Genomic DNA, 144,179 nt, shown 5'->3' on the forward strand with positions numbered 1-144,179 from the left:
TCTTTGTTTCCTTTCCTCACTGGGCTATTTTACCTGTTGGAGCCTATTGGGCTTATAGCATCCTGCTTTTCCAACTAGGGTTGTAGCTTATCAAGTAATAATAATAATAATAATAATAATAATAATAATAATAATATTGTATATTATAAGAACTGTAAATACATTTTTATTTATAAAAGATGATAAAGATTATTAAGCACATTTATATATGTAAACATTCCATTAAAGAGTTAAATGCAGTAAATGAGAAAATTACGCCACAAAAATATAACAATAGCTGGTTTTCTAAAAGGAATTCCATCAGAATTAGACCGAGTGTGCACTTACTCTGTAAGAATGAAATTACTTGCATAAAATCTGCACTGAAACTGTAACAAGTTCATTGGATTCGGAGTAACCTGACCTATAAACCCAAAAGTTCTCCAACTTAAGATATTTTATTTTTCCTTGTTTCCTTTCCTCACTGGGCTACTTACCCTGTTGGGGCCCCTGGGCTTATAGCATACTGCTTTTCCAACTAAGGTTGTAGCTTAGCATTTAATAATAATAATAATAATAATAATAAGTGTATTTAAGAGTAAACAGTGACGCTGTATACGTGAAATACCCCAGAGTGTGGTATACAATAAACTCATCTTGTAGATCCTGTATTATTATTATTATTATTATTATTATTATTATTACTTGCTAAGCTACAACCCTAGTTGGAAAAGCAGGATGCTATAAGCCCAGGGATCCCAACAGGGAAAATAGCCGAGTGAGGAAACAAAACAAGGAAAAAATAAATATTTTAAGAACAGTAACATTAAAATAAATATTTCCTATATAAACTATAAAAGCGTAAGGTTTCCCTGTGTGATAGGACTAGGAAAGCAGCCCTTAATAAATAGGCCTATGTATGTTGTTTAAAGGCTTAAAGACCACAAATGTATGGCTGAGGCAAGGGTCAGTGACATTGCCCTATCAAGCAGGACAATGACCTAGAGATTGACCATATATACTTATGATCAGCACCTAAGCCCCCTCTCCATCCAAGCTAGGACCAAGGAGGACCAGGCAATGACTGTTGATGACTCAGCAGATAGACCTATACGCTCTCCCAAAGCCCCCATCCTTGGTTCACAAGGATGGTGTGGTTGCAGCGGCCAAACCAACTAAAGAGTTTGAGCGGGACTCGAACCCCAGTCTGGCGTTCGCCAGTCAGGGACGTAACCACATCGCCCACCACAACCCTAAGCTGTTCTATTTAACAATAGGGGTTTCTTAAAAACGTTAATTCAATTATACTTTTGAATGTTGAATTCATGGATGAGCTTGGACTGAAAACTTCCACGACAATTGGCCGATGTGGTAACGTCCCTGACTGGTGAACGCCAGACTGGGGTTTCAAGTCCCGCTCAAACTCGTTAGTTTCTTTGATCGCTGCAACCTCACCATCCTTGTGAGCTAAGGATGGGGGGTTTGGGAAAGCCTATAGGTCTATCTGCCGAGTCATCAGCAGCCATTGCCTGGCTCTCCTTGGTCCTAGCTTGGGTGGAGAGGGGCCTTGGGCACTGATCATATGTATATATGGTCAGTCTCTAGGGCATTGTCCTACTCAATAGGGCAATGTCACTGTCCCTTGTCCCTGCCATTCATGAGCGACGGCCTTTAAACCTTCAAACACGTCGAAACTAACACACACTGCACACACACACACACACACACATATATATATATATATATATACATTTATCTATGTGTGTGTGTTTATATGAGAGAGAGAGAGAGAGAGAGGAGAGAGAGAGAGAGAGAGAGAGAGAGAGAGAGAGAGAGAGAGAGAGAGAGAGAGAGTTTATAGGCTTCAAAAATAATATAATTAACATGATTTTAAATACATTCCCCTGTCCTCTGCTGCACTTCTGTGCCAGTGAATTCCCTTTTAGAGATAAGAGGAAAAAAATCCTAATTAATTATATGTGATAAAAGAAGTCAGCACCGCCACTAATTAGAAACTGATTGATCAGCGACTATCTCCCCATGAGTCAGCCACACACCCAAGATGACAAATATCATTTTTGTTATCTTTTAAGATAATGATGCATTGTTTAAATATTACCTTAAGTTCTTGAAACACAGTCTATAGCTTATTATTATTATCATTATTATTATTATTATTATTATTACTTGCTGAGCTACAACCCTAATTGGAAAAGCAGGATGCTATAAGACCAGGGGCCCCAACAGGGAAAATATCCCAGTGAGGAAAGGAAACAAGGAAAAATAAAATATTCTAAGAACAGTACCATTAAAATATATACAAAAAGCTGATTATTTAAGTAATCTAAAAAAATTATATTTAGTTACATATGACTTATGAATAATCTAAGGTTGTGTTTCATGAATTAAAAGTTTTATATAATTCACCTTTAGTAATGTTTATTAAAAATGCGATATTACTGTATTTTTTTCTTTGTAGGAAAAGTGTAATAAAAAAGTAAATTATTTTAAATAGAAAAAAAAATTATCTTAGCTAGGCCTATATGATGTAATAATTTTCCTAAGTCATAATCCCTAATTTACCACGCAGTATTTTCCAATAAATAATAACTTTCTTCATGCTGAGAAATAACAGTAATTAATGGAAATTCTTTCGCCAATTTCTTATTAAAGAAAGGACACCTTATTAAAAATCCTCCCTGATCTCAAATTACATGGATATAAACATATGATTTTCTCCAATATCAAAACCATTGTTCTCTATTCTTGGGTAGTGCCATACCCTCTGTACCATGGTCTATAACTTCATGGGTTACAGTTCTCTTGCTTAAGGGTACACTCGGGCACACTATTCTATCTTATTTCTCTTAATTTTGTTTTAATAAAGTTTTTATAGTTTATATAGGAAATATTTATTTTAATGTTACTGTTCTTGAAATATTTTTTTTCTTTGTTTCTTTCCTCAAAGGGCTATTTTCCTGTTGGAGCCCCTGGCCTTATAGCATCCTGCTTTTCCAACTAGGGTTGTAGCTTGGCTAGTGATAATAATAATAATAATAATAATAATAATAATAATAATAATAATTATAATTACAGAAATATTTATTTTAATTTTGTTACTGTTCTTAAAATATTTCATTTTTCTTTGTTTCCATTCCTCACCTGGGCTATTTTCCCTGTGGAGCCCCCTGGCCTTATAGCATCCTGCTTTTCCAACTAGGGTTGTAACTTGGCTAGTGATGATGATTATAATAATAATAATAATAATACAGAAATATTTATTTTAATTTTGTTACTGTTCTTAAAATACTTAATTTTTCTTTGTTTCCATTCCTCACTAGGCTATTTTCCCTGTGGAGCCCTAGGTCTTATAGCATCCTGCTTTTCCAACTAGGGCTGTAGCTTTGCTAGTAATAATAATAATAATAATAATAATAATAATAATAATAATAATAATAATAAAGGAAATATTTATTTTAATGTTACTGTTCTTGAAATATTTTTTTCTTCTTTGTTTCTTTCCTCAAAGGGCTATTTTCCCTGTGGAGCCCTAGGTCTTATAGCATCCTGCTTTTCCAACTAGGGCTGTAGCTTTGCTAGTAATAATAATAATAATAATAATAATAATAATAATAATAATAATAATAATAAAGGAAATATTTATTTTAATGTTACTGTTCTTAAAATATTCCATTTGTTTTCTTTGTTTCCTTTCCTCACTGGGGCTATTTACCCTGTTGGAGCTCCTGGGCTTATAGCATCCTGCTTTTCCAATCAGGGTCGTAGCTTAGCTAGTAATAATAAAAAACATATATAATTTTCTCCACTTAATTACTCATAATAATTCCAACAGAAGCCGAGTCGGCCGAAGATAATTATTAGCTAAACTCTAGGCAAGAGATACTATATAAGATAATTCATAAAAAAAATGTATAAAATTGAATAAAGTAAATAAAATCGTCGAAAAACTTGGACACTAACTCCACCCTTATCAAATCCCCTGCCCGACACACACCCTTCACGATGACTTGCCATATATCCAGTGAGTTATGGTTCCGTGTTGGTTGTTGCAATGGTAAATAAAAACAATAAATGGAAAACAAACATGGTAGAGGGATGGGCCCAGAGAGAGAGAGAGAGAGAGAGAGAGAGAGAACATGGTTTGGTCATTCATTGTATATTGAGGGTACACTCGGGCAAATCATTTTATCTCATTTCTCTTCCTCTTGTTTGGTTAGTCTTTATAGTTTATATAGGAAATAGTTTATTTTAATGTTGTTACTCTATCCTAAGATATTTAATTTTTCCTTGTTTCCTTTCCTCACTGGGGCTATTTTCCCTGTTAGAGTCCCCAGGGTCTATAACATTCTGCTTTTCCAATTATGGTTGTAGTTTAAGCAAGTAATAATAATAATAATAATAATAATAATAATAATAATAATAATAATAATAATAAGAAGAAGAAGAAGAAGAAGAAGAAGAAAGAACGTAAAAATATGTAGTAGGGGAGTGGCAGTATTTTTGGTAATTTTGTATATTATTCCATGGTGTGACTGTATTTTTCAACATGCATTCATTCTCAGTTCCCTAAAAATGTGATTTCGAAAAGTGCCTATCATTATGTTTTGACAGCAACGACGTGTCAGCCATATAATGAAATCACTTTCGTGTGATGAAAGGTGTCTGGGAGAGAGAGAGAGAGAGAGAGAGAGAGAGAGAGAGAATGCCGGTCACACACATATCCCTGAACTCACTTATCTAGCGTCCTTTTGATGTACCGACAGAGGCCGAAAACAAATGGTTAATTAAAAGGAAATTTGACGCAGGGCAAACAAAACAACAGCATGAAAAACACTGTACCGGTTAAATTTAACTTTCTTATTGTGTCCAGCGGAATTGTCAATGACATCATCCAGGTGGAGATTTCTGGCAACAATTCAACTACCAGTATTGCCATTGGACGAGCGTCATGCACCATAATCGTTCTATTTATCTAAACTGCGCACACACACACACATATAATATATATATTATATATATATATATATCAGCCGGGAGCCTTTGTATATCAGCGGCCAGTTCCTCACGCATTCATTAAAAATGGATATCAACTAACCTAAAATTTCCCCCCCTAACCTAACCTACAAGCCGTGTCCTTACCTACTTACCTAATGTGTGTGCTAACGCCCCCCTGCGACCCCCCTTACACTGCCTTATTCTAAGTTAGATGTAATAATACATACAGGTGGCCGTTATCGTACATACACCCCATCAGCCGTAACTAGTTCACTACAGGATAAAGGCCTCAGTCGCGTCCTTCCACTCGCGTGTTTATGGACTTTTTCCGCTAGTCTATACTCATTCATTTTCTTAATTCGTCGTCCTATCGTCTTCTCGTTCTTCCCCTGCACCCTTTGCCATCTCTTAGTATCATTTTGTTAATTCCTAATGTCCATATATATATATATATGTGTGTGTGTGTGTGTCTATATATATATATATATATATAGCCTATATATATATATATATGTGTGTGTGTGTGGTGTGTGTGTGTTTGTAAGCGAATGTATGTGTGAACATAAAAGAACTCGCTATGAAAGCTAGTGCATTAAGAATTAAGCTTAAAATACTCATAAACAAAGTATATTGTACATTTACTTCACCGTTACTCAGTGAAACCTCACGAGATGTTTGCCATGCCAGAATTTTTTTCTCTTTACAATTGTCACAACTATTATCTCTTCCTTTAAACGAAAGGGCGAACTGAAATATTCAGCAGGTGCAAATGTGAATATTCCACCCTCCTGGCAGTAAAACAAAACTCTACCTTCCTGGCAGTAAAACAAAACAACTAAATATTGCGTTGGGAAAAGCGGTGTTTATAAGACATCCTTATATCTTTTACAAATCACTCATAACAACGTTGGATTTGACCTTACTGATAAATAATATATTCAATACTATTCAATTCGTGGGATATGAAAGTTCGGTTTTATTATAGTTACGGACAGGGAAAACTTTCCTGGAATAAACCAACTTAACCCTATAGAAAATACGACCATTTCCTTCGAAAATGACTTATTTTTGTCGCAAATAAATACTTAGTGTATATATATATATATATATGTATATATATATATATATATATATCGTAATGTATAGAGAAGAAAAGGTTTGTTTTACCATTATATACATTTTCGCCAGTATGTTTTCCCCACCCAAACAACCCGGGTTCCCACAGGGGTCCCCCGTTATCGGCGTTAATATATATATATATATATATATATATATATATATATATATATATATATATATATATATATATATATATATATATATATATGGGTGGAGAAAACATACTGGGGAATTTTTTCTATAAGAAAAAGTAGTTGGAATACTAGGATACATTGCCCTGTAATAATATACAATGAAACCGAATATTCTTAGTTGGGAATTTGGTAAATATAAGTTAACTTTGTTGTGGCAACAATGAGTTCCCACCTTAGCGTATCTTAAATTCACGGTTTTAAACGATTGGTAGCCTGTGTTCTAGAAATCACGTCACTGTATGAATAAGCATCGTGAATTTTACTTCGAAATCATAAATTACACAGCAATGGGGTTATATAGATTCAATTTGGATTAATTACCAGTTTTCTGTATGAAAGCGGGAAAATAAAATTAGCCATCGTCTCACGACAATGGTGTATTTATCTAAATATAAGTGATAAATAATGTATACAGTTCAAAATTAATAAATACATACCTTACACATATACCAAGGGCATCAGTTGCACTAATTATAGTCAATATCATTAAATTTGCACGTATGTAACACTAAATATATGAGAAATTTGGTCAAGAACTTGTCACGTTTGTAAAATGTAAACATTCAAGATGTACTCTTCTTCTTCCGTACATTGCCCGGAGGCTGGAGCTTACCTCTGGACGGGAGCTTTTTCTTTGATTGATTGATTAATTTAGAGTTCCATATCATTCTTACATAGAAGATTATTAATGCCATTATCATTTAATGTGGTGGTTAATGTTCAAATATTGTCGCTTCAAAATTTCACGATATAATATTCAAAATATTTTATGTGACGTATAGCCCAGGATGCCAGATAACTGATAATCAATTAATCTATGTGACGTATAACAGAACCTTCATAATTCATGTTTTATATTATGCTAGTGATTTTTCAATATCAAATCTAAATGAATTATAACTTTTGTATCAATTTTTATTTCGTTTTAATGTAATTTATTCTCTTTCTGGATACAAATTATCTGAGGCTCCTAGAATCGAAAACCCAAAGAAAATGTAAAAATAGCAACCCACCACCACCACCGCAACACAGTATTACTATCATTACTAGCCAAGCTGGGACATGGACAACGTCTGCATAAAATAGGAAGATGTTTGTTTCTACCTTTAATTAGACATATGTGGGAGTGTTTACTTGCGTGTACAGTAGGTCGACAAAGCAATGACTAACTTGAAAAACTCCCACACGATGTCTCAATTGAACAACTATGATTATTATTATTATTATTATTATTATTATTATTATTATTATTATTACAAGCAAAGTCAAAACCCTAGTTGGAAAAATATGTTGCTCTGAGCCCAAGGGCTTCAATAGAGAAAAATAGCCTAGTGAGGAAAGTAAACAAAGATATAAATGAACTACGAGAGAAGTAATGATCATGGAATGAACTTAAGCTATCTGTTAAACTGTTTTTTAATGCTTTTACTTCAAAATCAGGTTCAGAATCGAAAAAATTAGATAGTGTATTAGTCCCATGCATCGTGATATATATATATATATATATATATATATATATATATATATATATATATATATATATATATATATATATATATGTATGTATATATATATATATGTATATATATATATATGTATATATATATATATATATATATATATATATATATATATATATATACGGGTATATATATGTACATATATATACACACACACATATATATATATATATATATATATATATATATATATATATATATACATCCTTACTGAGTGGGGATACTAGGTTGGTTTGCTGTGAGCGATAAGACAGAAGTCTTTCTCATCAACAGTTGGCCAGCATGGTGATGAAAACTGGCCAAACCCCAGACATGAATAAAAAAGACATGTCTAATGCCTTTGACCTGCAGTGGGCTAGAAACGACTGCATTTATTATTGTTGTTATATTATACTAAGAATTGTCTCTTCTTACATGTATCCAATAATTGCAATGTATCTTAACTTTATGACTCTTCGCAAGCTAGAAAATCAGGTCGTACTTTAATTCATGAAAAAAGCAAGACACTTTCTAGGCCGTATACGTAAATCCCACCTTTCCGCCCAAACCGGATTTCCTCATGGAAAAACAAGCCGGTGTTGAATACTCGTAGTTCTTTTGTTTTTCTTGTGTAGATTAGCTGTTTAGAAAAGAAAATTAATGAAGAATTATATTAATTAAGAAACATCATTCAAGAAATACCAAATTCTAAGCATATATTATTATTATTATTATTATTATTATTATTATTATTATTATTATTATTATTATTATTTGCTAAGCTACAACCCTGGTTGGAAAAGCAGGATGCTATAAGCCCAAGGGCTCCAACAGAGAAAATAATCCAGTGAAAAAGGAAATAAGGAAAAACTACGAGAAGTTTAAGAACAATAACAACATTGAAATAGATATGTCATACATAAACTATAAAAAAACTTCAAAATAACAAGAGTATAGAAATTTCAATATAACAAGAGGAAGAGAAACAAAATAGAATAGCGTGTCCTAGTGTACTCTCAATTACAATTGACCTACCTATAGACCTAGGCCTATAGTCCCCCGATCAGCCAAATATATCCTTATCAATTACTGATTGGAAATTACCAATATTTTGATCAGCAGTGGCAATAGATCTATTGCATGAAATAGAGGTTAATAATGACCTATATATATTGTTTGACAGAAGTGTGGGACAGAGGTATTTGGAGAGCGCCGGGCAGAAACATCGACCCCACGTAGAAGTGGGAAAAGATGCAGACAAAGAAGAATAAGAGGAAGATATTGTTTGACAGAGACGATTTAACAGCAAATGAGCAATACGTGATATGAAATATTGAATACTGCGAACAAACAAGATAAAACGACATTTGAAGTCTTGTAGAGAGTAGGGTTCCCCTGCTGTATGGGGCCGGAAAAGCAGCCTACAAAGTAGTAAAGTATTGGTTAAGCGATGGATAGGCTACAGGTCGCAGTTTCTGGCTGCAGACCAGATGACTTAAATTTCATGATCAAAGAAAATATTGAAACGTTATTCGAGTACAATATTGTAATAAATGTGGAAAAGTCGAAACGGCGATGCATGTAATTTACTTTTGTTCATTTGTTGAAACATGGCTGACTTGTTAATTTTAATTCATTAAATTATATATGTTGAAATGTCTGAAGTTCTTGAAATGATATTTTGATTTTGAGCCTTATGCAATAAAGATAGGGCATTAACTATTGGTTAAATTTTATAGGATTTTGGATTTTGTAGTGCTATTGTAGTAGGATTATGCTAAAGGAATATTTTTCAATATTATATGAAAAAAGATGCAGAGATTAGGATATATTTTTAAACAAACTGTCAAAAATAATTTAAACCAAAACTTACATAAAAAACATTGAAATGAAGTTATTATTTTAATGAGAAATTTTCTGTTTTGTAAATATGCCCTATTGTTACTGTTTCGTTTCCGTAATGTAACTTAGGAAATTGTGAAGTATTTGGAAATAACAATATATCCAGTATATATATATATATATATATACATACATATATATATGTATGTATATATCATAAATGGATATACATTCCCAAAGGTAGAATTCGATATCACACACACACACGCATATATATATATATATATTTACATATATGCATACATTTATATTAGTATTTACACATACACACACACACACACACATATATATATATATATACATATATATATATATATATATGTATATATACATGTATATATATATATATATATATACTGTATATATATATATGTATAAATATATATAAAATATATTCATACAAATATATCAGTATATATACATATATATATACATATATATATGTATATATATACATTTATATATATATATATATATATAAATATACGTCATAAGTGAATTTCCAGTGGATATATATTTCCAAAGATAGAATTCGATATTAGATACCATTGTGGTGGTTGATATTTACACACATACACACACGCACACACACCCACACACACACACATGTATATATATATATATATATATCATAAATTAATTCCCACTGGATATACATTCCTGAGGTAGAATTCTATATTAAATGCCTTTATGGTTGATATTTACACACACACACGTGTATATATATATATATATATGTATATATACATATGTATACATATATATATATATATATATATGTGTGTGTGTATATATATATCAATCTATCTATCTATCTATCTGAATATATATATATATATATATGGTTAAATATCAACACAATATTGTGCTCAAATAGAAGTAAATTTCTACCTCATACTTAGGATCGAACCCTGGACCCATTTTCAGCCCTTTGGCTATCCATGACCTACTCTTACGATGAGCAAAAAAAAAAAAAAAAAAAAAAATCCCTGTAATATTTTTTTTTTTTTTTTTTTTTTTTGAGGAAAAATCTTACCAATTATATTACGGCCACGCACTCTGCGTATATTCCATTCGTAAGATAACCTCATTTATGACGATACACTTCATATGAAGTAGGTGATACATCAGCAAATTTTAAAGAGAAAAATGGATAAGAAAAAACCTTATGTCAGCAAAAGAATGTTTGTACTAATCTTGAACCATTATACAGCAAGATTTTTCATTTTTTTGGTCGTCTATCAACAAATTGATATGTACAGGATGTACAGCAATGATAAGGTTGTTTACATATAATTCAAAATAAGTATGTGCCCTTAATTAGGGCATATTGTTCTCTTGTCTTGGGTAGTGCCATAGCATCTGTACCATGGTCTTCCAATATATTGGATAATAGTTCTCTTGCTTGAGGGTACACTCAGGCACACTATTCTATCTTATTTCTCTTCCTCTTGTTTTGTTTAAATGTTTATAGTTTAGGAAATATTTATTTTGATGATGTTACAGTTCTTAAAATATTTTATTTTTTCTTGTTTTCTTTCCCCACTGGACTATTTTCCCTGTTGGAGCCCCTAGGCTTATAGCATCCTACTTTCCCAACTAAGGTTTTAGCTTAGCGAGTAATAATAATAATAATAATAATAATAATAAACCCCTAAATAGGTCTAATTACATGATTGCCTTATTTTTATTTTCTCTAAAAGTAAAGGTACGAATATTTTGGCTACATAAACAATCCTAGAACAGTCAAATTCTAGAAGGGATCTAAAAAAAAAAAAATCAGTTGTAGTACCATAACCTCTGTACCATGGTCTTCCACTGTCTTGGGTTAGAGTTCTCTTGCTTGAGGGTACACTCAAGCACACTATTCTATCTTATTTTTCTTCCTCTTGTTTTTAGGATAACTATTATAATTTATACAGTATAAGAAACATCTATTTCAAGGTTGTTACTGTTCTTAATATATTTTATTTTATTTGTTCATTAATTTTATGATGTTTATTTATTTCATTGTTTCGTTTCCTCACTGGGCTATTTTCCCTGTTGGAGCCCCTAGTCTTCTTGCATCCTGCTTTTCCAACTAAGATTGTAACTTAGCAAGTAATAATAATAATAATAATAATAATAATAATAATAATAATAATAATAATAATAATAATAATAATAATAATTGATAAAACCATCCAGACAAATTAACAAAAAGGGAGACAGTCGAACTAATCAACAGGTGGGGAGGAGGACAGATCAGATGGATGGATGTGGGGAGGAGAGATATGGGTGGGGTGGAACTGGGGGAAGATATGAGGAAATAAAATAGAAACAGCTGACTCGAGCGTCCGATTCTGCTTTGCAGAGGTACTAATATGGTAGGAGAGATGATAGAAAATTTTAATAGAGAAAACAGAAATGTAGGACTGAATACGAATATGAGTAAAAGTAAGATAATGGTCAATGAAAATCCGGAGACAAGAAATAAGAGTTATGGATGAACCTCTAGAGATTGTTAATGAAACTACATACTTAGGAAGAGAGTATAGAAGATTTGAATAAAAAAAACAGAAATGTAGGACTGAAAATGAATATGAGTAAAAGTAAGATAATGTTCAATGAAAATGCAGTGACAACAAATAAGAGTTATGGACAAACCTTTAGAGATTGTTAATGAAAATGCGTACTTCGGAAGAGATGATAGAAGATTTGAATGAAAAAAAAAAAAACAGAAATGTAGGCCTGAAAATGAATATGAGTAAAAGTAAGATCATGTACAAGGAAAATCCAGAGACAACAAATAAGAGTTATGAACGAACCTCTAGAGATTTTTAATGAAAATACTTACTTAGGACAGACAGTAAGTGTTTCCCAAGGACATAAGACCGAAATTAAAATAAGGACAAGAAAGGGATGGAGAGCTTTTGATAAACAGAATGAGATTATGAAAAGTAAAATGTCACTTTCTCTAATAAGAAACTTATTTAATCAGGTGGTCCTACCAGTATTAACTTATGCGACAGAAACTTGGAGCCTTGATAAAGCCTTAGAATAAAAGGTAGTTACAATTCAAAGAGTTATGGAAAGCATAATGATGGGAATAACACCAAGAGACAGAAAAGGAGCAACATGGATGCGAGGGCAAACTGAAGTAGAGGATATTCTAAGAATATGTAAGAAAAAGAAATTGACATGGCCTAAAATATAACGAGAATGACAGAAATAGATGGACATTAAGAATCACAAAATGGGTCCCTGCTGATTGCAAAAGAAGCAGGGAACGGTAGAGAAGATGATGGATTGACGAGCTAAGAAAATTTGCTAGTATGAACTGGCATAGAAAGACCATAAACGACGGGAGTGGAAGTACATGTTATGCCTGAGGCCTTTGTGCTGCAATAGAATAGTTACGGCTGATGATGGTGATATTTACACAAACTAATGCGTGTATAAAATAGTATTAAAGGTGCATTTATTGATTCAGAGAAAATATTTGGAGTTAAATGGCAGGACTGGATTAGAAATTAAACTATAAGAGAGATTACCCAAGTGCCATATGTGGATGAGATCATGATGAGGGGCAGATGGAGATGGTTTGGTCATGGTCTTTGCACTCCCTAAGAGAGAATATTGTCAATTCTTTTTAGTGAGGCAGATTTGCACCGACTCGCAGGGGTGCCCTTTTAGCTCGGAAAAGTTTCCTGATCGCTGATTGGTTGGACAAGATAATTCTAACTAATCGGATAGTGGGAAATTTTCTGAGCTAAAAGGGTACCGCTGCGAGTTAGGGCAAATACGCCTCATTAAAAAAAATTGAGTATAGTTCAAACTTTCAACTGGGATCCACGGGGCCCTAGAAGAGCTGGAAGACCCAGATCTACATGGCTTAGGACTATGAAATATAATGTACGAGAGGACGAAAGGCAAAGTATTGATTTAAAAGCTCAAGATAGAGATGACTGGCGAAATCTAACTGAGGCCCATAGCGTCAACAGGCGTAGGAATAGATGATGATGATGATGATTTATTTATTAATTACATAGAATTTGGTTCGTTGGGAGATTTTTTTTCATCTCTTTCGAAATTGATATCTAGTATAATTGTCTAACTCTAAAGGGTAAGTCCGAAGTTCAAGTAAAAAAAAGATATTCTGATAAGAGATTACTCGGCAAGAATCTACGATAACGATATGAATGACGTAATTCAATTCTGTTATCCAAGTATACCTTTCGCCACTACGTTGCTTTTTCAAAAAAAAAAAAAAAAGAAAAAGAAAAAAAATCGTAATAATCAGGCTATTATAAGAACAATAAGCTATTTTAGTTGCATATAATATTGTTTTCTTCCAATGTCTTGGGCTAGAGTTCTCTTGCTTGAGGGTACACTCGGGCACACTATTCTACCTTGTTTCTTCTTCTTCTTCTTCTTCTTCTTCTTCTTCTTCTTCTTCTTCTTCTTCTTCTTCTTCTTCTTATTATTATTATTATTATTATTATTATTATCTAAGCTACAACCCTTGTTGGAAAAGCAAGATGCTATAAGGCCAAGGGCTCCAACAGGGAAAAATAGCCCAGTGAAGAAAGGAAATAAATAAATGATATGATAAATAATTAACAATTGATAGAATATTTTAAAACCAATAACATCAAAACCTCTTGTTTTCTTGAAGTTATTATTATTATTATTATATATATATATATATATATATATATATATATATATATATATATATATATATATATATGAAAGATATAGTTTAATGTAGGTATTGTTCTTAAAATATCTTAGGGTAATTGCTCATGACTTCTCATTATAGTTTATCTATTTTCTTATTTCCTTTCCTCATTGGGCTATTTTTCCCTGTTGAAACCCTTGGGCTCACAGCATCCTGCTTTTCCAACTAGGGTTGTAGTTTATCAAATGATAATAATAATATAGTTTATTTCCTTATTTACTTTCTTCATTGGGGTATTTTCCCCTGTTGGAACCCTTGGGCTCACAGCATCCTGCTTTTCCAACTTAGGTAATAATAATAATAATAATAATAATAATAATAATAATAATAATAATAATAATAATAATAATAATAATAATAATAATAAGGTATTATTGTACTGTATTACAGGGTAATATAACCTAGGGAAAAAATTACTTTTTTCTATAGAAAAATGTCCGTCCTCTTCGAAAATGACACTCGTTCCTGTTGCAAATGAATAGTTTCAGTATATATATATATATATATATATATATATATATATATATATATATATATATATATATATATATATATATATATATATATATATATATATATATATATATATATATATATATATACAGTATATATCTATATCCGCCAATAATGGGGGAACCCCTAGTGGGAACTCTGGGGTTTTGTGTGGGAGAAAACATACTGGGGAAACGGTATATAATGGTAAAACAAACCTTTTCTTCTCTATACATTACCTTCTTGGATGTATAATAAACCGATGAAAAAAATTATCTAATTATGTATATCCTTGAAATGAAGGTCAAATTCGGTCAAATCACGTTATTTACTACAGGAAAACATATTTTCTGTCTGAAATGATAATCTGTAATAAAGTAAAACTTTACTAAAATAATAATAATCATCCATCATATAATAATAATAATAATAATAATAATAATAATAATAATAATAATAATAATATGTTAAATATTGTTAAAAAAAAGAATTGTTTTCATTCTTAAATATTAAAGCCGTATTGTAACTGATGATGATAAGCATCTCAACTACAGTAGGTGGTACTGTACGCACATTTCCCGTCAGCATCCAAGAAACCGAAGTGTAACCATGGCGGCCCAAAGTAAGAAGGATGAACTTACTTGGATGAATGTTTTGGTCCGTGTATTTCTAAATTCAGCGACTCATCCCATTGAATATGCTAAAGTGTTGATCCAGGTATGAATTGCAACCATTGTCATTTCAAGTTTTAGATCATAAAAAGGTCATTTTGAAGGTTAAAAGTGGACGTCTGACCCGGCTGTAATCGGAACATTTTGGTGACCCCACCGATTTGTGTATATTTTCGTCTGGATTCATATATAATTTATACATGACTGAATTAAATGTATGACGTCTATTGAAACTGATATGGCTTTTGATTTATATCGGCTGTAAATTTTATTAGTAATATTACTTCTATAGCATAACCGGGTCGTAAGTTGACGGAGTCTGTCATGAAAGTGTATGTTGATTTTAATCTCATTTATATGATATAATTATGCCATTCTTTATTAAACTTAATAAGCCATGAACCCTCAAATATTCGTTGAAATTAGATGATTATAGGTTTGATTAGGGCATCGGTGAAACAGTTTGTTGTGGTAGGTTAGGTTTTAAGGCTTCGTGTGCCACTGGGCAGGTGTGGGTATATATATGTATACTGTATATGTATATATTTATGACCCACACAACTCCCTTATTTTCTACCTTACGGCTAAGAATACGGCAGTCTGAGGGGAACCACAGCGACGCTACCCTCCCTCGTTAGGTAAGTAGGTAAAGACACGGCTTGCTAAGGGCATGATTGTTCGCAATCATCCCCTTGTGCCGAGTGTGGGTTGTGGCCTCCTTTGCGGTGTCACGCGTATGTTTTGCGAGGGAGGACAAGAGCTTCGCTAATTCTTTCCCCTCATTATGTGCATCTGCTATTGCTGCTCCTTCGCTTACTCCCCTGTCTCCTTTCCCAGGGAGTATGCGGCGGGAGCAAGGAGTCCTCAGACCTACATCAGCAGGCCTTTAGGGTCAGGTGGCGTGAGGGGTTCCTACTCTGTTCGCCTCATCCTATCGGAGGTTGGAAGCTACTGCTGACGAGTGTGACCTAAGGAAGGTTTATAGGATGTTGGAGGATACTGTTGACGAGTGTAACCTTAGGAAGGTTTTTGCTGCTTCTGGCCTTTTAGGTAGGCTCCTCAGTGCCAGCGTCTTCTTAGAGGTGCCAGTGGTGAAGGGCGGGGCAGTGTGTCCCCTGTGTCAGTGTTCCTGGTCCTGTCTGTGAGGGCCCTGAATCCAAAATAAAGTTTTCCCATGGTGCCAGGAAAGGTGTGGGTTTCCTTGTGCATCTCCCCTTACCTGGCCACACCTGCTCCCACTTCTGTGTGCTTCTCTCGTACCCTTTAGCCTGGGGGTGTGTAGGCCTTCCCCTGCCCTGTAAGTGACTTCCTTCCCTGTGACAGTGTTTCTATTGTGGTTTCTGTTGGAGTAACCACTTGTTTCATTGTTTGGATTTCTTGGACTTCGACTCCTGTTTACAGAGCCTGAGGGGAGGGTTGAAAAGAGGAAGAAACATGGTTATTCTTCTTTCTCATCCAACTCTTCCTCATCGTCCCATTTGGTTTCCGACTCTGTTCACTTCTGAGATGAAGTTGAAGTCTTGTCTGCCGTAGTTGTAGGAGAGGCGGCTCCTTTCGATACAGTACCACCTCTCATAGGAATGGCTCTTAACCCATGGGTAGGGAGCCGTAGCTATCCCTGCGCTGATGCACACTGTTGAGTTGTGACCCTGTTACGGTAGCTAAGCGGGACTGGCGTTATGTCTCCGCGTTTAGTCCCCAGGGGCTGATACATTGAGCTGAGGAAGCGAACCTGGGTCGCGTCTTCTAGCCTCAACCGGGTCACATTCTAGCTCGGTAGCTAAGCGGGACAAATGTTGTGGCCCTGATTTTCCACTTATTTTGGGCCGTTGTGGGATTATGGATTTGGTCCTAGACTACCCCGGTAAGCAAGTGGGATATGTGTGATGTCTCAAGTTTTGATCTCCTAGGCCAGCGTTGGTAACTGGCCTCTCGGCCACACTGATAAACATCAATGTAACTGTAGTGGCATACCAATAGGTTGAAAAAGAAGGGGGCACAATTCATATCTCGGTTTCTCTTCTAGGTAGCTGTCTTGATATACGACTGGGCAGTTTGCAGTGCGATACTTCTTTCAGCCTGGTTCATTGCTGGCAATAAGAATGTCGTAGAGGACAAGTTGACTCGTTGGGATCGGTTAGTTAGGTAAGAACTGTCTTTGCATCCCCTAGTAGTGATGAGGCTAATGACTTTGTGGGATTCCCCGACTATAGATGTGTTTGTCACAAGCTTCAATAATAAATTGCCAGTCTATTGCTCACCATAGCGAGACCCGGTAGCAGCACTTGAGGACACACGGCCTCGACGACCATGCCTTAACGCCGTTCCGGATTCTATGAAGGGTGTTAAATAAGGATCTGGCATCTCATAATCTAAAGTTGACCTTGATATCCCAGAAATGGCTGCAAGCAGGATGGTAACAATACCACCTGCTTCTACTCGTGGAAACTCCGAGCCACATTGATAGTGTCACAGACACACTGCTTGCAAAGAGTGCTAGTCGTGCAGAGCACGACATTTTCTAGCAAGGTGCAGGGTTCCTACCGGGTACAATCTATATTGTAGGGAGAGAACTGGGTCAAATGCCAAGACCTGTTTGGCATTGACTTCCTCCCTCCTAAGAGGTAAGTCATCCCCTAGAGTGACGGAACAAATGACGAATTTGAAAGTAAGTTGTATTTTTACTAATGATACATACCTTGAGCTATTTATATAGATTGGCCCACCAGCCCTATCCCCCAAGAAAGTCCTGCCTGTAAGTAAAGTGGGTGCTCATCCCAGGTGTGTGAGTGAGCTGGGTAGCCAGCTACCCTCACCCCTCCCGCTAACTAGCGGTTGGATTAGTTATCCCTCACTAAAATCTTATGGCTCGTCTTTCAGCTACACCGAAAGTAATATCCCCTACAAATAGCTCCAGTTTTGTATAGTTAGGAAAAATACAAATTATTTTTAAAGTTTGTGATATTTAGTATATGAGAAGATACAAGATGAGCTAATGGGGAAGAGGAAGGTTCAGTGGCACCTGTTGTTTTGTTACAATACATCATCAAACATTTTAAATGATTATTATTATTATTATTATTATTACTATCCAAGCTACAACCCTAATTGGAAAAGCAAGATGCTATAAGCCCAGGGGCTCCAATAGGGAAAAATAGCCCAGTGAGGAAAGGAAATAAGGAAATAAATAACTGAAGAGAACAAATTAACAATAAATCATTCTAAAAAAGGTAATGTCAAAAGAGATATATCATATATAAACTATTAACAACGTCAACAACAAATATGTCATATATAAACTATAAAAAGACTCATGTCCGCCTGGTCAACAAAAAAGCATTTGCTCCAACTTTGAACTTTTGAAGTTCTACTGATTCAACAACCCGATTAGGAAGATCATTCCACAACTTGGTAACAGCTGGAATAAAACTTCTAGAGTACTGCGTAGTATTGAGTCTTATGATGGAGAAGGCCTGGCTATTAGAATTAACTGCCTGCCTAGTATTACGAACAGGATAGAATTGTCCAGGGAGAGCTGAATGTAAAGGATGGTCAGAGTTATGAAAAATCTTATGCAACATGCATAATGAACTAATTGATCGACGGTGCCAGAGATTAATATCTAGATCAGGAATAAGAAATTTAATAGACCGTAAGTTTCTGTCCAACAAATTAAGATGAGAATCAGCAGCTGAAGACCAGACAGGAGAACAATACTCAAAACAAGGTAGGATAAAAGAATTAAAACACTTCTTCAGAATAGATTGATCACCGAATATCTTAAAAGACTTTCTCAATAAGCCAATTTTTTGTGCAATTGAAGAAGACACAGACCTTATATGTTTCTCAAAAGTAAATTTGCTGTCAAGAATCACACCTAAAATTTTGAAAGAGTCATACAAATTTAAAGAAACATTATCAATACTGAGATCCGGATGTTGAGGAGCCACCGTCCTTGACCTACTTACAATCATACTTTGAGTTTTGTTAGGATTCAACTTCATACCCCATAATTTGCACCATGCACTAATTTTAGCTAAATCTCTATTAAGGGATTCACCAACCCCAGATCTACATTCAGGGGATGGAATTGATGCAAAGAGAGTAGCATCATCTGCATAGAAGTTGTTATATTGTACACAGATTTCATGTCTTTATTTTGGTAATCTCATAGAATTTTATTTAGTGTAATAGATTTATTATATACAGTACTATACTTTGTATATATGGTAGTTTTGATATAATTTTCATCCAGAATTCTAATGTAGACACTTTTTTTTTCCAGCTTGGCCATGAGCCTATGCAACCTTACAAGTCTCGGACCATTTTTGGAAGAGAGGCGTTTTATTACCCTAGTGTCTTTGGATACAGTAAGTACTGCTGTATTGATTTTAGTTCTCTACTATACGTGAACTGTGAACATAAATTACTTTGCGTTTTTCAATATTAATCTTACCCGATGATCATGTAGCTGCAACTCTGTTGCCCGACAGAAAAAACCTAAGGTCGGGATACGCCAGCGATCGCTATACAGGTGGGGGTGTACAACAACAGCGCCATCTGTCGAGTAGGTACTCAGGTACTTCTTGTCAACAAGAACCAATTTTTCCTCTGTCGTGCCACCGGCAAGACCTACTTGATACGCTGTTGTTTCTGGAGTTGATTTCACGCTTTTTGGTGATGTATTCTCTCTAGATATTAGCTTTCGCTGTACAGGAGTTATTATCATTACCTTATCAAGCTTTTTTGATTAGTTTTGGATTAATTGTTGACGACTTTGATAGATTTTGGATTCCCCCCTTGGCTAATTCAAGATGTCTGACCATTCTCAAGTCCCTAAGTACAGGCAGTGTAGCGCTAGGGACTGTTCTAGGCGTCTTCCGAAGGCCTCTATAGATCCTCACACCGTTTGTTCCAATTGTAGGGGTAAATCCTGTCAATTGGAAGATCGATGTGAGGAATGCGCTGGGCTTTCGGAATTCTATTTTAATGAATTCCTTAAGAATGCACGTAGGCTAGAGAAGGATAGGATCAGGAGGAGTTCGTCTCGCTCTTTTGATTTTTCCTCTCCCCATGCCCCTCAACCTATTCCTTCCCCTGTAGTGGTGACTCCCGACCCTTCTACTAGTGCTCAACCCTCAATGGCGGACATGATGCGTGCCATTCAGGCTCTTGGTGACAGAGTGGAGTCATTAGCTAATGACCGCAATCAACTCTTGGCCGATGTCAAAGAGTTGAAAGAGAAAAGTGCAGTGGGAAGTGTAGTGAGTGCAAGTGCGGTGAAAAGTGTCAGTGTCAGTGTTACGCATGAGGGTGCATCTGTTCGTGCCAGTCGTCCTCCCAGTCCGGGACCTCTTGCAAGCTCCCAAGCCCAGGGGAGAAGCAATGTCGAAGGACCAAAGGGTTCGACAGGCCTTGATCAGCGTACGGATGTACCCTCAGTGGTTGCGGACGTATCTTGCAGAGATCGTCCCATCCACAAACAGACGAGTGAGCCCATTCATTCCTCGTCTGTGGAAGAAGTTTCTAGGCAGAAACGTTGGACCAAGGTCTCACGACCTCTCAAGCGCAAGGTCCCTTCCGAGCGAGTCCAACGGCCCAGGTGTAGCCACTGGGTCAGTTCGGACTCGCCGCAGTCTTCCGAAGACTGCACACCTCCCAAGAGAGGTAGAGTGGTTCCGCAGCAGGCAATCACTCCGTCTGTTGCCGCACCAACCACGGTAGACCCTAAGTGGCCTATGCTGCAGTCTATGCAGTCTCAGCTTGCTTCCTTCATGCAGGAGTATCGTGCTGAGAAGGTTGACACTGCTCCTGTTAACCTACAACCTGCCACGGTTGTGCGCTCAGCAGATACTGCGGCTGCCTGCTCCCACACTCCGCCTGTGAGAGCTCCACCACCGATGCGCAGTCGACCCTGCCAGACGCATGTTGACGTTAGCCGACGTGCGGCACCCTCCGTTGACATGCGTGAGCTACCGCATCAGCAGTGGGAAGGTGCTGTCAAGCTGCCGTGTTTTGACGCAATGCGGCAGTCTCCGCAACCCACGGCAGTCCCCACCACGCACCATCACTCCGCTTTTGTTGTTGCCAGCTCTCAGACTGACCAGCAGCGGCATGATGTTGGATCCAGTGCAGCTACGCATGCACCCGTGCTGCCGGATTCAGCCGTTCAGCTTTCTTCTCCACCTTTGCCGCTTCCTCCTCAGCATTCGGATGAAGGAGTATCTGATGACGACGAAGCTGCGCATTTGGACGATCCGCACTCCGACATAGAAGAACCCAAGACTACGCCTCCCTCCTTAGACTTTAGGAAAGTCCTTGCCCTGTTTAAGGAGTTGTATCCGGACCAGTTTGTGTCTGCAACCCCGCGCTCACCTCCCTCTGAGTTCGCTTTAGGCATGCAGTCAGCAGCTCCTGCCTTTACGAAACTCGTACTCGCGCGCTCATCCAAGAGAGCTTTAAGGGTACTGGGAGAGTGGTTGCAGTCCAAGAAGCAACTTGGGAAGACAGCATTCATCTTTCCACCGACCAAGCTTGCTTCCAAATCTAGCGTCTGGTATGCCACGGGAGAAGATCCCGGCTTGGGAGTTCCTGCCTCTGCCCAGGGCGACTTCTCAAGTCTGGTTGACTCTCCCCGCAGGCTGGCTATGAGACGCTCCAAGATTTGCTGGACCTTTTCGGACATGGACCATCTGTTGAAGGGAGTTTTTCGTGCTTTTGAGATCTTCAACTTCCTGGACTGGTGTTTGGGAGCGTTAAGCAGAAAGACCTCCCCTTCGGATAAGGACTCTGCCATGCTCATCATGTCATGCATGGATAAAGCCATTCGGGATGGGTCTGGCGAGCTTGCGGCTTCGTACGTGTCTGGAGTTCTTAAGAAGCGAGATCACCTTTGCTCCTTCTTGTCTGCGGGGATCACTCCATGTCAGAAGTCGGAGTTGATGTTTGCTCCGCTTTCCAAGTGTCTCTTTCCGGAAGAGCTGATCAAGGGGATTGCCGACTCGTTGATCCAGAAGGATACCCATGACCTGGTGGCTTCATCCGCACGTAAAGTCACAGCTTTACCTTCCGTGCCTAGACCTAGGATGGACACACCAGCGTCTAGGTTCATTCCGCCCTTTCGTGGCAGAACCTCCAGCAGAGGAGGTACCCGTGCCGACAGTCAACGTGGCAAAAAGAAGAAGGGTTCCAAGTCATCAAGAGGCAGAGTCTGACTGCCAACCTCTCCAGACAGCAGTGGGAGCCAGGCTCAAGAACTACTGGCAAGCCTGGGAGAACAGGGGTGCAGACGCACAGTCTGTGAAGTTGCTAAGAGAGGGGTACAGGATTCCATTCTTGCGCAAGCCCCCTCTAGCAACTACTCCCATCGACCTCTCTCCCAGGTACAAAGAGGAGGACAAGAGGCTAGCTTTACAGCAAGAGGTGTCTCTCTTGCTACAAAAGGGAGCGGTAGTCATAGTCCGGGACCATCAATCCCCGGGCTTCTACAACCGTCTCTTCTTAGTAGCGAAGAAGACAGGAGGGTGGAGACCGGTGCTGGACGTCAGTGCTCTCAATGCTTTTGTCACCAAGCAGACGTTCACCATGGAGACGACGAAGTCGGTGCTAGCATCGGTCAGGAAGGAAGACTGGATGGTCTCGTTGGACCTAAAGGACGCGTACTTTCACGTCCCCGTCCATCCAGACTCCCAACCTTTCCTAAGGTTCGTCTTTGGAAAGGTCGTTTACCAGTTCCAAGCCCTGTGCTTTGGCCTAAGCACGGCACCTCTAGTGTTTACCAAACTGATGAGGAAAATTGCCAAATTCCTGCATTTGGCAGACATCAGAGCCTCCCTCTATTTGGACGACTGGCTTTTAAGAGCTGCGTCAAGTCGTCGCTGTCTGGAGAATCTCAAATGGACTATGGATCTGACCAAGGAATTGGGTCTCCTGGTCAATATAGAAAAGTCCCAACTCGTCCCATCCCAAACTATAGTCTATCTAGGTATGGAGATTCAGAGTCGAGCTTTTCGGGCTTTTCCGTCGGCCCCCAGAATCAGTCAAGCCCAAGAATGCATCCAGAGCATGCTGAAAAGGTACCGATGTTCAGTCAGACAGTGGATGAGTCTAACAGGGACGCTTTCATCCCTGGCCCTGTTCATCGCGTTAGGGAGACTCCACCTCCGACCCCTTCAGTTTCATCTAGCTGCTCACTGGAGAAAGGACATGACGCTAGAAGCGGTCTCAGTTCCTATATCCGAAGAGATGAAGTCTGCACTGACTTGGTGGAAGAACAGCATTCTTCTCAAGGAAGGTCTACCACTGGCTGTTCAGACCCCCGACCACCTTCTCTTCTCGGACGCATCGGACACGGGCTGGGGTGCGACACTGGACGGACGGGAATGCTCGGGCACGTGGAATCCGGATCAAAGAGCACTTCACATCAACTGCAAGGAGCTACTGGCAGTTCATCTGGCCTTGAGAAGCTTCAAGTCCCTCCTTCTAGGCAAGGTGGTGGAGGTGAACTCCGACAACACCACAGCCTTGGCGTACATCTCCAAGCAAGGAGGGACTCATTCGAGGAAGTTGTTCGAGATCGCAAGGGACCTCCTCACCTGGTCAAGAGATCGAAAGATATCGCTTGTAACGAGGTTCATTCAAGGCGACATGAATGTCATGGAAGACCGCCTCAGCCGGAAGGGTCAGGTCATCCCCACAGAGTGGACCCTTCACAAGAATGTTTGCAGCAGACTATGGGCCCTGTGGGGTCAGCCCACCATAGATCTGTTCGCTACCTCGATGACCAAGAGGCTCCCAAATTATTGCTCACCGATTCCGGACCCAGCAGCAGTTCACGTAGATGCCTTTCTTCTGGATTGGTCCCATCTAGACCTGTATGCATTCCCCCCGTTCAAGATTGTCAACAAGGTACTGCAGAAGTTTGCCTCTCACGAAGGGACACGGTTGACGTTGGTTGCTCCCCTCTGGCCCGCGAGAGAATGGTTCACCGAGGTACTGCAATGGCTAGTAGACGTTCCCAGGACTCTTCCTCTAAGAGTGGACCTTCTGCGTCAGCCGCACGTAAAGAAGGTACACCCAAGCCTCCACGCTCTTCGTCTGACTGCCTTCAGACTATCGAAAGACTCTCAAGAGCTAGAGGCTTTTCGAAGGAGGCAGCCAGAGCGATTGCCAGAGCAAGGAGGACATCCACTCTCAAGGTCTACCAGTCAAAATGGGAAGTCTTCCGAAGCTGGTGCAAGGCGAATTCAGTTTCCTCAACCAGTACCTCTGTAACGCAGATAGCTGACTTCCTTTTACATCTAAGGAATGTAAGATCCCTATCAGCTCCTACGATCAAAGGTTACAGAAGCATGTTGGCAGCAGTCTTCCGCCACAGAGGCTTAGATCTTTCCACCAACAAAGATCTACAGGACCTCCTTAAGTCTTTTGAGACCTCAAAGGAGCGTCGGTTAGCCACACCAGGTTGGAACTTAGACGTGGTTTTAAGGTTCCTGATGTCAGCAAGGTTCGAACCGCTTCAATCAGCCTCTTTTAAAGATCTCACTTTGAAGACTCTTTTCCTCGTTTGCTTAGCAACAGCTAAAAGAGTCAGTGAGATACACGCCTTCAGCAGGAACATAGGTTTTACATCTGAAACGGCTACATGTTCCTTACAGCTTGGTTTTTTAGCTAAAAACGAGCTCCCTTCTCGTCCTTGGCCCAAATCGTTCGAGATCCCAAGCCTGTCCAATTTGGTTGGAAACGAACAAGAGAGAGTACTATGCCCAGTAAGAGCTCTTAAGTACTATTTAAGACGTACAAAGCCATTACGAGGACAATCAGAAGCTTTATGGTGTTCTATTAAGAAACCTGCTTTACCGATGTCGAAGAACGCAGTTTCTTATTACATCAGGCTTTTGATTAGAGAAGCCCATTCTCATCTGAATGAGGAAGACCATGCTTTGCTGAAGGTAAGGACACATGAAGTTAGAGCTGTCGCTACTTCAGTGGCCTTCAAACAGAACCGTTCTCTGCAGAGTGTAATGGATGCAACCTATTGGAGAAGCAAGTCAGTGTTCGCATCATTTTACCTTAAAGATGTCCAGTCTCTTTACGAGAACTGCTACACCCTGGGACCATTCGTAGCAGCGAGTGCAGTAGTAGGTGAGGGCTCAACCACTACATTCCCATAATCCCATAACCTTTTTTAATCTTTCTCTTGAAATGCTTTTTATTGTTGTTTTTGGGTTGTACGGAAGGCTAAGAAGCCTTTCGCATCCTGGTTGATTTGGCGGGTGGTCAAATTCTTTCTTGAGAAGCGCCTAGATTAGAGGTTGTGATGAGGTCCTTTAGTATGGGTTGCAGCCCTTCATACTTCAGCACCTAGGAGTCGCTCAGCATCCTAAGAGGATCGCTAGGCTCAGTAAGGAAGACGTACTTAAAAAGGCAGAGTAATGGTTCAAGTCGACTTCCTTACCAGGTACTTATTTATTTTATGTTTGTTATTTTGAATAACTGCTAAAATGAAATACGGGATACTTAGCTTCTAATGTTAACATGTATGCTGGTCTCCACCCACCCCCCTGGGTGTGAATCAGCTACATGATCATCGGGTAAGATTAATATTGAAAAATTTTATTTTCCTTAGTAAAATAAATTTTTGAATATACTTACCCGATGATCATGAATTTAAGGACCCTCCCTTCCTCCCCATAGAGACCCAGTGGACCGAGGAGAAAATTGGTTCTTGTTGACAAGAAGTACCTGAGTACCTACTCGACAGATGGCGCTGTTGTTGTACACCCCCACCTGTATAGCGATCGCTGGCGTATCCCGACCTTAGGTTTTTTCTGTCGGGCAACAGAGTTGCAGCTACATGATCATCGGGTAAGTATATTCAAAAATTTATTTTACTAAGGAAAATAACATTTTATTATATTGGTGATGTAATTGTGGTTTATGTTTGATACTTGTGATTAAGGGCTTTTCAATGGAAGTACCTTTCTGTTATAAAGGTACTATACAGTAATACTGTACCGTATTGTTTATATAGTGGTACAAGGGAGAAAAATAACTAAACCCTGGAGTAATTGAATTTACACTTTGAATAAATAGATTGATGCATCATTTTGTAAGAGGGCTGTGGTGATCTCATTTCCAGTTGCAGTAGTACTGTACGGAAAAAAATGTTTTCATTATAATAGTAGCTTTGCTGTTCAATGTACAGTACTATACGTGTAGTAATGTTGGAGTAAAGATGGATTTAAAGAAGCCAATATGTAACAAATTGACCAAAAGTATATCTACACACATTTGGATTTTTTAATAAAATATGATATATTTGAATTACAAATATATGTGCATGAAAAATAACGCCCTTTTGATGAACAGATGCTATTAGCAAGTTGACTAGCAGTGATTGAGTGTAATAATTTTGAGGGGCTAATTTAAAGGCAATCAGTAGTTGTTCCAACACGGAGTACTTACCTCGAACTACTTTCTTAGGAGTATCTGGGATCTCCTCCCAACCAACCAGAATTTTGTGTAGTTTACCCTATCTCCGTTTTCTATTCGAAGGAACCTCTGGCAGAAGGATACGCGCCATGAGGCGACCCAGGGTCAGAGAGCGTGCCCGCTAAGGTCTCAACCTTCAGTAAGTTTTCTGGTTGCGTCGTGATTACACGCCGCGCGCTCTTCACCCAGTGCGACCCTTTGTGTCTCATGCGGTACCCACGCGGTCCCCTCGTGTTCAAACCTTACCTTATCCTACCTTTCCCTCTGTGTTCCTGTGTCGATTGGTGCTTGTGTGTTGCGTTATGGAGCATCCCCGCCGTTGCCCTGGGCCTATGGCCGGTAAATCTTGTGGGGCCTTTCTTTCCAAGCCGGAAGTCGATCCCCACTCTTTGTGTTCGTCGTGTAGGGGCAGTGTGTGTTCCCCTACAGCCACGTGTCCGGAGTGCGAGTCCTGGAACGAGATTCAGTGGGTGCGCTATGGCACTAAGAAGAAGAAGGCGACCAAGAGATCGCCGAAGAAGTCCAGCTTTGCCTCGCCCTTAGCGTCGCCCGATGTCTCTTCGGAGAGGGGTTCTCTGCCGCCTTCCCCTACCCAGAGTAGGGGACGAGGTAAGTCCATTGCGGGGAAGCGGCCCATTGCTCTTCCCCAGGAGTCTGTGATGTCTGTTGATGGGGATGTTGTGTCGGTTCAGGCAAGTGGGGGGCCTGAGGGAGGGACGGAAGTGTGTTCGGGAGACGAGGTCCTGATGCCAGCAGGGCCCGTCTCTACCGACGATCCGATGTGGGGGAAGGCCGCTACAGCCTCTTCCCCTGCATCCTGGATCTGTGTTTCAGGTACGTCAGTGACCGGGGGAGACGCCGAGAAGGAAGATTCGCCAAGTTCGGACCCCCTCGCATGGGTGCCTCCTAGGATGCCCTTCAGGTCGCCCAGGAGACTGGAGGAGGAGTTCGACACCTGGATCGCCCGCAAGAAGGTGCCTCGCTCTCCCCCGGCGCCGTCGCAAACGCTCCCGCCCGTCTTTCTTCAACCTTCTTCGTCAGCAGACCGGCACGAAGCCCCACCAGCAACTCGAGACGCTTCGGACGACTCGGCGGATTCGCGCTCCTACCAGTCAACGGCCTCCTCTTTCAGGTCAGACTCCTTCTCCTCGGAGGACGAAGGACCTAGGGACTCAAGGAGGAGACGGGAGAGGTCCCGTTCCCGTTCACACTACGCCAGAAGACGTTCCAGATCACCCAGGAGGAAGCACAAGAGGAGCCGTTCGTCGAAAGGCGAGTGGGTGCGGGTCACCATCCCCCGTAGCCACCTCCTAGGAGCTTCAGCAGCCCCGAGTACCTATGGCTGGCTCCCTGGAGCTCCTTCACCGTCCTCACGACACGGCTCCTCCAGCAGACCCGATCACCGACGGAGGTCGTCGCCCCTTCTGCCTGGCAGCTTTGTCCCGGCCTCCGGCCCTTCGACGGCCCTCCCGGAACGTAAGAACCAGCCAGCTGGCACGGGGAAGCCCGCAGTTCCATGGAACCCCGCAGGAGGGAGTAGACCCATGACAGCTACTCTCGTCCCAGCGGAGCTGCCCGTGCAGCGAGTCGACTCGCCAATGGCTCGGCACGAAAGGAAGGTGCCTCCCCCTCGGCACCTCACACGGAACCCTCCGTCTTCGACGTGGAGACTCAGGCGGAGGACCAGATAGCCGAAGGCCTCGTGGAGGGAGGAGAATGCTCGATGGACGAGGTCTCCACCTATAGGAAGGTCTTAGCCCTCATCAGGCGTCATCATAGGCTAGATGAGCTGAAACCCGCGACAGAACAAGCCTGGCTCTCTGGACTTAGCAGGATGGTGGATAGTCCTGTGCAAAGAAGCCTTCGCTGGCCCTTCCCCTGGCGAAGGAGGTTAGGCTGGGTATGGACCACATAGATAGGTTCATAGCCAGCCAGACGGACGCCCCCAGGAATCAGAGCGCCTCCAAACTCCTCCAGGATCTGAAAACGCAGAAACGCTTTATCTCGCGGAGGGGCGTCGCGGAGGTCCCTGTATGGTTGAGCCAGCGATTGCTATCCGGAACCAGGGAGCGGTGGAGGATAGGGCATCCTCCGCTCCAGTGTGTTTTTCCCCGACGGAAACCTCCATGATGGAGGATATGGCCCGGGATCTTGTGTATGTCTCTTCATGGGTGGACTGGTGGGCCTGCACGTTGGTGGGCTTTCAGGCTTCTCACGACCTCTCCGTCCCCGTGAATCAGTCCTTGCTGAGGGAACTGATTAGTTTTGGCGGGAAAGCGCTCAAGTTCCTCTCATACCAGTCCCTCTCTCAGGCAGCCAACTGGGTCCTGCGGAAGAGGGACACCATCCTGAGCAAGCTAGTTAGAAGACTGCATGACCGAGAGGCGAGAGCCCTGAGGAGCTTACCTCTGTGGGGGGAGTCAGTGTTCCCCCTGAAGGAAGTAGAGGAGACTATGGAGAGGGTCAGGAAGCTCAAGAAAGCGGGAGATCCCAGACCCCCACCTGCAAGACGACCAGCCCACAGGAGATCCTCTTCAGATGTCCCTCACCCATCCCGCACTTCGCCTTTTCAGCCTAGAAGAGACTCCCCGTCGGTGTCTTGGCACCAGTCCTCGCAGCCCTTCCGTAGGGGTACCTCGGCCCCAGCGTCAAACTTCAGGTCTTCCTATTCTAACTCCAGGAGAGGGCGTTCCAGCCGCACCTCTAGAAGGAAATAGGAAGGGAGGCCCCTGCTCCTGCCGAAGCCTCAGGTAGGGGGATGCCTCAAACACTCTTGGCAAGCTTGGCGGGACCACGGGGCAGACCCGTGGACCGTAGCAGTACTGAAGGAGGGGTACAGGTTGCCCTACCCAGCGGAACCGCCCCCTCTGATCCCAGACCAACAGGCGGAGTTGTTGGCGCCCAAGGACCCCTTGAGAAGGACAGCATTGCAGGAGGAATTATCAGCCATGCTAGCCAAAGGGGCGGTAGAACCAGTCAGGAATCCAGGACTGGGGTTCTACAGCAGACTCTTCCTGGTGGAGAAAGCGACAGGGGGTTGGAGACTGGTCATAGATCTTTCGGCCCTCAACAAGTTTGTGTGCAAGACCGACTTCAAGATGGACACCCCGAAGTTGGTCTTGGCGGCCTTGAGAGAAGACGACTACATGATGTCCACAGATCTCAAGGACACCTACTTCCAAATCCCTGTCCACTCCTCCAGCAGGAAGTTCCTAAGGGTAAAGGGGGGTACCCAGACATTACAATTCAGAACCCTCTGCTTCGGACTGTCGACAGCTCCTCAGGTCTTCACGATTATCTTCGCAACAGTCTCAGCCTGGGTACACGAACAGGGCATCCTCCTGATTTGGTACCTAGACGACTGGTTGTTGCTTTCAACCTCAGAGGGAGAACTGAGGGAGCAAGGCGCGAAGCTTCTGTGGTTCTGCGGCGTCCTGGGTATCACTATCAACCTGGAGAAGTCACAGCTGATACCTTCCACCAGGATAACCTACCTAGGGATGGTTCTAGACTCCCGGTTGGCGCGAGCCTTCCCCCCCTCGGAGAGACTAAACAATCTAGATCAGATTCTTCGGCCCTTCCTAGCAGGCCAGCCCAGGAGAGCCAAGGACTGGCAAAGATTGATAGGCCACCTAGTGTCATTGGAGAAGTTGGTCCCCCAGGGGAGGCTCCAACTCAGGGGCGTTCAATGGAACCTGAAGGAGCTCTGGAACCAGGGGCACTTCTCGCACAAAATAGTCCCGGTGTCCCTGGAAACGAACGAAGTTCTGAAGTGGTGGCACGACAGGTCAAACACCCTCAAAGGAATGCTCCTCGCAGTCGACCCTCCGGAGATGCTGCTGTTCACGGACGCATCCAAGGACGGTTGGGGAGCCCATCTTCTCGACAAGTCAGCGAGAGGAAAATGGGACTTTGAGGAGAGGAGTCGTCACATAAACGTGCTAGAACTGATGGCCGTGCAAAGGGCATGCCAAGAATTTGCCCATCTACTCCGGGGAAACACAGTGGCTCTGATGTGCGGCAACGCCACAGTGGTGGCCTACGTGAAAAAGCAGGGAGGACTGAAGTCGAAGGAGCTGTGCAGTCTCACAACGGAATTCCTGGAATGGGCGGAGGAGGAACAGATCAAAATCACTTCCAAGTTCATTCCGGGAAAGAAGAACGTCTTAGCCGTCGGTCTCAGCAGGATGGGTCAAGTAGTAGGGTTGGAATGGTCCCTACACCCGGGAGTGGCCCAGACCATCATCCTGAAGTGGGGCTCTCCAGTAATAGGCCTCTTCGCCATGAGGCTAAAAGCACAGCTCCCCGTGTTTTGTTCTCCTGTGCCAGATCCGACAGCAGCGTTCGAGGACGCCTTTCAACATCCGTGGGACAATCTCGACGTATACGCCTTTCCTCTCTTCGGGATGCTCAGACAAGTTCTCAACAGAGTGAGGCGGGCGAACAACCTGTGGATGACTTTGGTAGCGCCCTGGTGGCCGGAGAGAGAATGGTTCGCGGACCTAAAGGAACTGGCGCGACTTCCACCTTGGCCCCTTCCGGACACCCCAGACCTTCTCCGGCAACCTCACTTCCAAAGGTGGCACGAAAACCCTCGGTCCCTCCGCCTTCACGCGTGGAGGTTATCGAGCGCCTCCTGAGGAGGGAAGGATATTCGTCGAAGACTGCGTCAAGGATGTCAGGTTATCTAAGACGGTCCTCGGTAGCGGTATACCAAGCAAAGTGGGCTACCTTTACGAAATGGTGCACCTTGAAGAACATCAGGCCGTTAGCGGCCTCCATTCACGAGATAGCCGACTTCCTGGTCTATCTGAGGGACGAAGTGGGCACGTCCATACCAGCCATCAAAGGAGTTCGGGCAGCGTTGAGCCAAGTCTTCCTACTGAAGGGTTTCAACCTAGGAGCCTCCAGACAGATCTCGATGCTCATCAAGAGCTTCGAGCAGTCGTGTTCCCCCCAGGCCATTAGGGTGCCCCAGTGGGATGTGGCTAGAGTGTTGAAAGTGCTTTCGGAGCCTCCCTTCGAACTCCTCAAATATATCCTAGACAAGGAGCTCACCCTCAAGATGGTCTTCCCGTTAGCCCTTGCGTTGGCGAAGAGAGTAAGTGAGATCCATGGGCTGTCATACGAGGTCTCACACTCGAAGGGGTGGCGAGAAGCAACTTTCAGGTTCTTACCTAACTTTGTAGCCAAGACCCAGAACCCAGCGGTTTGGGACCCTAGGTTTGAAGAGTTCACAGTGCCAGCGATTCCGCGTTCGGACAACCCGAGGGACTTGCTACTATGCCCGGTCGGAGGACTGCCAGACTTCGACCTGGGATCAAGAGTCTGTTGGTCTCCTCAGTAGTGAAGAAGCCGGTCTCTAAGAACACGATCTCCTTCTGTCTACGGCAGGTTATCATGAGAGCCTACGGCAGTTCGTGGGTCTCCCTTTCGGTAAAACCGAGACCCCATGACATTAGGGGCCTGAGCACCTCCTTGGCCTTCGAGAGAAACATGGCAGTGGGCCAGATCCTGAGGGCAGGCACTTGGTCAAGGCAGTCCACCTTTACAGCTCACTACCTAAAGGAATGTTCTAGGAAATCTTTGGACGGTTTCTCGATTGGTCCCGTCATCTCTGCGCTCCAGAAGATTTAAGGTGTAGCCCTGGGGAAGCCGTGGGCGGTAAGTCCAAGAAACTAGACACAGGTTCCTTCCTTACCTTTCCCCCTCTATCACCCTTCCCCTACATGGCCCTTGATTCCTTCACCTTCCATGGGATACACAGTCAATGAATGAATACGTCTCTAAGGGTTATTACAGAGGTGAGTTACTTAGACACTAAGATAGTTTTGCGAAGTTTTCCCTCATTTCCCGTTTCTATTTTTGGGTCGGCAGAACCTAGCCTCCTATCTAGGCTCGTTTTTTCCGTTCATCACGGTCTCTAGGTCCGGAAGGACACTCCCACCTCCTAAGGTATAAGTCTCCTAAGAAAGTAGTTCGAGGTAAGTACTCCGTATTGGAACAAATCACAAATTTTAAGTAATTTGTATTTTTCCTAACAGTACTTACCTCGAACTACGTTCGGGTTATGGCCCACCCATCCTGCCCCGAGTGCCTTACAGGACTATTAGAAACCTATCTATCATAAAACTTACTGAAGGTTGAGAACTGAGCGAGCACGTTCTCTGACCCTGGGTCGCCTCATGGCGCGTATCCTTCGGCCAGAGGTTCCCCCGCATAGAAAACAGAGATAGGGTAAACTACACAAAATTCTGGTCGGTTGGGAGGAGATCCCAGATACTCCTAAGAAAGTAGTTCGAGGTAAGTACTGTTAGGAAAAATACAAATTACTAAAAATTTGTGATTTTTATTTTTTATTGAAATCCCACTGATTTAAAGTTTTAAGACCGCTCATGAATGGCAAAGGCAAGGGAAAGTGACATTGCCCTATCAAGCAGGACAATGCCCTAGAGACTGACCATATATACATGTGATCAGTGCTCAAGCCCCTCTCCACCCAAACCCCTTTCCACCTAAGCTAAGACCAAGGAGGACCAGGCAATGGTTGCTGATGGCTCAGCAGATATAGTAGGCCCATAGGCTCCCCCAAACCCCCATCCCTGCTTAGCTCACAAGGATGGTGAGGTTGCATCAACCAAAGGAATTAACTAGTTTAAACGGGACCCGAGCCCCAGTCTGGCAATCACCAGTCAGGGACATTATCACATAGGCCACCACAACGTAGTTAAGCCAGGTTCATTGCTTTGCCCGAAGGCTTGCTAGCCATTTTAGATTTCAAAAACTGTAAAATCAATAAAAAGCAGAGTTACAATTTTTACTGATAGCCGTTCATGTTTTTGATAGCAGCTATGTTAGGGAGGGGGAAGTACGGGGATGTGATTACAGACGCTCCCCAACTTACGAACGAGTTACGTTCCGAACGATCGTTCGTAAGTTCAAACTGTTCGTAAGTTGCTTCAGTGCCATATTTTGTATTATAATTTATGTTTAAGGCATATACAGTACTGTATAAGTATATTGAAGGTTTATATAAGTATGTTTAAGTATGTTTAAGGCTTGTATAAGTAACCTGTATTGGTTTGTACTGAAAAAAACATTTAATAAAATGGAGAGAATACGTACAGTACTGTACTACGTATGTTAGAGAGAGAGAGAGAGAGAGAGAGAGAGAGAGAGAGAGAGAGAGAGAGAGAGAGAGAGAGAGAGAGAGGTTAGTTTACTGAATTGTTTTATTTCAATTTTGACCGACGGAATCATTCTTTGTAGAGTATACGTCACGTATATTGTGACGTCATGTATTTGGCGGAAGAGCGCTGACAAACCGAATGATTTCCTTTCATTATGTTGCCGAGTAATCTTATTACAGAATTCTCATAATCGAAACACCGAGTAACGATATCAAGTGTTTTAGTGGTCTGTATCATTAGTTATGAGATTAGTAGCCTACAACTTACCGTAAAGTTAAGAAAAAAAAAAGTCTGATGTTATATTTCTTCTGGCGGAAGGCGAGAGGCAAATCAAGTGATTTTCTTCCGATCCGTTACTATTCCCATAATCGAAACATCGAATAAGGATATAAAGAATTTTTTAATATTTTCAAAGAAATATGAAGACTTAACTGCATTAAAAATCAAAATACGGAGAGAGAGAGAGAGAGAGAGAGAGAGAGAGAGAGAGAGAGAGAGAGAGAGAGAGAGAGAGAGAGAGAGAGAGAGAGAGAGAGGGGTGGGGGGTTGCGTATTCCGTTTATAACTAATAATAAGGTCTATCAACGAACTGTATGGAAAATGTGATACCCTATAATATATTAGCGCTGTTGTAATATTCACTATGAAGAGATTTCGAATATCAAGAAAATTATATAAATCAGTGTTATTCGTACTATATGTGCGCATAATCGTAATACTGCAGCGTCACCTTGAGATCAGCTGATCTCCCAACCAAAAGTAAATCAAAAGTAATTGTTGATTATTGAAATGCTCAAGAAATTAAAAAAAAAAAATATGAACGTGCTTTAATAAACCACAATTAAACACAATAATGTCTAATGAAATATGAAGGCTTAATATTGAACGAAAAATTGAATACTGTATGAAGCTTTAGAATTAACTACCCGTATGCGATTGACAGAGCGAGCACACACACACACACAGAAAGAGCTACAATGATTTCGCATGATACCTAATAATAAGAACTGTAGGGAAACTGATTTTCTGTAACATATTGGCGCTGATGTAATATTCATCTTGAAGATATTTCTAATATGTTAAGAAATAAAAAAAAAAAATGCCAAAAGTCTGATGACGTTATATTTCTTCTGACGGAAGGCGAGAGGCAAATCAAGTGGTTTTCTTCCGATCCGTTACTATTCCCTTAATTGAAACATCGAATAAGGATATAAAATTTTTTTTAATAATTTTCAAAGAAATGTGAAGATTTAACTGCATTAAAAATCAAAATACGAGAGAGAGAGAGAGAGAGAGAGAGAGAGAGAGAGAGAGAGAGAGAGAGAGAGAGAGAGAGAGAATTTAACTTGAAATGAAATCTACGGATGTTTACGAACATGTTTGGACTTCCTTCAATTTGTGTTCGTATGTACCGTTGTTCGTAACTCGAATGTTCGTAAGTAGGGGAGCATCTGTACTATCGTTACAAGAGATATACAGTACTGTATGATGAAAGCATATAGTCTTCCTCTGTACAGAGAGACAAAATGTGATAAGATATAATAATTTAAAATTTTGTTCACTAGTACATCTCACAACACTGTATATATGAGACAAAAGCACAGGATAATTACGATGATATTTCGCGGGAACCTTGCAATAAGTTATATATTAGTCGGATCCATTCTAACTCGGATATATCTAATTTGCTGGATCTGACTTAGCAGCTACTTGAGTATATCCTTTAGTTTACTCCTGGATTCTCTTATTGATTTGAATGATGCTAGTCATCATAGAGAAAAGAAAATTGAATTCATTGCTGGAAAAAATTTTCCCTAAACTCCTGTGTGTTGAAAGTTCTTGTAGTGTATTTGGGATAGGTAATAAGAGAGACTTGAAATGATGAAGCTTTTAATGTTGAAACTTGAAAGGTGGAATAAACAAGTATTATTCATATAAGTTGTCATTTAAGCTCTCTTAAATGGTGCAAGGTTGAATGGAGAGTTACTTGAGGAGGTGGATCAGTTTAAGTACTTGGGGTCTGTTGTTGCAGCAAATGGTGGAGTGGAAGCAGATGTACGCCAGAGAGTGAATGAAGGTTGCAAAGTGTTGGGGGCAGTTAAGGGAGTAGTAAAAAATAGAGGGTTGGGCATGAATGTTAAGAGAGTTCTTTATGAGAAAGTGATTGTACCAACTGTGATGTATGGATTGGAGTTGTGGGGAATGAAAGTGATGAAGAGGCAGAAATTGAATGTTTTTGAGATGAAGTGTCTAAGGAGTATGGCTGGTGTATCTCGAGTAGATAGGGTTAGGAACGAAGTGGTGAGAGTGAGAACGGGTGTAAGAAATGAGTTAGCAGCTAGAGTGGATATGAATGTGTTGAGGTGGTTTGGCCATGTTGAGAGAATGGAAAATGGCTGTCTGCTAAAGAAGGTAATGAATGCAAGAGTTGATGGGAGAAGTACGAGAGGAAGGCCAAGGTTTGGGTGGATGGATGGATGGAGTGAAGGAAGCTCTGGGTGATAGGAGGATAGATGTGAGAGAGGCAAGAGAGCGTGCTAGAAATAGGAATGAATGGGGAGCGATTGTGACGCAGTTCCGGTAGGCCATGCTGCTTCCTCCGATGCCTTAGATGACCGCGGAGGTAGCAGCAGTAGGGGATTCAGCATTATGAAGCTTCATCTGTTGTGGATAACGGGGGAGGGTGGGCTGTGGCACCCTAGCAGTACCAGCTGAACTCAGTTGAGTCCCTTGTTAGGCTGGGAGGAACGTAGAGAGTAGAGGTCCCTCTTTTTGTTTTTGTTTCATTTGTTGATGTCGGCTACCCCCCAAAATTGGGGGAAGTGCCTTGGTATATGTATGTATGTACTACTACTACTACTACTACTACTACTACTACTACTACTACTACTACTACTACTACTACTAACTAACAAAGCCATAACCCTGGTAGGAAAAGTAAGATGCTATAAGCCCAAGGGCTTCAACAGGGAAAAACAGCCCAGTGAAGAAAGGAAACAAGGAAATAAACAAACTACAAGAGAAGTAATTAACGATCAAAATAAATATTTTAAGAACAGTCGTACCGTAACATTAAATTAGATCTTTCATTTATAAACTATAAAAACTTGAAAAAGTAAGAGGAAGAGAAATAAAATAGAAGAGTGTGCCCAAGTGTACCCTCAAACAAGAGAACTCTAATCCAAAACAGTGGAAGGCCATGGTACAGAGGCTGTGGCACACCAAGACTAGAGAACGATGGGTTGACTTTGGAGTATCCTTCTCCTGAAAGTTGCTTACCATAACTAAAGAGTCTCATTTACTCTTACCCAGAGGAAAGTAGTCACTGAACAATTACATGCAGGAGTTAACCCCTTGAGTGAAAAAGAATTGTTTGGTAATCTCAGTGTTATTAAGTGTATGAGGATAGAGGACAAAATGAGTCGTAACCAGAGAGAGGGATCCAATGTAGCACTCTCTGGTTAGTCAAAGGACGCAATAATTCTCTAGCGGTAGTATCTCAACGGGGGGCGTGCCCTGGTCAACCTATTATGTAGGAGTAGATAACTAAAAACATCCTACAATATTAAAAATAATTCTTTTCAACATAAGTAGATTCTTGCGAGTTGATATAGCATTTGTTTATGTACAGTATTGTATTTAAATCTATTGTGTTGATGTAAACTAACTGCTAGTTTTATTCCAGTCTCGTTCATCAAGAAGCGTGATGGCTTCAAGGGATGCTACAGGGGATTGACCCCCAAGTTAGCCGCCAATATCGTCAGTGGCATTGCCTTCCAGAGGGTCACTGAGAGTATCAAGTTCAAGGTCTGTGTTTATTTACTAGTCAATTTCAATGTATAGGTATTTAAATTTGTGGTAATTTTTTTTAATTATATTTGACTTTTCAAGGATGATTGTTGTGTGTACTGCATGAAACTGACTTGGTCTGATACTAGGTTTTCATTATTTACCCTTTTAGTGTACACTTGATTACTAGTTGTTTCTACATTATACAAACCCAACATTCTTTACAATAGGTGAAGAAATCAGCGCTAGCTAACATCATCATCTCCTCCTACGTCTATTGACGCAAAGAGCCTCGGTTAGATTTCGCCAGTCGTCTCGATCTTGAGCTTTTAAATCAATACTTCTTCATTCGTCATCTCCTACTTCATGCTTCATAGTCCTTAGCCATGTAGGCCTGGGTCTTCCAAATCTTTTTTTGCCTTGTGGAGCCCAGTTGAAAGTTTGACATACGGTTATAAAAACATTTTTGCTCCTACACTGTAAACAAACCTTTTGTTCTTTACCATAGGAGAAGAGATCAGTGCTAGATGACGTACAGTCATTAGAACTTTTAATGTGTCAATAACCGTCTGGCTCAAATCTAGTGATAGCAGAGGGAAGCACTAACCTCCCCCTCCTTGCTCACTCATAACTTTATTACTTTGATTTCACTTGTGGTCGAAGACAGATGTCTCCTTCAGGCTTCCACGTTGAACTGACTTGAGAGAGAGAGAGAGAGAGAGAGAGAGAGAGAGAGAGAGAGAGAGTGAGAGTGAGTGTGTGTGTGTGTCTCTCTTCCTTCCTCTTCCATGCCTTTCAAACTTTTGACAGTCTCCCTCGCAAGAGCGAGAGGTTGCCTCTGTCGGAGAGCTCTACTTCCCTGGCATGGCACAAGTGTGTAAGGCTGAGTAGGTGGTTACTGGAGGCATCCTTTCACTGTCTATTTACACAATTTTCAGGCATAGAAGAAAGTTCTTTTTGTTCAATGGATTTTATGATATCTACCATGGCACTTCTCCCAATTTTGGGAGGTAGCCGACATAAAAAAAGAACAAAAGGGGATTTTTCGTCTCATCATTTCCTGCTTGTTTGATGAGGGACCCTGCTGATTTTAGGTGGTACTGCTAGGGTGCCACAGCCCAACCTCCTCCTTTTTCACCACAAATGAAGCTACATATGCTGATTCCCCCTACTGCTGCTACCTCAATGGTGACCCAATGTAGTAACAGAACCTATGGGAACTGCGTCACAAATGCTCGCCATTCATTTCTATTTCTAGTGTGCTCTTTTGTTTTGCCTCTCTTACATCTATCCTGCTGTCACTTAGGCCTTTTTTCACTCCATCCATCCACCCAAACTTTGGCCTTCCTCCTGCACTTCTTCCAAATAAGGAATGAGTTTCCATATAGATAACGAGTGTTTGTATCTTAGTAGGAGTAAATCAGAAGTGTTTGTAAATCTGTTATTTGTGATAATGTTTCACTCGAACCAACCTTGATTATTCTTATGCCCAAATAGGAAATAATAGAGGAGAGGTTGTCCCCTTCCCCCTCAACATCTACAACTGATTTTGCATTGTGTCACAATTTCTATGGCCAAATTCCAGTCTTTGCCAAAAATATCTAACAAATAGATTGCTTGGTTTTGCATTTTAAGGAAAATGTAATCTTACTGATTTACAATTCCCCATCATTGTTCCTGCATTTATAGTGCTCCCTTTGAGGGAGGTTACCTTATTTTCCTGTGCCCCTTAGCCACTTTGGAAGCTGTTGTATACTGTCTGTTATTTCATCTTGAAACTTTTTAAATTTTATTTGGGTATTCATATCAATTTTTGTAAGGCCTTACTTGTACTCTGTACTTGGAATCAACTGCATTGTCTTAACATGTAACTTTAATTTTGTGTGACATGAGGAAAATGTTTTTCATTCAGTAGCTTGGCCGATTAGTGACAGAATTTGGAAGGGTATGTGAGAGAAGGGAATTGAGAATTAATTTGGGTAAGAGTAAGGTTATGAGATGTACAAGAAGGGAAGGTGGTGCGAGGTTGAATGTCATGTTGAATGGAGAGTTACTTGAGGAGGTGGATCAGTTTAATTACTAGGGGTCTGTTGTTGCAGCAAATGGAGGAGTGGAAGCAGATTTACGTCAGAGAGATTGAAGGATGCAAAGTGTTGGGGCCAGTGAAGGGAGTTGTAAAGAATGGAGGGTTGGGCATGAATGTAAAGAGAGTTCTGTATGAGAAAGTGATTGTACCAACTGTGATGTATGGATCGGAGTTGTGGGGAGTGAAAGTGACGGAGAGACAGAAATTGAATGTGTTTGAGATGAAGTGTCTAAGGAGTATGGCTGGTGTATCTCGAGTAGATAGGGTTAGGAATGAAGTAGTGAGGGTGAGAATAAGTGTAAGAAATAAGTTAGCAGCTAGAGTGGATATGAATGTGTTGAGGTGGTTTAGCCATGTTGAGAGAAAGGAAAATGGCTGTCTGCTAAAGAAGGTGATGAATGCAAGAGTTGATGGGAGAAGTACAAGAGGAAGGTCAAGGTTTGGGTGGATCGATGGAGTGAAGAAAGCTCTGGGTGATAGGATAGATGTGAGAGAGGCAAGAGAGAGTGCTAGAAGTAGGAATGAATGGCGTGCGATTGTGACGCAATTCCGGTAGGCCCTGCTGCTTTCTCCGGTCTCATTGAATGACCGCGGAGGTAGCAGCGGTAGGGGATTCAGCATTATGAAGCTTCATCTGTGGTGGATAACGGGGGAGGGTGGGCTGTGGCACCCTAGCAGTACCAGCCGAACTCGGTTGAGTCCCTTATCAGGCTGGGAGGAACATAGAGGAAAGGTCCCCTTTTTTCATTTGTTTGATGTCGGCGACCCCCCCAAAATTGGGGGAAGTGCGTTGGTATATGTATGTATTGTCTGGCATGTAGAGGAATAAAAGTAGAAAATATGCCAAATTTTTTTTCTGTGTTGGTAGCATGAGCTACAATTTCTTTTAATCATAGTAAGTACAAATTTGTTCAAGTTTGTAATAGCCTGTTCTTTTAAGATTTTGGAGGTACTGTACCAATATTGGAGAGTTACCCAGATTCTAAAATCCTTTTTAGCTAGTTTTTCATACAAGTATTTAAGTTGTTTTCACCAACTAGAAGTTCAATGCTTTAGAAGTAGCTAGGATGATTTCAGAATTCAGAAAATCTTTATGAATTTGTTGGTACAGTTGAAATTTTAACCAATATCTAATTGTTTTTCAAGGATCTTGATGGCGATGTCAACATTGAAGAGTTGACCATACAAGAAAGAACGCAGCGATTCCTGCAGAACACCTCCAGAGAATCAGCGGGCAGGGCAGCAGCTATTCTTGCATCACAACCTTTTCATGTGATTGCTGTGAGGTGTATGGCAGAATTTGTCGGTCAGGACGGCCAGTATACGTGAGTTGATAAGAATATAGTTTATATTGTTGATTTCCTGATCTTTCAGATTGTTTATTAAATGATTAAATATTGATAAGAAAACGAGTAGAAATGTATTATGAGATCAAGAGAAAAAAACGGGAAAATAATTACATGTTCCAACATAAGGGTTTGTTCCTGCAATTAGAAAATCTGTGTATTTGACTGAACATTCAAATTTAAAAATAAAGAAAGAATACGTGTTCCGACACTATGTACAAACATTACGCTCTTTACGTAGGAGTATTTTTTCAGCAATAGCTGAAACCGGCTTTGTTCCGTAACCGAAATACAAACCACACTATTTACATAGGGTATTGCTTTCGGCGTAGCTGAAATGGCGAGCCATTAGATTTTAAACGAGGGTCAACTACCCCTGCGCTAGTTAGCAGGGGTAGGGGAGGGGTAGCTAGCTACCCCTCCCCCATCACACACTGGTGAACTGATTCACTTCGCTTATGGCTCGGACGATGAACGGATGTCTCTGTTCCCGTCCTCGCATGGCAGCCATTTATTGTTTTGTCTTTACTTAATTACTTACTTTCTTTACTCATGTATATATGTAAACATATTTTTATGTTTATGTATATATTTGAGTATAGAATCAGTAAGTTTCCTTTTCAGTGTTCGTGCTCTGTGTGTGTGTGTGTGTGTGTGTGTACGATATCACCGTGTGGCCGCCGGCAGTCAGGCCACTACGATGTATTTTCATGGGCCGCGATCTCTTCCTTGGTCCTTCGGTCGCCTCCTTCCACGGGCGCCGTGGGGAGTCGTCATCGCTGGACTTATTATTCTGTTCGCTGCTACTCCTCTTTTCCTACGGGGAAGGTGGGGTTCAGCGTAGGATCGCGAGAGTGTAGTTTGACTACGGTCTCTCTCTCTCTCTCTCTCTGGAGGTCGTTCACCCTTTACTACGTTTTTACGATAGCTCCTCCTTTCAGGTGGAGTTGCTACGCAGTACTTTTTATCTCAATTATATTTTTATTAAAGCTAATTGTATTTGTTAACTTTTCAGCTTTTTAGAACGTTTCCCTTCGGGGTGTTTCGTTCTCACTTTTAGTGAACATTCCTTTATGAATTGCATTTTTATAACTGTTATAGTTCAGTTTTGGTTACAGTTCTCGCCCTTCCCCCTTCCCGTGAGTGTAGGTGGGGTTGGGGCTCTTGCCTGTTATGTAATTATTGTGTTCTTTTCCCTCGGGTTTCCTCTTCGGAGTCTTCCCGGGGGAATGAATGTTAACTAATTATTTTTTATTTATTTTTTTTTTTTCTCAGTTAACGATCTGTTTTCTGTTTGCCTAATGTGACAACGAAGCAGAGGTGTCTTGTTGGGACTCGGGGAGTCGGCTGTTGCGGCCTCCTCTATAGGACTTCGTCAGGGGCGTGTCGCCTTCTCCTGGTAGTTCTCCCGAGGCACCCGACAGCTCTTCAGTTCATGTTAGAACTCTCAGGAGGTTCGCCTCCTTGGGTGGGTACCTTCCCTTCCGATGGAGGTTACCTGCCCAGGTTTGAGTTTCTTTCCCTTTCGGGGGAAACTTATAATTTGTTCCTGGTCCTCCGGCGGTTTTGCTCTTGGTGCTGAGTGACCGCTTTTGTAACCTTGCTCAAGGGGCTGAGCGGTTACTTCTCGGACCATAGTTTTTGTGCGACTATGCTCTTGGTGCTGAGCGGTCTCACCTGCAGCTACGCTCAAGGGGCTGAGCGGTCTCACCTGCAGCTACGCTCAAGGGGCTGAGCAGCTGCAGGAGTGCCTCTTCGGAGGTTGGCTCCTAGGTCACTGGCTGACCCTTCGGCCCTTGGGCCCTATCTTCAGTCTCTTCTACGAAGTTTTCCTCTCTCGTTCGCGGGAGAGGACACTCATAGAGACTCCTCTTCGGAGGACTCCTTCTGCTGTTGTTGCTGAAGGCTCAGTCCCCTTTGGGGGATAGCTGAGCCCTACGGTCTCTCCTGCGAGTGTTTCTTCCCCGAGGGGGAAGTTCACCAGAGAGACTCCTCTTCGGAGGTCTCCTTCTGTTGTTGTTGCTGTGGGCTCAGTCCCCTTCGGGGGCAGCTGATGCCACGGTCTCTCCTGCGAGTGCTTCTCTCCCTTGGGGGAGTTCACTACAGAGACTCCTCTTCGGAGGTCTGATGATGGTGCTCCTGCCTGTGGTCGTCTTCATCTTCACCCCCCCCCGCAGAGGATCCTCCTGCCAGACCTTCTCCTGGACGCAGATGCGCTGTGGGCGCCAACATACAGTAGGGTCCCGAATTATGCGAGAATTTGGTCGATTAATGACCTCGTGTAAATGGAAAATCGCGAATTTCGAAACACACAACTAACAGAAATAATTCCATTGTGGCCATGGCAACCAGCAATTTGCATATTCAAATGTGTTTACTACCCATTTCCAATACTTTCTTTGTACTATACTGTATTTCTTTATAATATCAAATTGTTTTTGTAAATAAATCAAACATTTAATATACTTTAAAGTTCTAATAACTTGAAAAATGGTTAAAATTACAACCAGGATAGGTGTAAACACCATATATTTCCCGTTATAACACAACCCAAAATACAGACAAATTTTAATGTTTGTCATATCTATTGTATAATACAACTGGTGAATAGCAAAACCATCACTCTATAGACTAGCTTGTTGTATGATTGAAAATCCAGAATTATCAAAATAAAGGCGATTTTATATCATGCGTTTCCTAAACACGCTAAAAAGCACAATAGAAAACGACAACCAATGTTTTTTTTACGTTTATCTCTGATCACAACGAAGAAACAGATGCATTTATACATCTGTGTTTTTGAATTGACAGCAATTTTACCAAGTATAGATTATATGTTGAATTTGTTATTACCAATGTTCTAATTATTTTTTATTAGAACTTTCAAATAAATGAAATGAATGCCATTTATGAAATGTTTTTCTTTATGATGCCGCCTGAAACGGAAACCTTCCATTTGTTTACGCTCCATCTTCGATCATAATAAACAAACGAATGCATTAAACACACATGATCTAAGTCATAACTAATGATATTACAAACATTTAGTAAACATTATGTTATTACAAATATTTTACTTACCGTATCCATATAAATTCCTAAATTCGTAGCAAAGCTGGAATTTTTTTTTTCCTTATGCGTTTAATCCACAATAGCAAACTGCCGCTAATGACAGAGTGATAACTTACGATAATTCTAAACTGTTACGAAAGATAATTGTCCTTTCCATATCCAAAATACTTTTCCTAACTTCAGTTATAAGTCAACTTGTACCCACCTCAATTATGGATCCATATGCAAAAAAGGTAAAAGAAGAAAGTACTAGGCCTATTTTTAAAGTCACCGAACAATTAGGTTACCGCTATAACGTTCGATGAGAGAGAGAGAGAGAGAGAGAGAGAGAGAGAGAGAGAGAGAGAGAGAGAGAGAGAGAGAGAGAGAGGGGGGGATGGTTTTAAAGTACTAAACAATAAATATGATAGGTTATAACACATTGGTGTTTATGTAATATTAACTGTATAGATGGTTTGAATAAGTTAAGAAATGGTGTAAACAATTCTTTGTTATTGTATTCGCGCGGAAGCTAGACATCAGCTGATGTGATCACAGCCAAAAGTAAAACAAAAATAAGTTAGCAATACTCGATTTTTAAAACACACCCGAAATTTAACAACATAAGTACGTTTTATTATAGCGCAATTGACATTTAAAGATAAAAATTTTCTGGAATAGAATGGTGTTTCCTAAAAAATAGTGGTTTGCGGACGAAATCGGTTACCGTATTTTAAGCTATGATTGAAATGGATGTATACACGGTATAATTTTTTCGTTTTGTATTTAATTGACACTTCAAGAAAACCGATTTTGGTTTCTACATTTATTTGTAAGTATTGTATAACGAGAGAGAGAGAGAGAGAGAGAGAGAGAGAGAGAGAGAGAGAGAGAGAGAGAGAGAGAGAGAGAGAGAGAGAGAGAGAGAGATATTATGACGCAGAAGGTTACAGACCTAGAACAGGGGAGGATGAAGGGGGGGGAGTGATGAGATAGGCTGGGTGGACTCGCAGGGGAGACGGTAGGAGACGGGGGAAGGGGGGATTTGGTTGCCAGTGGCTAAAAATAGATTCTGAAAGACGGTAAAGGGAAAAACGAATCCCATCGAATAAACAGAATAAGGAAAGGGAATAAGATCCAGAGGAATAATAGATATAATGGAATGAAAATGACTAGATGGTGTTAGTTGTGATAAGAATAATTTAGATATTTGAAATAAGTGTGTCTGAGGGGGTATAGAAGGAATTCGTGATAAATATAGAGGAATATCAAAGGATACAGTTAGTTTGCATTAAAGGGTTTGTTATCGTTTATCGGCAGTGAATAGCCTAAACTTCGGTAACGAGTCGTCAATATTTTGTCATATTTTAAACAGTATACATTTGATTTGCAAACATTGGTTTTGTAGAGTAGACGGTAAAATAAAATGTAGAGAGAGAGAGAGAGAGAGAGAGAGGGGGGGGTACAAAACCAATGTTTGCAAATCAAATGTATACTGTTTAAAATATGACAAAATATTGACGACTCGTTACCGAAGTTTAGGCTATTCACTGCCGATAAACGAACCCAGTCTACTCGTGAAAACCTTGAACGCCCAGAGGGAAAAATAAGGCTTTTAAATATACTGTACTAAACAAAAATAATGCTTTAATATACCATCATTAACACTACCATTACAATTATCGTAAGGTTGGAGAAAGATAAAGATTGCCGAGAACGTAACCACATTTCTGTTTACATTTTGTCAGCTGGACTCGCACAGTTAACAGTTGATTTCATTGTTGATGTGGAATTTTATCCTTAAATAGGCTATTCATTATGAAATTATGTTAATGAAATGTAATGTTGATATTGTTTTGTAACATTTATTATAAATCACCGTATTTAGGGCTACCAATATACTTAAAAAGACAATATATTTGATACATTTTGTAGTGCTTGACTCGCGAACTTTGAACAGCCTCGTAGATACAGAAAATTTATTTTTGAAAAATAGCGATCGCGGAAAAGGGGAATCGTGTAATTCGAACACGCTTAATTCGGGACCCTACTGTACCTCGTTTCCTACGAGCACCAGTCCCTTTGGGGCTAAGGGCTTACTCCACATTGTGGGTAAGTCCCTTAAGTGCCAGGTTTTACCTGCGCGCCCACGTTTTCCTGCGCGCAGTAGCGCTCTTGCGCTCTCCTGCTGTGTTCCAGACTTCTCTCCTGCGATCTCCTGTAGCTGAGTCTCGCCGTAGATCTCCTGCGCGCCAGCGCTCACCTGTGCGCCGGCGCTCACCTGTGCCTCAGAGTCCTCCTGTGCGCCAGCCCTCTTCAGCTCGCCAGCGCACTTCTGGACGCCCTTTACTGCTACGCGCCTTGGGCGCCAACGGTCTCCTGTACGCCCACGATCACCTGCGCGCCAGCACACATCTGCGCTCCCTTTTCTATGTGCGCAATGCGCGCCAACGTTCGCCCTCGCGCCCACGATCTTTGGATCTAGGCACAGGCAAGGAGATTGTTCCTTCTTTTTACACCCTCGTTCGCCTTCTCGCCACAGCACATCTGCTCGCCCTTTTCCTGATGTGCGCAAGGCGCACCAGCGTTCTCCACGAGCTTACAGATGTGGGTGGAGGCTAAAGTCTTGATTCCTTCACCTCCTTGCCGACGATCTTCTGTGCTCTAGATTTGACAGAGTCTCTGAGCGCCCGCGCGCCTACGAGAAGTCTTCTGTACTCGCCCACGAGCGTTCGCTATTTTGCGCAACCTCCCCATCTGGTTCTGCCCCTCGCTGATATCTTCCGGCCGCGCAACCGCGCTCCATCGATCTCTTACGCGCCGGCGATCTCCTAGCGATCGCGCGCGATTCTTCGCCTGCCCGCTAGCGTTTTCAACGCGCCAACGCGCCCACGCTTCAGATCGCCGTACGCGGCCACGCGTTGGCTCTCCTGTATGCGATCGGTCGCTATGAACCATCGGTCGCCGACGCGCCATCGGTCGCCGACGCGCCATCGGTCGCCGACGCGCCATCTCCCGCAATGAACCATCGCTCGCCAATCGCGCCATCGCTCACCAACGCGCCATCGCTCACTTACGTGTTTTTCGGTCTTCCGACTGTGCCCACGTGCTCGCGCGCCCTCGCGTCCTCATGCGCACACATGTTCGCCCGCGCGCGAACCAACGATTGTACCATCGCGCGAGCGCCAAGGGCGATTTCGACTGCGATTCCCGTCGGGTTTACGTAACACGGGCAACCTGGCGAGTGTTTCTGGAGCGCATACTTTCAGATCATCATAGTCACGATCTTCACCTAGTAAGCGCAGAGCATGACATGTATAAACCATGAAGAATCTTCAGAAGAGTCTGGGTAACATTCTTCTCCCTCTTTAGGCAGGCCCCATCATCCCTCTCCTCAGGATCGCCCAATTCCCTTCCCTCCAACGGTGGCTGCTGACACTGCCTCTGTCAGTCGTCAACAGTGGGAATACTTCGAGATCATGGGGTAGCCTGATTTAGCTCTTCCTCTCCACCATTCCATGCAACGGACCTTCCGGGGTTTTTCCCTCGAGAAACTCTCCGCCGGGCAGGTGACATTTTCATCTTCGGGAATCTTGAACCAGGAGGAAGCCGCGAAGGGTGCCAGGCAGGCCACCTCGTGGCTGATCGTCGAGCTTGAGTCTCTGGCCATCCGGTTGCGACCCGAGGTTTTATACAAGGTAGCTCCGGGAAGGTTATGGAACTTTCCTCCTCTTGGACACATGCACCTTTCGTTTCCCGACACCAAGTGTCGAATTTGGGGACAAACTCGATGTTGAAGCATTGAGATGCAGTGACCGAGAGGCTTTCTCTCTCTCTTCCATCCTTGGAAGGGGCTTGTTTCAGCCCAAGGACAAGGAACGAGCAACTGAGAGGTGGGGAGAATCGTATCACGATTCGCTCCTCCAAGGCGCTTATTTCCAGTCCCTACAAGCCTCCAGCGCCTCAACTTCTACAGCCTCATTCAGCCTAGGTGTCTATGCAGCCTTCCCCCTCCTGTCGGGGACGAAGGGCGAGGAGCCCTCCTGGGAGGGCAATAATCTTAGAGGGGGCAGCCTAGGCCGCAAACGCTAGGATTGGCAACCCCTACCTGCATCCCTCAGTGGGGGGGATGCCTGGATTTGCTCCTTCAAGTGGCAGCAACTCGGGGCCGATTCCTGAACGATCTCCATGATCAGCCAGGGGTTTCGTGTCCCGTTTCGTAGCATCTCTTCCTCCCCTGTCAGCGAATCCGGTGTCACTGAGCCCCTATGCCATGGGAATGGCAAAGGGGCTAGCCCCTCGGGCAGAGGGCGATACCATGCTCTAGAAGGATGCTCTTCAAGGTTGTCGGCGGCTCCCCCCAAGGTTCTTCAAACGACTCTTTCTTGTAAGAAGCGCCTGAAGGCTGGCGACCCGCCATCGTCCTCTTAGCCCTGAACAAGTTTGTCGTACAAACTTCGGTCAGTATGATACAACAGTTTCGATCAGACTTATAGGGAAACCACAAGACTTCACGTGCATACTGGATCCGAGAGACAGGTACTTCCAGATCCCAGTCCATCCATCTTTACAGGAAGTACTTGGAATTCAGCCTAGGCAACAGATATACCAGTTCAAGTTGCGGTGCTTCGATCTTTCCTCAGCTCCGCAGGCATTCACCAGGAAGTTCATCCCGAACCCTCATGTCCACACAGGAGCGGCATCCGCCTCCTTCGCTTTCTGGATGACTGGTTTCCCGGGCGGTTTCGGTATCGACCCTTCTTCGACGCCGAGACAAGCCTCTGGGACTTTGCCAAGATCTAAGGATCATGGTAAATCTCGGGAAGTTTTCTCTGTTTCCATCGCAACAACTGGTATATCTAGGCTTAATTTAGTCTCCAATCTCCGTTAAGCCTTCCCTTCAGATGACAGGATAGCAAGGCACAGGAGAGTGGGAAAACCTTTCCTCAGGCGAGGAGAGTCTCCAGCCCTTTTCTGGTTACGCCTCCTAGGTCACCTTCCTCCTTGACCCCTCTAGTCCCTAACACTCGCCTCGGAATGAGTCTCCTGCTTTGGCGACTCAAGTCCCGGTGGAATCAAGACCACGATTCCCCAGACATTCTGGTCCTATGGGACCTGCCGAACGAGGGATCCTGCAGTGGTGGTTGACCTACGAAGCTTTTGCTAGAGAGTGGATCTTCTTGTCCCTCCTCCGCATTTGATGCTGTCCTCGGACGCGTCAAAAAAAAGGGGGGGGGCACTGAACCAAAAGGATCTCAAGCCTATGGCCAGAGCTAGAAGGGTACCTCCACATCAATTGGCTAGGGATGAAGGCCATATTCTGGCCGTCAACAGTCCCAACAGGCCCTGGCGAGTCACTCCGTGAACGACAACACCACGGTTGTTGGTTTTCATTAAGCGGGGAGGTACTTTTCATAACAGTCTCCCATCCTACAGTAGAGATACTGAGATGAGCCGAAGTCCGCTCAATACCTCTATCGGCTCGCTTCATTCCGGACAAGGAATGTGCTCTCCGACAGTCGGAACAGGGCATCGCAGGTAGAGAGTACCGAGTGGTCTTTGGAACCCCCAGTAGACAGCAAGCTCGGACCTTGTGATCCTGTTCGCGACGACCTTGAATTTCAAGCTGTCGCTGTACTTCTCCCCAGCCCCGGACCCCAAGGCACCCTGCCGAGATGTCTTCCCACATCGGTGGGACAACATCAACGTCTGCGCCTTGCCACCATTGGGTCTGTGGGGAAAGGGGGCTCAACAAGACCAGACTTTCGGTCAACCTGTCGGTGACTCTGATAGCTCCGCTACGGCATCAGGCAGAGTGGTTTTCAAACCTTCTGCATCCCTTGATGGAACTCCCGAGAGAGTTTTCCCCACGGCAAGAGCTATAACAACCACACCACTACATCTACCACAAGCCGTAGCTCCGCTTTGGCTCCATGCCTGGAGTCCATCCAGCATCTCCTCACTGAGAGAGGCGTTCCGCGACAGGTCGCGGAGCGGATGTCTTGACACCTGCGAAGTCATCCGCAGGGTCCACCAGGCGAGGTGTAGAGTCTTCTGTGGTTGGTGTCGTGGGAGAGGTATCTCTCCCCTCGATGCCACTATTCCAGCGTTAGCGGAGTTATTGTCCATCTGCGGGAGGAATTGCGCCTTTGGCTCTCGGCGGTAAAGCCTATCGCTCAGCCTCAAGCCTGGCCTTCAGGCTCTAAGGTTAGACAATTCATCCTCGCTGGATCTTTCTTCGCTCATGCGAAGCTACGAACTTACCTGCACCCAGTCGGAAGTAATACCTCCTCCATGGTACATGGTTCGGGTTCTTAGGGATCTTAAGGCTTCTCCCTGTGAACCAGTACGCTAGTCATCTGACAGGCACCTGACTTAGAAGACGGTGCTCCGGCTCGCTCTGGCTTCAGCCAAGCGTATCAGCGTACTTCATGGTCTCTCGTACGACTTCGCCCATTCAAGAGGATAGGGAGAGGTAACGTTCGGGTTCGTCCCTGAGTCGGTTTCTAGACTCAAGATCTGGGAGTCCCAAACCTTCGGTTCGACTCCTTCAGGATTTCGAGTCTCCGTTCTGTAACAGATGACCCAGGCCTTCTCCTACTATGCCCAGCAAGGAGTCGGAGGTGTTATCTTAAAGAACAGCTGCAGTTCGTCCTCACGTGCAGCCCTGTTTGGGAGCACAGGAAGGACGAAGAGGAGGGTCACCAGAAATACCTTTGCAGCCTGGATTCTAGGACCATCCATCTCGCCCTGAATCCAGACCCTCCTCCGTCGTGTAGCCTTAGAGCACATGATGTCAGAGGCATCGCAACGTCTCTAAGAAGACTACTCTGTGACACAGGTGCTACAAACTGGAGTCTGGAAGCGTCGGACGACCTTCACAGCTCACTACCTGCAGGACGTGACCCACAGGAGCCTCGATACATTTTTCTATCGGCCTGTGGTGGCTACACAACAGCTTGTCTAACCTCAGGCTCCTTAATGGACAGGTAGCAGAGGGTTGGGGGCATTGTTACCCGGTGTCAGAATGCATGATTGAAAAAGGTATGTCTGGCCCTTACTTCTTTCTTCATCCTCCCCTCTTTTGGGGAAAGCAGCATTCGAGGTTCTCTGCATAGCTGACCTCAAACCTCTGCAGGTAAACCATGCTTCCTTGTGTTCCTAGTATTAAAATGATACTGTCGCGTCCCCCATACCCTGACGAGGTGGTATTGGGAAAGTCCTAGTCCAGAATTCCATCTAAAGGTCTTCAGGTCGACTGCCTAGGACAAGTCACGCTTCTTCCCTCCACACACAAGCTTATGTAGGCCGCACACTCCTTGCGGAGCAAGGAACTTGTGGTGCAGGGACTCTTTTTCTCGAAGTGCTGCTCACTCGGATTCTGAGTCCCCGGGTAAAGCCAAAGCCAGTATGGCTGGGGACTTTCCACCCTTCCTAAGGGGTAAGTCACCCTATGTAAATAGCGTGGTTTGTATTTCGGTTACGGAACAAATGACAAATTCAGAGATAATTTGTATTTTTCCTAACCATACAAACCTTAGCTATTTACACGTATTTGCCCGCCAGCCCTGTCCCCCAAGTCAAGTCCTACCTCTAAGCGAAGTGAATCAGTTCACCAGTGTGTGAGGGGGGAGGGGTAGCTAGCTACCCCTCCCCTACCCCTGCTAACTAGCGCAGGGGTAGTTAACCCTCGTTTAAAATCTAATGGCTCGCCATTTCAGCTACGCCGAAAACAATACCCTATGTAAATAGCTAAGGTTTGTATGGTTAGGAAAAATACAAATTATCTCCGAATTTGTCATTTTATGAATAGAACTTACCTGGCAGTTATATATATATAGCTGAGTCTCCGACTGCAGCAGAATTTAATCGAAAATCGCGGCAACCGCCTTGTGGTGGTTGTGTGGTTAGATGGTTAACAACCCTTACAGGGTGGTACTTGGAATCATTCCCGTTTTCTGTTCCTCAGATTATCTCTGCCGGCCGTATCGACAACATCGTTGTTCCGCCTTTCAGAGTTTTTTTTCGGATCGCTTTCCCTTCATCGCCTTTTTGGACTTCGTTTTTGGTGAAGTACACTGTGTTGGGATTTGGCAATCGTGTTGTTTTTGTTTTTTTGTCTTTTTTTTCCTTTATTATCATGAGTGAGAAAATTCATTATCGTGTTTGTGCGAATGATATTTGCAAGGTGAGATTGCCGAAAGTTTCGGTTGACCCTCACACTATCTGTATGGGTTGCAGGGGGTTTGAATGTGCTTTAGATAATAGTGCAAGGAATGCGAGGTTTTAGGTGATGATGATTGGTTAGCTATGAAGCGTTATGTGCGCAAACTTGAGATTGATAGAGTTAGAAGAGCTAAATCAAAGTCAAAGTCTGCTAGTGAGCCTAGCTTAGATTTATCTATTGACCCTTTGCTTGTAACCCCTTTGGAAGGTATTCCTTCCCCAAATGTAGTGACTCCTGCCCCTTCTACAGGATCTGTGCCTACGGATGACCCTGGGTATGCTAAATTAGCTGCTGAATTGGAGGCCATTAAGGCACAGTTGGAGGCCTTTAAAGGTAAGGGTGTAGGTGAAATTAGTGCTTGTGAAAGTGCAGTGGAGGTGGCGACTGATCGAATCTGTCATACCCGTAGGTCTAGACCTCTACCAAGCTCCCAGGACCAAGGGAGAAGGTACGTCGAAAGCTGAAAGGGGGTGAGAGGTGCTTATCCTCGGTCAGTCGTCGCCTCAGACAGTCCTGTTGCGATCTCCCAGGCTGCTCTTGACCGCCGTAGGAAAGGCGTGTCGGATACGTTTGTGTCTTCGCCTGATCGTTCTCCCAGACGTAATTGGCGTTACGAATCAAGACCAATGAAGAGAGGGTGGAACCGGGACGTGCAGTCTCGCTCTCCCTCTCCCGGTTCGAGTAGCAGAGACCCTGTTCCTTCCGAAGACGATTTCGATGTTCCTGTTAAAAGGGCGAAACAGAGAGTCCTTAGCCCAGTTAATCCTGCTAGACTCCCTACTTCTTCTGCCAGCGCTCCCAGTCAAGCCGTACGACAACTGCCGTCTTCGGCACCGCGAGAGCCAGCGGAGGTTGCTAAAGCTTTCATGGTTGTTATGCAGGAACAACTTTCATCGTTAGTTAAAGCTTTCAGCCACCCTTCTCAGTCCGTCAGACGTAAGGACGTCTCTTTGCCTGTTAAGAGATCTTCTTCTAAGAGAGATTTTAGTATCTCTCCCAAGAAACCTCTGCGCACTTCGTCGGCCGTACGACAACGCACTCCCTCTTCATCGGCACGCTGCCAGGAATTTCCTTCCCCCCTCTCCCGGCGCCAGGACAATACTGCCTCTCGCTCTCGGCGCCGTGACGATTCCGTTTCCCTTTCGAAACGCCTGGACGTTACTGCCTCGTTTCTTAGGAAACAGGATGAATGCAGTCTGCATTTTCAAGGCGAAGGCAGCCTGCATCTTCAGGACGCTTCCATTTCTCGTCATCGTGACGATACTGCCTCTCGTCATCGTGACGATACCGCTTCTCGTCATCGTGACGATACCGCTTCTCGCTGACTGGATGTTAGCGGCGCTCGGCGCCAGGATTCAAACAGCTCTCGCTGCCAGACTGCTGGCAGCCCAACTCTTCGGGATGTTATCCTTGAGCAAGATCTCGAAGATATTTCGGAAGAGGAAGAAAAACCTGCCGACTCTTCTAGTGATTACAAGGTTCTTTCTCGCTCTCTTTTGACACTTTATGGGGAGGAATTTCAACCTTCGGCCCCTCGTTCTCCTCAGTCTCAATTTACCAGGAAGAAAGCTACTAAGTGTTCGGCCTTCATCAAAATGAAACTTTCAATTTCGGCCAGGAAAGCTCTCGCTAAAGTGGATGATTGGATGAAGGAACGGAGACAAGCTGTCAAGACCACCTTTTCTTTTCCACCGTCTCGGCTCGCTTCCAAGGCCGGTATGTGGTATGAGACAGGGGAACCTTTGGGGTTAGGAGTGCCTTCCTCCTCCCAAGGTGACTTCTCGGCTCTTGTGGACTTGGCAAGAAGGCATGCTTTAAACTCTGCCAAGGTGATGTGGTCCATGTCGGAGCTTGATCACCTCGTCAAGGGAATTTTCAGGGTTTTCGAGGTTTTCAGCATCCTGGACTGGTCTCTCGGGACTCTGGCCAGGAAGTCTGAACTCCTGGAGGACACGAAGGACCTGACGAGTATCATGTCCTGCATGGACAAAGCTCTAAGGGATGGAGCTAATGAATTGGCTTCCCTTTTCTCAGCAGGGGTCTTAAAGAAGAGGGCCCTTTTGTGCTCCTTCACCTCTAGATCTGTGACTGTTGCCCAGAAGTCGGAGCTACTTTACGCCCCTTTTTCACGTCATCTTTTTCCTGAAGCTCTGGTCAGAGATATCTCCCTTTCTCTGGCTCAGAAGGCTACTCAGGACCTTTTGTCTCGGTCGGCTAGAAAGACCTTACCTGTTGCTCCTGCTCCTCTGAAGAAGGAGGAGAAGAAGTTTCAACAGCCCTTTCGGGGCAGGATCTCCTCGAGAGCGGATTTTAGGGGGAGAAGACAAGAGTCAGGGCCAAGCACCAGCAGGGGTGCGTTTAGGCCCCGGTCCAAAAAATGAGATGGAAGTCCTCCAGCCACCAGTAGGGGCAAGACTGTCTCGTTTTTGGCAGTCTTGGAAAAGGAGAGGGGCGGACACCTGGTCCCTCTCAGTCGTCAAGGAAGGTTACAAGATCCCCTTTTCAAAGAAACCACCTCTCTCAGACTCTCCCCTAGCCTTAGTGGCTCAGTACACCGACGCGGGGAAACGAGAGGCTCTTCTTGAGCTAGTCGACCAGATGTTGGTCAAGGGAGCAATAGAGCCAGTTCAAGACCTCGCCTCCCCAGGCTTTTACAATCGCCTGTTTCTGGTTCCCAAGAACTCGGGTGGATGGAGACCAGTCCTAGATGTCAGCTCTCTGAACGCCTTCGTGGAGAAAACAAAGTTCTCCATGGAGACGACTCAGTCAGTGCTGGCTGCAGTTCGTCCAGGAGACTGGATGGTTTCTCTCGACCTGCAGGACGCTTATTTTCACGTCCCCATTCATCCGTCTTCGAGGAGATATCTGAGGTTTGTGTTCCAGGGCAAGTGCTTCCAGTTCAGGGCACTTTGCTTCGGTCTCAGCACAGCTCCCCAAGTTTTCACCAGACTAATGGCGAATGTGGCAGGCTGGTTACACCAGGAGGGGATAAGGGTCTCCTTCTATCTAGACGACTGGCTGATCCAGTCACAGTCGAAAGAGAAATGTCTGGAGGACCTAATGAAAACTTATACGATCACTCAGGACCTGGGACTCATCGTCAGCTGGGGGAAGTCTCAGACCGAGCCGAATCAGACTATTCTCTATTTGGGGATAGTTCTGAATTCAGTTCTTTTTCAGGCTTCTCCCTCCCAGGAGAGGCAGACCAGGTGCCTGGACAAAGTCAAAGACTTTTTGAGGAAGCAGGAATGCTCAGCGAAGGAGTGGATGAGTCTGCTGGGAACTCTATCCTCACTGGAGCAGTTTGTCCCTTTGGGGAGACTGCACCTAAGGCCTCTGCAACACTTCCTCGCAAAGGTTTGGAACAGAAAGATCCAGGAGGACACTTTTTCTTTTCCCATTCCGACAGAGATCAAGGATCTTTTAATGTGGTGGCTGGACCCAGCTCTGTTGGGAAAAGAAGAACCCCGACCTAGTGTTATTCTCAGACGCGTCCGAGTCAGGCTGGGGAGCAACACTAGGGAACAAAGAGGTCTCAGGTATTTGGGAACGGAGTCAGGTCAGTTGGCATATCAACAGGAAGGAATTGATGGCCATTTTGTTAGGGCTCAAGGCCTTCAAAACCTCGGTGTCAGGAAAGACTGTGGAGATCAATTCCGACAACACCACAGCTCTTGTGTACATAAGGAAGCAAGGGGGAACTCACTCCCTCTCTCTGTTCTCAACTGCGAGAGAGCTTCTCCTCTGGGCGAACGAGAACGAGACCCAGCTGTTGACAAGGTTTGTTCAAGGGCAGAGAAACGTCAGGGCAGACATGCTCAGCAGGAGGGGACAAGTCCTTCCTACAGAGTGGACTCTCAACCCGCATGTCTGTCGGAGCCTCTGGAAGTTGTGGGGCAGACCAGTAATAGACCTTTTCGCCTCCGGTCTAAACAAGAGGATCCCCAACTACTGCTCCCTAGTCCCGGACGAGGAAGCTATTGCAGTGGACGCCTTCTTGATGGATTGGACGGGGCTGGACATGTATGCCTTTCCCCCGTTCAAGATCATCAATCTGGTTGTCAGGAAATTCGCTCTCCTCGATTCGGGACGAATGATCCTAGTGGCTCCATTCTGGCCTGCGAGGGAATGGTTCACCGAAGTGGTAGGGTTGCTGATGTACTTTCCAAGAAGACTCCCGGCAAGTCTAGATCTTCTCAGACAACCCCACTTCGAGAGATTTCACCAAAACCCCCTCGCTCTCAATCTGACTGCCTTCAGACTGTCGAGAAGCTCGTTAGATCTCGAGGCTTTTCGGCACAAGCGGCGAAAGCTATTGCCAGGGCAAGGAGGATCTCTTCACAAAGAGTCTACCAGTCAAAGTGGGAGACCTTTAGAGCTTGGTGCAGGAGGTGCAAGGTTTCCTCATCCTCTACCTCTCTAAGCCAGATTGCAGACTTTCTTTTGTACCTCAGGCAGGATGCTAAGCTGGCTGTATCTACCATTAAAGGATACAGGAGCATGCTCTCAACCGTCTTTAGGCATAGAGGCTTAGAGTTATCTCAGAATAAGGACTTGCAGGACCTCATTAGGTCTTTTGAGACAACGAAGCAGGTGCACTTAAGACCCCCTTCTTGGAACCTGGATGTGGTGCTTAAGTTTTTGTGCTCCAGGAAGTTTGAGCCTATCTCGCAAGCTTCTCTGCGAGATGTGACTAAGAAAACCCTCTTCCTTTTGTCTCTAGCGACTGCCAGGAGGATCAGCGAGGTCCAGGCAATCGAGAAGCGTGTAGGCTTCACCCTAAATGGAGCGGTTTGTGCCTTGAGGTTCGACTTTCTTGCCAAGAATGAGAACCCTTCGAAACCCTGGCCCAGGACTTTTGAAGTCCCTAACCTCACGAATCTAGTAGGTCAGGAACAGGAAAGCCTCCTCTGCCCGGTTAGGGCTCTCAAGGCTTATTTGGCCCACACTAAGAGCGTGAGGGGTGCTTCCAACTCCTTATGGTGTTCGGTGAAGGATCCTCAAAAACCCCTGTCAAAGAACGCTTTGTCCTTTTTCCTGAGGGAAACTATTAGGGAAGCCCACCTCTTTTGTGAGGAAGAAAACTTCGCCCTGTTAAAAGTACGGGCTCACGAAGTAAGGGCCATTGCTGCTTCGCTGGCATACCGGAAAAATATGTCAGTTAAGCAGAACATGGACGCAACGTTCTGGAGGAGCAACTCTGTCTTCGCTTCTCATTACCTCAGAGAGGTAAGAGTGGACTATGACAAGTGTTATATCTTGGGCCCATACGTAGCTGCGGCTTCTGTATTAGGCAAAGGAGTTACTACCCCCACTCAACCTTAGTTTATGTACTTGTATATGGGTTTGTGTTTTTTATGGTAGTCTGAGGTCCTCGTCTTGTGGTACGGTTCCCTCAGTCCAGATAGATAGTTTATATCTATTTTTGCAAGGTTAGATGGTTAGCTTTAGTAAGGTTGCAGGTTTTTTATATGGGAAGGTAGTTTTCTGAAGTCTAGTCAAGTTGTTGGTCCTACCCCTTTGACAGACTCGATTGAGTTGTTTGCAGCGTAGCAGGTCTACTCCTGGCTGAACACTCCTAAGGGAAAGTGACTCTAGAGGCAGTTACCTTTGAAGTCAGCTACCTTAGCAGGTAAGGAATCAAGGTGTTTGTTCTCCTACAACTCTTTTGTTGTTTCCCCAACTATGTTTTTCTGTCTGTTTCCCTCCTCCAAATGTGTGAATCAGCTATATATATATATAACTGCCAGGTAAGTTCTATTCATAAAAATGGAGTTTTTATGATAAAACAAAGTTTTATGAATACTTACCTGGCAGTTATATATATATTTTAAAGCCCACCCACCTCCCCTCAGGAGACAGGTCGGGCAAAGATAATCTGAGGAACAGAAAACGGGAATGATTCCAAGTACCACCCTGTAAGGGTTGTTAACCATCTAACCACACAACCACCACAAGGCGGTTGCTGCGATTTTCGATTAAATTCTGCCGCAGTCGGAGACTCAGCTATATATATATAACTGCCAGGTAAGTATTCATAAAACTTTGTTTTATCATAAAAACTCCATTTTTAAAGCTTTTGTGAGGTGTAACTACCCTCCGCTAGTTAGCGGAGGGCCTAGCAGGAATAGATTAGCCACCCTGCTCACACCAGCACTAGTAAACAACCATCACTTTTGGTAGAATACAGAAGTTGTCTTACTCCCCAGTTAAAACCAAACTAAAATTTCCCAAATAACTGGCCGGAAAAGCTAAGAATTTCCTTCTAATCTTTTTCTCCTACAGGTGTGACTGCTCATTGGGATCTTAATCATGCGTATTTGTCCCGGCAATGAAGCACGCCATTGTGGCACTTTCATGTCAGCACAGGAGACAGATCCTCATGGTCTCTGCCCTGCATGTAGGGATCACTCCTGCATACAGGAGTCTTCATGCCAGGTATGTTGTGAGTAGTTGGCCTCCCAGTGGTTGAGGTTTAACAGGAGACGGAAGAAGGCTAAAAGGGATTCTTCCCCTTCGGGTCATCCTCAAAAGCGAAGAAACCTCACCATCGAGCTCCATCGGCTTGACCTCTCCATGTTAACTTGCTCAGTCAGTTTCACCTGTGGGTCGGTTGAGCACAACCCTAGGGGGGGGTCCGTCCTCTGTTGCTACCCCTAGCGAGGCTGCGCCGGCCACTGCCATAGGAGAGTCCCTTTCCGACGAAGTTGTTCGCCTGCTGTGGCCTTCCTTAGTGTTGGGCAGCCTTCCCTTCGCCAGCTCCAGCTCAGCAGTCTTCTCGTCCGTGCGGAGATTTGCCAATAGACAAAAGGGGATGATTGTCCTTCCCACCCACGAGTGGGAAGGCCTTCTCCTGAGTGGTCCCCCCCACTGGTATTACAACGAGGGGCATTGGATTTGTCCATGCCCCGCTTCCAGTTAATTGGAGCACAGTTTTTTGGAATTGGACTACGATGGTGTAAGGCGATTGCTTGCAATTTCTCCTCCTTCACCTCGTGTCTATAAGACACAACTTAGCATTCCTCGCCTCGTAAGGCCAAATTCTCGCAAACTTGCACCTTTGGTCCTCTTGTGAGGTAGAACCTGTTTTGCTGCCTGCCTGCAAGTGCCCAGCAACTGCCTGGTCTTCCTCCCCCTTGCAGGAAAGGAAAGCCGCTCACCTTTTTCCTGCGGGGGATAAAGTGAGATGGGGAGTTTCTTTCCATGACGTGTTAGTGAGAAATCGAGCCAACCGGAATCTAGCGAATGAGTCTTGCGCAGCGTTGCGCACCTTACTACCTAGCGAGGTGGGCGGGGGTACTCGTCACCTTGACAAAGATGTGCGCTCCCTGGATAACCAGCAACTACTCGCCAAGAAACTTTTTGAGACAGTTGCAAAAAGAATGGAATGGAAGGATAACTTCAGGCGTCATGTGCATTGGTATATCAGGCAAAGTGGTCCGTCTTTTGTTGTTGGTGTCTTGGGAGGTATTTCTCTGTGTCATCATACCAACAATAGCATAATTCTTGTACAGTAACTCAGGGAGGGAAAACTTGGTTCAGTGTTGGCAGTAAATGGCTATCGTTTAGCCTTCAGCCTCATTTTCAAGCTGAAAAGAGTTAACAATTCTTCCTCGAAAGAATTGTCTCTCCTCATACGGAACTTTCAGCCTCTCAGTCTGAAGTCGACCACCTCCTTGGAACATGGTGAAAGGTCTATGCTCATTGAATGGAGCCCCCAACAAACCTCTTCATCAACCGTCAGATCGAGACATGTCCTTAGAGATGGTATTTTTTAGCTCTAGCCTCTGCCAAGAGAGTCGGTGACAAAATGGTCTCTCCTGTGGCATCGCCTATTCAAGGGCAAAAGGCCAAGTGACTATCGGTTTTGTCTTTGAGTTTGTAGCCAGGAAAAAGTTGTTTTCCCAGATTGCTGGCTCCTCCCACCATTCGTTCAATAGAGGAGGTATTATGAGGTTGCAGACAAGCCTCTTCCCGCACTGACCTTGGATCCTTCTCTTGGGCTCTCTCAAGGGGTACCACAATAGAGAGACTTTCTAGGCTCTCAGGCACGTTCTCAGCTTCAGAACTCCTCAATGCAAAAAAGGATGTGCAGGCTGCTTCATGGCTTGATCTGTGGCTGGGTTCGGTGGGGGACCTTGTACGAACCGAGGATTTGTCTAAGGAGAGTACAAGGAGGTCCATGGAGACCTTTCTCTTGTCTGGCTCTCAGACCTTGGAATTTCGTTCTCACCAGGTTATCAACCTATGGGCAAATGTAATTCTGAAACAGATATGCCGTGATTGAAAGGTGTCACAGGCAAGTTCCTAGAGCTTAAGTGTCTAGGTTCAGGAACTCCACTCTGAAAAGAACCTCTCTATTCAAGCCGAATGAAGTCGAGAGGGCAGCTGAGCGTTGGAGGAAACCCACTGAGGTTCCTTCCTTCCCAGGGCCTTGACAAGCAGGCCCTATGGGAAGGCTCCTCCACCTCCCAAGGAACAGCCACAGCCCACCAAACCCTAACAAGTAGGACGGCAGGGTCCTCAAAAAAGGTGTCTCGGCAGCCCTTTCCTGCCAAAGGTCCAAAGGTCTCCAAACCCTCTAGAGGGAAAGATAGATAGGGAAGCGGTAGAGGTCACTCCTGCTCTGGGGGCCAATCCTCTCACCTGCCCACCAGTGCAGTGGGGGGATCCCTGCAATGCCGCTGGCAGATGTGGCTGCAGTACGGGGCAGATCCCTGGACACTCCATGATTTATGTAGGGTATCACTTCCCATGCACACAATCTTCCCCTCCACTGACTCGGGATCCAGTTCCATCAAGCTCCTATGCGAAGGGATCTTTAAAGGAGTTAGCCCTTTGTGCCGAAGTCCAGACTATGTTGGAGAAGGGGGCTCTCCAAGAGGGCCTTGACGGTTCCCCAGGCTTCTCCAGTCGACTCTTTCTTGTGAAAAAGGCATCTGGAGGCTGGAGACCAGTCATCGACCTCTTGGCGCTGAACAAGTTTGTCCTACAAACTCCGTTCAGGATGGAGACGGCAGACATGGTCATTCAAGCAGTAAGGCCTTATGACTACATGTGCATGCTGGATCTCAAAGACGCATACTTTCAGATCCCAACCCAACCATCTCCAAGGAAGTATCTCCAGATCATACAAGAAAATAGGCAATACACGTTCAAAGTGCTGTGCTCAGCCCTAGTGACAGCATCTTAGGTCTTCACGAGAGTGTTTGCTCTAGTGTTATCCTGGGCTCACGGAATTTGGCATTTGTCTCCTTTGATACCTCAACAATTGGCTGATTCTAGTAGACTCTGCACCGAGACAGACTACTTGAGTTTTGTCAGGATCTGGGGATCTTGATAAATCTTGAAAAGTCATCACTGCTTCCCTCTCAAAGACTGGTATACCTGGGTGTGAGGAGTTTAAGATATTACCTTGAACGCACTGCAGCAGCTTGTCCCCGTGTGCCAGCACTCTTTGTTAGCACAGGGAAGGTCAAGAGGAGGGTCACCAAGAACACCATCTCAGCCTGGATTTGCAGGGGCATCTACCATGCACTGAATCCGGACCCTCTTGACGTCAGGGGCATGGACACGTCCCTGGCATTTAAATGCAACAGCTCTGTGGTGCAGGTGTTGCAAAGAGATGTGTGGAAGCATCAAACGACCTTGGCAGCCCACTACATGCAAGACGTGACCCAGAGGAACATGGATATGTTTTCCATTGGTCCTGTGGTGGCTGCACGACAAGTGGTTTAAAGTACCTTAGGCTCCTTGATGGACAAGTAGTAGATAGTTGAGGGCATTGGTTACTCGGGATTAGGTAGTATGAATGATAAGAATGTCTGGCTTGTTCCTTTTCTTTCATCTTCCCCTTTCTTGGGGAACAGCATCATGGGTCCTCTGCAAGCTGGCCTCACCTATCTACAGGTAATAACCATTTCCCTTGTGTTTCCTAGTACATGTACACGTCTCCGATACTCCCTGCGAGGTAGGTATTGGGAAACGTCTATGTTTGAATTAACATTCCTATTTTTAAACTCTGAATATTCTTATGTAGACAGTCACGTTGCTTGTTCCTCACAACCACACAGGTTTCTCAGGCCGCTACTAGCGCATTACACAATATTTTTCTTTTAGAGAGGTGTCAAGGTTTTTTCCAGTTAGAGTCTAATACTGTACAGGTAAAAACTTGGGTCAGTGACTAAGCCAGAGGTTGGACTACCACCCTCCTAATGGGTGAGTTATCCCTATTAAATAGCGTAAGGTTTGTTTAGTGTCAGAACAAATGACAAATTTTGGAGTCATTTGTATTTTTTCTAACAATACAAGTCTCTAGCTATCTATACAAATTGTCCCACCATCACCTGTCCCCGGTAAGTCCTGCCTGCAATCAAAAGTGGTTTAACATCACTGATATGTAAGTGAGTGGGAGTAGCCAGAGTTACCAGCTACCCCCCTCTAGCTTCTAACTAGTGGTTAGTTGGTTGCCACCTCGCATTGAAGTCCTAATGGCTAGTCTTCCAGCTTTGCCAAAAGATAATCATAATTGAATAGCTACAGGTTTGTATCATTAGGAAAAATACAAATTACTTCCAAATTTGTCATTTCAATTTTGACGACATGAATACGGGGTGAACATCACATGAACTCGGTGTGAACAATGCATATGGGTACCGTTTGATTTAGTACTAGTTTCGTTAGTACTTGAATACAAAAAAAATGATTCGGAGGAAGTTTATACTTGAAGACCAATGTAGTGCATGTATACTGATATTAAATTTTACACCCATATACCAAATTGCTCATATTCTAAGATATACAAAAACCCAGGTATTACTGTATTTAAATTGAAATGAAATTTATTCATCTATAAATGAAAAGTTATAAAGTTCTATCTCTGAAAGGTGCTTGGGACTTGAGTGCTAATTTTTTTGGTTAGGGGCTGGCACTCAAAGGGTTAATAACTTATTTCAACAAAAGAATGTACAATAACTTATTGTATTGCATATCACTTACTGTACACCAGGGTAGTAGTTTATTACAAGCTTAGAATTTTTAGTAGACATAAAGATCTTAAAAATAGTTAGATGTGTGTCTAGTTATTTTGAGAATATTAAAATGAAATACTGTACTGTAACTACATATGGATAGAGTTCATAGCTTTTAAATGAATGGTTGGTCTTTCCCAATTAAGACTATTGAGCGGAGAGTGATACAGTATATTTATCTCTAAGTTAAATGTCGATTGTTTTGCAATAAAGTAATTGCAAGAGTTTTATTATTCCTAATGCAGATTGTCTTGATAGTAAAGAGATTATAAAATTGTACCCTGATAATTATTTTTGCTCCTAATTATAGTCTTTCTCTTTTCACAGTGGAGTCTTCACTGCAGTTGGAATTATTTATCGGGAACAGGGGATCCTGGGCTTTTTCTGTGGTCTAATACCGCGTTTACTATGTGATCTGACAGCATTATGGCTTGGCAAGACGTTAGCCCATGTAATCAACAATTATCTAGTCGAAGATAGAGATCTCAAGCAGTATGTCTCTGCATCAATGAATGTAAGTATAGTACATCGTCGCACTACAAATTTTATAGTCCGTTTCTATCTTGAGGGTACACTTAGGCAAACTACAGTAGTCTATCTTAGTTCTCTTCCTGTTGTTGTTTTTTTCAATTTTTATTTAGTGTATATATGAAAAATTAATTCAATGTTACTGTTTTTAGAATATTTTATTTTAGTTACTGTTTTTAGAATATTTTATTTTAATTGTTCATTACTTCTCTTGTAGTTGGTTTATTTCATAGTTTCCTTTCCTCAGTGGGCTATTTTTCCCTGTTGGAGCCTTTGGGTTTTTAGCATCCTGCTTTTCCAACTAGTATTGTAGGTTAGCTAGTAATAATAACAATAATGATAATGTAATTTCTTCAGTAAGACAGAGAGCTCTTAACTTATTCCTTGTCTGTAATGCTATTAGAAACTTTACGTTTGATGTCAATGCTTGTTCCAAAGTAAACTTCAGTGCCTTGCAGGTATAAGTTATAGACAGCACATTGTATGTCAGGAATCGTAAGTACGTAATTAAAAATCTGAAAGCGAAACCAAAAGTTATGTAAAAGGTTCCATTTTTCTTTTAATATAGAATTACTTGTCTTCTTGAATGATAGACCTCTTCTGCTGAATAGATCCGCTGGTTGGGTTGACAAAAGCATACTGGTGTATACAGAAGGTCCTCAACTTACAAAATTAATAGGTTCCAAGAAGCTGTTTGTAAGTCGAATTGTGCGTAATTTGAATTTTGTTAAATTTTAGCCTAGGGTAGGCCTAACGTGACTCCCATACCTACAATATCCAGCTGCAATAGTCAACAAATAGTTCCATTTCATATGAAATAAATAAATATTACAAATGTTTTGCTTATTATATTAAATGGTATTATTATTATTATTATTATTGTTATTATTATTATTATTATTATTATTAGCCAAGCTACAACCCATAGTTGGAAAAGCAAGATGCTATAAGCCCAAAGGCTCCAACATGGAAAAATAGCCCAGTGAGGAAAGGAAATAAGGAGATAAATAAACGATATAAGAAGTAATGAACAATTAATCAAATATTTTAAAAACAGTAACATCAAAACAGATATTTCATATATGAACTATAAAAAGACTTATGTCAGCTTGTTCAATGTAAAAAAATTTGCTGCAAGTTTGAACTGTTGAAGTATTACCGATTCAACTACAGTATCCGATTAGGAAGATCATTCCACAAGTTGGTCTTATCTGGAATAAAACTTCTAGAATGCTGTGTAGTATTGAGCGCATTATGGAGAAGGCCTGACTACTAGAATTAACTGCATGCCTAGTTTTACGAACAGGATGGACCTGTCCGGAACGATTTGAATGTAAAGGAAGATCAGAATTATGATATAGTTTTATTACAATATTTCTTTATCTTATTACAGTATACAAATTTTGATACAATATCTGAAATTTATGATTTCAGTTGGATTTGTGTTTTAACCAAATGTTTGTACCTAGAGGACCTCCTGTACTGTATTTAAAATAAAATAACAGTACCTTTGACATGTTTACATTTTGCTTTCATATATACAGTGCACCAATACCCCACTATGCAAATGAGTCCCTTTCCTGAAGAAACTTTCGTTAACCAAATATTCGTTCATGGAAGCTCATTTTCTCATTGATTTCCGTTATAAACATTGAGATACATTCCAACAAGCTTACCAAAGGTCACTCGTTTCCCAGTATAACTGCAGTAATTGTTTACTTTTGTACGGGGATTGAAATACGAGTGAAATAGCAGATATCTGGTTCAGCTGCTTACAACAAAACGGCTGTTTTTCTTTTTTTCTATTGTGGATGTGTGCTTACGCAACGATTATAACATTACTAAAGATACTTTTATCATTTTCGTTTACTGTACTTTTTTAAAAAGAATAGATTTTACTGCTACAATTTTTAGATAAAAATATTCGTAACTGAATTTTTGGTATGTAAATCAAAACATGGGACAAAACTATATTTTTTTGTATCTTCAAAAGTTCATTAATTGAAGCTTCATATACTTTGGTATTGGTGTACGTTTTTTAATTTTGTGAACACCTTAAAAGTTTCCTCATTAACATTAAGTCAATAATATGTATATGGTTGAAATTTATTTTTTGGTATCTCTGCTTCTAAATTACGTCATTCTCCTTGTACAGTTCCTGGCTGCAGCGCTTGTCTATCCACTGCAAGTCGTGTCAAACTGCATGGCAGTGTCTGGAAGTGGGTAAGTTTTATACATCACTTAACTTTTGGATATCTTGATATTAAGGGTAGGAGATGATGAATGGAGAACTATTGAATTAAAAGCTCAAGATAGAGACAACTGGCGAAATCTAACCGAGGACCTTTGCATCAGTGGGTGTAGGAGGAAATGATGATGATGAAGGGTAGGAACCTCTTGTAATGTAAGACTTTATCAATCTTATATGTAAATTGAGTAAAGTATCAGTAGGTTATTTCCATTTCTACTTATTTGACAGTTTCAATTTATGAAGAAGTAATTTATTCTTCTTAGTTTCTAAAGTTGTAGTGAGAACATAAGAGGAATCATATTATGATGGCTGTGGTTAAATTAAACTTGAAGAAACTACAGTATGTACTAGTTAAATAATTCACTGAGGTACACCAGATTTAGTAGGAACTGATTCCTTCATATTAGCAGCATTGCTTTCATATCTATAGACTTTCCTCTGCCTATTCTTGATGTTGACTCGAAGGATTTTTGTAGAACAAATATCCCAACTTTTATTATCATTTTCAACTCGCCTGTTATAGAAATAGGACTATGGTTCAGGAATTACTTAAACCTCTTTCAGCTGTTTGTCCTCATACACAATAGGTTGGAAGTCTCAGACGCTAATGTCGACTGACTTCTTGTCTAGGGTTTTCAGAATTGGGTTTATCATAAAGGTTATTTGTTCCTAAACGAATATAAATTATCATTCTTTGATAGGAGTATGACTTCAGTGAAGCTGGAAAGACACTCACTTTTGACTTTGGTCGCTAGCAGTACACACACACTCTTGCTGACTCTAATTTTGGCTGTTTTAATTATTTGCTTTATCATTTAAGAATAAATGGATAAGTGTGCAGACAGGTTGTTATGTTCGGAGGAGCTGCCCCTTCAGTTTTGCTTCATGCGTGGAATATTTGAATGAGGGGAAATCTGCTGGTGTTATCTCTGATGCTGTGAAGAGTCCCCTGTGACCCCTCCTTGTGGAGCGCCGTTGTTGGTTTTCACGAGCTAGAAGTAGTGTGTCTGCTCCTCCTCCTCCTCCTCCTCTTCTAGTTCTCACTTCTTATCTGCATAGTCTTCGTTCGATTCTTCAGACTGCTAATTTAATTTTAAAAAACAAGTTGTCTAAGTTAGTGCAACTCTCTCTCTCTCTCTCTCTCTCTCTCTCTCTCTCTCTCTCTCTCTCTCTCTCTCTCTCCCTCCCTCCCTCCCTCCCTCCCTCCCTCTCTCTCTCTCTCTCTCTCTCTCTCTCTCTCTCTCTCTCTCTCTCTCCCTCTCCTCCCTCCCTCCCTCCCTCCCTCCTCCTCCCTCTCTCTCTCTCTCTCTCTCTCTCTCTCTCTCTCTCTCTCTCTCTCTCTCTCTCTCTCTCTCTCTCTCTCTCTCTCTCTCTCAAAATACAGAAAGAGGGCTGGTGCAGTGCCAAGGTCTAACCCGAACTGGGCAGGTGACTTAGTATGAGCTGCAGGGTATTACAGAACCTGCTGGAGGTGCTCAGTCTTGTTCCAAATGTAGCACATTCATTGTTGGTCTGGATATGGCTGCCACTCTTTTCTTCCAACTTCCGTGGCCAACCTGGTAATTCAGGAAGGGTATTGGAGATAAGATGTGATATGGACATAATGGCTGCCATATTACAGGTAGGACATGAATGCTACATGAAAACAGTAACAACATATACAGGAAAGCACATTAATTAGTTTCCCAATCAAGTGATGGTAATACCTGTCACTTCATTATGCAGTGTGGCAGGAACATGGAGCAGCCCAGGTAATAGTAGAAGTCCTTTAGGAAGGATAACATCTGCCTTTTATAGATCTTCATCCTCTGTTATTCTGTATTGAAACTTTTCATAGCAATTGAACCTGATAAGTGAATTGGCTGGGCTCCATTTTTTATATAATGTTAAGCTGTTCCTTATATTTCCTCTTCAATCATCCATGAGTTGAAGAACATGACAGATATTATCAGTACTTTGTTTTTAATAATACTGCACAATTTTTCTTTCCACTAGTTCATAAATACCGTGCAGAAAGATATTAAGATTTAAACATGAAAAGATAATCACATGAACCAGTTGTGACTTTGGTAAAATGCACACCACATCACTGATTTTGTGTTACTTGATTTTTATATAACTTTCTGCTCAGTAAAGGTGAAGATTCAGATATATGAGTTATCAGCTTTTCGTTTCATGAGGTTGGAACTTGTAATGAATTCTCTCGTTTTCCTTCTTGTATCTCCTAAATTCCCATTTAGTATGTCTTCGTTATGCCATGTTTTATTTATTTCATCAACATTCATATTGATATTTGTCCTGCTACTTCTGTGTGTCCTTTTTCTATTTTTTACCTCATCCCTTCCCTTGTCTATTTTCCGGCTTTAGGCCACCACCTCTCCACAATTTCATTTATATAATTTTCACCTTTAGAAGTTCTAGAGGCCTTATGTGGCCTTCTCAGTGTTTTTGCCATTCACTAATAGGTTACTCGTGGTTACCTATAGGCCTTTGATTTCACCCAGGTTTATACTATTTTTTTATAGCTATTTTCCCTGTTGGAGCCCTTGGGCTTATAGCATCTTTCTTTTTCAACTATAGTTATAGCTTAACTAGTATTAATGATGATAATATCATCCCAATACCTGCTTCATAGTCCAGTACAGTATGTCCAAGAGAACAAAGTGTGTTATACACCTTTTAAGACTCTATTCACCCACAATACTGTATGGTATTTTACCTCCCTTTCTTCCCTATTTGTTATACATTTTGTGCTTTAATAAAATCTATAAATATTTTGCAACACAATATTTACGTTGATGAATATTATTGTACATAATTCACCCGTCTCTTCTCCAGCATTTAATTTTTGTGAATTTTTTCCTCTTCATCATTCTACTCTTCCATCTTGTAATTATGCTGCTAACACAAGGTTATCTGCATATAGAAGCTGCTCCCCCCACCCCATCATTTCTGCAAGCCTTTGTAGCTTCTTCCATTACTATGATCAACAGCAAAGGTGTCTGGACTAATCCTTAATTTACACCATTCCTCAAATAGTTTATTAATTTGCCACCTAAAACTGTGGTTAGCACTCTTTTGTTCTTCTATGTGAATAAGCCAGGCTGGGGCAAGGGATGGGAAATTTGATTTAGTTTTATTTAAATAATTGGGTGTATAGTAGTAATACTTTTGAATGATTAGTTTTCCTATCTCTTATCTACAGATTGGTTGCTGGCTCTCCTCCCTGCATGCCAGAATTTAACGGATGGATCGACTGTTACAAACACTTGCGACAGATTAAAGGATTGAAGCGTGGCTCTTCCCTGCTGTGGCGTACTTACACAGGGCCATTGCTCTTAGACGGAGTTACGAGTATACCCTCTGTAGATATGTTTACCAAAAGTTAGTTCTCCCTCAAGCTTTAATATGTATCAAAGGTGGGGCCCTTGATTGTATTTGTATTAATCTGATACAGTCCTGTTCATAGGAACAGAGGATAGTCACTAAGTCAATGTGTAGGAGATATCCTGAATGGAAGCTGTTATATATAAATATATATTTTTTTTTTTATATTTATCTGAAGATTCATAATACATTCTGTGGCTTTTAGAAAGTTTCGAGCCCTCTGGTTATCGAATTTACAGTTTATAGGTATCTTTATGGTCAGAACAAATAACATGGATAGGTGGATTAGGACTAATTGTTAAGTTGTTAGTCAGAAATGTGAATAGTTTATGAAGGAAACGTTACGTACGGTCATATGTAAATCTGTGGCATTGCTTTACTATTCCTGTAGCTAAAGGTATCTCATATAATTCAGGAAATTGGACCGAGAAATTGTTGTCTTTGCATTACCACAAGTGGCTTGGTATCTCACAGTTGCAAAAGTTGGAAGCAAACGGTTTATGAGGATGTCTGAGAATGGAGTTTGGTATATGATTTTTTTAAACTAATAGTTTGTATTTAAACTTTAATCAAAGTATAATAAATGGGTGAAAAGTGACAGTTGTAGAACGGGCATAAGACATGTAAAGCTACAACTTTTGAAGTGACCAAGTCTTCTGATAGTCAACCTACCATTCATCGCCTTTTTTACCTTTGTGTTTTATTCCTTTTTCTATTAAGCATTTGCAGCCATAGAGCATCTCCCCTCTCAATTAGATATTCCTATACATATGGGACATACAGTATGCAGGGTATGGTTACTAATATTTTTCCTGTAGAGTTCCTTGAAAGACTTGCATTATCTTAAAGAAAAGGTCACGGATGTTGAATTCTATTACAAATACAGTACTTAAGTGAACTGAGGAAACTATGCTATGCCATAACGTTAGTGAATTATCAATGTCATGATGTTGAATTTGATAAAATTGTCATTTTTTTTTTTCAGATTATTCAAGCAGTTAGTGTAGTTTGATATCTTGTGGCTCGAGAATTGTCAGCATCAAAGTTGTTTCTTGTTCTTAGTTCGTTAATCAAATTCTCTTTGTAATTTTGATTTGTAGTTATCAGGTTTGAAAATAAAAGATTTTGTACACTTGAATAATTTTATTAGAAATACTTTATGATTTCAAATGTACTGTATTGTACAGTTTTAAGGCTTTCAATACTTATATTACCAATTTATTCATTAGGGTTATTGGTATTTATGTTGCTGTTTTTATAAAATTATATTTCAAGGACCACTTTCAAGTGCTTGCTGATTATCAAAAGTAATATGTATGAACTTGTGTACAGTAGTTTAATTTTATTGTTTTTAGTAGTAATAAAATTAATGTAGAATATTTCTAAAGGCTAAATCACATTTGGTGTTGACAGTCAATCAAGATTTCTCTGATTGTACTCGAAATGGGGAGACAGTGTTTGATTCCATCTGAAAATGGTAATCATGATGTATTGTTACTGCATATAGTCCAGATATTTAAACTGTTGAATAAAATGTTCAGAACATTCTGTATAAAATGTATATGTTAAAATCTAGCTTAGGACTAACAGCTTTTGCACCCTAACTGAAAGTGAGGGTTTGTACAGTTGATTGTATACTTGTAGGGTATTAATAAAAAGATTTTGTTTTATTCAGCCGCTGATTATCCGTATGGTTAGAGAGATCTGATAGTAACTCTTGCAATTTGTCTGTACGTAAGACACTTTTAGAAATAATTTTCTATGAATACATGAAAATGCACCAGTATTATCTGTAAATTATAGTAATTTTCTATGAATACATGAAAATGCACCAGTATTATCTGTAAGTTATAGCAATGTCCAGTAATATTTATATTACCCAGAATGCTTTATAATTTAAAGGCATTTGACAAGCTTGGTATCATGGCTGTCGTTACATATCCTTTATACATTTCATTGTAAAATAGATACAAATGTATCGGCGCTAGGACCATTGCCACTGGGAATATTCCACCTGTGGGAACATTTCCACTGGGTTTATTCCCCATGTGGGAACATTGCCCAGTTTTTTAGCTACTTTACATTTAACTTATTTTTTAATTCAAAAGATAACTAGCTAGTTTGCTAGTTAAATATTACTTACAATTTGTTTTTTTAATGTTTCCATAATTAGAAATTAGTAATCTTTTAAACTGTTATTAGATTGTTGGAGAAGGTAAGCTAAACATAAATTTAACTTTTACGTAGATTACATCAATAAAAAAATATTTCGTTGGTATTTCCACAAACCTAACCAAACCAACCTAACAAAAATTTATTTTCAATATCTTTTATTTTTATAAAGGCAATGTACCAAGTGGCAATGTTCCGTGTAGAAAATGGTATCATACCTTTTCTCTCAACGCACCTGTAATATGTTCTAGGCACACCAGCAGTACAGTAGCTTTTTTTTTTTTGTAAATTTTTGGGATAGACCGGCTATGTTTTCTAATTGATATTTTGGGTTCCTACTTCCCTTTATTTACAGTTGTGAAATCATCATAACAGACAGTAACTACTGTATTACTTCATTGGAAGACTGCTTCGATCTTCATATATTAACCCTTTTACCCCCAGGCTATTTGGAACTTACCAACCCTTAACCCCCAGGCATTTTTTTTTCAAGCACATTTTGCAATATGTATTTTTAAAATTGCTCTATCAGCCTTAATTTTCGTCAAAGAGAGGTCAGGTTGGTCTCATTCTTTTGGAAAATGCCTGAAGTTTCACATAAAATTATCAAAAATATGCAAAAAAAAAAATGTAAACAGTTTTTTACAAGGACGTACCAGTACGTCCATGGGGGTAAAGGGATGAGTTTTGTGAAACGTACCAGTACGTCCATTGGGGGTAAAAGGGTTAATACATGTCAGTCCCATGTGTTAAGCTAATGTCAAGGTGGACATAAAGTAAGTTAATTATAAACTGTAAAGTGTTGCTTGTACTGTATAGTCGTACAAAGTTCCTATTTTCCCTGTTGGGGCCCTCGGGCTTATAGCATCCTGCTTTTCCAACTAGAGTTGTAGCTTAGCAATTATTATTAATAATAATGTACTAGTGACATTTTGAGATTATTTGATTGCTGTATTTTTCTGCATGAACCCAGTTATGTATCACAGGGCATGATATTACTTCATGTCTAGGTTTAGGTAGTTGTATAAATGTCACCCAGCACAAATGATTTTCAGCCATTCAGACTCCAGCACTCTATGCAGCTTGAAGGAACAGTTGTTCCTACACAAATATAAAGCTGTTTAACCTTATTTTTCTTTTTCTTTCCAGTATTTGTGTTAACCAATTTTGGATGTCTCCATGGACAAACATGTAGCTGCACCCTGGTAAACCCTGTCCGAATTGCAGTCTGTACAGAAGCATGATGGAGGTGGGTCCCCATCATCTCTCTCTTTTGCTGAGGGCATAATTTTGTAGTCATATCACTGTGATGAGTGTAGGGCATGGACTCCTCTTCAGTGAGTGGAGTTAGCGAAGAAAAAGTCTGAGGGATTCTTCAGCGTCTGCCTGGCAATGTACAGTAAGTTGATGCCGAAGAAGCTCTATAGCTTGTTCTTCTCTTCTAGTTTGAAGCCTGTTGTGTCGCCTTTGGATCCCCCAGAGGAATTCATCAGAAGGGCAACCCTTCTCTTGAGCTGGTCACCGAAGAACAGAAGTATCAAACCCCCCCCCCACCCAGTGAAGGTATTACTCCACTGCATCCCTCTCAAATTACGCCCATTACTGTGCTGCCTGACAACGACCCTTTGCAAGGTTACCTGGACCTTAGGAAGTTGTGGCCATTTTTGGGACTTGACAGCTCTCTGACTGCAGAGGAACTTCTAGAAGTGTTAGGACTCTGAAACCTTCCCTTGCTGCACTCTCCCTCTTGTCTTTACCACATGTGGAGAAACCCATTTCTTCACCAGTTGCAGTTGATTTACCGCCAGGCTGAAAATCCTTGATGTCAGTGGGAACAGAAGCGTGCACACTAACCTTCCCCTTTCCACATTGCCTGTTCCTGTGTTTCTTCTACAACTGTTGCAGAGACTTTGTATATGATGCCTGCCACCCTGTAGAAATGGTCACCAAAGCCCATTAGAACCGGTTGGACAGTCTCGAAACATAATCCGATCTATTCCACATACACGTGGGAGAAACAGTGCGGTACCAAAACCCAACTCGGCCTAGGAAAGTGTTTCCCTACGAGGTAGAGGAGCTCACATAACCGCTACCCATGCAGGATCTCATACTGGACTGCGTACTCGCACTGCAGGTCAGGACATTGGCCGCTGCCTTAGTTTTGTATACTGTAGTTTGGAGGAATACAAGCTACTTTTAAAATGTGATATCTAGGTGGATTATGTTGTTGAAATCTTGACGCATATAAGACTTAGTTCGACTACACGGCTAAAGTTCCTTCGTTGCATGAGTTTCCAAAAATGCTTGTTTGTAGAAGTGAAAATTCATGTTCTATCTTTGAACAGGAGTCACTGAGTTTAGTATGGTCAAGGGAAGTACAGTAAAATGGTTTAATGAGGAAATCTTTAATGATGGTTGCATCCTTTTAGTTTGACCAGTGTAACAACTTCAGATAAAGCAGATTGTAGAGCCCACACATAGGTTTAGACCGTAAAAAATGTCTTCAGGCCATTTGAACCCTATAATACCTTCCTTAGTAATTACCCTTGAATAGGCCCACATTTCTTTGGCTTTCCCACACGAATTGGCATTATGTTGATTTCATTAAGTTTCCTTGCCACATTAGGCTTTTTAGTTAGGGTTTAGGGATATCAGCTGACATGCATAATTGGGTACTGTATTGATACTAGCTCTCTCTAAAATTATTTGCTGTTAATCTATATTGGTCAGCTCAATTTACATTTTTTAATAAACTTCCATCATAATCTTTGAACTTTTTTTACTTGGTATCTTTCCAAGTTAACTGTTAGCCTTTATTTTAGTACTGCCTTTGACCATGTTAGTCATGAGGCCCTTGTTTTCAATCTTAAACAGTTGGGAGTAGGTGGGTTTTCTCAAAATTATCATTGAATTATTAGTAATACATTACAGTTGTTGATGGAGACCAAAGTGAGTACAGCATAGGATTGATATTATGATATCGGTGTTCCTCAGGATAGTGTTCCGGGCCCATTACTTGCCTACTAATTATGCACGGTGTGGTTTGGCCTAGAAAACAAACTTGTTGCATATGCAGATGATGCTACCCGTAGCAAAACTCAAACTTTAATTACAAGTCAGTGACAATTGCTCTGCAACATCCAGAGCCTTGCATTGACAATATCTAACTCATTTATGATTCTAGATGTGATTCGTTATTGCAAATTTACATTTGAGAAGCACAATGTTTCTTCAGTTGCACAGAAATATTAGCTTTTTGAGAAGTCTATTATGATTTTTAGTGATCAATCGATCTTGAAGTTTTAATACTTTCATTCTACCTTGTTTTGAGTATTGTTCTCCTGTGTGTGATAGAAACTTGCAGTTTATTAAATTCCTTATTCCTGATCTGGATATTGGGCACCAGCGTTCATGTTTCCTAATTCTGACCGCCATTTGCACTCAGATATTCCCATTACCATCCCTATGTAGTACAAGGTATACAGTTAAATCTAACAGACGTGGCATCTCTATCATAGGGCTCAACACTAAACACTATGCTAGAAGTTGTATTCCAGCTGTGAAGGATTATGGAATGATCTTACTAATCTGGCAGTTGAATTAATGGAACTTCAGAACTTTTTTGTTGAACAAGTTGACATAGCTCTTGTTTTGTAATTGATATATGACCAATCTGTTTTAATGTTTCAACGGATCTTAAGGTAGTTCACATTTTTTACTTATTACTTATATAGTGTATTTGCTATCTTCTTCCCTCATTGGGGTACTTTCCTTGATGGAGACACAGGACTTGAAGCATTTTTCTTTTCCAGTCGGGGTTGTAGCTTGGTAAGTAATATTTAAATGCTAGGAAACAATTGTTTGATTTGACACTGTCAGCATATTTAGCTCAAAGTGTGCTGTACCATTATTAAGGTATGTAAAGAAAGGAAAAGACAAATTCAACCAGGAAACATATTTATGGTGTCGGATGCATAGCTCCTTGCATGCGAGATCAAATGGCAGCATTGGTGTGTAATTTTATTGTTATAAGTACGGTGGTACTGTACTGTGGTACATGAGTACTGTGAACCACTCCAAGACCAAGTTCAAAAGCCTAAGTGCTCTTAAACCAAAACGATTTTTTCCCATGAAGGAAACTACTTACTCTTCATTTCACCTGTTCATAAATACTGTACATGTACTCGTTTTTAAAAGGTTGTAATTTTATTTAAAGATATAATTTCTAACATCAGAAATTAATACAAAATAATTCACTGTACTTACTCGCCATTTCGTGGTTCATTGATTACGGATTTGTATATGTACTGTATTTTTGGTATGTGTAAATCCATAATGTGGACGCCTCTTCATATCACAGGTTCCTAGGGACAGATAAGTCTTGTATTTTTTGTTAAAAATAATTTTTAGGCATAAAAATTAATATAACTACAGTAATAGATAAAAATACAGAAATTCAGTTCAGTTCCAAGAATACTGTATACACCTTGTTTAGTTTGTCAGGAAGAATATGCAGAATTTGCCGTAGGTTACCAAAAGAATCTTGTATCTGTATGGGAAACAAAACTCAGGAAGCATGATGAAAGTAGCCTTGTTTGTCTAAATGATTTCGAACAAGGCACACTGTTGGCTGGTAGAAGAGACATGTCCAATCATAGCATGCTGATCAGTACAGTATCCTGGCTGCGTTAGTGGCTGTCAGACCACATGATCACTATCTGGTATCCCACGCTGTCCAGTTTGCGTTTGTGCTTACATACGTGATATCGCTCTGCATCTTATATCTATTGTACAATGATTTTTTTCTTTCACCAGATTGTGAATTGCTTTTAAGCCCTATAATGTCAGCTAAATGTTCTATGTCTAAGGTTTCTGGCAGCGAGCCAAAAAGCCTGATGAAGATGCTTACTACTGTATAGCAAAGAATATAAAACTTGACATGCTGAAGAAAAAGAGAACCTATGCGTGTGTAGGCTACCATTATGTCAACAACGAATGTAATGGTCGCTACATTAATGAGAACAAAATATAAAAGGATAGAAAATATTACTTTTAACTAACAGCAAAAGTAGGTAGCAACTTCCACCCCCCTGTGATAAAGATATTATAAGGATGGAGGTTATGCATTAACAATGTTATAATTTCAATTTTTCTTTTACATATATGTAAGGTCATGCCTTCAATAAAGATGAGTTTCGGCTCAAAAAAGTAAGTGTATCATCTGCTTTATAAGTGTTGGGAGGGTTTATACTGTTAAAGATTATATTTTATAGGAATTAAAAAAATAAAACAAATAATCTATATTAAAACTTATAAATTTTTTTTGCAGTTTTCCAGCTATCATGGGGGACCTGGGACTTACTGTATCGGCAGATTAAGTCGCACTTTACTTACTCCTCTTTTTTCAATATTAAACTTACCCGATAATCATGTAGCTGTCAACTCCGTTGCCCGACAGAATTCTATGGAGGGATACGCCAGCTATCACAATACTAGAAGGGGGTGTACTTACCAGCGCCACCTGTGGCCAGGTACTCAATCATTTGTTGTTGACACCTCCTCAATTATTCCTCTGTCGTGCTTCCGGCTAGACGTTCTGGGATACGCTTATGGTCTTCGAGTTTATTCACGGATATTTGGTGAAGTATTCTCTCAGATTAACGGCTGTCGCTTTACTGGAATCCTTTTTATATTAGCTAGATAGCTTTTATATAATACTGATTAACGGTTAATGAATTTTTGCTTGTTTTTGGATCACCCTTTGGCTAACTCTTTGAAACAAGATGTCTGACGTTTCGCAAGCCCCCTCCCATAGACGATGTAGGTCTTGCAATAGGCGTATTCCGAAGGCCTCGGTAGATCCTCACACCGCTTGTTCTGACTGTAGGGACAGGCCCTGTCTATTAGAAAATCGATGTGAGGAATGCGCCGGACTTTCGGAATTGGAATTTGTCCGTCTTTTAAAATATTCATCTAAGTTAGAGAGAGGTAGAGTTAGGAGAAGTTCTTCTCACTCTTCTATGTTTTCCTCACCTCATGATCCCCTACCTTTTCCTACCCCTGTAGTGGCTACCCCCGAACCTACTGTGTGCCCTCCGCCTGATATGTCAATTGTTTTGCGTGCTATTCAGGCTTTAGGAGATAAAGTAGAATCAGTGGTAAGTGACCATAAGTCTCTGATGGCCGAGGTTAAAGAACTGAAGGTCAAGAGTGCAGTGGGTGGAAATAGTGCCAGTGCTGTAACGAGTGCTAGTGTCGGTGCAGTGCCAAGTGCTAGTGGTGCCAGTGTGGTGCGTGAGGATTTTTCTGTGCGAGCCAGTCGTCCTCCCAGTCCGGGACCTCTTGCAAGCTCCCATGCCCAGGGGAGAAGCAATGTCGAAGGGCTTAAGGGTTCGACAGGCCTTGTTAGGCGCACAGAACTATCCTCGGTGGTTGCGGGCGTGTCTTCCTTAGACCGTCACTCCCACCTGCAGACGATTGAGCCCGTCTTATTCTCGTCCGCTGATCAACTAGCAGGGAAGAAACGCTGGTCTCAGGTCTCGAGACCGCTTAAACGTAGAGTCCAGTCCGCGAGTGCTCAGCCAGGTTGCAGTCATTGGCTCAGCTCTGACTCGCCTCAGTCATCTGTCGACTGTACTCCGCCCAAGAGGAGTAAGGTTCTGCCAAAACAGAGCCCGACTGTGACTCTACCTCAGTCTGTTATCGTTTCTGCCGATCCCAAGTGGACCCTGCTTCAGTCCATGCAAGCTCAGCTTTCGGACTTGATGCGTGAGTGTCGGGCTGAGAGTGTTGCACCTCCTCCACCGCCTACACTCCCTCCGCCTGTTCTCGCTCCGCCTGTGCTCGCCCAGCCTGCACTTGCTCCGCCTGGTCGCAGCACCATCTGCCAGGCGTACGATGTTGAGCCACTTTCGGAGTTCGCTGTTCCCAGTGGTGTTCAGCCTCAGCCTTCTTTAAGGCAACCCTTGCTTTGGGATCAGGAGAGTTATTCCACTCTTCCTCCGCCTCCCCTTGCTGCTCCACCAGTGGTGCAACTCTCGGTTGGGGTACAACAACCTCTCCCCTCCGTGAGTCTGTCTGCTCAACCATCGCTGCAGCGAGCTCAACCCTCCTCAAGGCAAGCTCCTCTACACCCTGGACTTGCGCCTCAGGAGCCTCAGCTTGCGAGAACTTTACCTTGTTCTGCGCAGCCTCAACCTCTTCAGGCTCCACTCATCTCACAGGAACAGGAACGGACTACTCCGCCTCCGTCCTCCGCTCAGCTTGTGCAATCCTTGGGTTCAACTCTTGCTAGGAGTCAACCTCCTTCTCCCGTGCGCCTGCCTTCTGCTTCGTCTGTTGTTCAGCCTTTGCAGTCTGAGCCTCAGGTTTTCCCTCAACAGTTACTGGAAGAGGAAACCTCTGTTATTGTTCCTACCCGTTCTGACTCTGCGGTTCAGCATTCTGGTCCGATCGCTTCTCTACCCTCTGCTGATGAGGTGTCGGATGATGAGGAGGCACACCTTGATCCCTCATCAGACGTGGAAGAATCTAAGCTTTCTCCATTGTCGATTGATTTTCGTAAGGTCTTGGCTCTACTCAGGGAGATTTACCCAGACCACTTCGTCTCTGCTATTCCCCGCTCTCCACCATCTGAGTTTTCGCTGGGCGTACAACAAGCTAAGTCCAACTATACTAAGCTTGTCCTAGCTAGATCCTCCAAGAGGGCTTTAAGGATCTTAGGGGAGTGGCTGCAGTCTAAACAACACCTTGGCAAGACTTCCTTCATGTTCCCTCCAACGAAGCTCGCTTCGAAAGGTTGCGTTTGGTATGCCACAGGGGAAGCACCAGGCTTGGGAGTACCTGCCTCTGCCCAGGCTGACTTCTCAAGTCTGGTGGACTCGCCTCGGAGAACTGCTATGAGACGCTCGAAGGTTTGTTGGACCTTCTCAGACCTGGATCATCTTCTGAAAGGGTTGTTCAGAGCATTTGAAATGTTCAACTTTCTCGACTGGTGCCTGGGAGCCCTCAGCAAGAAAACCTCTCCTGCGGACAAAGATTCTGCCATGCTAATAATGTCCTGCATGGATAAGGCCATCAGAGATGGATCGGGTGAGCTAGCGTCGTTATTTGTATCAGGGGTGTTGAAGAAAAGGGAACAACTGTGTACCTTCCTTTCCGCCAGCATTACACCGTGCCAACGGTCACAACTCCTTTTTGCTCCACTCTCAAAGTTCCTCTTTCCCGAGGAGCTAGTTAAGGACTTGTCGGCTGCCCTGATCCAAAAGGACACGCACGATCTTGTAGCCTCATCGGCTCGTAAGTCTAAGGTTGCCACCTCAGTCCCCAAGACTTATCGCTCCCCAGTGGCTGATACCCCGGCTACGAGGTTCATACCGCCCTTTCGTGGTAGAGCCCCCAGCCGAGGAAGCTCCCGTCCAGACTCTCACAGGAGCAAGTCTAGGAAAGGATCCAGGACATCTAAGGGAAAGAACTGACTCTCAGATTCTCCAGACAACAGTAGGAGCCAGACTCAAGATCTTCTGGCGAGCCTGGGAGAAGAGAGGTGCAGACGCACAGTCTGTCAGTTGGCTGAGGTTCGGTTACAGGATTCCATTCTGCCTCAAACCACCTCTGACCACATCGCCCATCAACCTCTCTCCCAACTACAAAGAAGAGGACAAGAGGCTAGCATTGCAACAGGAGGTGTCGCTACTTGTGCAGAAGAAGGCAGTGGTTATAGTCCGGGACCATCAATCCCCGGGCTTCTACAACCGTCTCTTTCTTGTGGCCAAGAAGACAGGAGGTTGGAGACCGGTGCTGGACGTCAGCTCTCTCAACGAGTATGTCACCAAGCAGACGTTCACGATGGAGACGACCAAGTCGGTCTTAGCAGCGGTCAGACAGGAGGACTGGATGGTCTCGTTGGACTTGAAAGATGCATACTTTCACGTTCCCATTCATCCAGACTCCCAACCTTTCCTGAGATTCGTTTTCGGGAAGGTTGTCTATCAGTTCCAAGCCCTGTGTTTTGGCCTAAGCACAGCTCCTATGGTCTTTACTCATCTGATGAGGAATGTAGCGAAATTCCTACACTTATCGAACATCAGAGCCTCCCTCTACCTAGACGACTGGCTGTTGAGAGCCTCCACGAGTCGTCGTTGTCTGGAGAACCTCAATTGGACTTTAGATTTAATCAGAGACCTAGGTCTATTAGTCAATATAGAGAAATCTCAACTCATTCCCTCCCAATCCATTGTGTACCTGGGAATGGAGATTCGGAGTCAGGATTTTCGGGCTTTTCCATCGGCCCCCAGGATAAACCAAGCCCTAGAGTGCATCATGAGCATGCTGAAGAGGAGCAATTGCTCAGTGAGACAGTGGATGAGTCTCACAGGGACCCTCTCATCACTGGCCCTGTTTGTCGAGCTAGGGAGACTCCACCTCCGCCCTCTTCAATTCCATCTTGCGGCTCATTGGGACAAGGGCTCGACTCTAGAAGCAGTCTCTATCCCTATCAACCAAGAGATGAAGACCACTCTCCTGTGGTGGAAGCACAATCTCCTTCTCAAGGAGGGTCTATCATTGGCCATCCAGACCCCCCATCTTCATCTCTTCTCAGATGCATCGGACTCGGGCTGGGGTGCGACCTTGGACGGACGGGAATGCTCAGGAGTATGGAACAAGGAACAAGGATTACTCCACATCAACTGCAAGGAACTGTTAGCAGTTCATCTAGCCCTGTTGAACTTCAAGTCCCTCCTGCTAGGCAAAGTGGTGGAGGTGAATTCAGACAACACCACAGCCTTGGCTTACATCTCCAAGCAAGGAGGGACCCATTCGAGGAGCCTTTACGAGATCGCAAGGGACCTCCTCATTTGGTCAAGAGGTCTAAACCTCACTCTGGTCACGAGGTTCATCCAGGGCGATATGAATGTTTCAGCGGATCGCCTCAGCAGAAGGAATCAGGTCATTCCCACGGAATGGACCCTCCACAAGAGTGTGTGCAACAGACTTTGGACCTTGTGGGGTCAACCTACCATAGATCTGTTTGCCACCTCCATAACGAAGAGACTTCCGCTTTATTGTTCCCCTGTTCCAGACCCTGCAGCGGTTCATGTGGATGCTTTTCTTCTGAACTGGTCCCATCTCGACCTGTACGCATTCCCTCCGTTCAAGATAATAAACAAAGTTCTGCAGAAATTCGTCTCGCACGAAGGGACACGGCTGACGCTGGTTGCTCCCCTTTGGCCTGCAAGAGAATGGTACACAGAGGTACTTCAATGGCTAGTCGACTTCCCCAGGACTCTACCTCTAAGAGTGGACCTTCTACGTCAACCACACGTAGACAGGTTGCATCCAAACCTCCACGCTCTTCGGCTGACTGCCTTCAGACTGTCGAAAGATTCGCTAGAGCTAGAGGCTTTTCGAAGGAGGCAGCCAGTGCGATTGCCAGAGCTAGAAGAATTTCCACTCGTAGAGTCTACCAGTCTAAGTGGGAGGTCTTCCGAAGCTGGTGTAGAGCCAATTCAATATCCTCTACCAATACCTCTGTGATCCAAATAGCTGACTTCCTTCTTCATCTTAGGAATGAGAGATCCCTTTCAACACCTACGATTAAAGGATATAGGAGCATGTTGGCCTCAGTTCTCCGCCACAGGGGTTTGGACCTGTCTTCCAACAAGGACCTTCAAGACATTCTCAAGTCTTTTGAGACGTCTAAAGAACGTCGTCTTTCCACTCCAGGCTGGAATCTAGACGTAGTCTTAAGGTTCCTTATGACATCTAGGTTCGAACCTCTCCAGTCAGCTTCCTTCAAGGATCTTACCCTCAAGACTGCTTTTCTCGTTTGCCTTGCAACAGCTAAGAGAGTCAGTGAGGTTCATGCCTTCAGCAAGAACATTGGTTTCACAACCGAATCTGCAACATGTTCTTTTCAGCTTGGATTCGTAGCAAAGAACGAGCTTCCTTCACGTCCTTGGCCTAGATCGTTCGAAATACCTAGCCTCTCCAACATGGTAGGTAACGAACTAGAGAGAGTTCTTTGCCCTGTCAGAGCTCTCAAATATTATCTGAAGAGGTCTAAACCTATTCGAGGACAATCAGAAGCCTTATGGTGTGCCATCAAGAAACCCTCGAGACCCATGTCCAAGAATGGGCTTTCGTACTATATAAGGCTTCTGATCAGAGAAGCACATTCTCACTTAAAGGAGGAAGACCTTGCATTGCTGAAGGTAAGGACCCACGAAGTAAGAGCTGTAGCTACTTCGTTGGCCTTTAATAAAAACCGTTCTCTGCAGAGCATAATGGATGCAACCTATTGGAGGAGCAAGTCAGTGTTTGCATCATTTTATCTGAAAGATGTCCAGTCTCTTTACGAGAACTGCTACACCCTGGGACCATTCGTAGCAGCGAGTGCAGTAGTAGGTGAGGGCTCAGCCACTACATTCCCTTAATCCCATAACCTTTTTTAACCTTTCTCTTGAATACTTTTATTGTTGTTTTTTATGGTTGTTACGGTAGGCTAAGAAGCCTTCCGCATCCTTGGATTTGGCGGGTGGTCTATTCATTCTTGAGAAGCGCCTGGGTTAAAGGTTTGGTAGAGGTCCTTTAGTAGGGGTTGCAACCCCGTGTACTTTGGCACCTTTGGGTTGATTCAGCCTCCAAGAGGAACGCTGCGCTCAGTAAGGAAGACGAACTTTAAATAAAAAGGCAGAGTAACGGTTCTATTCGACTTCCTTACCAGGTACTTATTATTTCATTGTTATTTGAGATAACTGTTATATGAAATATGGGATACTTAGCTATCCTTTAATCATGTACACTGGTTTTCACCCACCTCCCTGGGTGTGAATCAGCTACATGATTATCGGGTAAGTTTAATATTGAAAAATGTTATTTTTATTAATAAAATAAACTTTTGAATATACTTACCCGATAATCATGATTTAATCGACCCTCCCTTTCCTCCCCAGAGAGAACCAGTGGACCGAGGAATAATTGAGGAGGTGTCAACAACAAATGATTGAGTACCTGGCCACAGGTGGCGCTGGTAAGTACACCCCCTTCTAGTATTGTGATAGCTGGCGTATCCCTCCATAGAATTCTGTCGGGCAACGGAGTTGACAGCTACATGATTATCGGGTAAGTATATTCAAAAATTTATTTTATTAATAAAAATAACATTTTTTATCTCCCAAAAGTTGCCCTTGGCAACTGATGTCTGCTAATATATTCCTCTTGTTCGGAATATACCTGGCTGACTACGCTACAGCGTAAAATGTTTTCACACCGCCAAGATGTGCATCTGCTTGTCAGCCAGCAAAGTGGAAGCAAAACTGTACCCCCGCCTTGTGACCTAGGGTAGGAGTGGTGTTATCGTTCATCAGCACTACTGAGTGCCTTTACTAATGTTCTTCGACTGGCTCCAGGGCTAGAGCACTGTTTGCATTTCATAGATCAAGTGCAGATGCTTCTCTTCTGACCACATTCTTGAGGCAATCGGGTAGTTTAGGTGTCCATCTCAGCCCGCCTTTCATGTATCGGAAAACAGTTGTTTATCCGGAGGTTGGGAAGTTGAGTGGGACTCCCCTGGCTAGCTTTTCCTCATTCAGCCACCAGGAAAGATGGTCCCGAGCCCCCTGCCCCAGATTGGAACAGGAAGTTTAGGGGGATCCTTGTAGGGTGACCAGTGATCCTTCAGCACCACTATGAAGGTGCCTGTGACGAAAGAGGAACAAGAAGACTGAACAACCAGGTCCGAACTGCGAGTTTTGTCTTGGACAGAAATGGTCACGCTACCTCTTTGTGCAGGCTGAAGTACTCTCTCGCTGCTGCAATGTCTATCAGCATATGAATAGGAAAACTACACTCTTTTTCCAAAAGAAGAAATCCAGGTAGTGTTTTGTGCAATACATCACCTTTAATACTGTCAGAATTTTGTGAACAAACCAATCTTTGATACTCTTTTTCTTTGTAGAAGCGTCACAATGCAAGCCTTGTCTTTGCTATGTGACAACACCACAGGTCCAAATTGTACCAAAAAACTTGCTCTAGAGGCTAATATGGTTTGACTGAAGTGGCCTCTTTAAAGGAAACAAATTAGGTTGCAGGATATATAAAAAAAAAAAACTTCTTTCATGGCATTTTCGCGATTAGCTCCACCTTTGCAGAAGTATACAGTACAGTATAATCAAAGGAATAACAATGGAATGAGATAGGAAGTTTGGCATCAAGGAAACTAGAGGTCAGACAAAGCTAGTTTCCAATAAATTCTTCCCCTTCAGACACCAAATACCATCTTAAAAATTGGCATAAATAACAAGAGCAGCTGCTAGCCCTTCAGCAACATCAAGCCTATTTTCTGTACAAGCAACATTTTGTCAACTTAAGGTAAGTTGCCGTCTACGTATTTAATTGCTCAACTTCCTAGACTAATATACAGTATCTTGAATTAACCCTGAAGTAAAGGAACAGCAACTTTGATTTTCTTTAAGAATGTGTTGTCAATTTGTGCATTTCTTTAAATGTTTACCATTTCAATTGCTGTTGTCGAAATCTTTTTATAGAGATTGAAAAAACCTGTAATGAATTTGAAATTGTAACCTCTACTTGGGTATGAGATTTGACTTCTCCCAATTTATTAGAATCCTCAGATCATGACAAAATGTGAATTTTTATCTTGATCCTGTACCACCTGCCTCACCGAGGCCAGGATTAGCAAATCGTTTGAATATATAAACAGATGTATCCCGTGAAAATGGGCCGAAGTCGCTACCAGGGTGAACACCTGAGTGAAACCCTGAGGAGTAATACTCCTTATTGTAGAGAGAGAAGCAAAGTTACTTCTAAAAAAAAGGATTGTTGAATTGTAGACCATTGTGGAGAGGGCAATGACCAGTCTCCATCCCCAGTTGACTTCTCCATCAGGATAAGTAGGAGACTTATTTTGAACAACTTCGAGTGAGTTCTTTATCAACATGCCTTCCACCTGTCCAGAAGACCAGGGCTTTTTATGATACTGGAGGATGAGTTATGGGGCGAAAGCCAATGGTCCAGAATAGGTAGTGAGTAACCATCCCAAAGGACAGTAGCTACCGAAGGCTTGGATCCATTTCACTGACAGATTGACCAGTGGCCAGACAGGCATAATCTTACTTTTGGCAGCAGGAGAGGGGAGAATGCCGGCATCAGTTTCACTCTCCCTTCCCTCCTGAAGTGACCAAATTAGGTGTTTTAAAAGGACCGTACATGCACAGGCTTCTTTTGGGTGGAAGAGGATGCAGGGAATCCTGATCAGGGTTTAGGGACCTTCCTTGCTTCTGATCTCGTAGACATGGCCAGGACCCTTGAAGGAGAATGCACATTAGATCAGGGAATACTACCAAGTTCTCTACTGCCACGTACAAGCGTCTCCTCGAAAGGAGACGTGACCCCCCCCCCCCCCCGACATGGTGGTTAGCACAGCAACAGGAGGACGTTTCTAACCTGTGTTGGAGTGCAGCTATTGCTAAGAGGAACTCCATACACACCAAAATCTGAAAAGCTCACCTACATAAAAATCTAAGACCTTGCACCTGCCACACATGCCCTAGGGACTGATCCAAGTAGAAAATATTCAACAACAGGTGCCTACTAGAAGTTCAGTGTGGGTCTGTACCTACCCTCATCTCAGAGGACAATTTTCTTGTGTCACATCTGTAATCAATGGAAATATCAGTGAACATTTACTTACTAGGAAGTAAAAGAAAACATTAAAGCCCTTGGAGAGGTCAACACTTCGTGTGACTGAATATCAGTGAAGTAGTATCTAACAAGTGGACGAGTTACTTGCCCACGTGCAGAACCTAGAAACTACCTCATTAACAAATTTAACAATTGGGCTAGCACTAAAGATATTCCGTTTGAAAGGACGAAAGGTTTGCATAAATGTAGGAACAAACTGTCTGTTAGAACGGATTTTCAGGTAGTTTACTTCCATCCGTCATTCATCTGATTCCTTACGTCAGGTGTTTTGTGCTATGGACTGAAATTAATTTGAATTACTGCCGTATAACCCAGCTGTGGCAGCATGTGATACCATCCAGCATCCAAGTTCAAATGGGTGAACCCTTCATTTGCACTCAACAACTGGGGCTGATTATGTGCAAGTTTGAGGCCATAATAATGGATTGGAGGCAGGTGGGTCCCTCTACCCCTTAAGATGGTAGTGCTGTCGGAGTACCTACATCAGTGCTCTAGACGCATTACTACATACATACATATACCAAGGCACTTCCCCCAATTTTGGGGGGTAGCCGACATCAACAAATGAAACAAAAACAAAAAGGGGACCTCTACTCTCTACGTTCCTCCAGCCTAACAAGGGACTCAACCGAGTTAAGCTGGTACTGCTAGGGTGCCACAGCCCACCCTCCCACATTATCCACCACAGATGAAGCTTCATTATGCTGAATCCCCTACTGCTGCTACCTCCTCCGCGGTCATCTAAGGCATCGGAGGCAGCAGCAGGGCCTACCAGAACTGCGTCACAATCGCTCGCCATTCATTCCTATTTCTAGCACGCTCTCTTGCCTCTCTCACATCTATCCTTCTATCACCCAGAGCTTCCTTCACTCCATCCATCCACCCAAACCTTGGCCTTCCTCTTGTACTTCTCCCATGAACTCTTGCATTCATCACCTTCTTTAGCAGACAGACATTTTCCATTCTCTCAACATGGCCAAACCACCTCAACACATTCATATCCACTCTAGCTGCTAACTCATTTCTTACACCCGTTCTCACTCTCACCACTTCGTTCCTAACCCTATCTACTCGAGATACACCAGCCATACTCCTTAGACACTTCATCTCAAACACATTCAATTTCTGTCTCTCCGTCACTTTCATTCCCCACAACTCCGATCCATACTTCTCAGTTGGTACAATCACTTTCTCATATAGAACTCTCTCTACATTCATGCCCAACCCTCTATTTTTCACTACTCCCTTAACTGCCCCCCACACATTGCAACCTTCATTCACTCTCTGACGTACATCTGCTTCCACTCCACCATTTGCTGCAACAACAGACCCCAAGTACTTAAACTGATCCACCTCCTCAAGTAACTCTCCATTCAACATGACATTCAACCTTGCACCACCTTCCCTTCTCGTACATCTCATAACCTTACTCTTACCCACATTAACTCTCAACTTCCTTCTCTCACACACACTTCCAAATTCTGTCACTAATCGGCCAAGCTTCTCTTCTGTGTCTGCAACCAGTACAGTATCATCCGCAAACAACTGATTTACCTCCCATTCATGGTCATTCTCGTCTACCAGTTTTAATCCTCGTCCAAGCACTCGAGCATTCACCTCTCTCACCACTCCATCAACATACAAGTTAAACAACCACGGTGACATCACACATCCCTGTCTCAGCCCCTCTCTCACCGGAAACCAATCACTCACTTCATTTCCTATCCTAACACATGCTTTACTACCTTTGAAGAAACTTTTCACTGCTTGCAACAACCTTCCACCATCTCCATATAACCTCATCACATTCCACATTGCTTCCCTATCAACTCTATCATACGCTTTCTCCAGATCCATAAACGCAACATACACCTCCTTACCTTTTGCTAAATATTTCTCGCATATCTGCCTTACTGTAAAAATCTGATTCATACAACCCCTACCTCTTCTAAAACCACCCTGTATTTCTAAGATTTCATTCTGTTTTATCCTTAATCCTATTAATCATTACTCTACCATACACTTTTCCAACTACGCTTAACAAACTAATACCTCTTGAATTACAACACTCATGCACATCTCCCTTACCCTTATATAGTGGTACAATACATGGGCAAATGCAATCTACTGGTACCATTGACAGCACAAAACACATATTAAACAATCACACCCCCTTCCTTCAACATCTCAGCTCTCACACCATCCATACCAGATGCTTTTCCTACTCTCGTTTCATCTAGTGCTCTCCTCACTTCATCTATTGTAATCTCTCTCTTTCTCATCTCCCATCACTGGCACCTCAACACCTGCAACAGCAATTATATCTGCCTCCCTATCATCCTCAACATTCAGTAAACTTTCAAAATATTCCGCCCATCTTTTCCTTGCCTCCTCTCCTTTTAACCACCTTCCATTTCCATCTTTCACTGTCTCTTCAATTCTTGAGCCAGTCTTCCTTACTCTCTTCACTTCTTTCCAAAACTACTTCTTATTCTCTTCATATGAATGACCTAATCCCTGACCCCACCTCAGGTCAGCTGCCCTCTTTGCCTCACGTACCTTGCGCTTTACTTCCACATTTTTCTCTCTATATTTTTCATACTTCTCTATACAGTACTATTACTCTGCAGCCATTCTTCAAAAGCCCTCTTTTTCTCTTCCACTTTTACCTTCTCCTTCATTCCACCATTCACTGCCCTTCCTCATGCTGCCTCCAACAACCGTCTTACCATACACATCACTTGCAATCCCAACAAAATTTTCTTTTACTAACTTCCACTCCTCTTAAATTGCCAGTTTCTCTTACTTTCACTTCGTCATATGTCATTTTCAACCTTTCCTGACATTTACTTTTTACCCCCGATTTTATTAGCTCTTCAACCCTCACTAGCTCCCTTTTACATCCACCTACTGTACTCTATTCCCCCACTCTTTTGCTACAACTAATTTTCCTTCCACCAAAAAATGATCAGACATACCGTTAGTCATACCCCTAAACATGTGCACGTCTTTCAATCTTCCAAACATTCTTTTAGTTATCAACACATAATCCATTAATGCCCTGTCTACTACTCTTCCATTTGCCACTCTTACCCATTTATACTTATTTTTAACTTTCTTTTCGAAAAAGCTATTACTTATCACCATCTCTTGCTCAACACATATCTACCAGTCTCTCACCACTCTCATTTTCACCTGGTACGCCATACTTCCCAATGACACCTTCTACCTCTCCAGCGCCCACTCTAGCATTCAAGTCACCCATGACAACTACATAATTCCTTCTACACACCTAGTTAATTCATTCCAGAACTCATTCCGCTCTTCTTCACTTTTCTCACTACCTGGCCCATACGCACTTTCAAACACCCAGCATTCCCTACCCAACCTAACCCTTACCCACATTAACCTAGATGATATCTCCTTGCATTCCACTACTTTACCTGTCATCCATTCACTCAGCAATAAAGCCACACCTTCTCTCGCTCTTCCCCTTTCAATCCCAGACATTTCACCAAACATCACTTCACCCTTTCCTTTTATCTTCGTCTCACACAAGGCCAATAAATCCATCCTTCTATTCCTAAACATACTTCCAATTTCACATATTTTACTCTCTATCGTACTACATCCACGCACATTCAAACACCCCAAAACTAGAGTGCGGGGAGCAGTCACTCTCCCCCAAGCTCCATCTCTTTGTCGATGTCTCACAGGATGTAGATACAGGAGAGGGGGTTCCGAGCCCCCTCGTCCCGCATTACTAGCCTTTTTTAATAGGGATAGTACCTAGAGCAGTGCACTATAGGCACGACTAGTCTTTTTATGAATGGACTCGCATGCAATCCATTATTATTCCTAATTGAAAGAGCAAAATGTTTGTGTTTATGAAGGAACAAATTTATTTACTATTACACAAGGGAACAAATTAATTTACTATTAATGTTTTCTGATTAAATGGAAATAACCATTTAATTGCACCACAAAATAATGTAACAAACTCAGTTGTAGAAAAAGTTTTGTAGGACTTTCAGATAGTTGGAACATTGTGAAGTGGACATTGATCATAGTTATTAAAATGATGTAACCTCAAACTGTGTTATAAGAAATTAATAAAAAAAAGTGTTTTGATAATTTAGAGGTTATCAAGATAAGTGTGAAAGCTAAAGGAAAGTAATATTAAGAGTAGATATATCAAGTTATATTTAAGAACCTATAAGACAAGAACGATAAAGAAAACCAAAAATTTAAAAGTGCAAGAGGCAGAACTCTGCAATTTCACCTTCAATTAAATTATATCATCATTGTGTATAGTCGAGGACAAAAAAAGGAGCCTAAATGCCTCTATTAAATGGGTAAACAATACTAATATTACTGTACAATTGACACCGTACTGCTAGAGAAAATGAACATTTTGAAGGTAAGCAAAGACGCTCGCAAAATTTTCCGATCACATTTATTAACAAAATTCAAATAAAGCTTCCTTATATAATAATGACTTAGAAATTAAATTTACATGTTACTTCCATCAGGTTGTGTATTCTGGATCAATGTTATGTTGTCACCTTTGAGAAGAATCCGACCTGTAATGAGAAAAATAACCAAGATTATTAATCACATTAATTACAAATTTACAAAACATACCGATCACCAAATATTTAAATTGATGCAGGTTTCATAATATAGTAAGACGGACCACAAACTAATGTATTCACAAGAGTACAGTAAATAACATTAAAACCTCAAATCACAGACTAATCCAGTATATACCTGCCAAAGCAGTTTACTTTTTCATGTATTTTTATTTTTCTAATTATGAAAGTGGGGTCATATTCAACATAATACAGACGCATCAAAAATTATAATTGCAAAAAAGTAAAGTTATCGTAAATCTAAAGTAAAGAAATCTCATGACATAACAACAATTGATTAATATGTATGGAAAAACAACTTCATGCATTATTGATTGTAAAATTATTCTTGATAAAAAGCCTTGATTACCCATAAGAAGAATATGTCAACTACTATACAGTATTTTATAACCAACTTGTACTCGAGAACATTGTTTTAACAATCCTGCCAAGCATACTGTACTATACTCAGTACAGGGAATTATACAAGACACTCACCAATAGTCTTTCTTGTTCCTTTCTTTATGTGTACTTCCTCAGCAGCATCTAACATGACATTCATGTATTCGTCAAATCCAATAATATGTCCCTCTATGCGAAGGTTTTGGTTCTCATACAGCCATATCTGAACACGAGCTCTGGATTGAAGGTACCTGAAGATCAAGTTCTGGGATTTTTTGGTTAAGGAAATGTCAAATTTTGTAACATCACAATATTCATAAGGTGGCAAATTAATTTGGGCTAAGCAAAATAGGTACCTACGGAAAAAACATAAGGAGATTACTTAGCTGAACTGCCAACACAAAGATCAATTTCATCATAGAAACTATTTCACAAGCTTCCAATTTAAATGAATCAAAGGTATAGGGTTCCTATATCTTACATTATGTCTACAATAAAAAAGGGATTAAGAAAGCCTTAAAGTTCCTATATCTTGCACCAAATCTATAAGGTTCCGACCGGAACAATTAATATAGTCACTAATGTAAAAACTTGACTAATGTCGCAGTTTAGTTAACTTTATAGGGTCTAAAACATATATTTTCAATAAATTACATTATTTCCCTCCTCACTAGGCAACTATCCCTACTAAAGCCCTAGGGACTTGTTGCATTCTACTCTTTCCAACTAGGATTGCAGTTTAGCTAGTTAATATATTTCAGATTATGTATTCACTTCCAGGGTGTATTTGTATATAAAAAGATATATAATATCCAAAAGTAGAGAAAAATTCCTAAAACTACGCCTATCGCAGGCAAACCGTAAATCATCATTATTAACTAGCTAAGCTACACCCAGTTTGGAAAAGCAGGGTGCTATAAGCCCGATGGCTCCAACAGGGAAAGATAACCTGGTTAGGAAAATCAACAAATAAATAAAAAAACTACTTGAAGTAATGAATGCCTAGAAATCTCTCAAGAACAGTAACATTAAATTAATATCTCAAAAAACCCCGAATCTTCAAAGAAACAAAAAGAAAAGAAATGATAAAATGATGTACCTAACATGGTAAAGAGGTTATGGCACCAAAAGCCAAAGACAAATAATCCAAAATGTGCTCCATGATAAAAGCGTCACTCCTTACGGAGTGTTGGATTTACCTTTCAACTTACGCACCTACACAAGATATTTGACTTTGGTTTTACATTTCTACAACCCAAAGTATTATTTCCGATAGGATGTAAATAAGATAGTTAATCAATCCTGTTATATCTGGAGTAGCCTACTACAAATGTCCTTGCACTTTAAATATAATAAATAGAATGTGTCCTATCTTGACACAACCAGCAAACCTGACTTACAACATACCTGTACTTAGGGTTCTACATGAAATAAATGCATTTTGATAAACAAAAATTAGCACAGACCTTATGTGGATAAACATTACTAGTTAGTGCACAATACTGTAGTCATAATGAAGAAAATAAGTATTCCTTGATGGAAATAATTGGGGGAAAACCATATCTTAAAAATGTAGTTTAAAAAATCCCAGCTATGACTAAAAAATCTTATAGTAGGGAATCAAACACAAGAATACCATCTAACCTAACCTACGACTCGTGTCCTTGCCTTCCGGAGGAACATAGATAATATTGTAAACCACTTTATCCTTAGCAAACCCTAAGACTTGTCTAAAAAAATATTTGCTTCCCAAATGGCTTAACACCTGGCAAGGTAACACCAAATCATATTTCATAAATTGTAAAACTAGCTTCCTAACATTGTGATTACATACAAAGATGAAGTAATTTGGCCGCGACTTCAGCGACCAATGCATTACAATGACATATTCCCTATCTAACATGCTACAACAGTATTGAATGCAATTGTACAGGTGTCCCTACCAACTTAACCGGGAGGTAAGAATGTATGTGGATGGGACGGCAGTAATAGTGAAAAATGGAAGTTTCGTAACCTGGGATGACACAGGCTCTATCTTAAATGGTTGTTAATGAGACTGTGCAGCAAAACAGGAAATGTTCTAACAAACTACAACCTTAAAATTACTTTAAGAATAGAGTTTTAGGATAAATAAGACATTAGAAATATAAGCGTAATGTGTATACACGGAATAGAATGGTTATTTCGGGTGGGCTGGTTGACGCTGGCTTAATCCTCCTAAGTATAGTAACTAGACGGTGCCTAACCTAACCTTTGGTTATATACATAACAAATGAAGTGTTCGGCATAATTGCTGGACATGTCCTAACGAAATACAATCTTAACAAGGGGGTAGAATGAAGACTGTTGGGATTAGTGAAAATATAATTCAGAACATCATTGAATTTTCAATCTTGTGACACCAGCTAATAGGCAAACGGAGCGGCGACCAACAGGGGTTTTTTTTTTCCAAGATCGAGTATCTTAGCCGCGGCTTCAGTGACCGATGCATTTTAGACATGTTCCCTACCTATCATTTCATGATAATTACAGCAGTATCAAATGCAAATGTGCAGGACGTGTCTAAACTAACTACAAACTTACCTAGAGGTAGGAATGTATATGGATTGGACAGCATTATTTGTGAAAACGAACGCTTCATAACCTGGGACGACACGGATTTTATCAATCAGGAAATTAGGAAACTAAACAGGAGCTATCCGTGACTGGTGTGCGGACCGGGCTGAACTTGGAAAATATTGCCATGGTAAAGGTTAATCATACTATATATATATAAAAAAATGACTTCATATAATCGTGTATCAGACAATAGCATCAATGACCCTTAAAGTCAGGATGCCAGAAAAGTTTAAATCATTCATATCAGACCACTATAATAAAGAACATTTCTCCCAAAGAAAAAAAAATTTCAAGTAATAAAAAAAGATATTGCCTGTCCCAACAAACTACATTCTACCTTCCTATTAGGGCAAATGATTGCTTCTACAAAAGCCTATTCAAGCTATCACAAGTTGACAGTACAACAGTGACCCACTGAAATTTTTTTTAAGGATAACCATGTTGAGGTTCTACGATTAACTATTCAATGGCATTTTAGCAATAAAAGGTCTAGGAGCGTTTGTAGGGTGACGGCCAGATCCCGTAGAAAACGGGAATATTCTGAACTGTGGCCGTCGTTCTAAAAACGATTTTGGCGGGGGAAGCTAACTTAAAAAACCCACCTAACCTATGCTAAAAGCCGTATCCTTACCCAGGGGGGCACGGAGCCCCCCTTACACAACATATTTAAGATCCGTAGACCATTTCCAAACTTTTTTATTCTATACAAGATAAGTCGGAACGATAATAAGCAAATTAGGACGCTTGGCCGTAGCGCTACAAACTACCCAAGGTCTATATCATACATAAAAGATCATAAAATTTAAATAGGCCTTGATAATATTACGGTACAGTCCCACCCAGCTTCAATTACCGCTTCCCAGTACATTAGAGCATGATTTTTTCCTTTTCCGCGAGCGAATGGCGGAGCAAAAGCCGTTACACTTTAGAATAGGTCAAAACTTAGCTTATTCAGTTGGCTACATGCCAGACCATAGAGAGAACTGAAACACACCACCCCATGCCAGACCTACTCTAGTGTAGCCAGGTTGGGCTTTGAAGCCAAACAAATAAGTCCCTATTGTAAAATCACATTATTGACGAGTCCGGTTAGACGTACTTACATAAATAATAACTAAAACTTGCGTTAGTGTATAACAAACCAAAATAAGACAAAACGTGTTCACTGAATCACACTGGCCTGGTCTAGGGTGTAGCCTTGTCTTGGCTTTGGAGCCTTTAACAAACCCGTCCTAACTGAAAACAATAGCTCCATGAAGACTAATTACACCTGTAAACAAAACATTATATTAATATTTGGTATTTAGACAAAACGTGTCCCCTGAATATCATTGGCCCCCAGACCTAGTCTATGGTATAGCCTTGCTTAGGGTCTGGAGCCTTTAACAAATCGGTCCCTAATCAAAACATTAGATTCACGAAGACAAATTACACCTGTAAATAAAGCAATCAATTATAATTCATTATTTAATTTATAACAAACAAAAAGCGTAAACAAAACCTGTCTACTAAATCACTCTAACCCCAGACCTGTTCTATGCTATAGCCTTAATATGGCTTTGGAGCCTTAATAAATCGGTCCTACCTGAAAGTAAATAGCATCACGAAGTCTACTAACACCTGTAAACAAAACAATTAATTAAAAGTCATTTAATTTATAAACAATTCATAACCGTAAACAAAACGTGTCCACACACACACACCGAGTGGATCAAGCCACCACAACACCCAATGGCTTCCCGCGCTTATCAACACGGTTAAATAAGAGCTTCCTGATAAAAGGATACGATGGGCAACACCATCACCTTCTGCACCTTGGACTTCTGGGCGTAAGACATCTTGGAATGGGTTATAGGCGAGGATACACTTCCCTCAGAATCAAAATGAACAGTGGGTTTCCGTTTCTTGGACCCGCTAGACGAACGTTGCAACAATGCGGAGGACAACAAGGATACTCGACTCTGATTGGTCCGTTTTTGGTAAGTTCAGAACGAAACTCGGTTCTGATTGGCTGGAGGGGCAAGCGGGCAGACTTGCACTAGAAGGTGATTGGTTAAGCGTAGCACGCCGGTAATATGTGACTTACGCCTTGCGTAAATTTGTGATAGCAGAGAGATATTTTTAATATATCTTAATAAATAAGAGAAAATAATGTATCATATTTGCCAGATGTGAAAAAAATAGAAAAGAAAAATTAAATACATAGATTAATTGAGATGATTAAGGTGGTTCCTAACCCTGAATAGGAGAATTTGACTTACGCCCTGCGTAAATTCATGATAGCCGAGAGATATTTTTAATATATTTAAAAAAATAGGATAAAATAATATATTATACACACCAAATGTGAAAAGATGTAAAATGAAATTATTATATAAAACAATTAGGATATTTAAGGTGGTTCTTAACCCTGAATAGGATAATTTATATTTTATACGTATGCTTATTCAATTATGTTTCTTATTACGATTGCAGACTATAGAAATATTTTTTTCTAAATAGGAAATATATCTATCTATCTATATATATATATATATATATATATATATATATATATATATATATATATATATATATACCAAAATATGAAAAAAATAGAAAATAAAATAAAATATGATAAAGATAACCAAGGTAGTTCCTAAACCTGAATTGGAGAAGAATTTGTATTTTATAAGTAAGATTGTTCAATTCTACTTCTTAAGCTTGCAAACTATAGAAATCGTTTTACTAAATAGGAGAAAATATTTATATAAAGTTTTATAAAATAAAATAAAATGCATGAAATAAAAAAGGATAAAGAAGAGGTGCAGCCTAAACCTGAATAAAAGAATTTGTATTTAATTGTATATGCATGCGTAAGATTATTCAATTCTACTTCTTTATGTAGCGAATGCGTTATGTATTTGCAAGAAATGTATAAAAGTCTTGGTTTTCTATGTTGCTGAGGCCAAGTCCTACCAATAGTAGGCCTACATTTTGGTAGCAAAATTGGCCTGTTATCGACGAATATTACGTCGATATGTATTTCTAAGATCAAACTATGATAGTATAATGCAATTATATGTCATGAATTGTGGATACAGTTTATGCCTAGTAACAATACATGAATTGTGGTTGTATATTTACTGTATAACCTATACTAGAGTACCTATATATAAAACAATATATGTGTGCTCTAGCATATAGGCCTACTGTTAATATACTAATTATTATTAATATTTAATTTGTTTGATGTATTGAATTCTATTCACAAGTATTATCTTTTGTGATTATGTGTTATGGATTTGGAGTGATACAAACCATTGTTACATTGATTAACTTTGTGTTTTCTGAATACGAATATATTTCAGAATATACTGCTTACAGACAGCTATAAGTCATCTAAAAAATCTTTCTTTATATCAAACCCAAAAACTAAGAGTTAGCAAGATAGTTGTGAACGGTATGGATAGACTAAAGAACACTGACAGGAGTTTGTAGTGCTCAAAATAGATTAGGGTACAATTTCAAAGTTGATATGGCGCTTTATAAATTCACGAAGAATACATTTATCAAAGTATTGGTATCTGAAGTTATTGGGTAGTTATCATTAGAAAATAGAATGTCAGGGCATTTCATGTTGCACTAAAGAGGTAGGAGTCATACGCAATCTATTTCACACCTACTGTGTGCAAGAGTTGTGTGTGAACACGTCCAATATGAGGTAGATATTTGTAATATGCCCTGCACTGTCCATCTTAAGGTCCAAAATGCCATTTTTGAGCTCGAGCCATGTCGTCCTGATGGATTGAAGCTGCTAATGAGGAACTTCCATCAGGAGGACATGGCTATCTCACCCTAAAATAGATTTTTCTTATGTTAAAATCCGGTTTTTTTTTACTCGAACCATATCGTCCGGAAGGAAGTTCCTCATTGGCAGCTTCTACTTGGGATATTTCGGCTGCCAATGAGGAACTTCCATCAAGACGACATGGCTTGAGGGCCCCCCCCCACCCCCCAAAAAAACGGATTTTGACATAGGAAAAATTTGTTTTTTGGTGAGGTAGCCATGTCGTCCTGATGGAAGTATCTCATTGGCAGCTTCAATCCATCAGGATGACATAACTATCTCACCCAAAAATAGATTTTTCCTATGTCAAAATCCGTTTTATGTTATTTTCTCAGCACGACCATAAACATTTACCCCTGCCAGTGTACTTTCATGCAGTGAATGAGGTAAAAAGGGGTAGGAGTTTGCTATGCCAGTGTGCAGATAAGTCCTGATATCCATGTCTGCGCCAACTCAATCTTTTAACTTGGAAACTATGCGCTCTGATTTTCTTGGACTCCTGGAAAAGGCAGCAATATGAAATCTGATAGGCAAAAGTAAAGATACAACTATTATTGACATGGTCAGTTAGTTTTTTTTAGCTCAAACAACCACTTTGTATGCTGCATAATTTGAGGGTAGACTCTGCAATTAGAAATATAGAGGGTTATAAACATTGAGTTATATACATTGTTCATCATTTATTCTTAATATGTTTTATGTTCATTTGAGTTATATACATTGTTCATCATTTATTCTAAATATGTTTTATGTTCATTTCAGAATGACCGTGGTCATTGTTCAATAATAAAGACATTTGAATAAATGGACCAAGCTCTTATTTATGACCACGGCCAGAGATGGATTCAGGATAACAGATATTGTGAATGACTAAATCCTAAGAACTAATCAAAATGCCAGCAGTAGGATGTCCAATACCAGGCTGTGATTACGTCACGGACGACCTTGAGGCCGCCATCGTAGCTGCACTCATAACTGCTCACTGCACCACACATGCTCCTGGACAAGCTGCCAAAGTAGAAAGAGTTAAAAGACTCACAATATCGACAGCGGGAACAAGTGAAGAATGGGCATATTTTCAATCACGATGGTCTGACTATGTAGACGCAACTAAAATTGAGGGCCGTGATCGCGTGGTACAGCTTCTAGAATGCTGTGAAGAACAACTTCGGAAAGACTTAACACGATCAGCTGGTGGCAGTCTTACTAACAAGACTGAAGTAGAAGTGATGGGAGCAATAAAAAAACTGGCAGTTCGAGAGGAAAACACCATGGTAGCTCGAATGACTCTACACAACATGCGTCAAGACCGTGATGAGCCTGTACGACGTTTCTGTGCACGACTTATAGGACAGGCTAGTGTTTGCAAATTCCTGATAAAATGTCCAGGATGCAACGTTGATGTAAATTATACTGACACAATAGTGAGAGACGTATTAGCACGCAGCATATGTGACCCTGAAATTCAATTAGATCTACTTGGTGATAAGAATCAGGACATGTCATTAGAAGAAGTTGCACAGTTTGTCGAAGCTAAAGAATCTGGTAAACGATCTGCCTCCCGACTATTAGACTCTCATGAGGTCCCAGCAGCAGCCAGTAGTTCATACAGAAAGGCAAAACAAACCGCTGTCAAAGATAAAAACGAAGTCTGCTCATACTGTGGCAAGAAAGGAAATGGTAAAAACACTCCTGCACGTGCAAGAAAATCAGAATATCTTGCTTACGGTCATAGATGCGAACACTGCAATCGAGAAAATCACTTCAAGAGTGTTTGCCGTAGTAAGGGCAAACCAAAAGTGAAACCCAGTGCTCACAATGCCAATGACTACGAGAATGCGGTGTTCAACACCTTGTGCAGCGTATCATTAATCTCTAAACGACACACAGACAAGACATTGGCTTTGGACCACCATCTGTATGACAACTTATCTGATACTTGGATAAAGAGACCTTCCAAATCTCAACCTTTCATAAATCTGACAATCAGAACATCACCTGAGGATTACGAAGCCTTTGGTTTCCACCTTCAAGCTGGTACACATGCTGTTCGTATATCTGCAATGGCAGACACTGGATGCCAAAGCTGTCTCGCAGGTATCAAGGTCATCCACAAACTTGGCCTCAAGCAAAGTGACCTCATTCCTGTAACTATGAAAATGCACGCTGCAAATAACAGAGGCATTAAAATTCTCGGTGCCACAATCCTTTGTATCTCAGGAACAGATGAGCAGGGGAACCTTGTTGAGACGAGACAAATGACATATGTCACCGACAACTCGGATAAGCTCTTCATCAGTAGGGAAGCCTACATCGCCCTTGGCATGATATCGGATAGTTTTCCGACTATTGGTGAAATCTATGACACACAATCGGAAACTCCGGATGCCACCAACAATGAAGTAGGAAGTGTTAGTGGACTAGCCAATCAATGTGACTGCCCAAAACGTCAACTACCACCTCCGCCGCCTACAGAATTACCGTTCAGTGCAACCGAGTCCAACCGGTCTAAACTAAAGGACTACCTCTTGAAGTACTACGAATCAAGTACATTCAACGTATGTGACCACCAACCGTTACCACTAATGGATGGACCCCCAATGAAGTTGATGATCGATCCGAATGCTGATCCTGTTGCTCGTCACACACCAGTGCCAATGCCGTTACACTGGCAAGAGGAAGTTAAAGCTGGACTTGACCAGGACGTCCGCCTTGGTGTCCTTGAACCTGTCCCAATCGGAGAACCAGTAACTTGGTGCCATCGGATGGTTGTATGTGCTAAGAAAAATGGCACACCTCGATGAACAGTTGATTTTCAGCCTCTCAATGTGCACGCTAAGAGAGAAACGCATCATACGCCTTCTCCATTTCACCAAGCAAGGTTAGTGCCACAAGGAAAAAAGAAAACCGTCTTTGATGCCTGGAACGGATACCACAGTGTACCGATTCAGGAATCTGACCGTCACTTAACTACGTTTATCACTCCTTGGGGACGCTATCATTATAAAACAGCCCCTCAAGGGTATATTGCTTCTGGCGACGGATATACTCGACGGTATGATGAAATAGTTGCCGAGATACCCAACAAAACTAAATGTGTCGACGATGTTTTTCTTTGGTCTGACTCAATAAAGGAGAGTTTTTTCCAAGCTGTACAATGGCTCGACATATGTGGAAGACACGGCATAACGCTCAACCCTGACAAATTTCGTTTTGCAGAAGACACAGCTGAATTCGCTGGATTCGAAATAACCCCAGACACAGTTCACCCATGTGCAAGATATCTTAGTGCAATTATGGACTTTCCAACCCCAAGAAATATCACCAATGTCAGATCTTGGTTTGGTTTAGTAAACCAAGTATCGTATGCTTTCAGCATGACCGACAAATTGCTACCATTCAGACAGTTATTGAAACCAGGAACACCATTCACCTGGAATGACAATATTAATGCACTCTGTGAGGAGTCTAAAACTGCCATTATCAACGAAATTGAAGAAGGCGTGCGAATCTTTGACAAGACAAAACCTACCTGTCTCGCCACCGATTGGTCAAAATCAGGAATTGGATTCTGGCTGTTCCAGAAACATTGCGACTGTCCAGACAACCGACCATTTTGTTGTCGCACTGGTTGGAAGATCACACTTATCGGAAGTAGGTTCACACATGCAGCTGAGTCTCGATATGCACCAGTTGAAGGTGAAGCGTTGGCAGTCGTCGATGCTCTTGATAAGGCAAGATACTTTGTTCTTGGCTGTGAAGATCTTGTGGTCGCAGTTGACCATAAACCCCTGTTGAAAATATTTGGTGACAGATCATTGGAGGACATATCAAATTCACGTCTCAGAAACTTGAAGGAAAAGTCCCTCCGCTATCGATTTCGCATGATTCATATCCCAGGGGTCAAGCATCTCGCTGCAGATGGAGTATCGCGCCACCCAACTGGAAAATCTGAAAAGCTATCGCTTCAAGATGACATTGCATCAGTTGACAGTGTACCTTCCGTGAGAAATGTTCCCCTACATAAATTGCCATCAGCATATTCTGTTTCCACTGACAATGATATTGATACTTGTATCACCGCATCAGCAGTATGCTCACTTGACTCACTTAACGTGAGAGCAGTCACCTGGGACAGAGTTCGCACTGCCACAAGTAGTGACGATAACATGCATGAACTGCTCAGCCTTATAGAATGTGGAGTACCTGAGTCTCGCCAAGAATTTCCTGTACATCTTCGAGAGTATTTTCAATTCCGCGAGCATCTCTACACTGTTGATGGTGTGATACTATACAAGGAGCGTATAGTTATTCCTCCAGCCCTTCGTCAGGAAATTCTCACATCTCTTCATTCAGCACATCAAGGAATTACCTTTATGGTATCGCGAGCAGAGTCATCTGTGTTTTGGCCAGGGATAACACCCGCTATAACAGCACTTTGAGCTGGATGCAACCACTGCAATCGCATCGCGCCTTCGAATCCTAGTGCTCCGCCTACACCTCTTATATCTCCAGACTACCCATTCCACTGTGTTTGTGCAGATTACTTTCACTACCGAGGAGTTGGATATTTAGTTATAGTTGATCGATACTCGAATTGGCCCATAGTTGAACGATCTTCGAACGGTGCAGAGGGTCTTATAACTTCACTACGCCGAACATTTGTGACATTTGGGATTCCGGATGAATTGACATCTGATGGTGGACCTGAATTTACAGCGACGGCAACTAGGCAGTTTTTAAAGGACTGGGGAGTCCATCACCGCCTTTCCTCTGTGGCCTTCCCACATAGTAATTGCAGAGCCGAAATAGGCGTCAAAACTGTCAAGCGTCTTATAGCGGACAACACGGGCAGTAACGGTGATCTCAACACTGATGAATTCCAACGTGCGATGCTCCAATACAGGAACATACCTGACAGAGATACCAAGTTATCTCCTGCAATATGTGTATTTGGTCGTCCCATCAGAGTCTTCATACCTGTCCCGCCCGGCAGGTACCGTCCCCACGACACGTGGAAGGAAACACTCGATGCAAGAGAGGAGGCCCTAAGACATCGACACCTTAAACAGGGAGAGCGCTTATCAGAGCACACTAAGAGACTACCCCCACTGTCCGTAGGTGACCGGGTTCGCATCCAAAATCAAACAGGAAATCACCCCCTGAAATGGGACAAAACCGGTGTCATCATAGAAGTCCGCCAATTTGACCAATACGTCGTCAGAGTTGATGGCTCTGGTAGGGTCACGCTAAGGAACCGGAAGTTTTTGAGACAATACGTGCCTGTCAGGAGTATTCCAGAAGTCCGTACAATTAGAGATGACTATAATCGGAATCAGATTGTACCTATTGCCAATCCTTCGACCACTAAAACGTCTGAGACCATTGCGAAGCACACCATTCCGACAACCCCAAATCCGGAAACACATGGTACTCTTCCACTGACCACTTTGCCGTTACCAAGTGGTTTTACCCCTAACATTCATTTTGATGTTGCTGCTCCGGAATGCTATCCCAACGACCTCGGTAACACTGCGAATCATCAAGCAGAGATTCCGCCTCCCAATGATAGCACAAACTCTCCATCGCAGTTAACTCCTGCCATGCCAACTTTGGAGCAACGCAAGTCCAGTCGTACCCGTCGACCGCCAACATGGCACTGTGATTTCGAGATGAACTAGCTATAGTGTCATCATGATCAACACATGACAATAATTGTTTTTCAAGTTTCCGTTCCTTCACATGCTAACAGGAGTTTAGTGTTCATGAACCTATAACTTGGACGTTTAATTGCCACCCAATGTTTTGACATCAGTTTTAAACCGACCTCCACGAGAGACATTTTAAAAGGCCGTTTAAAAACTTGGGGGGAGATAAAGGGTTATAAACATTGAGTTATATACATTGTTCATCATTTATTCTTAATATGTTTTATGTTCATTTGAGTTATATACATTGTTCATCATTTATTCTAAATATGTTTTATGTTCATTTCAGATTGACCGTGGTCATTGTTCAATAATAAAGACATTTGAATAAATGGACCAAGCTCTTATTTAAAATATATTCAAGAAAAAGAAGGAAGATGGTGGAAACAACCAGCAAAGTACTTAGAAGAATTAAGTATAGGCATAAGACAGATAAGAAGAATGGACAAGGCAGAAATAAAATCAGAAACTAGAAAGTGGGATACTGAAAAGTGAAAAGAAGAAATAGAAAGTAAAGTGAGCTTAGAAATATATATAACGTGGAAGAAAGAAATTAAAGAAGAGTTATTTTATGGCAATACATTTGCTCCAGTGATATTTTTAGAGCAAGAACTAATACGTTAAAACTAAATATTGTAAATAGATACAATGGGGGAATGTAAACTGTAATTTTTGTGAAAATGAGGAGGAAGATTTGATACACTTTTTGTTGTTTTGCCAGGAATATAGAAAAGAACGGAGTGAAATAATTGAGCTACAACAACCATACGAGGAAGATCTAAAGAAAATAGTGGGATCATTTTCATTTAGTGAAACAAATATAGAAAAGAATAAAAAGTATTAAACCTGATGTGGAGGAAAAGACAAAACAATATAAGAAGATAAAACTTTGGAGGCACCGTTGCAAAGACTATGCCTCACCCCAGAACCCGAACCTGAACCTATACTGTTCTCATGAAATTTGATGGATATTTTCACTATCCTTTGCCATGTACAATATGACTACATTAGTCTACATATTTAAATCAGTAATTTCCACTATTTGGTACAGCCTATTTGCCTATAGTCATCGTGATCGTGGTCTGCAATATATGTTTGCAACTTGGCAAAAATTTGATTGTCTTGGCTACAGCTGTGAGTATTTCAACACTTTTCCAATATTAATGTGAAAGCTACAATGGTATTCTAGAACTTAAACAAGAAACCATTTTAATAATCTCAGTGGGAGAAAATTCTCTCTTTATACCACATATTATCAACCGTTGAGCTTATGAAAGTTTTTTTTTTTCTTTTTTTTTGCGCGGCAGTTCATTGCAATCTAGTTCCTTCAACCATCTTATTAAAAAATTAAAATCAACACTACATAACTATAGGATTTTTTTTATGAGAAAAGGAAGCTGCATATGCTTTATACTGTGTTTAAAACATAAAGAATAAAATTTTTAATGCTAGCTCACAGTAATGGAGAAATTTTACAAAACAAAAATGAAATACATAATTTATTGATTACTGTATTGTACCATTGAAATATCTTAAGGGAATAAAACTGTTCAAATCTCTCTCTCTCTCTCTCTCTCGTCCAAGGATCTTGGAACATGAGCTACCCGTTTTCTTTTCATCTATTGTTCTGTACTTAAAATTCCCTGATTCCCTTGACCTTGCTGGAATGTAAGATCCTTTGGTAGTTTACCTCAGTAATCTTTTCCTTCTAGATAGCCTTTTATTCTTTGTCAGTGGCATAGGTAAGTTGTAAAGTTTCCCTAGAAGTTTTAAAGTGTTTGAGGAAGACCATGTAAATATTTTTGCTTTTGTTATAAGATATTTTTTTGTTTTAATGAGATAGTCGTGGCGTATTTTAATCGCCTGCACTGCAAACTACAATATTGGAGGCTGGTTTTAAGGTTGTAATCTGTTATGGTTAGTTTATGCTTATTTGGTATAGCTTCATAGGGTGATCTTTTAGGCAACATTGTAGAACAGTGCAATATTAGGTACGACATTGAAACCCGCATAATTTAAAAGATATTTGCATATACACTATTATGAATCCCATATGTTACCGTCGGAACCCACTATTAACAAAGTTATGGATTTTGATAGGTAAAACTTGCATTTTGTTCCTTTGCTGTCGTAGCAAATGCTACAGGAGCTTTCTTCCACCTAGTAGCTAAGAAAATACACTTGATAGCTGGTGCTTCTGCTGTAAGGTATTTTTTCGAAGAGAATGTAGAACCCAACGTTTAAAAGTTCTGACCAGAACTATAATAAAACCTTCATTGTAGAATATAGTAGGACATTGGAACTGTCATAATTGTAAAGATCTTTGCTTATACACTTTTGAATCCCATATACTACCATCAGAACCCACTATCAACAAAGTTATGGATTTTAACTTTCATTTTGCTCCTTTGATGTCGTAGCATAGGCTACAGGAGCAGTCTTCACTTGGTTTGTAAGAAAATACACTTGATAGCTGTTTCTTCTGTCGTAAGGTATTTATTTGAACAGAATATAGGGCCCAACGTTTAAAAGTTCTGACCGGAACTACAATAAAACCTTCATTATAGAATAGTGCCATAATAGGACATTGGACCCGTCATAATTGACTAGATCTTTGCAAATACAGTACTATTTTGAATCCCATCTACTACCATCGGAACTAACTATTTAAAGTTATGGATTTTGATAACAAAAAACTTTCATTTTGCGCCTTTGCAGTCGTAGCATAGGCTACAGGAGCTTTCTTCCACCTGGTAGTTAAGAAAATTCCCTTGATAGCTGGTGCTTTTGCCGTAAGGTACTTGTTCGAACAGAATATAGAGCCCAACAGTTTGAAAGTTCTGACCGGAACTGTAATAAAACCTTCATAGAATAGTGCAGTAATATTTAGGACATTAGAACTGTCATAATTGACAATCTTTGCAAATACAGTATTTTGAATTCCATATTCTACTGGTGGACATGTGTAACGAAGTTAGACTTTAATTGAAAAAGAGTATTGCTCCTTTTTAGTCATAGCATAGACTACATGAGACTTTTTGCACCTGGTAGTTTAGAATAAAGCTTGATAGCTGGTGCTTCTGTTGCAAGTTAATTTATGAACAGAATATAGGGCCCAAAGTTTTGAGGTTTCATTACAGAATAATGCAATATTAGGACATTGGAACTTGCATAATTGAAAAGGTCTTTGCAAATACGCTATATTGAATCCCCCACACTTCTAGCAGAAACTTGTATTAATAAAGTTACAGATTTTAGTAAATTGTGCAAGGCTCCTTTGTAGTAGCATAAGCCATAGTAGCCCTCTTCCGTGTGGTCGGAAAACTGCTTGATAACTGCTGCTTCCATCGTAAGTTGTTCGTACAGAATGTAAGGGCCAAGGTTTAAAAAAAATTCAAATACTGTATACAGTACGTAGGTTTTGTTATATAGTACATTATTAGTTAGAACATTGGAAGAGTCATAATTGAGAAGACCTCTGAAAAGACACATTTAAAGCCCTTATTCAGTAATACTGTCAGAAACCTCTATGAAGTAGTTAGGGATTTGGAAAATTTAGTTTCATCCATTATGGGAAATCTATTATAATTATTTCCCGAGTAAAGCAAGTCTTTTGTAGTATTTCTGTAAAATATTATCTGTCGCAAATGCCTAGTTCTTTATATATCGACGATCAAACTCCCGCTACTCATGTCTTCCTCCCAGATAGTAAGTCTGTTATTGTTGACTGTGTCTTGTATTTGCTTAAATGAGCCCTGTAACCACAATAATCCGCTGACAAACTAGTCCACTATGAAGTCTTACACGTTTGGCCAATCAGAGCGCCTGTCCACTATGACGTCATACATGTTTGGCCAATCACAGCGCGACAATACAACAGCGCGACAATACAACAGCGCGACAATACAATATCTTCCCAGGCATTTCATTTCGTTTTTAGACATGGAGACCATAGAAAGGGCGTCATCTCATGTTGCACAAGAAGTTGAAATTCCATTTTCTTGTCCTGACTGTTTCGTAACTTGCAATGAATTTGTTGAAAAACTAGTGCATTTGTGCCAGAGACACAATTTAATTTTACGAAATCTAAATTGGCCTGCATGTCAAGGAACCTTCCCAACGGCTTCACCTTTTCCTCAAAGCAGCAACACATCTTGATGAACCAACAGTTTAAGGTAAGCTTCATTAATTTATAGAGTATATTATAATGGTGATAGTATAACGATGTATGCAGCAGTACCATCCCTTTGGATTTGGTTTGATGGATATGTTAGGTAGTGGCTGTAAGGGGGGGTGGCCTCGCAGGGGTAGGCCTAGGTAGGGGTACAGGGCCCTAGGTTAGGTGGTTGTATTAGGTTCGGTAGTGTCCCAAAATTCACTGTGGCCTTAAGGGGGGGTCGCAGGGGGGGCGGAGCCCCCCCCGGTAGGCCTAGGTAGGGGTACAGGGCCCCTAGGTAGGGGTACAGAGCCCCTAGGCTAGGTTAGGTGGGTTTATTAGGTTCAGTAGTGCCCTGAAAATCACTGTGGCCTTAAGGGGGGGGTCGCAGGGGGGGCGGAGGCCCCCCCCCCCGGTAGGGCTAGATAGGGGTATAGGGGGAGGGGTGGTGGAAGGATAAGTATTCATTTATTGCAAATATCATTTGACGCCCCCCCCCCCACCCAAAACCCCGGTTCCCACCTGGTGTCCCCCATAATTGTTGGGATGAAGTAGGGTCTTTCTGCATTCTAGAACAACTTAGTAAATCTCCAAATCGGATGGTTTGCGGTCAAAATAAACGTTAAATTCGTTGGAACTACACTATTTCTGATGCAACAAATATATTTTTATTCCAGTTTCCCCATAATGGATGAAACTGTAAATTTACCAGGGATTTTAATAAAATGCTGGAATTTTGCTCCTTTGTAGTCATAGCATAGGCTACAGGAGACTTCTTGCACCAGCTATTTCAGGAAAACGCTTGATAGCTGGTGCGTCTGTCACAAGTTATTTGTTCAAACAGAATATTGGGCCCAAAGTTTGATAAAATTATGGAGGTTTCATTATAGAAACATGCAATATTAATTAGGACATTGGAACCCTCATCAGATACATTATATTGAATCCCATATTCTACTGGCGAAAACCTCTAATGAAGTTACATATTTTGATTAAAAATTTAGTTATTGCTCCTTTTTTTGTCATGGCATACAAGAGCCTTCTTTCAGCTGGTATTTCAGAAAAATATTTGATAGCTTCTGCTTATATCGTAAGTTACTTGTTCGAACAGAGTATAGGGCACAAAATCAAAAAGATATTTAGGTTTTATTATCGAGTATTGCAATATTAGTTAGAACATTGAAATTTTAATAATCGAGTAGACCTTTACAGATACACTTTTTTGAATTCCATATGCCACTGGTGGAAACTTCTATTAACGATGTTACGGTTTTTATTAAAAAATGTACGTTATGCTTCTTTGTAGTCGTGGCATAGGCTACAAGAGCCTTCTTACCCTTAGTATAGGGCCCAAAGTTTTAGGAGATTAAATACAGTATCCTTCGGTTATTGGGGACCACTGTGGGAATCCGGGGGTTTATGGTGGGGAAAATTTACCTGCGATTCTCTAAATGGTAAAACTTCTATAAATTATTCTCTGGAATGCATAATGAATCCTCAAAGAATTGTACTAAATATGGGTCTTCCCCTGAAATTTTTATTTCTTTTGTTTACTTTTAGGAGTCGGGAGGTTTCTGCTCCGTTTGTGCATTTGTACATAGCTTGTTGCGTGATTGAGTGTATACTTCCTGCGCACAAGCTCTCCTTCCACTTTCTACCAATGGAATTACTCTTGTTCGTTTAATTGTAAGTAGCTTCTGCTACTACTGGCATCAATAACCTTTGATGTTAGGATGCCAGAGAATTTAAAATCAATCAATCCTTCCCTTACCAAATGACAAAGTTTACTATATTTGGGCATTTATGTATGCTTGTGTGACGTTGGAAGTACTGTGACACCATCTTTTCTTAGGACAACTCTTCAGTTCCTTTGTAGCTGTTACATGTCGGGTGTGCGTTATGGAGGCCAACATAACAAATTGTAATGGCTGCTCTTTTGCATAACCTTATGCTCTAGCCAAGTTTCACAGTGATTATCGTGGTACCCCTGGCCTAGTGAATTTTTTAAAAGATCATTGTTCCCTCTCAAAGGTTAGTGTCCCAAGTGCAATTCTGGTGAGAATTTATTTACAATACAGTATACTTTATTATAATGTAAGGATATATTAGTGATTTACTTTTAGTTTGGGACCTGGAAAGGGGGCGGGTGGCTTGCCCCCTGTCTAGGTCTGTGACCTTGGAAAGGGGATCAGGGGTCTTGTCTGTGACCTGGGAACTACTAGGTTAAAGTAGGTGGGTTTGTTAGGTTCCGTGGTCTTTCACAAATCTCGAAAGTGTTAATCACTTTCTGTCCTGTTTTCGCACACCCGAAGTCCCAGGTTCCCACCTGTGTCCGTCTGGAAAGGTGGGGTCCATAACAGAAGAACAGATTATTTGCAGTGGAAATAAGAACAAATTAATGGAAGCACTAATTACTGTAGGAAAAGCGGTTTTTCCTATTAGAATTGTACCGTGTTCAATTTTTCCCGCATAATTGAATAGGTCTTTGCAAATTCACTATTTTGAATACCGTATATTACTGGCAGAAACCTTTATTAATGAAGTTTCAGGTTTTGAGAAAAAAATACCTGTTTTATTCTTTGTCGTCGGCACATAGGAGCCTCCTTCCATCCAGTAGTTCAGAAAAGTTGATAGGTGGTGCTTCTGAAACAAGTTACTTTTTCAAAGAGAATAATGGGCCCAAAGTATTAAGTTTTAAACCCCTTTGATATATTTTCAATAGTGGGAATATGCAATAAAATCATTTTATTGATCATGTTAATAATCAAAGGTAAGGGTAGAAATGTTTAAATTTAGTGATCATTGGAAATGGAAGCAAAGGCCATATTTGAACAGATGCTGAAGCGTTAAGCTATAACTTACCCCTTTGTGTTCACCCCTTCATGTTTCTTCAATTGATAATGCCCAAATACTAGCCCACTGGGCTAACGCACTTAGCGAAAATTAGTCTGCTTACCAGAACATAGGAGCAGTCAGATAGTTTAATCGCAAGCAAAGCAAGCCTATGGCAGAAAAAAAAACCAATAAGTCATAAGCTCTAGTAAGGAGGTATCTGTAATACTATGGACGCTATGAACAACTCATTAGAAAATGGGATGGAAAACCTTGTTTTCTGTGTGGAAGTCCTGGCAAACAAAAGCTCGTGTTATGAGTTTCATTACCGTTACTCGGGTTTTGATTACTGTAACTTTTTTGACATGATGACTAGACAGAAATAGTTAGAAAGTTTATGTAGATACCAACACAGACTAGTTCACTATATTTTAAGGTGTTTCAAATGTAATTGGTGAAGAAACTCGCCCAAAGCCATTAACTTTTCAGTTATCGTAGTCTACCCACCATAACTCGGTAATTATGGATTTCCTCTAGGAATCTTTATAAAAAATGTTCAAACACCACAAAATGCACTAAAAACCAATCATCTTCTACAAATATTTTATTACACCATTCTGTAAATATATCGATTTGAATAACATAATTGCGATATGCTCCTTTGTAGACATAGCATAGGTTACAAAAGCCTTCTTCCACCTTGTAGTTCTGAAAAATGCTTGATGGCTGGTGCTTTTGTCATAAGTTACGTGTACAAACTGATTATAGGACCCAATGTTTTAAAAAGAAATAATTTAAGTATACACTTAGATATTCATAAAAGTGCAATATTATTAGGACAGTACTTTGTCCTCAACTCCTATGCAAAGGGTCTTGGTTAGATTTTGCCAGTTCTCTCTATCTTGGGTTAAATAGACACTAAACCATTCATAATCTACTGTACTTTACGTTTCATATTCCTCAGCCATGTAGGCCTGGGTCTTCTGAACTCTTCTAGTGCCTTGGGGAGCCCAGTTAAAAGTTTGGTGAACTGAGTAGATCATTGCAAATAGTTCTATATTTTGAATCCCACATACTACTGGTGGAAACCTCTTAATGATGTCATGGATTTTAATAGAAATAAGTTTTGCTCCTTGTAGTCGTAGCATGGGCTACAGGAGTCCACCTGGTAGCTCTGAAAAATACTTGATAGCAGATGCTTCTGTCGTAAGCTACTTGTCCAGACAATACTATAGTAACGACCTAACTTTAATTAAATTTATATTTACAGTTAGAGGTTTCATTCCAGAATAATGCAATATTAGCTAGGACATTGGAACTATAATTAAGTATACCTATGCAAACACTAATTTGAATCTCATATTCTACTGTTCGAAACCTCTATTAACGAAGTTACAAATTCAAAAGATGTGTATTGCTCCTTTTTAGTCAAGTCTGTTAGGGGTGCAGATATCTCTGGTTATCTATGGATACGTCCCTTATATACACGATATCTTAGGATAGTCGTTCCAGGGGTTAGAACCCAGTGATACCAGACGGTAATTCTCTTGTAATATTGGTCGCAGAAATATTGTAGTAGGAAGCTGCCGGAAGGAACTTCCATCAGGACGACATGGCTATCTCACCCAAAAATAGATATTTCTTAAGTCAAAATCCATTTTTTAGTCATAGCATAGGCTACAGGATCCTTTTTCCTCCCGATAGTTCAGAAGAACTAGGTAGCTGGTGCTTGTTGTAAGTTGTTCGAACAGACTATAGTGGCTGCTTTGAATAAATTTTAATATAGAGGTCTCAAGATGTTTTAGAATGGTGGAATATTAGGACATTGGAACATACAATTGAGTATAACTTATCAAATACTACTAGCAGAAACCTCTTCAATAAAAAATAAGAAACTGGAATTTTACTCTTTTGTAGTCTTCGCATAGGCTACATGGGCCATTTCATCCTGGTAGCTCAAAAAAAAACTCAATAGCTTGTGCTTCCAAGTGTTACTTGTTCGAATTGAATAAAGGTCCGAACATTTTATACTCTTAAAAATTTTGTTTTAAATAATGGAATATACAATAAAATCTCATTTGTTTATAATGTAAGGTTAGAGCAGAAATGTATTTTGTTGTATTTAGTCTGAAAATTGAAATTAAGTTTTCTTCCACTAAGGGGAATAATCAACTTTTTTATTTGGGAGCAATTTAGGGGAAAAGTTGTATGAAGTTGCACTTGAAAACAAAGTATTTACAAAAGTACATTTTGGTTACTGTATTAATGCAAAGCAGAACTGTAGATATTAATTTTATTATAGTATAGCACAATGTGTGGTAGGGCATTGGATATCTTTTTTTTTTTTAGAATGTCTTAAAATAAACTAACCCCTACCTTGTTGTTGGCAGCCACTACTATGAACGTAGTTCCAAATTTTTAATTGTAAACGTTTTGCTCCTTGTTCATCATGACACCTGATATGAAATGCTTTCACACAGCTCAGAAAAATTGATAATGTGCTTCTGTCGTTAATGGTATGCTTAATTTTATTCATGTATAGTTAATAGGAAATACATAAGTTTGGTAATGATATAGATAGCATAATAAACAGTTTTTATAAATTAGCTTTAGTGGATTTCATGGTGTTTTGAAGGTTTCTGATAATGATTGTGGCCAAACTTTATATGAGTCATGATGAGTAGTTTTTGGGGATCAAGCCATGACGTCCTGATGGAAGGTTCCTTTAGTAGCTTCCTGAGGGTGTATATGTCTACCCTCAGGAAGCTACTAAAGGAACCTTCCATCAGGACGTCATGGCTATCTCACCAAAAAATAGATTTTTCGCTTTGCTCAAAATCCATTTTATAAATAGAAAGCTATGGGATTGTACTAGGTATATTCATCAATGACGGTTGAAACTCCGTAAAATATAGTGTATCGTTCTAATTTTAATGATGTATTTTGACATTTTTATGATAATCTAGTTTATCATGATTTAATTGGTTTTGTCCACTAGCTTGCTTTGCTTGCAATTTACATTTTCTCATTGCCCCTACATGCTGGCAAGCAGAATAATTTTTGTTGTGCGTGTTAGTCCCGTGGGTTAGTTTTGAGTTACGTAATGTGATTTATCACTGGTAGATTGTCTTTTGGTCTGCCGTAGCTTGCTTTTCTCGCAATTCAACATTATATTATTTCATTGTTCCTGTGTTCTGGCAAGCGGAACTTTTTATGCTACACATGTTAGCCTAATAGGATATTTATAATTTGACTTTAATTCAATAATGTACAGATCCAGTGCTTAGTAATTTTAGAATATTAAGTTACGCTACCCACCCTCCAATCAGTCGATGGCTCAAAAGTTAAATCGTGCTTCAGACTTGCTGCATAGTTGTGTACGTAAGCAGTTTGTGGTGTTGTACCGACACTTGTTTTAATTTTTGTTGTCCGTATTCGTTGTGTATTAATGTTATTGTGAGATTAACTAATTAACATTTTTGAAGTGTATGAAATACCATACTATTATTACTGTTTGAGAATAGTTTCATGGTTACATTTGCGTGTAAGTATGGCAATAACTTGTGCACTGTAGTCTTACTGTCCATATGTACAGTACACATGTTCACATTTACATTTATTTTACTGAAATATGTTCATACTGACATGGTACTTATACTGTGATATAAACTAAGTTAAGACTATATTAGGCAGTACAGTTGGTTATTTTTGTTAGTCGACCGTACTAAGCTATGAGCATTGCGTTATCCAACCTAAGGGCAGCAAATCTTCATGGAATCTCGCATTTTGTGTCTGTTACCCAACCCACAGTAATATTGAGAGCTGGCTATAATTGACTGAATAAAACCATTCCTATACTGTACTAACTTAGCTACTAACTTATTACTAGAAAAACTACATTTTAAGAGAAAAACACGAGAACCCCCCTAATTTAGGGTTCCCTTCCTAACCTAGCCTAGGAACTGTATCCTTATCTACTTGATTACGGAGGCTGACCCCCCCTTACTGTCATTTCCTTTGTTTACCGTAAGACTAAGTCTCAACCCTGTACAGTATTTGCATCCCAACTGCCTTCACTCCTGGCAAGGTAACACTAAATCGTATTTCAGAAATCGTGCAACTAGCTTCATATATTTCAGACAAAGATAGATATTTTCCCCATAAAGGAAATACGGTAGAATTCGTACGTAATGGTCTACGCTGCTCTCAACGTACTACATAATATTTTTCCCAATTTTTGTCACCTAATTATTAACTTTTAATTTTTATCATTAGAACTGGCCACCATGAAAGTGAATATCTAATCAGTGGCATCATTAATCATGTGACTTTGTGTGTGTTGGAGGGGAGGGTTATGGGATGGCTGCCAATTGCCTACTGTCATTGTGGAAAGTCTTCCCAATTTCTTTCCTAATGTTACGGTAGAAGTTTCTTTACCCTAGTTGCAAAGATTTCTATTATTTAGTCACTTGACTGTTTTGATAATAAGAGGTTGGCTAAGTTCTGTAGTCTTTTTTTTTTTTTTACAAAAGTGCCAGAAATGTGGTGGTATGTAGTATCTGAATGTCACAAAAATATTTCAGGACATCATGGTGGTACAGTATTCAAAGCTTCTAACTACTTGACAAGTTTCCCAGTTTCAGCTGTGGAAAAGTCCTTGAATAACTAGTGCCACAACTAGAACAGTCACTGGGGTGGATAATTGTATTCACAAATCTAAAAAAAAAACTGACGACTTAGGTGTTAGTTTCCCTGGTGATATGAGGCTTTTGTCATGAATGTGTAGTTGCAAATAATGGTCCAATGCTAAGGAAAGTTGGAAACTACTTGTTTGCAAGGAGATATATTAAAGTGATTCTAGAAGAAAGTAAAAAGGATAAGAGTTAATGTTTGTTCCTACATGATATACAAACAATTGTTCTTTGGTAAGAAATGTCTTTAGGATTAGTTTGATTTCTGTTGACTAGTCAAAATGAGCAGTTAAGAGACATATTGGAGAGAGGATGAGGAACCCCACCCACTTACCTGTCGACTTTTTCGCTTATGTTTTCGGCCGCATCGGGTACAGACGGGTTGGAGTGCCTTTGATTGAAATTTTTAATCATCTTAACGGAAGTAAATGCTGATTATTGAATTTGATGCAAGGCACACTATTGTGGGAAGATGGGCTTTACTTTGGTTTTTGTTAAACATGCTGTAGAATAACACACTGGGCTCTTGCCAAGTTCATGATTGCTTGCAATTATCCCTGTGCCAAATGTCGAATATGCTTTGAGGGGGAGACAAAATCTTTGCTGCTTTCTACTACTCATTAGGTCAATTTGTCACCGCTCCTGTGCTTACACCCCTGGCTTTGATCCCTGAGGAGTAGGCATCAGGAGCAAGGAGCCCTTAGACATACTGACAGTCATTCAGTTTCTAGTGGTGCGTGGGGTTCCCCTGGTATTCACCGCATCCATCGGAGGTTGGAGGATCTTAGTTTGTGCTACAACTTGAGTAACGACTGTGACTTTAGGAAAGATTTGGCTTCCTTAGGTCTTTCAAATAGGCTACCTAGTGCCAGTGGTGATGCCATTGGTAAAGGGAGGGGTCAGTGTCCTCAGTGCAGTCGTCGTCTTTGATGTCGCCAGTGGTACCCCCGCCCTTGTGACCTTGATGTCGCCAGTGGTACCCCCGCCCTTGTGACCTTGATGTCGCCAGTGGTACCCCCGCCCTTGTGACTTTGATGTCGCCAGTGGTACCCCCGCCCTTGTGACCTTGATGTCGCCAGTGGTACCCCTGCCTTTGTGACCTCTGGGCGAAATGAAGTGTTACCCTTGTGTTAGGAGGTGTTTTTCCTGTAAATCTTCTCTTGATCTGGTCACAATTTTTCCCCACCCCCCCTTCCTTTCCTTCTCTCAGACGTGTGCCTGAGGGGATCTGGAGCTTCAGCTCTCTTGTAAGTGTGACTACCCATCCTTGTTACATTATTTCCCAGTTTTGTGGATCCTGTTGTGGTAACCCTTGTGGTTCTCCTCATGAGAGTTGTTGGAGTCTCTCATACTTACTCCTGTGCTTGTGGAGCCTGAGGAGATGGTTGAAAATTAAGAAACAACTAATTTTTTCCCCTCAGATTTCACTTCCTAGTTGTCCAATTCAACTAAATTGTTCACACTTGAAAGATAGTCACAATAGTCCAGTCTTCCGTAGGGATAGAAGTGCTTCTTTCAACACCACTGCTTACAGATGGAGGATGGCAAGAGTCTGGCTTGTGGTCCCTCTGGGGTGATGCATGGTTCTGGGCTCTGGTCTTCGGTATGGTCCAGTGTTTGTCCCCTGGGGTTGATGCATGTGGAAGGGTGTGTGTTCCAGTGTCACAGCCTCAAGGCTTGGGTGTAAAGCTTCCTTGGTAGCCAAGCGTAACGGGTGATGTGGCCCCACAATTGTGGCCCTTGGACTGATATGCAGGGCAGTAGCTGTGATCCCATATTGCAATTCTGTCCCTTGGCTGGGCTAAGGCACCCACGGTTACCCCAGTAGCCAATTAAGAATTGTCATGGCCCTGTTTGACCCCCAGGGCCAATTCATAAGGACCAGGTCACAGCCTCGAGCCTTTGCATCTCCTAAGGGACGGTGACCAAGGTTAAACTGCTTCGTTCCCCAAAGGCCAATGTATAAGACTGGAGCCGTGACCCAGAGTAAGCACTCCAGCTGGCACCAAGCTGGATAAGTGACAAATGCATCAGGTAGTGGCATGGCTTCCCTGATGGCAGGGCTGACTTGTGACTGCTCGTGTTTTGGCCACGGCAATGCCTGGTGCTGGGGTCATAACCCCATGTCACGGTTCCATCCATTCCCTAGTATCCCGGCGGGATGGGATTTTTTTGCACCCGTTTTGAACCCCAGAATTTATGTACAAGGCTAGAGCAGTGACCCAGTGTCCTAGCCTTGGCCATTGGAGTCCTGGTAGCCAGAATACAGGTCTTAGTAGCAAAGTGCAGGGTCTGGGACTGTTATCCCATGATGATCCTACCTTCGCACGCTAGGGTCATGGGCCAGGTGCCCTGCCTACCTTGGTAGTAAGGTGGTACTGTAGTATGGCTCAGTGTTTTGACTCCTGTGACTAATGCATTTGGCTGGGGCAGTGACCCAGTTTTACGTCCTCCTGCTGGTGTCTTGGACCTGGTTCCCTGGCATATCAGTAACCAAGGGTTGCAAGAGTTTATGACCACAGATGCTTTATACCCCTCTGGTTGATAAAAGTAATGACATTCTCCATTGCCCTTTCTGCCCAGACATAGGATTCTTGCTTCTCCCTCAACTCTGATACTTCCTTTGAGCAAGTTGAGAGGATGGTATTAGTCCTTCTACCCTGTCCATCAGAAGGAAAAATAGGAATAATTTGTGTGCAGTGTTCAGTGTTGATCTTTTCCCCACTGTTGCTGGCCTTCCATGGCAGTTTTTAGTACCCAATTATGTAGCCAATAAATTTCCTGAATAACCTGTTTATAACCTCTTCACAGGCTGGGTAATAGGGTACCCAAGACACCTGACCTTGGACAGGTGTTGAGGGAAGCGAATTATCCAATCGGGGTTTCAGAAATGGATTTGCACTCTCATGGGTACGATGGTCAGAGGGAGGCTACCCGGGAGCTGTCCTCAAAAGGGTCTTAGTCATAGAGCTGTACAAAGTTGTCCCTCAGGGGCTTTGGCCCTCCCTTTGTCTGCCTTGGTCTGCTCATTCCCAGGCAAGTTACTTTGAAAGTAACTGTCACTTTGGCAAAGAAAGCATCTGGGCCTTTCCTAAACCCTGACAGGACCACCAGGAACTCCCTGAAAGGAAATAACTCTTGCAGGTCATTAGAGCTACCCAACTTGTTTCTTCCAGGCAGTGGTGTGGTGGAATAGAGGAAGGTGGTTACGCTTTGCCGGCAGTCATTCCCCTTTTTCTCAAGTCCGAGAGTAGGGGGTGGCTTGTTGTGCCTTTTGCAAACTAGCAGAAACATAAGGCCAAGCCTAGGTTAAGGACTTCTGCTGGATGGTTAACTCCTTCAGGGAGGTAACTGCCCTCTAAAAGCCCCAACCCCCCTAAGCTGATTGAACTCTTCTGTTAACACGCATCAGAGAATCCTGGCCTTTTGTTTTCTGGCCTTTCAGATAGAAGCAAGAGATGAGGGACATGAATCCTAGCCTTGCAGATAGGAGCAGGAGATGAGGAACATGCTTAAAATATTTAAGAGATGATTCTCTGGACTAATACAGTGCAGTCTCCACTACTGGGGGCTGGAGGCCAGTCATCGACCCCTCCCTGGAATGGGTTTGTGTTCAAACGAAGTTACGGTGGAAACGGTGAGCGATGGCCAAGTTCTTAAGGATCTGACTTCTTACTTTTAGTGCATCTGAATTACGTGTACTTTCAGTACATGTTCATTTGAAGTACAGTGTACCTCACTTTTTGCTCTGTTACGATGTACCAGTTCAGGACTCGAGGCTCTAAACATGGTACAGTTCCTCAGGTGTTCATTCAGATGTTCACCTTTGTAGTATGGGCCACTAACAAGTGACATAACTAGTCTCTCAAGTGAGTAATCCTGTCAGTCTGTGTGGCAGTTGGTAAAGGATGGTAAACTTTCAGCTTTCTTCATGATCTGGGAATTATGATAATCAAGGAGAAAGTCTAATCTCTTACCATCATTGCTATGGCTGAGAATGGACGGTCACGTTGTAAGGTGAATGGGTATAGATTTGTTGTGTACTGTTCATTGTGCATTATTGTTATTCATCGTACTATTACTATGTATTATTGTTAATGAATTCTGTATTATCATATGTGATGTTATTAAATGTATGGTTGTTAAATGCAAAATTGGGATTAGGTTGTGGTGGAAAATCATGTTTGGTATTCCTATTTATGTTGTCATGCATTACAGGCTGAATCAGACCAATAAAAGATACAGCAAGGCTGCCAGAGTTATATATCCTGCACTACAATTCAGCAATATTGCAGAGCAGCAATGGAGGATCTGAAGAAGGAATGCACCCCAGCCAAGAGGAGGCTCAATAGGTAGGTTGGATTATTCAAGGATACACAGAGGAGACGACTCCACAGAAATATTTCAAGGATTGTACACTGAGGTTAGTGAATGTTTTGAACTTGATGTTATCAATGAACAAATTATAGAACAATTAAAGGATGGTGAATCATCAGGAATATGAGGAATATATCAATGAATTGGAAACTACAAAATACTTATTACTTGACATTATAAAGGGAAAAACAAAGGTGAAAAATACTGTGCTTGCCTTGAAAAAACTTGACCTCCCAAATTTAATGGGTCAGCGAGAGCATTTCCCACTTTTGTAAGAGATCATGATAGACTAGTTGTCACAGCATGGGAAAGACCCGTACGTACTTAGAATATCATTAGAAGGGGAACCGAGGAGGCCTGTGGAGGATATAGATGATTATAAATAAATGTGGGATAGACTAAATGAAGCATATGGTAATGAAGGAAATCTGATCGATGTGATATTGGAGATATAAGAGCATATAAAACAATGATAGTGATGAAAGTTAATTAATCTAATCAAGTAGAAAAGGTGTAGTAAGATGTAAATTATCTAAACTTAAATACAGAACTGGAGAATACCACTGTACTAACTCGGGTAGAAAGATGGGTGCGGTTGATGTTCAAAAGAGAATGGGCCATTAAAGTACAAGAACTAAATTCAGACATTTAAGAATTTGGTAACAATACTGACAGATTGACGCAAGGCTCTGAAGTATTTGCAAGATGATTCAAGAAGTGGTGTGACTAAGGTAACTACATACTGTGGAAAGGGAATTTACAAAGGAAAATGAATTAGCAGAAGCTATAAAATTGTTGACTATAGGACAAGAGAAACTTCTAAATCAATTGTCTCAATGTTTAACCAGTTTATATTACATAAGTGAAGGAAAAACACAGGTAGAATTAATAGAACAAGGTATAACAGTGATCAGAAAAGAAAATATTGTCCTTTCCATGAAGTGAATCATGGATTGAAAGATTGTATGACATTTAAGCAATGGTCAGCTGAAAATCGGACAGACTTTTTAAGACAAACTGTAGTTTGTTATGCCTGTCTCCGAATGGGACATTTCTCCAGGGATTGTGAGAAGATTTCCATGTTGGTTAAAGATGAATGGAGAGGTGTTGTAAACATAATCATTCAATTTTACACCCTCTATTTAACCATCCACATTATTTAGTAATTGATGTCACAAGTAACTTCAAGTAAGAAAGGTGCAATTCTGATGACTGGATTTAACAGTGAAGGGAAATCTATCCCCAATTTGTATGATGCAGGAAGGAACATTAATTACATTTAGAATGGCAAAGAAACTGGGTCTCAAAAGTACTCCTATACAATTATCTATGGCCAAGGTTGGTGATCACACAGAGGAGTTGGATAGTTATTTGTGAAGTATCAGTAAGGGATCAAGCAGGAATGGAAAGCATTTAAGTAGTTTGTGGCATGTCTGAAATAACTGCTGCTCATCATCATATGGATTTGAGAGAAATATCAAGAAGACTTTGAGTGCAGGAGGAACACATTCAAATGCAGGAGGGATGTATAGAGCTGTTAATAGGATCAGAATACTGTACTTATATTTCCACAAGTCATAAAAACTGTAGAGGAGGATAATTATTGTCCAGTGATTTTGGACTCTTGCATTAGGGGTAGATTGGATGAAAAGGAAGGTGAAAAGAAGTACTATGTTCAAATTAATCATGTAAGTTACGATGACACTACCGATTGGCATTTCAGGGCTAAACCAAATGTGGGTGTCTGCTAACAAGGAGTTGAGAGAAATTGTTACTCAGTGGAGTAAAAGTGAAGTGTTAAGGTTTAACCTGGGTATTTAATAAATCTGCTGATGCCTCGTGGGAAAAAGCTTGTAGTGAGTCGTTAGACTGATGAAGAGGTCACTTATCAGAATCATAGGTGAATTAGTCATATCTTTTGGGGAACTACAGTCTGTAATGTATGAAGTCGCCAATATGTTGAATAGACGGCCTATTAGGGTTAAAAGGGTAGGAAAACTTTAACGAAGGGACAGTGTTAAGACCTAATGATTTGTTATTGGTCTGATCTACCATTCAATCTCCTTGTGAGTTTTGGAATGAGTGTTAATTTTAACAAGTCATATGCATTTAATATGAAAGTAGTTGATTTGTATTGGAATAAATGGATGAAAAACTTTTTTCCAACTCTTATTGTAGGAGAAATGGCATGTGAATGTAAGAAATGTCTATGACCAAAATGTATTGATGAGAATGGAAATTAGCACAAGTGGTAGAAGGGATACAGGGAAGAGATTGAAAAACAAGAGAGGTGCTACTTAGATATAAGATAAACAAGTCTAGAAATGGGTATGTAGGAGAACTTGATAAACTAATGACCAGATCAATGCATAGATTAGTAGTGATACTTTGTTGAAGAACAGTAAACGTTAGTGGCATTTATCTATCATCATAATAGTTTGTATTTGTGTTGGTCGTAATGTTCCAATTAATGAAATTCACGCACACGTGTTAGTGGATAAATACTGGGAGTATGTATTTGGTAAGATGGTAACTGTTGGGCAATGGGGAATTACTGAGCAATGTTATTGCTCTGGGTAAAAGCAGTGATTGCAGCGACTGTCTGATTGCTCCAAGGATAAGGGAAAGTCACAAGAATCTCCCATCCTTGGGATTTTCTTAGTTGTACTTATCACCGCCTCAGTTGTCAATATTGTGATTGTAGTGTAGTGGCCATTCGTGATACTTATATCGTTCATGTCTTAAGATGCAGTGTTATTTTGTAGTGTATAGTGTAATTAGCTTGTTTGGAGTTATGAAATTTTATTTAGTAAACATTACATTAGTATTTATTTTAATTGTATTTGTGGGCACAATGAGAATACGGGCAAGAGCAATTATAATAGTCGAATGCTATTATAGTAGTCGAATACTGAGAATACTTCAAGTAACTTCATGTTATGTGGTGTGGGGGAGCAGGACGGTGTTATGACTGAAAAGTGTTGGTGGCAGTGTATAGAGGGATGGCATATTAAATTCATTACCATGGCTAAGAATGGGTAGTCACATTGTAGGTTAAATGGGTATACATTTGTTGTGTGCTTTTCATTGTGCATTATTGTTACTCATTGCACTATATGTATTATTGTTAATGTATTGTTATATGTGATGTTATTAAATGTATGGTTATTAAATACAAACTTGTTAAGTTGTGTGGAAAATCATGTTTGGGATTCCGATTTATGTTGTCATGCATTACAGGCTGAATCAGACCAATAAAAGATACAGTAAGGCAGCCAGAGTTGTTATATATCCTGCACCACAGTGGTGAACAAGGATGAAAAGCCCCACCCACCTGCCAATCACACTTAATTTTGTCTTCAGATATGATGAGTATTTGTTCCGATGCAAAGTACAAACCATAGTCTCTTAATAGGGACATATTTTCAGCATGCTGTGGAATGGTGGTTAGGTGATTAATGATTCTCTATGTCCAGTGGGAGCAGCAGGCGAGAACCCCACCCCCACCAGTTGGACTAGTCTATTTGCCAACTATTATGGATAAACCACTTAGTTCAGAACATATTTTTTACAAAATTTTTCTTTCAGAAAGGGAACAGCATTTTGAATGAGTCAGCCTTCAGTTATCACAGGCTCTGACATCACGGATATGGTATAGAGATCCTCCTAATATTTCAAATGAAGTTTGGATATCTTGCAGCTAAGACTGCTGCATGCAGCCAAACATCTTAAAACCACCCTTGCTTCTTTGCACCCGGCCTTCGTGCAATTTCCTTACCTGCACAACACCACTTCTCTGGCCAAAACACTCCTATCATCCTTAATCATGAAAGTTTCTCCCACAAGTGTTTGTCAAGCAATAAGTGCCCTTCTTTTGACACCATGGTCTCTAAGAACTGCTTCATCCTCTCAAGCTAATGCTGAACTGCTGAGGAAGGTCATTGTTTGGGAAGATACATTCTTGATAAGTGCAGTGATTTCTTGTGCAACCGTAGGACTACATTTTAGGATGCACGAGATTACCGTGATGTACATGGAAAAACCAAAGATTAAGAGTTGTTACGGCAGTTTTTTTTTTAGGATCAGCATTGCAAGAGAGCCGTAGCCTTGCGCATCATATAGGAGAAAGCAGTCCCTGCTCCACCATTTTGTGCAAAATGAAACTTAGCCGACTACCATTTTTTTGTCATGTTGAAAAAATATGTACTATAACTGCATTATATGAAATATATAATTAAGTTGCTTTTAACCACATTCTTATAATTATGCCTTTTTTATGTACCCAGTGTTATATTAATTTTGTTGCAAAAATGCCTGAACAGAATACAGTACCTGTTAATTGAATGCACAATAAGGGGTGGAAGATGAGAGCTCTTAAATTTTCTAATTAAGGTTTTTTGCTTGAGGTTGAATACTGCTGACCCTTGATAATGCTCCAAGACACCCTTCCTCCATCAAGGTACAGAATCTTGATATGCAAGTGTTGTGTCCTCCTGACGCCACTAAACACTTGCCATGTAATGAGCAAAGGAGTCATTTAATACTTCAAGGCCCGTTACAGCCAGATGTGATGGTGCGAATTAAAGCCCCCATGATGTTATCCAGTTTTGGAAGGGTTTCATGATTGCAGACTACTGTTTTGAAATTGTTCAGAGACTTCAAATCACAGTGAATGCTTGATGGAAACAAACTGTCGCCAAGGTGTGTAAAGGACTTTACCATTTTAAGTCCTGATAAAGCTTTTCAACACAAGTTAAAAGGAAAACATGAGCTTGGCAAAGTAGGTGGCAGTTAAAGAGTTCCAAGATGATGCCAAGAATGTTTTCTTGGAGTAGCTTGATGGGCATGAACTGACCGAGGAGGACCTGGCTAAATTAGTCATTTGAACTTGAGGAAAAGGTAGAGGAATCCACCAGAGGATGAAGACATCACAGTTGAAAAGTTGTATATGAGATAGGAGGATTTGAAATACAAAGGCCTACAGCATGGACCCTTAATACCCTGGATAGGTGTGGTGAGTCGTATACAACCCAAGGTCAAAAAAGAAAACTTTTTTTTTTTTTTTTTTTTTTGCCATAATTTTTCATCCGTATTGGTTGTGAGCGATATTGACCTGCGAGACATCATTTCAGTGTGCGCAGCAGTCGGGCGAGGACGTATTTCATCCCAGCTTTTTTCCTTGTGCTATTTCTGAGATACCCTCAAGTCGAGGTTGACCCATCAATACCTAATTAAGGTAAGTTGCGTAATATGAAATTTTTATATAATTATCGAATGTGCAGTAATATTTAAACGTGTATAAAAAAGGATTGTTGTAAAGTGTTTGTGAATGTCTTCGACACCTTATGTTTTTTATAGAATAGCTTATATAATTTGTTTTTGTAAGTTTGTACCTTTATGATAACTTTATGATCATTATTTTATTTTTAATTGCAAAATAATCTATAAACTTCATTCTAGCTACCATAATATTTTTTCTGCAAATCCTCAAACAATTATATAAGTAAATGACTCGCTGATATTGACATATCTCTCTCCATTTCAGGTAGCAGATTTGACCTTCCAAGGTGGTGTGGTTGGCAGCCATTTTGTGAGCATATCTGACACAAGCTGGCATAGCTCTGTATTCCTCTTTTATAAAATTTTTGATATTTTCATGCATAAATACCATGCCCAGCAATGGATATAAGGATTTGTCCGGTAAAATTTCATGATATAACTCGGCAAAAAAAAAAAAAAAAAAAAGTAAAAAAAAAAAAAAAATGCCAATGTTTAGAATATTGAATATTATCATAGTGCAGATTTTTTTTTTCATATTTTTGTTGTACGATAATAATACAATATCGTGTAAAAATTTCAGCCACTGTCATTTACCTACCCCAAAAAAATTTTGAAAAGAGGATAGATTTTTTAGCCCAAAAAAAACACACTTTTTTCTCATTTCAGGAAACGTTCCCTTGTGGTTCCTCGACCCCTTGGATCTTGGCAAATAGTGCTCAATTACCTTAAAATAAGTGCTTAGAGTAGTTGTAGCTTATTTCCATATTTAGATTTTAAGTGATTTTTTTTTGTTAAGTCATTTTTTTGTATACTTATTTTTTTAATTTATTTGTAATACAGTAAATATTTATTTTGAATTTGGCTTTCATTTACTTATTTTGAAGAATAGAATATTTTTTGAAGTTTTTTTAATTGTAAAAGGTTGTGAATTGCTATGTAAATGAATGAATTTTTTATGAATTTTTTTGGGACCTTGGGTCGAGGTCGACCCATCGATACCTAATTAAGGTGGTCAAATAACGATACCTATCCAGGGTTAAATAAAATCCTATGCCCACACCAGTTTCCCATATGGTAACTGTACTTTAAGAAGTAAAAGGTCATGGGCCAGCAAAATTAATGCACTACAGTCGGCCCTCGTTAATTGTGGGTTCTTGCTTCGCGGTTTTGGTTTTAAGCACATAAGAACTCGCTACAGCTTCACGGTGATTTCAAAAGGGCCCCGCTCTTACACTGGGTATGCTTCGCGCCACTCCATTCTCTCCGCCCAGAACATTGCAACTCATGCGTCCTACTCTGCCTAACTCTTCTCTTGGCTACCTCCCATGTATTATGTCTCGCTGAAGCTGCCTCCGAACCCACACTGTATTTTATCCGACTTTGCCTTGCTTTTGTTAAGCCTCTGCTTCAAGATCATGGACCCCAAGCTGAATATTTTCAGTAAGTACATGTACAGTACTGTACTGGTAAAAATACTTAACCTGGTTTCTGTAATAGATACTCTATATACATGCGCTGCTCTTTACATACTGTAATCATAGTAATTTACAAAATTACGGTACAGTAGGTGGGGTATGGAACAACTCCATACTGTACCGTACTTTTGTATTTTTTGTTATTGTACATTTTATCAGCTTCCTGTAATGCTATTGCTAATGCTTACTGTTTATTTTTCCACAGCTACTGTAAATAATGTAAATACAGCTGTATATACAAATACGTACGCTGTTACAAAGAGACGACGCGAGTTGCGCCATACTTCGACATTCCTGCGCAGATCTTCATACGAAAATGATGGTGAGAATATACGTAGTCTTTGTATTAAATTTACTGTGACGTATGCTTTCGTGTAGTTTTTTTTTTTTTTTTTTTACCTTTCACTTCATGTTTGTATGTTCTACATGTAAATACTGTACAAACTGTAAGTTGCTAGTTTAGTGTGTACTGTACCGACAAATGTCGGAACTGGGCAAGGTAGTAGGTTGGCCAGGGCACCAGCCGCCCGTTGGGATACTACCACTAGAGAGGTATTGGATCCTTTGACTGGCCAGACAGTAATGCATTGGATCCCTCTCTCTGGTCACGGCTTATTTTTTCTTTGCCTACACTTACACAGAATAGTTTGGCCTATTCTTTACATATTCTCGTCTTTCCTCATACATCTGACAACAATGAGATACTTAACACATCTTCACCCAAGGGGTTAATTACTGTACTGCAATTTGTTCAGTGTACTTTCCTCTTGGTAAGGGTAGAAGAGACTCTTTAGCTGTGGTAAGCAGCTCTTCTAGGAGAAGGACACTCCAAAATTAAACCACTGTTCTCTAGTCTTGGGTAGTGCCATAGCCTCTGTACCATGGTCTTCCACTGTCTTGGGTTGGAGTTCTCTTGCTTGAGGGTACACTCAGGCACACTGTTCTATCTTATTTTTTTTTTCTTCCTTTTTTTTTTGAAATGGTGTGTTGGGCAGGCTTAATAGAAGGGCCATGGATGCCTGGTGGTTTATCAAGAGGTTGTCTTTTCCTTTTTCTGATTATTTTTCTTCTCAAAACCATCCTTACTGTCCTCCCTTCAGTTGAAGTGGCTATCCTGGAGGGTATTTAGCCTTGCATGGTGTATCGGCTCCTCCATGTTGACCAGTTTTTCCGACTTTTTACTATAGTCTATGGGTATCATCAATCACTTTGTTTTTAATTCTGTACGTATTGTTTTTGTTATAATTCTTGTTAATCTAGTTTTTAAGTATGCTGTCTCTTTTTTTATTTCTATTAATTCTTATGCTGTCTGGAGACATTGAGCGAAATCCGGGACCAGTACGTCCTAGATTTCGTCAATGTCGTCTTCTGTATTGCAATATTCGTGGTCTTCATGCAAATATCCAAGACCTTACAGTTGCGTCCAGACAGTACGATATTCTTTTGTGCTCAGAAACTTTGGTTTCTAATATGAGGCACTCATCTGAGCTCCTTATAACTGGTTTTAAGAAACCAATAATGTTGAAACGTGATGCCATCCCTAGGGCCAGGGGAATGGCGGTGTATATTAGGACCGAGTACCCTGCTTCTCATAAGTCCTGCTATCAATGTGGATGTCATGAGATCCAGGTAATAAAAGTTTGTGGCAGGCATAACAACTTTTATTTGTGTTCGATCTACCGGAATCCAGACTTAGATGATTCTATCTTCGATTGTCTTCTTACCATTATGGCTAAGATACAAGATGATGATAGAAAGGCTTCTTTTGTCTTTGTTGGTGATTTTAATGCTCACCATAGGGAGTGGTTAAGTTCTATCTCTCCTACCGATCGCCATGGCTTAAGAGCTTTAGACTTTGCCTCTGAATCAGGCTGTGAGCAAATCATAAATGAAGCTACTCACAGGTCTGGTAATTGCTTGGACCTCGTATACACTGACTCCCCTGGCGTTATAACTAGTAAGGTTGGTTCTCCAGTCGGGACATCTGATCATGCCTTGATTTCATTATTAGTGAAGACTGAGCAGCCTGTCCCTGATATATCATATTCTTGTAAAATTTATATGAAATCCCAAGCAGACTGGAATGGGATTTTACATGATCTTTTGTGCTTGAATTGGTCACAATTATATAATAGTGTAGATCCTGTTGTCCCTTTGAATGAGAATCTAGTCAACATAATTGATAGGCGTATCCCTTCTCGTGTGCTAAGGTACCGAGTGAAGGACAAACCGTGGTTCAATGATGATTGCAGACGTGCTTATTTGGAGAAACAGGAGGCCTATCATCTTTGGAAGGGGAACAGATCAGATTTGACCTGGAACAACTATACTCAGCTTCGAGCTTTTGCTCAGAGAGTTTATGCCTCAACTGAAAAGGAGTACAATTTAACCATAAAAGAAACACTTTCTGGTACAACTCGGGAACATAAATGGTGGTCTACCCTTAAATCTGCACTCTTTGGTGTAGATGCAACAGTTCCTCCTTTACTTAAACCAGATGGCTCAGTCACTCACTGTCCAAAGGAAAAGGCAACCCTTTTGGCTGATGTTTTTGACAGTAAACAGAGTAATGAAAAACTTGAACTTCCTCTTTCCTGTTTTCCTGAGGCTAAACTAACTAGTTTAGCTTTTCGATCTCGTGAGATTAAAGCTCTGTTGATGGACCTTGATGCTTATGGAGGTGTAGACCCAAATGGTATTTTTCCTTTGTTTTTTATAAAGACAGCAGATTTCTTAGCTCCAAAGTTATCTGTTATTTTGCGCAAGTTAGCAAGAAGAGGAGCTTTTAGCACTAGTTGGAGAATTGGTAATGTTACTCCTCTATGTAAATGTGTTTGTGGTAGCTCAAGTCCCACTGATTACCGCCCAATTTCCATAACTCCCATATTATCTAAAGTTTTTGAACGTCTTCTGGCAAAACGTCTTAATAGGTTTGCTGAAGGTAATCATCTACTCCCTAGTTTGCAATTTGGTTTTCGTAAAGGCCTTGGAGCATGTGATGCCCTTCTTACAATCTCCAATGCTGTACAGAAATCCCTTGATTGTGGTCGGGAAGTTCGTATGATTGGCCTTGATTTTAGTGCTGCCTTTGACCGTGTTAATCATGAGGCCCTTGTTTTCAAACTGAAACAGTTGGGAGTGGGTGGGTTGTTTCTTAGCATTATTATTAATTTTTTAAGTAATAGATCTCAAAGAGTTGTTGTTGATGGGCACCATAGTGATTATAGGAACGTGATATCCGGTGTTCCACAGGGTAGTGTTCTTGGCCCATTACTTTTCATACTATATACACATGACATGTGGTTTGGCCTAGAAAACAAACTTGTTGCATATGCTGATGATGCTATTCTCTTTGCATCAATTCCATCCCCTGAATGTAGATCTGGGGTTGGTGAATCCCTTAATAGAGATTTAGCTAGAATTAGTGCATGGTGCAAATTATGGGGTATTAAGTTGAATCCTAACAAAACTCAAAGTATGATTGTAAGTAGATCAAGGACGGTGGCTCCTCAACATCCGGATCTCAGTATTGATAATGTTTCTTTAAATATGTATGACTCTTTCAAAATTTTAGGTGTGTTTCTCGACAGTAAATTTACTTTTGAGAAACATATAAGGTCTCTGTCTTCTTCAATTGCACAAAAAATAGGCTTATTGAGAGTCTTTCAAGATTTTCGGTGATCAATCTATTCTGAAGAAGTGTTTTAATTCTTTCATTCTACCTTGTTTTGAGTATTGTTCTCCTGTTTGGTCTTCAGCTGCTGATTCTCTTCTTAATTTGTTGGACAGAAACTTACGGTCTATTAAATTTCTTATTCCTGATCTAGATATTAATCTCTGGCACCGTCGTTTAATTAGTTCATTATGCATGTTGCATAAGATTTTTCATAACTCTGACCATCCTTTACATTCAGATCTCCCTGGACAATTCTATCCTGTTCATAATACTAGGCAGGCAGTTAATTCTAATAGCCAGGCCTTCTCCATCACGAGGCTCAATACTACGCAGTACTCCAGAAGTTTTATTCCAGCTGTTACCAAGTTGTGGAATGATCTTCCTAATCGGGTGGTTGAATCAGTAGAACTTCAAAAGTTCAAAGTTGGAGCAAATGCTTTTTTGTTGACCAGGCGGACACGAGTCTTTTTATAGTTTATTTATGACATATTTGTTTTTGATGCTGTTAATAGTTTATATATGACATGTCTGTTTTGACGTTGTTACTGTTTTTAGAATGCTTTATTGTTAATTTGTTCTCTTCATTTATTTATTTCCTTATTTCCTTTCCTCACTGGGCTATTTTTCCCTGTTGGAGCCCCTGGGCTTATAGCATCTTGCTTTTCCAACTAGGGTTGTAGCTTGGATAGTAATAATAATAATAATAATAAGAGACAACGCATAGAGTTGCACCATGCTTCAATGTTGCTGCGCAGAACTAAGGTTAGTTTATAAAATACTATTTTCTGTATGGTGTTTTTAAGAGTGAATAATCGGAATTGCAATAGAACACACTATCTGATGAATTTTGGGATGTAGTTTAGAATTTCAACTTGCATTCCATAATCTATTTTGGTAAATAAATTTTGAATAAATGATCACAGGAGTACATCGGTATGAATATTGTGCTGTGTACCAAAGCAAGTCAGGAGAAAATGGCATACAGTAGTATTGTACCATTACATTTGGCATATGAGTAGCTGATATGTTGTTGATTTTAGCTTAACATGGAGCAATGAAGTTTAGCTAGGGTTCTAACACTGGCATATCAATTTTTCACTTAGATGCAAGATTTTATATTTTATGGGTGTGAAAAAATATCTTTGGGGAACATACATTATGTCCACCGGTTGTCTAGCGGGTGAGGACAGTTATTAATGGAGTCTTTTGATATGAACTCAAATTAACAGTAATGAGCATTATTTACAGTAGGACTGAATTCCACTTGCATGATATGTGAGTGTACTAATGTTTAACAAAAAAAAAAAAAAAAAAAAAAACCCTGAAACAACGTTAAACCTTTTTTTCATAATTATTGTGTAATGTTTATTTAATTATTAAAGCTATGGTAATATTCCATTTGGGTAAAACTTCTAAATTTAACAAAATTTAAAAAATGGTTTTTGTAAAACCGTTGCCAACCAATCTGTTTCAAGTAATTGTTTTAATGTAGCAATAGGTGAAAATACTTCTACAAAGGTAGGAAATCTTTGATTATACAGTAACAAAGCTTGTGGAACTGAATGCAGATATGGAGACTTTACCCACAAGGAATATCCAATATTTGCATTGAGATAACTTTGTACTCAAAATACAGAATTTTAAACATTAAGCAATATTCGAAATATACAGTAACAGTAAAGTTAACACCACTGTAACCTTAAGAAATCAAAGTACTGAATGGCTGCATGCCCAAATTAAATTGTTTGTATTAATAATTTTACATCGTTTAGTAACTTGGTAGTTGAAACCTCAAATTTGTTCTTAGGGGAATACAAACCCTCGTCATTTATATGGGAGCTAGTCCCTCGCATGATTTCCAATAAGGGGCTAAATTTAGTTTGTTGCCCACTGTTTAACTCACATTTTTGGTACCAAACTATAGGAAAATGTACTGTATCTATTTTCACCTTTTTTCAGGTCTACTATTACCCTGAAAAAGTCTTGATTTCATAATTATTACCCTTACCTTATGAGATATTTTTCTCCTGATTTGAAGATATCATTTGGGTTGAGTGTCTACAACTATTATTGTGAAGGCCTTTTAGTTTTCTAAAAATCTATTCAATTTTTGATTTGGCAAAAAAGTCTGATTGATGCAATTTGTGATAAAATCAGTATCTTTATCTTTACAATTGCTGATTGAGACTGGGGTTAAAACTGGATCAATTGTTGATGTTCTTTAACTAAGCTGTAAGGGCACAAAAGTTGGTGTATGAAGCTCTGAGAATGAAAAGGTGAACATTGGGTCCTGGCTCAACAAAAATCCCCAAAATGCATTTAAATCTTTTAGGTGGAGTTTGATAGACTTCTCCTGATGCATTCAGTGCGCTGTTGGTGTCACAATACTTTGCATAAATGCTGGTAGCATATAACTAGTAGTCATCTTGTGGGCCAGTGGTCGAGCTCTTGGAAGCCTGCATTTCCTCATTTTAACAAGCTTCAATTCATCAGCGTAAGTAGGACAGGAGACTGGAACTTGACACGTCTATAACAGAGGTTACCTCTTGTTTGTTTATGATCACACAAACTATGCCAGGTATGTGACCAATTATCTATGGGACGGTTTGCAACTGTAGATCACTGCCTGTGGTTGAAAAATCTATGAAGGAAGGATAATTTGTTGTGCAAATGTGCAAGGAAAAAGGTCTGCAAGGTTCTTGCGTACCAAACCATTGAGCAAACTATCATAGGTTTCAGCTTAATTAAATCAGCATTGCAAAGGTGGATTTTTCCAGCAAATAAGTTTCACGGCTGCAAAAAAATGGCTCATTTGGAAGACAGAAAAATATCTACATAAGGAATTATAAAAACTGAGTTCAAGGAGATGAAAAATGTGTAAAATTGGAAGCTGACATCTTTAAAATGCTTTCCAGTCCTTGTTATCTCGTTACTCTAGTGGTGTTTTGACAACTGATGAAATCACTGATTATCTTCATACTGAGACAAAATGACAAAAGCACTGTCTTTATGACACTGTGAATGAAACAAATTTCTTTGATCCTCATAAACAAAACATCTGGCTGAAGAATTTCAACCAAGCAAAGAAACCTAAACAGACAGGTCACCACTAATGCCAGAGGTCTTGTGATTGTACAGAACAGATATCTTTATCTCAGACAGGTCATTATGTATGTTATAGGGTTGTGGTGATCTCCAGACTGGTGTTCGTCTCGCTCAAACTCTCTAAGTTCCTTTAGTGGTTGCAACCTCGCCATCCTTGTGAGGGAAGGATGGGGGTTTTGAGAGGAGCCTATAGGTATACCAGGTGAGTCATCAGTAACCATTGCCTGGCCCTCCCTGGTCCTAGCTTGGGTGGAGAGGGCTTGGTCACTGATCATATGTATTTGTCAGTCTCTAGGACATTGTCCTGCTTTTTTAGGGCAGTCACTGGACCTTGCCTCTGCCATTCATAAGTGACTTCTAAACCTTGGTCATGCGCCATTGTCCTTTGCATCACCTGAGGTGGTTACAGGAACTGTGCTCATTGTTCGTGGCATGGTATTTCTCCTCAGAGAAATGAATGCCAGCAACCTTTAGAGAGACGGAAGCAGATGGCTTTGGTCCCGTGTATATGGTGGCCTTTGTTTGTGATCAGTATTAGTTGTATCAATTAAGAGTTTAGCGTACCTGCCATTTCATCTGTGGAGTTTGCCAGCTAAAGATAAACAAGGTAACTCAAAAGTGTCCTAAGCATTGGGAAAAATTCATGGCGTATTCAATATGAAATCGTTAGGTCCTTCCACAGAGAATAACAATTTTCTATTCCAAAGTTCTAGATGGAAAGGAGCTATACTTGACAGTTGAGTCGTTGTCACACACTTCCAATAAATCATATCAAGATGAGATTTAGTCTGTGTTCTACTTAAGAGAGAGCAGATAGTTGACTACTACTCCATGCTTATCATGCAGCATAAAATAGACATCAGAGGACGTCCATCAGGAGTGCGGACATAGATTTAGAAGCCCTTGCTTTGTATCACCAGGACAAAATTCCAGTACATCTTTTAGTCTCCAGAATAGTGAAAAGCTGAGAATTTTTGGCTTTTAAAACTGAGCTAAATGACTCCATTCCTTTACAGGTAATACTGGCAATGAACTTTACTTTGATGTTGGATGACAGTTTCTTCCAAAGCCATGAATGTTAGATGTAACTTTATTGAAACAGTGTTGAAATCGCTTCATCCCAGATTGTTCTTTACATATGTTAACCCATAAATATTAGATTGTTGTACCATAAAATATTCTATTGTATATTTTACAATAGTGTAATAGTTTAGGTCTGGTAACTGCTAGATTTATATTCTAGCTACACACAATACTTTTTTATTAAAGTATTTTATACCATACTGTTATTTGCACATTTGTTAGCCCATGATATTATATAGTACTAGAAAATTTTTCATCTTAAAATTTACATCTATTTTACAATAGTGTAAATTAGGCCTGATAACTTTAATTCATATTTTAACTACTGTACATTGAATACACACTTTTGATTGAATCTACTGATGAGCCTATATTTTTTACAGGTACTGATAGTACTACAATAATGCTTTCTGTGGCAAAGGAAGGTAAACAACTCTTGACTTGAATTTGAAACGATACTCCAAGAAAGCCTTTAAAAATGCTTGAAGATTCGTTTGAAGAGATTCCAGAACTCAGTGTAAACAATTCACTGTGAAGCTCTATATGGCATTAACCATATGGAGAGCATCAATGGAGGTTAGTATTTTCTCTTGTGTAAAATTCACCAGTCACATTAACCTTTACAATTTCAGAATGGCCGGAAGCAACACCCACAACAAACTACCTACCAAGTAGCACTGGAAACAAGCTTCCAACTTGAACCTGGTGAAAAGTCCCAAGTGGTCATGGTTGTACTGTGACTAATGATTCTTTAACCATTTACTGGGCAGACATAAGAATCAGCTCTAAAAATATTGATGGAATATACCCCGTGGATATAAAATATTCTTCATAACTAAAGGATGCAGTTGCAAGGACTTGAACCTACCTTCTAGTGATGCATGCCAATTCACCAGGTAATATGCAAATTGTTTTGCATTCAAGTGAAACAAATTAAGCTATTGAATGATGGAGGACACAGAACTAGGGCATTATTAAAATTTCATACTTAAGCGATGATTTTTTGCTGCAGTTTCACAATGCAACTTGTTTAGGACATAACATTCCAAATGAAAACGATGAAAAATCTATTTTTGGGTGAGATAGCCATGTCGTCCTGATGGAAGGTTCCTTCAGTAGCTTCCTGAGGGTATATATGACTACAGTAGGTATTCCCAGAGAATTAAACTAAAGGTTTCACAGAATTTTAACTTCTGGCGCGAGTACCCATAACGTTTCCCTTTAGGATATCGTATAATAACGGGATGTATGCTTGACACGCCACATAGCTATCTGAACCCCACATAGCTATCTGCACCCCACATAGCGTTTACGCTTCGAGGGGGAAGTTGGTGGCAAGTTATGGGAGGAGCCGATACAAGGTTCTCCTCCTCCGTTACTTTTACGGTACTCAGATGGCGTCATGAACGACGCCATGTTTGGCCGCCATCTTGGCTGACATCACGACCGCGCGCCATCTCCATTCCTTCGCTTGTAGCGTCTATGACCAGGTGTTTTTTTCCCCACTTGTTCGCTATTAGTTTCATCATGTCGCAATCTTCAACCTCTTCTGCTTCTGGAAAGTTGAGTACCATATTCTTATATTGTATAAATCAGCTCTGGCTGTAAAGTAACGCTTTTATATCTTTAGATACTGTGTTTTGTGGCTGAGCTGTTGCCTTAACCGGAGAAGTCTCTGACGCTGTTTATTAATAGGTGTACCTGCTAAGTGTTGGTCTGTTTGGAAAGTTCAATATCCTGTATCACTGTCTGGGAAGAGAAGGTACTTTTCAATATGTTATATACAATAAATTTGATTTTTATTTCATTTTAGATATATGTGGTACATTGTTTTTTTCCCAGGTAACTATTAAGAAAACTTTATATATTATTCAAAGCCAGAAAGACAGTATCTATCATGTTTGTTTATTCATTAATATTTTATTACAGTATTTATATCCTTTTTTAAATAGGCATAAATGTGAAAGAAGCATGAAACCCAATTGACTTTTGGAAAGAATTACAGTACTTGAAATGTTTTCAGCAAGGAGCAAATAGTTTTATTTCAGGTATACAATAGTTTTCATAACTTAGAGAATGTTCAAACCAAGATAATACGGTTCTTTTTAATTGCTGTGCAAAAATGCCTGTTGAAGATATAAAAATCATGAAATTATGAATGTTTTAGGGTAATTGTTGACATGGAAGGAGGCAGAAATGAACAGAAGACTTGATTTTCCTTCGTACTGGTACCAGGAAAGTGAAGTAACGGACTCAGAATTTTGGGATATCTGGTAATAGACTCGATACTATAATAGTTTTGTTACAGCCTAAATTCAATAAGTCCTCTGGGTCTGGTAACATTGTATTGTTACTCTCTGTTCTCACTTGTGCTGGGTTGGTACATTGAAGCTTGCAGCATACCACTAACTTTACTCTAGTTAGCTGTGTTGTTCGTATGTCAGCTGCTCGAACAGCTCAACCACTATCCACGATGGGCTTTCTCTTCCAGTGCTTATTGAGTGCTTCTCAAGTGTGTGAAAACATGGAATGGCCTTGAAGGTCACCCTTGAGGCATCTTTGAGTTGGGTGGAGGTAGATCCCCATATTTTTGTGTCCAGGTGTTGTGGTAAGAGATTCTCAATGAACTCAGCTTGTGAAATCTGTCAGAAGTGGTATTACTCCCACTGGGAAATTTTGAAATTATTAGAATTATTAGTATTGTCAAGATTATTTTTATACAGTATTACAGATACGCCTTGTATAACAAGAAAGGAACTGCCGTTGATTGAATTAGCCTTAATTTTCAGACATGGTATTCTACATAAATGCCTGTACAAGTTTTATTTACCAAGTTGAAGGTATAGTATAGCCTTATTTTTTTGTTTCAGAAAGTAGAGGGTATATTCAAGCTTTATTTTGGGTTTTCAAGGTTTTCACTTGTAGGAAAAGGCTCAATTTTTTGGCAGTGAATATCCTCTTTCAGTAGTTAATAGTATATTTCTGGGCTCAACCTGTGCCGCTCCGTGAAATGCTCCTTTTAGCATCATTTCTAGTATATAACTGCTATATATTACCAGAGAAAAAAGTTGCATTGGAATGCCAGGGATGAACCCAGCTCGCTCACCTAAATAAGGTGTCGGTATAAATAACTGGGGCGTGATAACCACTGTCGGAGGTCTCGTGCCATTTAGATATCTCCACATCAAATACCCCCGTTACTGCCAGGTGCCATTCTACATTCCACTACTGATCGCAACTACTACTACCTCCACCCACGCGATCATCTTCACTACTTTCATAGTATCGGTTGTGTTCGCATGCACGTTCCCTTTGTTTGTGACTTTCGGTTTTAAGTGCTTTCCTGCACAAGATGTCGGATAATCAAGCTTCTACCTCCAAGTTGAGTACTGTACTAAAAACTATGAGTTTTGAGGTTCTGGAAGTAGCGATATCCCAGATATTCATTTTCTTTGTTTTTATTTCGGAGTCTGAGATGCCGCTCCCAGTCAGCCATTTTGGTTTCTCTACCTCCGAGAGCCTTTTGTTACTTGATGACTAACAATTAGTCCCCCATACTAATTGTATTTAGTTTTGATCCTTTACATCGCGCTTGCTCATTACCATTCTACTTTATGCAATGCTTTATATACAAGTTTAATTGTTTAATCAATTATTTTGAAACACTTAATTTAGGTTATGGGCTTGTATGGCTACCCCTCTGGGCCGTGTTCGACCTTGAAGGTAGCCTTCACCACTGTGTCCTGGTGTTTTGATTATTTTAAGGATTTATTACTCTTTATTTTGTAAGTTATTACTATTCTTATTTTTAAGAGTTAGGTCCTTTCTTGTGTTTTATTGAGAGGAACCTCAGGTTAGCAGGATATTATATACGTGTTATTACCGTTCCAATCGACATCCTACCCGATGGAGTATTTTATTTTAGTGTCGTCGTCCCCCGTCCAGGTCGGTAGCTACCTGAGTTTGGAGGGCTAGGCTAACGTTTTCTCATTCATGTTTTTTCTCCTGCGTTCCTCTCTTATATCATTAATTTCAGTTTTATTTTGCGTGCCATCATAACCTATTTATATTAGTTGTTTCGTTATTTAAATGTCTTATATTTATGATCATTCTGTGTTTGTTTGTGTGATCTCGTGGGGCTGTTTCTCGGAGGGTTGGCACGCCTGGCCAGTTACAGACCCACGTGATCGCCTCGAGCCTCGCTATTGGTTGGTTCCCGCTGGCTACCCACCTAGGTGGAGTACGCCTCCCTCATCCCCCTCTCGGGATACCTCATGACTCACTCTCTATAGAGATTAAGTGGAGAACAGCTGTTTTTTTTTTTTTTTTTTGGTCGAGTACGCTTGTATACTATGGGTTGTCGTAACGGTTCTCTCCCCCGGCCGCTTCGACTGGCCCCCGGGTGAACTGGGAAGATTACGGGTTGCGTGTTAGGTATTCTTCAGACGTGATTTTCTTCATTGTTTTTCATTCATTATGATTTTGAGTTAGCCTACTGCGTGCGTAGGCTATCTAAGCCTACTGCATGCGTAGGCTATCTATACACTTAGTCGAAGTAATCACAGAAGAATCTCCTTATGATTTATAATTTTAGTTTTTATTTATCTATTATTGTCGATGTCCGTTAAAGGTACCCGGAGCTGGCGGGAGTCATAGAACCCTTCCCTCCCTAACCTCCCTTTTTCGGGACTCCCCTACCCTAGTAGGCATGTAAGACCTTCTGGTCATACTCAGTTGGCTCCCGGGAGCCAACGGGAGGAATTTTATTTAACAACAATTGTTATCTTTACACATTCCCGGCTCTGATGGGATGATATATCCTCAGTTACGACAATAATAATATCAATGAATGATCATAAATTAGTATCAATTTAGTGTCAATTATTTTCATAATATTTATATACATAAGGATACTACTCTAGTTTAGTTTTAAGAACCCGGAGCCTCCGGTGGCCCTTTTTTGAATACTCTTGTATCAATTTCTGGGTCGATCTGTGACGGCCGGTGGAAAAGGGTCCTTCTTTACACTTTTCTAATATAATTCTTCCAAATATACTAGAGAAAGATAAAAGCATGGAATGCAGAGGTTACAACCCTCGCGCGATCACCTTGTTGGTGTCGTGTATTAAACAAGGGCGTGTGTAAACCACTATTCACAGGCTGTCTTCCATTTAGATAATCCCTTCATCAAAGGGGAGGGCCGTGACAGGCCCTAGAGAATACAGTTGGACTACTCCACCGACACCTACTACTCACCCACTCCAGGTCATCCTTCTGTTTTGGACTTGCCCGCTAAGTCGTTTTTTATTTTGTTAGGCGTGTTTCGCAAGTGATTGTCGTTAATTCAAGTTGACTGACGTTGCTACTTCACCTTTACCAATGTTAAGTACCATAGTTTGTTTTGACAGTTTTTTCAGTACCGGGCACTTGTTCTCGTTCCAGTAATGTGGGTTTTAATTTTGGAAGAGGATTGGCCATCCTCGGTATCGGCAGCCATTTTGGTTTTGTTCGATTCGGTAGTTTTTCAAGTTAATATTGCCCTTCTGGTACTCTGTCATCTAGGTTATATCACTTACGTTTTATGACCAATATTATCATTATTTATTATTGTTTTTTACTATGGTAGGCCTATTTATTTGTTAGCAAGTCCAATTTGGATGAAGAATATCAATCTAGTCTTTGTTATAGTTATGTACACGCCTCAGGAAGGTGCTCGATTTAGACTATATCTTTGTTTAATTGTTACGTTGTCGTTATTCTTCGTTCTTGGTTATTACAATTTTATCATTATTCTTATATTATTGTGTGATTTTGGTTTTTTATTATGTAACCTTGAGAGCGTGAGCATAGAGTGCTCGTATTCTGTTTCTACAGATAAGAGTTACCCCTTCTCTCGTTTTCTTTATTAAGCTCGAGTAGAGGAGGTGGATTTCCCGTTTTCCGTTTTATACGATCACGAGTTATTCCTGCCTCCTCCTCTTCTCCGAGTTGATATTACGTTTAATGATATTCACGTTTTATTGATGATGTTACTGTTAATAGAGCTAGCACTATTAATAGGTTACGTTAGTGTATGAGTCATTACTGGGATCGATTTATGCCGACACCCTTAGCTCCGCCTTGAGTTATACTCCGCTATAATGGATACTCATTGGGTGAGAAAGTCAGATATTTGGAGTGCAACGGTAAAATCCGCCACTCAGACTCCGGCTGAGGCCTTTTGCACACGAACCTTTGTCATGATTGATCACAATTACATTATAACGGTCCTTTTTTCATCGAATCTCTGGCTTCACTGGAGATAACACATTCAGTATGGAGGAATGTTATCGTACCGCTGAGGGTCACGATTTCACGATGACGGACCTTTGTCACCGGTCCTGGTACAAACAGAGATCAATCAGACGATCAGAACCAGGGTACGAACCCCTTTTCATGAATAATCACCATTTCATTATTACGGTCCTTTTTATCGAATCTCCGGCTTAACCGGATATCACACAGATGTTCAGCATTGAGGTTAATATTAGCTTTCCTCTGATGTTCACGTTTTCACTATGACGGACCATTGTCACCGGATCTCCGGTGGCAACAGAGACTTCACTCAGACCACGGGTGGCCAATCTTTTGTTTTAGCTGTAAAGGAAAGGATTTAACATGAATACAAAGTAAACTGTACTTTAATGACACTTTGAATTTGCGTTGATAATATTCATTAGTTATTCTTGAAAGTCCTAATGAAAATATATGAACATTAGCAATTTTAAAGATAAGTCATTCAATTTACTATCTATGGGGTATAGTGCGCCACTTGTAATCGTGCAATGCGCCACTGTTGGCGCATGAGCCATAGGTTGGCCACCCCTGACTCAGACGTTCAGAACCGGGGTTAACATTATTTTACCGATGAGGTTTATAGTTAAATGTTACGTGGTTACTTGATATTAGTATACTATTGATTCATCTGTTCACTGACCAGAGTCTCAAGGAACAGTAGATAGCCTCTCATGGCATGGTTGGTTTCGACCTGGCTTTTCATTAGAAGGGGCTGGCGTTCGATCCCAAGTACTGAGTAGAAATTTATTTCTATTTGAACACGATGTTGTATGGATATTTATCCATATTTCTACATATTTATAATTAAATATATGCATAAATATAAGTTATTTTTAGTTTATACTACATATTTATAATTAAATATAGGCATAAAAATAGCCATTATTTTTAGTTATACTGATTTGGTTGATCCCAGCCTGTGAATAGGATCACTAACCAGAGTTTCAAGGAACATCTAGACTTATGTCTCCTTTCTATTACAGAAGGTCCGCCTACATGGTATGGTTCCCGGAGTCATGCACGATCTGCTACGAGCTGTCCTCCTTACTCCTGACCCATGAGGTAAGTTGGTTCTAATGTTTCTATTTGGTATACTTGGGCGATGATTTAATTTGATCCGGATTTATGTATGCATTACTCATTGAGGAGAACGGTCTTCTCCTTCATCACTAATCCCCTCACTTCTTTCAGGACGATGGTGAATCTCTCCGGCCTGCAAGAGCGGCTCCTCGCCCTTGGGTATCAAGGTTTGGAAGGAATGCTCCATCTAGAGGACCCTATCTCCTCGGAGTGTCCTCTCTAGGGTTGGACATCGACCCCATGGATGGGCAGGTAGGTGGTGATGAGTTTTGAGCCTTCAGCTTTGCAATTACCTGCGTCACCGATCTAGGACCCTCAAAGGATCCTGATGTTCATATTCCTTGCCTAAAACCGTGACTGCTAAAAGCCTAGGGTAGGGTTAAAGAGCAGATACAACACATTCTAGGGGGCTATGATGGAGCTCAAAGATATGGTGGCGAGTCGGATCCGTTCAGGAACTCGGATGTCTCCCCCTACAGCCCCAGGTGTATTGAAGTAACCTCCTTCGATAAAAACAACACATAGAAATTTGCCTTACATGTCCCATATATGGATGGTACCATAACTCTGGATGGCATAGACGTCCGCCCTCTGGAGGACCTAGAATTTACTCTCAGGGACTAGAATACTCATTCAACGGATTCGTTCGATTGAAAGAGCATGACTTGGTTAGGTTAGGCAAGGTACCGAAGGTAACGGTATTATTTCCTAAAGGGCAGGCCGAACTGTCTGGACAAGGATGTTGTCGGTCTGGGGGGTACGATAATTCCAAGCTCACCCCACACAATGGGGAATACGCCATATCTACAACTGCTATCATTGTTGCCTTGCCTATTACGGATAATTGGACAGGTCTTACTATTCAAGCTGACAAGAAGGTTCGGCCATGCCGGCTCTTAAAGAGCCGGACCCCACCTCGGGGAGACCCTAGCCTCGGTTTATCCCACTGAGACTTTGTTTCGGATATTCATGAAGAACCAATCTCTGCCCTTCCAATTCGACCTACACGTTTGGTGGTCTGATCGGGTTAGTTGTAGGGAATACGTTCTGTCTGTGGCCTCTCAGACAGGAATCGAGCAGGCTGATAGTTTCCCCCTGATGGGGTAAAACCCTCTTCCCTCAGGAGGTGGTGAACAAGGTTCTACAAGATGATACGATAGCAACCCAAAATTGCAGGAAAGGCGGGGCCTCACTGCCAGAAAGAAGGTCGAAGACCAAAAGCAAGCTTTCTTCAAGAAGAAGCAGAGAGTTGCCCTCTACAAAACGAACCGGGGTCACTGCCATCAATAGTCAGTTACCCACTCGACATCACAGTCTTCCTCTGATTCAACCCCTATGCATCCGGATCCCCCCCCCTCATCAGGTGGGCTACCTCACTGATTCCCCAGGTACACAGCCCAACCCCGATTCGATGCCCTCGACTGCATACAGCCCTAGCTCCAAACCCTCAGGTTCCTTTCGTGGACACCAGAGAGGAAGATACAGGAGTAGAAGACAGTTCCGCCATCGAGGCGGACCTAGAAAAAAGGGGGCTCGGGGAAGGAAAGGACCTAGGTTCACTCCCTCACAACGAGGTGGTCCCAGTAGGGGAGAGACTGTACCACTTTCAAGACCATTGGACCTTCGGTCCGTGGGCTCATAGCATAATCTCTGAAGGTTTGAGGTGGAAATGGCCACAAGGTCCTCCTCCTCCACCAGTGACCTTCTCCCAGAAATCCACTCCCATCCTGAAAGAGTACACCACAGATTTACTAAAGGAGAAAGCAATCAAACGGGACCGATCACCGAAGTTCCAAGGCCTCCTGTTCACAATTCCGAAGAAAGGCTTGTCGACATTGAGAGTGGACCGGGACTTGTCAAAGCTAAACTCTCACATTCTCTGCGACAAGTTCCGGATGATGACTATCTCTCAGGTACAGACCTTACTTCCCCTTGGGGCCGTTACCACCTCTGTCGATCTTTCCGACGACTATTATCATGTGCCTATAGCTCGAAACTTCTCTTCTTATCTGGGTTTCCGCCTAGGCAGG

General features: G+C 41.1%; 2 protein-coding genes and 1 long non-coding RNA gene across 9 annotated transcripts in view; 2 read left to right on the top strand and 1 right to left on the bottom strand.

Moving 5' to 3' along the window:
- Positions 1-15,482: 15,482 nt before the first annotated feature.
- Positions 15,483-71,643, top strand: LOC137630997 (mitochondrial carrier homolog 2-like). Of its 2 annotated transcripts, XM_068362528.1 has the most exons (8): positions 15,483-15,641; positions 19,881-19,965; positions 37,964-38,085; positions 41,300-41,478; positions 64,135-64,321; positions 66,491-66,558; positions 69,792-70,005; positions 70,959-71,643. In XM_068362528.1, exons 1-7 carry the CDS (start codon positions 15,534-15,536, stop codon positions 69,973-69,975), a joined length of 933 nt encoding a protein of 310 aa, XP_068218629.1. In that variant the 5' UTR covers positions 15,483-15,533; the 3' UTR covers positions 69,976-70,005; positions 70,959-71,643. The 2 variants fall into 2 exon arrangements, with proteins under 2 accessions (XP_068218629.1, XP_068218628.1); XM_068362527.1 differs by having other exon boundaries at positions 69,792-71,643.
- Positions 71,644-91,308: 19,665 nt separating this feature from the next.
- On the bottom strand, positions 91,309-96,490 carry SmE (Small ribonucleoprotein particle protein SmE). The gene is made up of 3 exons (XM_068362529.1): positions 96,309-96,490; positions 91,999-92,167; positions 91,309-91,452 (listed from the first exon to the last, which is right to left on the bottom strand). The coding sequence occupies exons 1-3, from the start codon at positions 96,357-96,359 to the stop codon at positions 91,382-91,384; spliced, it is 291 nt and encodes a 96-aa protein (XP_068218630.1). The 5' UTR covers positions 96,360-96,490; the 3' UTR covers positions 91,309-91,381.
- Positions 96,491-119,950: 23,460 nt separating this feature from the next.
- The window catches only part of LOC137631495 (uncharacterized), a 150,829-nt gene continuing 126,600 nt past the window's right edge, over positions 119,951-144,179 (top strand). For 3 of the 6 annotated variants that reach the window (XR_011041898.1, XR_011041899.1, XR_011041900.1), the window contains exons 1-4: positions 119,951-120,089; positions 127,075-127,191; positions 135,117-135,309; positions 137,523-137,573. This is a non-coding gene — a long non-coding RNA (uncharacterized lncRNA). The remainder of the gene's footprint in view (positions 120,090-127,074; positions 127,192-135,116; positions 135,310-137,522; positions 137,574-144,179) is intronic. The other 3 variants (XR_011041895.1, XR_011041896.1, XR_011041897.1) reach the window with 1 other exon arrangement.

This window comes from Palaemon carinicauda, chromosome 39 (assembly GCF_036898095.1).
Source record: "Palaemon carinicauda isolate YSFRI2023 chromosome 39, ASM3689809v2, whole genome shotgun sequence".
Lineage (NCBI taxonomy): Eukaryota > Metazoa > Arthropoda > Malacostraca > Decapoda > Palaemonidae > Palaemon > Palaemon carinicauda.

What these genes read in the sequence shown, in the direction of transcription:
- LOC137630997 (XM_068362527.1), top strand. Translation starts at nt 15,534, where the DNA reads ATGGCGGCCCAAAGTAAGAAGGATGAACTTACTTGGATGAATGTTTTG. An exon ending in ATGCTAAAGTGTTGATCCAG is followed by an intron (nt 15,642 to 19,880) that starts GTATGAATTGCA and finishes TTTTTTTTCCAG; the next exon opens with CTTGGCCATGAGCCTATGCA. An exon ending in GGTCAGGACGGCCAGTATAC is followed by an intron (nt 41,479 to 64,134) that starts GTGAGTTGATAA and finishes CTCTTTTCACAG; the next exon opens with TGGAGTCTTCACTGCAGTTG.
- SmE (XM_068362529.1), bottom strand. Translation starts at nt 96,359, where the DNA reads ATGTCTTACGCCCAGAAGTCCAAGGTGCAGAAGGTGATGGTGTTGCCC. An exon ending in AGGTGATGGTGTTGCCCATC is followed by an intron (nt 92,168 to 96,308) that starts GTATCCTTTTAT and finishes AAAAAATCCCAG; the next exon opens with AACTTGATCTTCAGGTACCT. An exon ending in AGGAACAAGAAAGACTATTG is followed by an intron (nt 91,453 to 91,998) that starts GTGAGTGTCTTG and finishes TTCTCATTACAG; the next exon opens with GTCGGATTCTTCTCAAAGGT.